At 44.0% G+C, this 131,559-nt stretch overlaps 2 protein-coding genes and 1 long non-coding RNA gene across 16 annotated transcripts in view; 1 reads left to right on the forward strand and 2 right to left on the reverse strand.

Annotated features, from left to right (window-relative positions):
* nuak2 (NUAK family, SNF1-like kinase, 2) overlaps positions 1 to 17,361 on the reverse strand; it is a 43,463-nt gene extending 26,102 nt beyond the window's left edge. The window contains exon 1 of the mRNA XM_059949823.1: positions 16,894 to 17,361. Within this exon, the coding sequence (XP_059805806.1) occupies positions 16,894 to 17,115 (222 nt within the window). The 5' untranslated portion in view covers positions 17,116 to 17,361. The remainder of the gene's footprint in view (positions 1 to 16,893) is intronic.
* Positions 17,362 to 26,096: 8,735 nt separating this feature from the next.
* LOC132381076 (uncharacterized) lies at positions 26,097 to 46,292 on the forward strand. Of its 3 annotated transcripts, XR_009507920.1 has the most exons (5): positions 26,133 to 26,174; positions 30,360 to 30,437; positions 30,996 to 31,384; positions 39,629 to 39,777; positions 41,539 to 46,292. It is a non-coding gene; the product is annotated as an uncharacterized LOC132381076 (long non-coding RNA). The 3 variants fall into 3 exon arrangements; XR_009507919.1 differs by lacking the exon at positions 30,360 to 30,437 and having other exon boundaries at positions 26,097 to 26,174; XR_009507921.1 differs by lacking the exon at positions 30,360 to 30,437 and having other exon boundaries at positions 26,097 to 26,174; positions 30,996 to 31,368.
* A 12,745-nt stretch (positions 46,293 to 59,037) lies between these two features.
* Positions 59,038 to 110,090, reverse strand: LOC132381075 (kelch domain-containing protein 8A-like). Of its 12 annotated transcripts, none has more exons than XR_009507918.1 (9): positions 109,384 to 109,560; positions 94,901 to 95,068; positions 80,658 to 80,760; positions 78,659 to 79,182; positions 74,981 to 75,145; positions 74,065 to 74,280; positions 71,598 to 71,699; positions 62,572 to 62,730; positions 59,038 to 61,185 (listed from the first exon to the last, which is right to left on the reverse strand). XR_009507918.1 is itself a non-coding variant. In XM_059950262.1 (8 exons), exons 4-8 carry the CDS (start codon positions 79,053 to 79,055, stop codon positions 62,660 to 62,662), a joined length of 951 nt encoding a protein of 316 aa, XP_059806245.1. In that variant the 5' UTR covers positions 79,056 to 79,182; positions 80,658 to 80,760; positions 94,901 to 95,068; positions 109,384 to 109,560; the 3' UTR covers positions 59,038 to 62,659. The 12 variants fall into 12 exon arrangements, 10 of the variants coding, with proteins under 10 accessions (XP_059806245.1, XP_059806238.1, XP_059806236.1 ...); XR_009507917.1 differs by adding an exon at positions 66,276 to 67,200 and having other exon boundaries at positions 59,038 to 62,730; positions 109,384 to 109,559; XM_059950262.1 differs by having other exon boundaries at positions 59,038 to 62,730.
* Positions 110,091 to 131,559: the final 21,469 nt, after the last annotated feature.

The following is a 131,559-nucleotide window of genomic DNA, read 5'->3' on the forward strand; positions in this document are numbered from 1 at the left end:
ATCCTGGGAATAAAAGGGTTAAAGTATGAGGAAAATTTTGTGGCTCTGGGAGTATATTCATTGAGTTTAGAAGAATAAGGGGGAATGGATCTCCTGAAACCTGTTGAACATTGTAAAGCCTAGATAGAGTGGTGTAGAGGTGGAGATTATGTTTCCTACAGTAGGATCAGAGGGCTCAGCCTCAGAATAGAAGGAAGTCCCTTTAGAACAAAGATGAGAAGGAATTTCCTTAGCCAGAGGGTAGTGAATTGGTGGAATTCATTGCCACAGGCAGTTGTGGAGGCCAAGTCACTGGGTATATTTAGTTGGAGGTTCATAGGTTCTTGATTAGTAAAGGAGTTCAAGGTTATGAGGAAAAGACAGAAGAATGGGGATGAAAGGGATAATATAATCAGTCATGTTGGAATGGGAGAGTAGACGCGATAGGCTGAATAGCCTAATTCTGCTCCTATGTCTTATGGTCTTCATTCCTCAGCACTTCACAGATGTAGTTATTAAACAAAGCCTTGCCATACATTGGGCAAGATGACCAAAAATCCAGAGGAAGAGGTAGGTTTCAAGGACCCTCTGCAAGGAAGGCAGGTAGAGCTGCAAGGTTTTGAGAAAGAAATGCCAGAGGTTAAATCCTAGGTTGGTACGTTCATGGCAAGCTATGGTGGAGTGACCAACACCAGAAGTACATCAGAACTGAAGGACAGCAAGGATGGAGGGAGTGATGAAGGTAGCAAAGGGAATAGGAAACTGGAGATTTGAGACAGTTGATAAAATCTGACCAAGGGTCCCGGCCTTAAACATTGACTGTTTATTCCTTTTAATAGATGCCACCTGACCTGCTGAGTTCCTACAGCATTGTGTGTGCGTGTTGCTCTGGATTTCCGGCATCTGCAGAACCTCTTGTGTTTCTGATAAAAATTATAGATTAGATTACACCAGGGTGCGATGAATTTCCTTGTTCACGTGAAGCTCACAGAGTAAACATGGCTGCAATCAGTATAGCAAGTCCGGAGCAGCGCGAGTTAGTGAATATGGGGGCAGTGGGTGAAAACTGGTCAGAGGAACCTGCCAAGTATCACACAGCAGGACTCGCTGACAGATTAAGACCGAGTACAGACGAATGTGCAAAAGCATAATGATAATTTAAAAAGGAACGGTGAAAGTTGGAAATACCAGGCATTGGTGAAGATGAAGTTTGATATTACTTTGCCCTTTTCCTTACAGGCCAAATTATCCCAGCAGCATCAATCAGGTTTACGATCACAGACAGTTCGTGAAGTTTGTTGTTTTGTGGCAACAGTACAGCAAAATACTACAGTAAAATGTATTATAAATTGCAATAAAAAATAGTGGATTTCAGTTAATTGGGACACATCAGGACCAGTACATTCTGGCCCAATTAAATGGCTTCCCTATATTTCACGGAAATCGTTGAAAATAGATATTATAAAAAAGACAAACGTCATTTAACGAAGTAACAAATAATGCATTTAAATAAAATACAGAACAAATTAGAACACTACCAATGCTATTACAGTACTATAACACTGTATTAGTTCCTGATAGTTATTGACAGAGGAATTCATCCAGTACACACTGCTTGTTCTTTTGATTGACTGTAAATGAACAAAATCACGGAGACTCCTAGTGCAGATAATGGACTGCCTTTGACCAATACATCCTCCAAATATTCATTTTCATTGTAACTTGCAAAATGACCTTCAAATTCTTCACAGACATTAACTTGCTGAAATAGCAGAATTATTTCATTTTACACTCCTGGCCGTTTCCGGTATCTCCATGCCTGAATGGTTGAAATTACAGTCAGCAAAACTGTTCTGAATTATCTTACCACTTATTTCTCGCCAACTATTGGTGACAAAAATCACTGCTCTCTGAACACACACAACTGATACTATGTAAAAACGATTCCCTCTAAGCATGGAGTAGGATCTAATGATCACAAAAGTACACGTGACTGACACTAGTTAGAAAGTGTTCTGCACATTTCCTGTTCCAATTAAGTAGCATAGCACCCCAAATAAGTGAAGGGAATTTCACTATTTTCTGGATTTTTTTTTAAAAAAAGAGTTGCCCAAATAAGCAACACAATTAACACTGGCCCAATTAACAATTGGAATCCACTTTATATATATAAGAAAAAAATTAAATAGAGAACAAAAACAGAGAGGTAGTGTTCATGGGTTCATAGTCCAATCAGAAATTTGATGTAAGAGGGAAAAAAAACCTGTTCCTGAAATGTTGAGTGTGTCTTCAGGCTCACATACCTCCTCTATAATGGTAGTAAGGAGAAGAGGGCATGCCCTGGGTTTTAATTCTAAATCCTCTATAGTGTGAAGTGAAGTGGAGATTCTTAGCCAATGTCACTTAACCTAGTTTTGACTGATAAAGTGTGAATCAAAGGAGGCATGGTCACTTCAAGAGCTGGAACTGGAATCTGGACATTCCTCCCCTACCTACAGCCTTCAATCTTGAATGGCCCTGCCTTAAATCTTTTATCCTGGATCATCCAACCAGCCTGACAGCATGCCGCTGATCCAGCACCAGACAGTTTAACAACCAAGAAGCAGCTGATATAACAGACTGATCTCCTGATTTCGAGGGACAAGCTTGAATTCAGCCACAACAACTGGGAACTTAAAAAAAACTTGTGTTTTTTAATGTACCTAAATTTAAATACATTTTAATAAGCTTGTTTAAATTATGTTTTTTTTAATGCTGCATTGGATTGAGAGTTACAATCATTTTGTTCTCCTTTACACTTGTATACTGAAGAATGACAATAAACAATCTTGAAATTCAAGTCTTCAAACAGTATTTACTACTAGGATCGGTGACCATGGAACATTTGGGTTGTTATAATATCCCAACAGCTTGACTTGGTGACCCTTTGGGGATGGAAATACAGCAACTTCCAGGACTATTCATGATACCCCACTCGTTTTGGCAAAGCAGAATTATCAATTTTTTAACAATTCATTTACGGGATGTGGGCATCACCAGCTATAGCAGCATTTATTGCCCAACCCTAGTTGCCCTTGAGTAGGTGGTGATGAGCTGCCTTCTTGAACTGCTTCAGTCTGAGGTGTAGGTTCACCCACAGTGCTGTTTGGAACATAGAATATTTGACAGCGTAGGAGACCAGTCAGCTCAATGTGTCTATGTTAGCATAATCCTAAATCACTGGCACTGCAAGTCAAAACTCTTTGAAGGCAATGAAAATCAGCTTTATTTGTCATATGCACATCAAAATATTGAAACATACAGTGAAATGCATCATTTTGCATCCAAGGATTGTGCAGGAAGCAGCCAGCAAGTATCGACGTGCTTCTGGCGGCAACATAGCGTACCCACAACTTACTAACCCTGACTTGTACGTCGCTGGAACGCGAGGGGAAGCCCAGAGAGAATCAACATGGTCGCAGTGAGAGTGGACAAGCTGCTTATGGACAGTGGTGGGAATCAAACCCCGATCGGTGACCGCTGGCATTGTAAAGCGATTGTGCTAACCTCTTCGTGACCGTGTCGCCCAGTTGCTGCCACCAACCCAATCCTGATCTAGCTTCCTCAGAATTTTGTACACCTGAGGTACATCTCCCATCACCCCCTTCCATTCAAAGAAAGTAAACCTGGCCCATCCAGACTTTTTAAAACAGAGATTTACGTCCTTTAAATCCTCCCTTGCACCCACTCCAGTTCTCTCCCATCACATTTTGATGAGCATAAAACTTAAAATAATTTTCAACCTCCTCATGCCTGGCTTTCCCCCCCCCCCCCCCCAAATTTCCAAGACATGAATAACGTCTCACAGCACCCTTTTATCCTTTGGAGGCACTGGCCAGGCACACAAAGGCTGCCCCAGTCTCTTTGGTCTGGCCTAAACATTCATCTTTTGTCTCCAAAGCCGATTCAGCTTGGGGGGTGGGGGGGGAGAAAGAGAAAAATGTCAGTGCTCAACAGTTCTCCGCAGGAGACGGCATGCATCATCAGTAATCATCCCACAGAGAGAATTCAGATTCAGGTCGTTTGTGTCTGAGTTGGAGGAGGAGAGCGTTATTGGGTAAGGCAGGAAGGAGTGAGGGGGTGCAGCGCTGTGGAATTCAGGCTGAACAGCAGCTGACCCACGTGGTTAATCCTCTAAGTGGATTTCAAGGAATCAGCCTTCACAGGGGATGCGTTTGTGCACTGATGCGTGATGTGTTACTTATTAAAGACCACAGAATGGAAAAAAAAAGGCTTGTAAAAAGATAAAGCAACAGTCTGCAAAGGCGGAGGGGGAAAAGAAAAACCCGAAGTGGGAAAGCAGTAGTGTCTGTGCAAGCAATACGGGGAAAAACTAGACTATGGACAGCAAGTTCTGAAAAAGTCAGTGAACGCAGAATAGCCAGAACCTCAAGTTCTATCATTTAATCAGCCTCTCGTGGTCAGTGATGAGACGAAGAGCAAAATGCTGCAGATGTTGGGTATTGGAAATAATGAGAAAGCGCTGGTCGCCATGGTTTTACACCGCATTCTCTGCCTGCATTGCACTCTCTCTGTAAGGTTAACACTAAGCATTCTGCTGCTGAGATAGGGCAAAGAGAAAAGAAATGTACTGACGTGATGCAATGCTGCATATGGATTACTTGCCAAGCAACGTTTCCTCTGGACACTGGTACACGTGACAGCAATAAACAAATTTACCAGCCTTTTTTTTACATGTACACAACAGCAGAGCCTCCTGAGCCCATGGGGAGGGAATTCCAAAGATTTACATCTTTTGCCTGAAGAAATTTCTCCTTATTTCATTCCTGGTCTACTCCTGACTGTGCAACTGTCACCCCTGGAAAAGTATTCAGCCTGCAAGGATGAAACCACCTCTCATTCTTCTAAACTTTGGGGGACAAGCCTCCCCTCATGGCAAACCCATCAGTCTAGTGAAGACACACGTTTCCAACTCAGACTGACAAGAGAGAACTGTGACACACTCCTGTCCAAAGAGAAGAAAGGTGTTCATTTTCCATATTTGCCTGTGATAAAGAACACAGTCCAACCACATGCCATCAGCAAAAGTCCCCAAGACTGAACATAAAAGGGAAAAGCCGACAGGATTTTATAAACAGCACATTGAGGCAGAGGGCTGCCTAACAACATCAGGGACTCCATGCTTTACAGAAAAAAGGCAGCTGCTTTGAAGTACTAACAAAACATTAAAATGTATTCCAAGTGTTAACTGCTGCCCCCCCCCCCAATTCATTCTTGGGATGTCAACACAGCTGACAATTAAGAATTTACTGCCCATCCCTACCTGCCCCAGAGAAGGTGTTGGTGAGCTGCCACCTTGAACAGTTGCTGACGAAGCCGGGTTCTTTTTTTGATATTGAACAGATAAGAGCAGATTTTTTTTAAAGTATCAAAATAAACTTTATTCATAATTTTAAAAAAATTACATTTGTACAAAGATAAACCGTGCAATGCTTTTTTGTTCTTGCATTCATAGTCAATGCCTTCAGTACTGTTTTGTGACATTTGTTAAAGCTAATGGGGCTGTTGCCGTTCATGGGTTCACTGTGCTACAAGCTGTCACGCAGTGTGTACGTGTTACACTACTATGCATCTTCTCAAATCTCACCAGAATGCTTCACCAGTTTCTTGTGTAACCTCTTAGCTAAAACTCTGGGGCAGCAATAACCAGGAGACACACAGGAGTGACTTCTGGTTAAAGTTCACTTGCACTGGCTTGTTTTCTTTTAAAATAGGCCATTATGCAAGAGGACGTTGATTTGCTGGTTTCAGTATTTCAAAATTAAACATCTTCTATTGGGTGTCGGCAAGCAGGTGGAAACCAGGCTCCTGAATCGATTTATTTTCCTCCCTGCCAACCTGCATTCTTGTATGTATGTCCACCAGGTTAAACAATCCCCCTGAGCAAACAAGCATTGGCCAGTTCTAACCAACAGGGCTGCAGGGCTAATTGACATGGACTTAACTCCAGTATTTGCCTTGTGCAAACATTTATGAGAACGCTTTAAAAAAAATCTATACAGCTTCCCTGCTCTGTAGCTTTGTGACCACTTTGGAACCCGAATTGCTGTGTTCAACCAGCATTTTGTGCGTTCCTGTAGATTTTCAGCATCTGCAGAATATCATGATAAGCCCAATTTCTACATTATTTCCTTACCCACCTTGCTCCTCATCCCAAATCCTGATGGAACAACTCAATGTACTTCACCCCAAACAGTAGGAGAACGTCTTGGTGTAACATTTTGAATCTCACTGATTATCAAGTGGAATCATCAAATTAAATACAAATTTATATATTATTGTTGGATCTCTACTGAATAGAAAATAATATTCAAATTATAACATTCAACATATAATAGTCAATAAACTGTTTTCATCCTTACATTTAGTTACATTCCCTGTACTCGTACCTCATTCTTACACTGTAGGATGACTGGATGATTGCATCTATAATCACCTTCATAAATACTTTGAATTGTGCATTTTCCAACAAGCAACTGAGTGAGTTTCAGCAATGCAGGGAAGGACCATGGCCACCTGCATCATTCCCTGCATTCGACCTCTTGCACAGAGCACTCCAAGCGCCACTCTTGTCGAGTCCGAGTTTACTGGGACACACCTGGGAATAATGACCCATCTCCGGCCAGCTCACCACCAGACTAATTGAAGTCAAGGACACTAGGCACTTCTTGTGTTGAGGAGTGCTCACTTAATCATGGCTGCTTCTGGGATTGACGTATCTCACCTTTCTCAAAGTGGTCTCAGAATTCCTGAATGAGACCAATCTCTGCTTCTTCAAGATGGCTGGTCCACCCACTTCGATAAAGCTATGGAGGGATCTCCAAAGCAAAGAAAAAAAATAACAAGTGAAGAACTAACTGAAAGGTTAAAACTGCCCAAAGTGGTCCTTTGAATCTGTTGCTCGCAATTGTTTATTTTTTCTTTAATTAGACACAGAATATATTAACAAAGATCAGTCAGCATTCTCTACTGCCACTATCCTTAACTACTCCCATGCTACCAAAAACATTTCCATCCACCCAATGATAGAAGCTTCTTATCAGTTAACTGCTCCACAGTTCATCTTCATTGGGACCCATTGCACAATTGGACAAGGCAATGACGTATTTTTCATGTGATTACACTATCATTCATGAGATTATGAATGGTTATCAAATGATACCTGGCAGCTGCCCTGGAGTCTACAGTTACAACCTCGCAATTACATGGTGCCTTGCATGAGATGAGAATCAGGCAAAACACTTCTCAGCAGAATGAAGGTGTTTTGGGGTACAATACCACTGTGGCACAGGGAACGTGACAACAGTGTGCTCCCACAATAAATACCAGATAACCTGTGGTGGTAATTGTTCCTTACCTGCTCTGAAATGACACCAGGGAGTTCAAGCTTGTTATCCGATTCGGAGCGAGTAAAAATAAACAGCACCTCTGGCAGTGCAGCACTCCCACAGTACTGGAGTAATAGCTGAGAGTTTGGTGGACAGGCCACCAATCATAGTCGCAGACATTCAATCTCCTAGTTAGTAGGTCCGTGTGGTACCCAGTGTGGTACTCTGGGACTGACAGAGGACATTGCTGTGGATCTACAGGGTGAACTTTAGCCGTGAAAGTGAGAATGGTGGAAGACCTCAGTCAGTCAAGCAGCACTTGTGGAAGGAGAAACTAGACAGCAACCCTTCATCAGAACTTTAGTCATGGTGAGCCTCCAGACTGCTGAGGTCCACACAAGGGTGCCTCTAGGTTTAATCTCTTTGTGGAGAGTGAGGAGAGAGCTTTGAGATACTCTTGGGTAAATGGGGAGGAAAACCATCCCCAAAGAATACAACAGGCATCCTAACACAATGCGCAGTATTTCCACAAATCTTTGAGCAGACGATGCAAGAACAGAATCAGCTCGAGTGCGCCAAAGGCATCCCTGAAATTCCTTCAAGTGCTCGTCTTCAGATGTATGCTAGAGTAGGCTATCTGACCTTATTTGTGTGCTTCTGTAAGTCAAATGGCCTACTCAAGCGCACACCTGAAAAAACGGACATTGGAACCAATTTTTTGAACCAAGAATGGACCCTGAACAAATTTCAGGGACGTTGAACTTGACGAGCATCTTAGCCTGGGGAGACAGTCGTCAGTTTCCCGCCTTCATCATCCAATTCAGGGCACTCCGTGAGCAGCCTAGCAACTGATTAACTGGAATTGCACGAGAGAGACATTTTATTGCTCGTTACTTATTTGCTGATATTACATTTCAGTTATGCATTCTACACCAGAACAGCCTTTTACGATGCAGTTCTGGCAGTTTTTATTTGCAAACAAGATCAAAGGGTAATGTCCCTGCATTTGATACCAATCCAAAGCAAAAATAGAATCGAGAAGAAGTGAACAATGTGGTATTGTTTCCTGGTTATCTTGGTCAAGGCCATGAATTTTTCAGATGCACTGTAATTAAAATAGGAACTAAAGGACAGCTTACGGAGGAACCCCAAGCTCTATAACTTCACATTCCTGCTTACCAATCACTTATATCAAGATAGAGTCATGGAATAGTACAGCACAGAAACAGGCCAGTCTGCCACCACATCCATGCCAACCTTTTATTCCCATCGACAAAAAAAAACCATTTACCCTCATTAAGGACCATATCTTAATTCTACCTACCTGTTGTGGGTCCACATCCCATACTTGTTTCTATAGAAATGATATCGGTATCAGTTTAAAAAAAATAAAGTATTTTAATTAATTCCTGGTCTCAACAGTTTTCTTTTGAGAGGGTGGGAAAGCCAGACCCACATTTTTACTTCTGCTGAACAGATATTTTTCAGGATAGATTAATTTGCATCCACTGTTACATTATTCTGGGGCTGACATCTGTATAGAGGACATTGCTGTGAATCGACAGGTGAACTTTAGCCATGGAAAAATTGCTGGAATACGCAATGAAAACGGGAAAGCTGGAAGGAGAAACCGGTCAGCAACCCTTTGTCAGAACGTCAGTCACAGTGAGCCTCCAGACTCGAGCCTACTGAGGGAGGTGCCCATCATTTTAATGCTGAGGTCTAGATAAGGGTGCTTCTAGGTTGAATCTCTGTGGAGATCTACTACACTGAGAGCATCGTACTCAACTTTACACCGTGTGGCATTCAGGAAGGCTCCCCACAGCAACCCAATTTCTGATCAAGCCTTTGACAAAGCTTAACAAGTTGAAGCACCAAAATCCACCTCATATCAGGGAGATGGCAAAGGATCAACCAGAGATCTGACATATGGCGAATCCAGCTAGTCTGGGAGAAATTAATGAACTTGTGCTCGTTCCCTAGAGCCTTTGGGATTTCCCCCTCACCTCTTGTCTGGCTATGGGGTCCGAATGAGATCAGTTACTCCAATTACTCCACAGCTCATTATTTGTTAACCACGGGGCTCCCAGGATGGTAGAAGGCAGATGAGTCTAGTCCTCTTTCTTTGTCAAGCACTGCTTAATTTCCCCAGAAGGGATTTGGCAGATTCAGGCCACCTAGAGACGGGTGTTAATAGGTAACTGGAAACCCCTAAACCCCACTCAGACTTGCCTTCTGTTTACATTGCACAGATTTATCACCAGCCTACCAAGATATCTCTCACTCTCTTCACCTTTTCAAATGTTCCCAAGCTAGGATTTCTCATTAGAAAAAGACAAGAGTCTCTAAATATAACATTAAAAAAAAGGAGAGAGCTCAGAAATCTGATGGCCTGAGGTATTTTTAACATGAAGAGCTAAGAAAGGTTGGTGACCTATCCCTCCCCCGGGTCAATGTGCAGCACTACAAATGCATCTTAATTATACTACACTGTAATTGAACTTTCTCCAAAGTGAAAGCAGGTTTCAGATGCAGAGCAGGGTGCGGAGTTAATCAGTACGTTTACCTGCTCCACGTTCTTTGTGATCCCTCTTCCATGTTTAATGGACAGACTGCCTTTCACACAGCTGCACCTGTTTGAATAATTTCATCCAGGGCTACCATCCAGAAAAGCACCAACTCAATGAGAGCACTGTTGTGTTGTTGTCTGTGATCACACAGGGCAACTGACATAGTGCTAAGGGGCAGCGTCTCTCCAACGAGTACAAAAGAGCCACTGAACACTGCCCGGGTACTGCGTTTATCTGAACAGTAATAAAAATTCCACCACTTGATTAAATTGTAAAGATATAGATCTAGTGTATTATTTCTAAGACACTATGCAACTATTAAAGTAAATGATAATAGATCATCTATAAGCAGTAGAAATATTTTTGATTTATATTTTCAAACTTCAAAGTAAATCTTATTATCAAAGTCCAAATATGTTATCATATACAGCCCTGAGATTTATTTTCCTGTGGGCATACTCAATAAACCTATAGAATAATAACTATAATGGCATCAATGAAGTGCCGCCCAACTACAGCATTTTACTGGTGTGCAAAAGACAACAAGATTGTGCAAAAACAAAAGGAGGAAATAATAATAATTAATAAAAAAGCAATAAATAGAGAACATGAAATGAAGAGTCCTTGAAAGTGAGCCCATTGGTTGTGGGAACATTTCACTGATGGGACAAGTGAAGCTATCCCCTTTGGTTGAAGAGCCTGCTGGGTGAAGGGTAGTAACTGACCCTGAACCTGGTGGTGAGAGTCCTGAGACTCTTGTTCCTGATGGTAGCAGTGAGAAGAGAGCACGTCTTGGGTGATGGGGTTCCCCCATGATGAATACTGCTTTCCTGCACCAATTTCCCCACAGTATTTTGGGGAAAAGGCATTGTTAAACCCTAAACAATAAACCACCCCCTTTTGGGTATAGAACACTGTTACTTCAATGTGACTGGGCGATATACTGTATGGCGATGTTTTGTAGGTGTCTCACAAAACTATGAGATATACTTTTGAGCTACTATCACTGCAATCTCCAGCCTGTAATTTCCCTTTCATAAACGTACTTTTGAACTACCTAAACAACTTTATCATCTTCATTGTTTTCTTTTTTGTATTTGCACAGTTTGTCTTCTTTTGCACATTTGCTGTTGTCAGTCTTTGCGTTGTTTTTCATTGATTCTATCGTACTTTTTTGCTCTACCGTGAATGCCTGCAAGAAAATGAATCTCGTATATAGTGGCATAAACGTACTTCGATAATAAATTTACTTTGAACTCTGAAGATCCGGCACTCCCTGTCTGAAAGCACCGTGGAACTACATGAACCTAGTAGCTTACCCACTTTCTTAAGGGTCATTCAGTAGAGATAATGGAAGTTAGTCTCACTGGAAAGACACATATTCAGAATAATAAAAAATAAAATATAGTAGTACTCAGTTTCCTTACACCTTTGTCTTTCTAGGCACAGTTCTACTCAATTCATTATTTAGTACAATCCACCTTACCTAGTATTCATGCAAGAGGCCATGGCTGCCCTGGCCTTTCCAAATTGGGGTCAATGCTAACACAAGGCAATGAAAAGAAAATTCAACCATTACGCGCGATATCCATATAGTTCTACGTGATAAAGCTCGACTGAAATTGGTTTTTTTTCCTCCCCAAAATAGACAGTTTACTCCTCCTAAACTGGGATGTTACACTAATCTGCACCAAATCACCAGCAACTCTGTGGTTGAGTATCTACAATGGCTCCCACTTTTTTTTTTAAAAAAAGAGAGCCCAAATTGATATTCTTTCAAATCTATCCCTGGCTTTTTCCCTCCACTGCTCTGTAATCAGCTTTATGGTCCTTCAAGTTATTTGTGCGCCTCCTTTTCTGACATCTTGCTGATCCTCAGTTTGATCCGCTGGAACATTAACAGCCACTGAGATCTTGCTCTCTCACACCCTACATACACCATGTCCAGAGCCACCTGAAGACCCACCAATAGACAACCCCTTAGGAGAACATCACACTCGACTCGAGTGATTGGTCTCCTATTGATTCTACAGCTGCAAAGCTGAGCACCTCTCCAATTATTCATGTGGCCTGCTATCCAGTTCTGAGTCAGGATGTTGTATTGCATTAAAGGCACTCGATGAAAACAAATGTTACCAGCTCCAGTTTTAGAATCCGGTTCATTTACATGCACTTTATCTTTTACCTGCACTGCACTTTTCCACTTTATTCTGCATTGTTATTGCTTTAACTTATTCTACCACAATGCTCCCTTTCTGGTTTTGATCGGTATGAACAGTACGCAAGGGAAGCTTTTCACTGCATCTTGGTGCATGTGACTCTAATAACCCAATACCAAATAGCAAAAAGCCTAATTCTGCAGCATTTTCCCCTAATGCTTTCAATGGTCAGTGGGTGCAAGTTCACCGCTATGTGACACAATAGCTAGATCCCAATCCACGCGTCACTCCGTCATTCCATTCTCCTGAAAGCATTCACTTAGATGGATGATGGGGCAGGGTCCGCCCTTTCCAGGGAATGCAATCCCATCAAGATGCAACAAGCAGAAGTTTTAAATTGCAGCTTTCTCCAGGGTGCTGGACAGGTATGCAAACCAGTATCAGTGTTCTTTCTCAGGCCAACATCTTGGCGCTGAGGCCCTCAATAAAAGTCTGTCTGGCAGATCAGTGTCTGGAAACTGATTCTCGAAACACTACTCTGAGAACCGGTCATAGGAAGTGATTATCAGGCGGACAAAGGAAACAATCTGAAGGGGTTTGCTAAGCCTCTGTGAAAATAAAATGCAAGATTCTACCCCCTACCCCGCCACACTCCCCATAGAATATGCAGCCCACGAGCACTCAAAGTGGAGGAATTTGGGATTGTATTAAGAATTTCAAGACCATGCAACAGAGACACACAGAAGCCCTGTGTAGATGGTGGATGGAGCACCGTCTTCCAAATTACATACCCACCCGACAGGCACTCCCAGCCCCATCTCCCTTAGCTTGTGAGCCCAAATGCTGGACGTATCGTTCATCTCCAAAAAAAAAGTAAGTCTTCTTCACTTTTAAAGAACAACCCAAAAAGAATCACTAGAACATTTACAGCACAGTACAGGTCCTTCAGCTGACAATATTGTGCCAAGTTTATGACCAACTCTAAGATCAATCTAACCCATTCCTCTCACATAGCCCGCCATTTTTCTATTACCCATGTGCCTATCCAAGAGTCCCTGAAATTATCTAATGTGCCTCCATCACCCCACCCTGCACATTCTACACACCCACTACTCTGTTAAAAAAAACCTACCCCTGACATCCCCCTGCACTTTCCTCAAATCACACTAAAACTATGCCCCCTCATATGATCTAATTCTGCCTTGGGAAAAAAGTCTCTGACTAGCCACTCGGTTTATGCCTCTTATCAACCTGATCACTACAGTCGGTTCAGTAAAGCGACAACACAATTGATGCAAACTAGCCAGGGATTCATTGATTTCAGTATCACTGGGCTGCTCCCCCGGACCCAAGCCTCTCTGGCACGGGGAGAAGACGTCCTCTGAGATTACGATGGCCCCTGAGAAGAATTTGGCATCATTGTGGTCAAGCAGCTCACTCAGCCGTACATTCCGGACAAGGATTGGGAGAATGACCAAGCACATGATTCACGGGCAAGTGGCCAGTCATGTGACCTGGTCTCAGGAGAGAGCCAGCATGCTGGAGGATGGGAAGGCTTTTATACTCTGGTCCTTTCTAAATGAATGCTAACTTTGCATTTGCCTTCTCTGCCACTGACTCAGCCTGCAAGTTAACCTTGAGGGAATCCTGCACAAGGATTTCCAAGTCCTTCTGCACCTCTGATCTTTTATTATAGTCCAAGGTATTTTTACCCCGTACTACTACTGCAAAACAACAAATTTCTCGACGTACGTCAGTGATAATAAACCCGACTAATTCTGACTCAAGTTGCAGAGAGAAACTTTTATACAGGAAGAAGTTCCAGTTTCAGGGAAAGCAGCATCTATCGAGGACTCCCACCACCCAGGCAGTGCTCTCCTCTTGCTAGTGGTGTCAGGAAGGAGGTACAGGAGCCCGAGGTCCCACGCTACCGGGCTCAGGACAAGCTATTACCCCTCAGCCATCAGGCTCCTGACAGAGTGGATAACTTCCCTCGCCTCAACACGGAACTGATTCCACAAACTTATTTTCAAGGACTAACTCATGTACTCAGTTTTATTTCTTATTTTTATTTTTGTCTTTACACAGTTTGTCAGTCTTTATCTATGTGCAGTTTTTCAATGATTCTATTATATTTCTTTGTTCCACTGTCAATAAATCGCAGCAGCATATGGTGACTTACGTATATTTTGATAATAGATTTAATTTGAAGTTTGTTTATATACCACGGGTGCAATCCCTCAAAATCCCCATGCCTGATATCCTCAGATCATCAAGGCGGACCTCAGTGACCCCTGTCTCGACAGGAGCCTTGAGGCAGGGACCAGTGCAGAAACTGTCCTCCTGTTGGCAGATCAGGCAAGCAGCCTTGACTGCAGTGGCCTGGCATCTCCTCCTGTCCATCTCTGGCCAGCAACTTGCAGAACACTGGCTCAATGGAAACTGAAAACCCAGCCGCTTTACCATCTGTGCATCATTCTGTTTCATTAAAATGCCCGCAGTTATCCAAATTAATCCTAAACTGGCCATTATCTGGGCCAAGCGCAGCATCTAGTGGATATTCTAATTTGCCCCATCCTATTTTATACATGCATTTCAACAAATGGTATAAAAAAAAAAGTTCAAAGTAAATTTATTATCAAAATACTCCCAAGTCACCATATGCTACCCTGAGATCCACTCTCTTGCAGGCATTCACTGTAAAACAAAGAAACACAAAGAAAACCAACTTGGACGCTTCAATGAAGGAAAATTAAACTACAGACACAGTCTGCCTATGGCTTCACATTGGGGGGAAAAGAGGTTGTTTACAGGCTGTCCATGAGAATGATCAGCTTGTTTTTGTTGTTAAACTGCACACACCCCGATATGGTAACTGATTAGAAAGTGGAGACTGGAAACTAGTTCTACTGACCATAGGAGCAAATATATCAAACTTCTGAATTTAATCAGAATGAGAATCAGGTGCAACATCACTGGCATACATGGTGCAATTTGTTAACTTTGTGGTAGCAGTACCATGCAATACATAATCATGGGGAAAAAGCGAATTCAAGTGTTAAACACTAGGAAGATGGCAGGAGAATGGGGTTCAGGAGGATAAATCTGCCAGGATAGAGTGGAGCACACTCAATGGGCCAAATGACCTACTTCTGCTCCTGTGTCTTATGGAGTTGGTGGTAATCAGGGATGTCCCTTTGTTGGGTGTTCATAACCTGGTGACAGCAAACAGGTCAAGTTAGCTACTGTACGTGGAAAGGGAATAGCGGAAGGTCATTCCAGTTTTTAAAGCCATTCAATACAGACCAAAATACACCTGCCTCTAAACATCACAGTTTTTAACTGATTATAAACATTTTCAAAACCTACGGGGGGGGGGGGGTGGGGAGAGGTGGAGACATTTTTAGATTTTATGGTTTGGAAATCTTTGAAAAGAGACCCAAAATTTCCAAATGGTCAAGCACGCTGGGAAGTAGAGAGCGCCAGTTCTGATTGCAGGTCATTGACCTGAAATGTTAATTTCGTCTCCCTCTCTACAGATGCTTAGTGCTTCCACTGTTTCATTTCAGTTTTCCAACAGCTGCGGTGTTTTGTGGTTTTGTATTGGAGAATCCAAACTGGGTCTTAGTGGCAGCCTGCATGTTCTTTTTAACTAGTTGTGTGAAGCGGAAACTCGGCGAGACACCGAGTTGTACAAGGCAAGAAAAGCTAAAACAGTTCCCATAACCAAGTCCCGCGGAACAAAATGGACAACTGGTCCCTGCAGCCACCGTAACCACCCGGCTCTGCTTCAGAACCGACAGGACAGCGGGATTCAGTCCCCAGACTCTCGGGAAAACGTGCAGGAAATCAACTATTAATATTTCATTGCCACAGACAACAGAGCACCGGGCTACAAACAGTGCCACGGGTATCTGCTACCTCTGGAAATTTAAACACGGTAACATTACGCCTTGGCATCATTTAAACAAAATATATTCAGGCAGATCGACAGTTTTGTCGTCTGACCCACATTAAATGCTTTAATTATTAACTGGATCTGTTATAATCCATTTCAATATGCACTATAATATACAATCCTCATAAACCATAACTTGAAGAAATATATGGATGTATATAATATATTCTTCAAACCATAACAAGGTGAGGAAAATTACACCGAATATATAATATAAACGATAATATGCTTTATTGTATAATATAGAATATATACACGCAGAAAATATGTTCTGTAATATTTTGGAAAATTGCAGAGGAAAATCTATGATCATATTACAATAAAACACAGCCTTTTACAAACAGGAGAAATTCAGAGACTATTCATGAAGCTGTTTAAAAACACAACCACTATACACTGAAAATGCTGGAGAAACTTGGGTCAGACAGCACCTATAGAAATTAATAAACAGTCGACATTTCGGGCCGAGACCCACCTCGGTACAGCATCTCGGCCTCGGAATTATGGTCTAACCATTTACAAAGAGCATCGGTCCCACATCTGTTAGAAGCGGGCTGGGATGGCGAGCGGAACCGCTGATTAAGCAGGTTGGAAGAGGCCCCGGTCTACGGGATCCGGGTGTAAATGAAGCCAGTCGTTAAACTCCAGGGAAATTAACAGCGAGTCAGTTTCATCGAAGTTGACGAGAACGCTCAGGACAGATGCCGTCAGCCTCTCTCTCCCCACCCAGTCTTTGTGCTGCAAATTTCCCCAGCGGGTGGAAAAAAAAACTTGATGCGAACATGCAAGCAGATTTAATTAACATAATTCTTTATAGAATAAATTGCAGAAATGCTCACCACTCGGCCGGATCTGTCAACTGCCTTCTTCACTTTGCCGTAAGTGCCTTTGCCCAGGGTTTCGCGGAATTCGTAGCGGTGTTTCAGGTTGTGCTTGTGATGGTGTCGCTTCACCGCCTGTCGCTTCAGCTCGGGCGTCTGCGCCGAGGAGCGGTGGTGATCCCGGCAGCCGCTTACGGACGGGGAGCAGGCGGCACCCAGACAGGGAGAGGCTGGATCCATGCGGGGGGAGAAAGGAAGGAGATTCGAAGGGGAGACAGGGTGGAAATAAAAGTGCCGAAGACACTGCGGAGGGAGGGGGGAGAGAGAGAAGGCAGCGCTGAGTCCAGATGGTCAGAGTTTGGCGGTGAAACGGTACATATTTTGAACGCTTGCTACTGTTCCTGCATTATCCAGGTAACAGGCACACTAACATATCCTCTGACGAACACAATTGCAACAACCCAGACCGCGGTCGCGTGTGAACCCTTCAGCAGACGCCTCATTAGCCTGTCCCCTCCCCTCGCAACACCCGGGCCAATAGCCCAGCCTCAATGCGTCGTCAATCATCCACTGGGTCTTCCTTTAACAAAGTGTATTATCAATATTAAAAATAACGAACGTCCCATTTATCCCTTCCCTCGCTGCTATGCGGGGTCCCGTCACTCCGCGTATCGGGGCACTCTTTAATCACTTGCTATTCGGCCACAAGAGGCCATAGATAATAGGCACGGGAGCCTGTGCAGTGCGGGATGATGCAGCTGGTCAATTAATTGTAATGAAAGTACAAATATTTTACGTCCCCATCGCCACCCCATCCCCTTTCTCTATCTTCTCACACACCCTTCGCCCAGATATTTTCAGGCAATCCGTGTTGTTTGAATTTGCAGCATCTGCAGATTTCCTCGTGTTTGCCGGGTGAAATCAGTTAACTGGGAACCGAGTGCGCACTGACACTGCGGGCTCACCGGGAGGTAGGTAGGGGGGGGGGGGAATAGAATAATCAGATAGTGCAAATCGCACCAGGCTTCCAGTCGGTGACCTTTATATCGAGCAGTATGTGCTTGAGGGTTGGGTCAGAATTCTGAAAATCCCAAGTAAGAATAGAATTCGGCGAAAAGTGAGACTTGGCAGGCTAGGCGAGAGATAAGCATGTTTCGAGCTGTTGAGTTGTCCCCAGAACTGGCATCCTGATTACTTGCCCGGCTAGTTTGACTTTATTGTATCGGTGATTTGTACGGAATGAAAAAAATAAAAGTGACACCCGACGTCATCAAAATGTGTTTACAAAACTGTAAGTCTTTAGGATGAATGGGCATTTCCTGGAACTAACTAGCATGGAAAGGATACCTTCAGAACAGAAAGTCCCGTGCTGAACGAATGCATGGCTCAGAGATAAAGCCTCCTACTGTGGAATAGCAGTTGGTATTTAGAGCCGAGATCCTGATCTTATGTATTTTAAGTAGCTTTATTTTATCTTTTTATGTTTTATGTATATCTATGTGTTTATGTTTATTGCTTTCTTTATATTACTATTTTTTTTGCGCTGCATTAGATCCAGAGTAACAATTATTTCGTTCTCCAATGCCACAATCAGTCATTGATTCAAATATATCCGGCATCTTCCTCACCCATTCCGTTTGTTTCGCAGACTTTCAGGATTACCTCGCTTGCGGGCTGAGACTCACAAAGAAGGCAAATGCAACGCGCCATTCATTTCCGGAGGACAGGAAAATTAGAGCAATTAGGCACCCCTGAGGTTTTATAAGGCATCGGTCAGACTAAAATTGGAATAGTGCGAGCAGTTTTTGGCCCTGTATCGAAAGAAAGGTGTGCTGGCCCTGGAGAGGGTCCAGAAAAGGTTCAAGAGAATGATCCCAGGAATGAAAGGGTTAACATATGAGGAGCGTTTGATATCTCTGGGCCCGGTACTGATGCAGTTCAGAAAGACAAGGAGGATTTTATCCACTGGACACTGAAAGGTTTGGATAGAGTGGGCATGGAGAGGATGTTTCCTTTGGTAGGAGAGTCTAGGATTGACAGGTTCCAGGTTGGTAAAATGGGTTTAGGGTTAGGGGAGAAGACAGGAAACTGGGGTTAAAAAGAAATCAACCTTGACCTAATAGCAGAGCAAACTTGATGGGCTGAATGGCCTAATATCTTGTATCTTATATCTTGTGGTCATATGGTCTATACCCCACTGAAATCTGAAACGTCATCAGCGAGAAATCCATTGATGTTGAATCATTTTTCATCCTTGGCAATGTGTGGTTATTCCATTCTAAATGACAAGTAAATGAGTGTAGATCTTTTACTTGGGGGAACAGTACAGTATAACCAGGAGACAAGGACGAAAAAAATCCTGCCAATTGCAGTGCTAATATTCCAGACAGTGCCAGTGCAAAATCAGACTGGCCACAAGGGGGAGCAGAATTCCCTGTGCACTCCCATTGGTACTCGTCAATAATATAGACACTCCAACCCAGAAGTACTGAGTTTCACAAGGTAAAAAACACAGATCTCTCCAGTAAAGATTCATCATGAGCAACATCTGGCTAATTAGAAAACATTGGTTAGTACTGCTTAGAAAATCTTAAAAACTCTGAGTCTGCAGTATTTGCAAATTTGAGAGCGTACAAACCCACCTGCTTCTTCTGATTAGCACTTTCTTGAGACTGGGGATGACTATGCTTCTAGATGCAGGAGGTTTTGCAGTTGCTGGAAATCTCAAGCAACACGGAGGAACTCCACAGGTCAGGCGGGATCTGTGAAGGAGAATAAGCAGTCCCAGTTTCGGGCTGGGAAGGAAAAGGGGAGAAGCCAGAATAAGAGGGTAGGGGAGGGGAAGGTGGGAACGCTAAACGGCTGAGGAAGGAATCTGATAGGAGAGGACAGTGGAGCATGGAAGAAAGGGAAGGAGAAGGGGAACCTGGAGGAAGTGATGGGCAGGTGAGGAGAAGGGAAGAGGAGAGAGGGTAACCAGAATGGGGAAAATAAAAGCAGAGAAGGGGAAGGGGGAAGAAATTACCTGAAGCTAGAGGGTTCAATGTTCATGCTGTCAGGTTGGAGGCTTTCCAGACAGAATAATAAGCATTGTTCCTTCAACCTGAGAGTGGCCTCAGGTTAGTGAAGAGCAATGAACACTCACTTCCCATCACTATCCAGTTGGAGCAGCCATGCCCAGGTCTCGAGCAAGGGCAGGACTGGGCACTCAATGTGTCGCCCAGCCCGGATGTAAAGCTATACTGTGGCACTGCGCTGAATTGCAAAAGGCACATGGAACCATGCCCTTGCACATCAGCAGAGGGCGAGGGACTGGAGAGTGAGACAGCACTTCCGCAGTTGTTCAGTTTGACAGATTAGTAGTTTCTTTCTCACCGAAAAATCAACTTACATTTGTTTCTCTAAGAAACTGGTTTAGTCCAAATATGGGCAGAGCAGCTTCCATCGGGTGACCCTGGGAAGGGTCTGTATGAATCCCATGGCTGCAGCGACATCAGGAACTCAGCATTGTTTTATTTTTCCTGAGTCTGTTTGACTGACATGGTGTCTGCGATTAATCACCAGTGACATAACCATGGAAAAACAATGAGTTCCTAATCAAAACCAGAGAAGTCCCCCATTGGAATTCCTACAACAGGAAGGCATGTCTTTAGTGCTGCTATACTGTACAATACACATATTATGTTATACTCCTAGAGGGCAATTCACACTGCCTTCTCCAGTGCTGATGCCCCTGTGTGCCACTGTGTCAGCGTGTTCTAGCGGATAGCATTCCAAACCTCTCACTGCTACCATTAGGCAAGACGTACAGGGGCCTTGGATCAGACACCACCAGGTTCAGAAACTGTTATTACCCTACAACCATCAGGCTCCTGATTCAACGTGGATAACTTCGTTCACCTCATATGCTGAACTAACTCCACAACCTATAGACTCACTTTCAAGGACTCTCTAACTCATAGACTCACTTTCAAGGACTCTCCAACTCATTTTCTCAGCATTAGTTACTTACTCTTCTAAAATTATTTGCACAATTTGTCTGCTTTTGCACATTGGTTGTTTGTCAGTTTTTGTTTATTGAAAGTTTTTCATAAATTCTATTCCTTCATTCTCCTGTAAGAAAATGATTCTCAAGCTAGATATGGTGACACAGAAGTACTTTGATAATAATTTTACTTTGAGCCTTTGAACTTTGAAACTGTGGGCTTTAGAAGGAGCTAAGGACTCTTAGAGCAGGGGTTCCCAACTGTTTTTATGCCATGGACCTATACCATTAAGCAAGGGGTCCACATCTTAGAGGCTTCAGTGCATACTCCAAGCACCTAAACCCAACCCTAACCCTGCCTGCAGTAGTGAGAGAGTTAAGCACAGTCGGATCCCTGTAGTTTTTAGCATAAAATGTCAAGCCAAGACCTCTTAGGTGAACATTAAAGATCACATGATGGTGTTTGGAGAAGAACAAGGAAGCTTTAGGGATGCTGGCCAGCACTTAAAACCTCATGCAACAACATTCAGTCTGAAACAAAGTCATAGAGTGTTTGTAGCTTGGTGTCATATTTGACCCAGCAAAATGATTTCATCTACATACCAACGGCATGACTAAGACTACCTGTTTTCACCTTTGCAACAGCTTCTGTCTCAGCTCAATTGCTGCTGAATCATACTTGTTTTCCACTTAAGTACACTGCGGATCTAAGAGACACAAGACACAGCAGATGCATGGAATCTGGAGCAACAAACAATCTGCTGGAGGAACTCAGCAACTCAGAAGGAAATGCCAGTGTTTCAGGTTGAACGCCTGTATTGGGTCTGAGAGCTGAGAAAGGAAATAGCAAAAATAGAGAGGAAAGGGGGAGTGGTGTGACAGGGGCCGGAGGTGACTGGGGGTCTGGTGGCGATGTAGGGCTTTGGTCCGTAAGGTGACAGGAAGATTGAAGTAGGTAGGGGATGTGGACAGGTGAAATTGGGGCCAGAGGCATATGGATATGAGGGGAAAAAGACAAGAAAAGGAGAGAGATGGAGCAGGGTGGTGGTGGAGAGGGGAGGGTGAAGATTGATGCAGCTGGAAGAATGATGAAAAGGAACACAAAGGCTATGAGTGTAGGAGTCTATTTCCCATATCCTGTCCTCTAAAGCTGCCAGGAACTAAATCCTTGCAGTACATAAAACACTTCAGATGTTGGGATCTGACCCAACTCAGCATCTATTGGAAGACAGGAATTTTCAATATTTTGGGTTAAAACCTTGGTGGCAATGCGAGAGTGTGGCCCAAACTGTCAGGCAATTCCTTTCCTTCCACAAATTCTGCTCAAGCTTTTGCATGAACAGGAAGGGAATGGAGGGATATGGATGATAAACAGGAGAACATTTAGTGTCAATCAGTGTCAGGATTGACAAGTTTGTTGGCCAGGTGGCTTGGTATTGACTGATGTTCTATGACACGTTGAGTTCCTTTCCTTCAGCAGATCGTTCCTTGCTGCCCATGTCCTGGCTTACATGATCCTCTTTTAACAAGCTGCCTCCTGAGTAGATAACTGCCCCCATTAATGAAGATCCGCAGCAGTATGCTGGCCATTGCAGAGCCTTGTATCTTAGTGGCCAATTCCAATAAAGGCAGGAATCAATGATTGCCTGTTGTATGCAGACACAGTCTTTGGCCATCTGAGGAGAAGGCAGGTTGAAGATCAAACCATCAAACTCAACAAGCAGTTCATATTCTAACCCAGAGCAGTGATCCGTGTCCTCCTGCACCTGGACATCTGCAGCAGATACCTTACAGCCCAGACAAGTACCAGCAAGCACCATCAATGCAAAGCTACTAAATCTATGGAATCCTCGGAATATTGTGTTCTGTTCTGGTTGCCTCATTATAGGAAGGACGTGGAAGGTTTAGAGAGGTGCAGAGGATTTTTGAAGTTCAAAGTAGGTATACGTCAATGTATACAACCCTGATCTTTGTTTTCTAGTGGGCATACTCAATAAATATGATAACCATAATAGAATTAGGGAAAGGTCTCACCAACAGGATGGGCAACCAGTGTACAAAGGACAACAAACTGTGTAAATACAAAGCAGAAATATTAATAATAATATTAAGTAAGCAGTAAATATTGAGAACATGAGCTGAAGAATCCTTGAAAGTGACTCTGTTGGTTCTCGGAACATTTCAATGATGGGGCGAGTGAAGTTATCCCCTCCAGTTCAGGAGCCTGATGGTTGAGGGATAATACTTCCTGAACCTGCTGGTGGGAGTCTTGTGGTTCCTGTACCTTCTTCCTGATGGCATCAGCTAGAAGAGAGCATGTGCTGGGCAGTGGGTGATGGGTGCTGCTTTCCTGTGACAAACCTCCATGTAGATGTGCTCAATGGTGGGGAGAGATATACCCTTGATGGGCTGGGCCATATCCAGACTTCTTGTAGGATATCCCATTCAAGGGCATTGATGTTTCCATGCCAGGGTGTGATACAGCCAGACAATATACTCTCCATCACACATCTACAGAAGTTTGTCAAAGTTTTAGATGTCATGCCAAATATTTGCAGAAGTCTAAGGAAGTAGAGGCGCTATTGTGTTTTCTTCATAATTGCACATGTGTGCTGGGTTCAGAACAGGTCCTGTGAAATGATCACACCGAGGAATGTAATGTTCCTGTCCGGATTATAGAGTGTATATTGTGAGGGTAGATTCAGCGAGCTAGGGCTTTTCTCTTTGGAGCGAAAGAGGAGGAAGAGAGGCGACTTGATAGAGGTGTACAAGGTGATAAGAGACATAGTTAGAGCGGATGGCCAGAGACTTTTTCCTAGGGCATAGAACAAGGGATCGTAATTTTAAGATGATTGGAAGAAACCAAAAGGGGGAATGTCAGAAGTAAGATTTGTTTACACAGGAAGTAGAGGGTGCGTAGAACACCCTTCCTGGGCTGGTGTTAGAGGCAGATACATTAGGGGTATTTAAGAAACATTTAAATAGGCACATGGATGATAGAAAAATGGAAAGTTCTGTGGGAGGGAAGGGTTAGGTTGAAAGGAAGGCACAACATTACGGGCTGCAGGGCCTGTACTGTGCTGTAGTGTTCGATGTTCCACAGCTGAATAAGCAAATAGGGTCTGAGCAACTCAGTGCAATTGCTGGTCTCCAATAATTCTCTGTCACTCCTAAAAGCATCCTGGTGATTAATGGGATAAGCTTGACCCTTCTGAGAAAGTTCAATCCCATGAAGGTGCAGAAGCGAATTCAATGTACAGCACTGACTAGGTATTGCATGAGAAGTGAACTAATGCTGGCGTATTTTTCCCATCCATAGCATTGAGTCTTTAATTACCTCATTAGCTCAGCTGAACAGGCCACTCAGGTCATGTGGAGACACGAGAGGCTGCAGGTTCTGGGATCTGGGGCAGGAAAACAAACTGCTGGAAGAACCCAGCAAGTCAGACAGCATCTGTGGAAGGAAATGAAATGGGCAGTCACTGTTCTGCATCCAGATCCTTCATCTGGACTGAAAACCTCAGAGGAGGTAGCCAAGTATAAAGAGATGGAGGGAAGGGATGAAGCAAAAGTATAATAAGAGTTTAAATGTCTAATACCAGAGGGCATACATTGAAGGTGAGAGGGGGTAGATTCAAAGGGGGTGTGAGGGGTAAATCTTTTACTCAGAGAGCTGTGGATGCATGGAATGCACTGCTTGATAAGGTGGTAGAGGCAAACACATTAGGGGCTTTTAAGAGATGTTTGGATAGGCACATGAATGTGAGGAAGATGGAGGGATATGGACATCGTGTAGGTAGGAAGGGTTAGTTTGGGGAGGGTTTGATTAACTTTTTAGTTGGTTCAGCACAACATTGTGGGCCGAAGGGCCTGTTCCTGTGCTGTACTGTTCTGCGTTCCATGTTCTAACAGCTGGCGAGCGATAGGGGGATCTAGGTGAAGCGGGTTGGCCAGCAGAAGGAGCAGGGGAGAGCGGAAGTAGTGACTGAAGCTGGGAGGTAGTATATGGTGACGGGGAGGATGAAGATACCTCAATCTGCCGCCTCAGAGCCCACAGAACTGAAGCTGGAGCAAGTCACCCTCAATCCTGAGGGACGGTCTAAAAAGAGCCTCAGGATATGCTAATAAGCTTGAAATACTCTGTGATCTGAGCTCCTCCTGAGCAAGAGTTTGCCAAATAGACAGAGGAAATGATTCAAGGACATTTTCAAAACTCTTTTGGGAAATTACAATATCCCCTCCAGCTCATTGGAATCGTGGGCCTAAGACCACTCAGAATTGTAGAGCATTTGGAAAGGCAGTAAAATTGCAGGCAGAATTTTAGGGTGATTGGAAGAAAGTATATGGGGGGGGGGAGGATGTCAGTGGTAGAATTTTACACAGAGAGTGGTGAGTGCCCGGAGTGTGCCATTGGGGACAGATGCGTTAGAGGTATTTTAGATGGACACATGGATGATGGAGAGAGGTAAGGGTTAGATTGATCATTGTGGGCTGAAGGGCCTAGATAGTGCTGTAATGTTCGATGTTCTATGTAACTTTGAGTTTGTCTGTCTACAGCAAGTAGAACCAGTGAACGTTGCTACCTCCCAAAATCACCCACCCATCCCACCTCCCACTTCACCTCCTCCAGCAATGTGTGTGGGTCCCACAGTAGCCTCATTGACACCCAAAACTGATAGAACTAAAGTGGAAGCCTGTTCTCTTGATCTCAGGGTCTGCTTAAGAAGAAGAAATGCCTTGGGACATTTTCCTCCTTTGCAAGTGCTTAATTTGTTTTTATTCTCTCCTTACTCTCCAACATTATTGTGGGAAGAATCACTACTTTGATGAGCTTGTTAAAATTCTTGTTAAAAACTACTTGAAGGCTGAGGATTTTCCCAGCTGTCTTATCCAAGTTCCCTCCTTTAATGTATTGCTGTCCCTTCACACTGTGGTGTTACAAACATTATATAAGTCCTTGTGCACAAAATATAAGTTACCCTCTCACGAAATTCAATTCAAACGCATATTTCTTTCCCTTTAACAAGCTGCAATTTTCTTCTCCCCACTTATAAAAAAAGTCTTGCTCATCTATTATAAAGCTATTTTAATTGCTCTCATTATATGCTGTCCTGCAGTGATCCCCCCCCATCCCACCCCCCCTGTGGTAATTTTCTTTCAGGAACTGATGATAGATCTTTCTAAAGCAAACAGTGATGTCAACATTACAAACTGTCTCTCTCCTGCTTCCTTAGCTACACAGTCCCCGATGATGTAATCCCACAGGGCCGGAGGTTATCCGGCATCTGACATCGATTGTCCTTCAGGGTCAAAGGTTAGTGCTCCTCCAGCCTCCTTTCTGTAGACCCCTCTTGACTTCAAGTACACTGTCTGCAAGTTTCATCCTCCTCCCTGTATCTTTGGCTGTGTTGAAATCAACGCTCCCACCTCCATCTCCTGCTGATTCTGCCCGAGCAGTTAAAAAAAACATGAATCGCTTTTGGTAGTCCTTTCATCTCTTTTCCTTTATGTCTGTTACATTCTGCTGTCTTTTCTGAATGTCTCTTTTTTATTTTCCATTTGTAATTCTCAATGGAAATATTCTCCGACTGTAATACCATTCACTGTTCAGGCTCCTGGGATATGGTTGTCCTGGGGTCACTCAATGGCTCACTCTCTTCTTTTTAAATATTACAAGAGATTTGAAAGCACTTCACATCAAACCATCTGCCTGGAGCCTCAAAGCATTAAGTTATATTGAATTACACAGGAATCACAACTTGAAAGCACTGCATTCACCCAATTTGCTGTTCGTGTGACCTAATTACACGTTCACCCTGAGCCCTGGTCATTTACCCCCTTCATCCATCTATTTGACTGATGAATCATGAATCCTGGTGTGGCCTCCGCTTCAATCACCAGCAGCCCTCCTATCCTTGATCTTCACAGTGGGTGAAACCCATCCAGAGCCTCCCCTGCCGTGACGGTAAAAGGGGAAGGCATTTCCAAAGCACGCCGGCATTCCTTCCATTCCTCAAGCAAGCCGGTTTAGGGAAAGGACTGTCGGGATGTGTTGTTATTAGCAGCTCTGTGTGTTTCAGCTGGTTTGGGCAAGCTTTCCTCAGTAACCACATCACAAAGCCGGCAGCCCCATAGCAGCGTACCGTAGGACAACCACGCCACGCTTAAAAACCTGATCGAATAAAATCTGGACTCGGTGCCTTTTCCCAGCTCTGCTTCATTCTGTGCCCTCCCCCACCAACCCCTCTCCTTCAGCTAAGCCAACATCGTCTGTCTCAACAGTGGTGCTCTAACTCATGGCCACTCCCCTTCAGAAGGTGATACCTCAAAAAGGTGGTATCCATCATAAAGGACCCCCACCAAAAAGAATATGTCCTCTTCTCATTACTACAATCAGGGAGAAGGGACCAACATCTAGAGACCCATATTCAATGTTTTAGAAACAGCTTCTTCCCCTCCACCATCTGGTTTCTGGACAGTCCATGAACCCATGAACACTACCTCAGTAGTTTTGCTCTCCATTTGCACTACTTATTCAACTTTTTTCAAAATTACAACACTGGGTGGCCACTTTATCAGGACAAGAGTGGAACCTGGTTTGGTCTTCTGTTGCTGTAGCCCATCCACTTCAATGTCTGACGTGTGTGCATTCAGAGATGCCCTCCTCCACACCACTGTTGTAATGAGTTGTTATTTGAGATGCTGTCGCCTTCCTGTCAGCTTGAACTAGTCTGGCCATTCTCCTCTGACTGCTCTCATTAACAAGCTGTTTTCACCCACAGGACTGCCATTCCTGGATGCTTTTTGCTTGCTGCACCATTCCCTGTAAACCCTAGAGACTGCTGTGCATGAAAATTCCAGGAGATCAGCAGTTTTTGAGATACTCAAACTATCCCAACTGGCACCAACAATCATTCCCCGGTCAAAGTCACTTAGACCACATTTCTTCCCCATTCTGATGTCTAGTCTGAACAACAACGGTTCCTTTTGACCATGTCTGCATCCTTTAATGCATAGAGTTGCAGCCACATGATTGGTTGATGAGATATTTGTATTAATGAGCAGGGGTACAGGTAAAGTTGCCACTGACTGTATGCCTCTTATTATAATTTAGAGTATATTTTATGCATTGCAATGTACTGCTGTCGCAAAGGAACAAATTTCACATCATGTGTCAGTGATAGTAAACCTGATCCTGATTCTGGATTACTTTTAAACATGTCTTCTGACTCGGTGGAGTCATGGAGTTATACCTCATTGAAACAGACCCTTTGGCCCATCTCTTCTGTGGCAGCCAAGATGTCTATCTGAACAGCAGACTGAGTTGCCTAGCATACATGCTGAGGAACACATTGAGGCTTGGTGGCAAAGGGGAACGATCACAGTCTAGGTCCCCCCACATTGAGGGGTTGAGTCTGGTGGGGAAACCTAACAGCAGAATAGTGTGTCAGCCCAGAGGGCCACATGAGTATCGATGGTACTTTGTCAACACAGAAGAGTACAGAATGGGAACAGGCTCTTTGACCCACACGTGGTGGCATCTGTTAGTCTTGTGAGACCATGGATCTGCGCCTGGAATGGTTTCCAGGGCGCAGGCCTGGGCAAGGTTTATGGGAGACTGGTAGTTACCCATGCAGCAAGTCTCCCCTCTCCACGCCCACCAATGTTGTCTAAGGGGAGGGCAAGGGCCGATACAGCTTGGCACCAGTGTCGTCACAGGAGTTGCCAGAGCGAGGTTGAAGGCAACGTCAGACTGCCTTAGGGACTCCAGCTCCGGATTTGTCTTCAGAGTTTACTCCCGAAGCCTTTCCCATGAGTGGGTATGGCCGCGAGGCAGCGGAGGTTTGAAATCAGAGTTTTCCCTCTCTTAGATGGACTGCCTTCCCAGGCTGACATGCTCCATCTACTCAATACCTACACGTAGTGCCAAACTAATTAAGCTAATAACCCCTAATTAATCCATTCTGCCTGCACCAATGTTCGTGGAATGAAAGAGGCTGAGGGGTGAACTTCTGGATATTTATAAAATTATAAGGGATAGAGTCAGCCATCTTTTAAAATTTATTTATTGAGATACAGTGCAGAATAGGCCCTTCCAACAGTCCCCCAATCTAACCCTAGCTGAATCACAGGACAATTTACAATGACCAATTAATTTACCAACCGGTTTGGACTGTGGGAGGAAACTGGAGCACCCAGAGGAAACCCACACAGTCACAACAGGTGACTCCTTACAGGCAGTGGCTGGTCGCCTGCACTGTAAAGCATTGTGCTAACCTACGCCACAGATCCACCCTTACCAAACAAAATGTGCTAACACCAGTGAATGCCTTGACCAAATAAAATTAAGTTGGTAAGTTGGTTTATTATTGTCACATGGACTGAGATACAGTGAAAAACTTTGGCTGCAGGCCATCGATACAGATAATTTTAACACATCGTTACATTGAGGGAGTACTGGCGAAAACAATAACAGTACGCAGAATGAAGTGTTACAGTCACAGAGAAAGTGTAGTGCAGGCAGAAAAGGAGGTGCAGGCTCATGATGGGGTAGGATGTGAGGTCAAGAGTCCATCCTACTGTAATAGAGACTGTTCAATAGTCTCATAACTGAGGGATAGAGTCCTTGAGGCTGGTGGTATATTCAGCCTTATAGGAGGGAGAAGGAAAAATATCCAGGGTGGGTGGGGTTTTCTAATTAATCTGGCTGCTTTACAGGTGAATAAGATATAAGAGAAGGTTTAGGCCATTTGGGCCATCAAATCTGCGCGACCATTTCATCATGGCTGATCCACTTCCTTCTTAACCCATGGAGTTCATGGAGGGGAGTCTTTTCTCTGTGATGTGCTGAGCTGGGTCCACAACATTCCACAGATTTTTGTGGTCACAGGAAAAGTGGTCGCCTTACAAACCGTGATGGATCTAAGTAGGACGCTTTCTGTGATGCGTCAATAAAAATTAGTACGTGGAAGGGGATATGCCAAATTTCTTTATCCCCCTGAGGAAGTAGAAACACTAGTGACAGTCTGATAATAAAATGTAAAACGTTTTGCTGTGTTTATTCCTTTGTATATTGGGCTGCACGGGAGCGTAGTGGTTAGCACAACGCTTTACAGTACCAGCGACGCGGGTTCAATTCTCTGTGCCCCTGTAAGAAGTTTGTACGCTCTCCCCATGACTGTGTGGGTTATCTCTGGGTGCTCTGGTTTCCTCCCACTGTCCAAAGGCGTACAGGTTGGTAAGTTAATTGATCATTGTAAATTGTTCTGTGATTAGGCCAAATTAATTGGCAGTTGCTGGGTGGTGCAGTTCAAAGGGCCGGAGCAGCCTTTTCTGCATTGTATCACAGTAAATACATAAAGAAATTAGTACATACATACATACGATTTTCTGGAGGGCGGAGCAAAGTTAAGATGGTGCTAAACAGCGACTCCTTTGCATCTTCGGAAACAGCTCTATTTCTATCTTTCACACACAAAATGCTGGTGGAACACAGCAGGCCAGGCAGCATCTATAGGAAGAAGTACAGTCGACGTTTCAGGCCAAGACCCTTCGTCAGGACTAACTGAAAGGAAAGGTAGTAAGAGATTTGAAAGTAGTGGGGGGAGGGGGAAATGCAAAATGATAGGAGAAGACCGGAGGGGGGCGGGGTGAAGCTAAGATCCGGAAAGGTGATTGGCGAAAGTGATACAGAGCTGGAGAAGGGAAAGGATCATGGGACAGGAGGCCTCAGGAGAAAGAAAGGAGGGGAGGGAGCACCAGAGGGAGATGGAGAACAGGCAGAGTGATGGGCAGAGAGAAAAAAAAAGGGGGGGGGAATAAATAAATCAGGGATGGGGAAAGAAGGGGAGGAGAGCATTAACGGAAGTTAGAGAAGTCAATGTTCATGCCATCAGGTTGGAGGCGACCCAGACAGAATATACCCAGAGTTGTTCCTCCAACCTGAGTTTGGATTCATTTTGACAATAGAGGAGGCCATGGATAGACATATCAGAATGGGAATGGGATGTGAAATTAAAATGTGTGGCCACTGGGAGATTCTGCTTTCTCTAGCGGACAGAGCGTAGGTGTTCAGCAACACGGTCTTCCAGTCTGCATCGGGTCTATCTTTGATATCTTTTTTTTCCTTTTCAAGGTTCTTTCGGAGACCCTGACCTGGAGTTACAGTCTGACTTCAGTTCTTTGCGGGAATAGGACCTGCTCTCGGGGCCTCACGGCCAGGCGGTCTGGAAGACTAGTGCGCCTCCTTCAGGGTGCCAGATCTTTGCGGCTCTGGAGACAGACTGATTGAAGGCCGGTGCTCCTGACTGAGGCATTTCGAGAGAACACGGAACATCGGGAGCAGTGGTTTAGCTGCTGGATGTGTGGCCAGAGACTTGGGCGCAGAGCTCAGGAACGCAACAGACTTTTAACAGCACAAATCAGCGAGTTGTTTGTCATGTCTCCCCTCTCGCTGTGAAACACGGACACCTCTTTTTCCCTTATTAGGAAGAGAGAGAGATCCTGTGGTATGTCGGATACCAGGTGAACGAGTAGTCTTTGGGATACTGCAAGTCTGTGTCTTTATTGATGCTTTGCTGCACACTGGAGTGCTCGGTGGGGGGGGGGGGTGCCGATGCTTTTTTTGCTGGTGGGGAGGGGGGATTGTTGCTTTGCTGCTGCTTGTGCGTGGGAGGGGGAACTGGGGGTGGGCTTTGGGGTTCTAACCTTTAACTGTCGTTCATTCTTTGGGCACTCCTCTGTTTTTGTGGATGTTTGCGAAGAGAAAGAATTTCAGGATGTATATTGTATACATTTCTCTGACATTAAATGTACCCATAGAAACCTATTGAACACACATAGATTTAGGTATATCAGGTAGTAAGCTCTCATTCTAGACTGGCATATTGCAGGTGAATTTTGGGAGTGCTGTATTCCTGGAAGTACTGGGGAATGCAGTAGCCAAATTTCACCCAGTTCCAATGAGACAAGCATGAGGCCACCTATTCCAGTGATATTTTGTTCAATGTACCAGGGAGAGCTCCACACTTCTCCTCTACAAAAATCATGGCACTGAATTTGTTTTGCATCTTTATGAGAAGACTGTCAAGAAAAGATGGGGGGGGGGGGGGTCTCTGACACATGGCACGCCCTCAGTCCTACACAGAGTATCAGCTTGGGGCTCATGTCTCTGGAGTGAGGATGATGTCATGCCAAGCCCAATTAACGGCAGGAAATCAAATGCTCTTTAAATTCCCATTTAAGAACAAAAGAACAGTGAAAGCTATAGTGAAAGCCAGCCAGGATACTGGAGCTTGTCCCTCTGGTACTCATACTCTGATGTAGCCTGTTGTATCTACAATGAATGCAGAATAATAGCTAATTTGCTTTAAAAAGCAGAATAGAATACAGCAAAGACAAAAAAACAACTAAAAAGTGCAGTTCTCGGGCTGCTGAGTCCATGGGGCAGAGGCAGCTGCTATTAGATCATCAAGGAAGCCTTCAGCTCAGGAAATGTGTTTGACTGCACTTTATTTCCGTCCAATAAATGTGCCAGTTCCCAGTGGGTCACAACTGTTCAACACTCGAGATAAGGAAGTTGGCCGTTTATTTGACTGACAAAGCAGCACAACTCCATCCTACCTGATTTGACATGAGATTTGGGAAACGGGTCTGATTTCCTTATAATTACATAGTAGTGTCCTTCACCCATGCTAGCTCATCCTGTGAATTTCTCCATGGTCAGCTCATGATATGCCCTCTTGCCATGACTTATGCCAGCAAGGAGGAGGTGCAGGAGCCCGAAGGCTCACCCCCAAAGTTTCAGCAGCAGCTTCTTCCCCTCAGCTATTAGATTTCTGAATGGACAATGAACATATGCACACTTCCTCGGTATTTGTTGCTCTTTTTGCCCGACTTGTTTCATTTAATTGAGCTGGTTTATGCATTTTGTAATTTATAGTTTTTACTATTATGTATTGCAATGGACCGCTGCCACAAAACCACAAATTTCACGACATTTCAAGGGGGCATAGTTTTAAGTGCTTGGGAGTAGGTACAGAGGAGATATCCGGGGTAAGTTTTTCATGCAGAGAGTGGTGGTTGCACAGAATGCACTGTTGGCAATGGTGGTAGAGGTGGATACAACAGGGTCTTTTAAGAGACTCTTAGACAGATACATGGAGCTTAGAAAAACAGAGCCATGCGGTAGGGTAATTCTAGGCAGTTTCTAGAGTCGGTTACATGGTCGGCACAACATTGCGGGCCGAAGGGCCTGTAATGTGCTGTAGATTTCTATGTGCCATGTTCTATATGCCAGTGATATTAAACTTGGTTCTGATTCTGATTCTTGATAGTAGCTGTATTTAGCAGGGGGAGGCCGGTTGGTAATGGTAATAGAGTTATACAGCATGAAAACAGACCCTTCAGCCCAACTCACCCATACTGACCAAGATATCTATTATTTCTATTTGTCTGTGTTTGCCTCATATCCCTTTCCTGTCCACGCATGTGTCCAAATGTTTTTTTTAAATGTTATATTTGCACCTGCTTGTACCATATCCTCTAGCAGATCATTCCCTGAACCCATTATCGTCTTTGTGAAAATCTTGCCCATTGGATAAGTACATGGATGGGTGGGGTTGGAAGGCTATAGTCCAGGTGCCAGTTGATGGGACTAGGCAGAATAAGAGTACAGTACAGACTAAATGGGCCAAAGGGCCTTTTTTTTTGCACTGTACTGCTTTATGACTCAAAACACATTTAAAACTATGCCCTGCCCATTTTAGATTCTCCTAACCTAGAAAAGGAATGACTTCCTGCCCTATCTGGGGCCATCCAAAGTCTCTATAAGATCACCCCCTCCAACTCCTTCAGAGCACAAACAAATCTATATGGTCTGTAAAGTGGTACAATTTTATTACTGAATTATACTCTGGTAAAGAGACAGACTATTCATGGGGTATTGTGAGCAGTTTTGGGCCCCTTATCTAAGAAAGGTTGTGCTGGCAATGGAGAGGATCTGGAGGAAGATCACAAGAATCATTATGGGAATGAAAGGGTTAACATATGAGGAGCATTTGATGGCTCTGGACCTTTACTCGCTGGAGTTTAGAAGAATGGGGGGGGATCTCCTGTAACCATCGAATATAGAAAGGCCTATATAGAATGGACTTGTAGAGGATGTTTCATATCGTGGGGGAGTCCAGGACAAGAGGGCACAGCCTCAGAATCAAAGGATGTCACTATGGAACAGAGGTATAGGGGAATTTCTTTAGCCAGAGGGTGGCAAATCTATGGAATTCATTGTCATAGACGGCTGACTAGTCCAAGTCATTGTGCTTGCATGGTAAGGATATCACAGTTTATGGGGAGGAGGCAGGAGAATGAGGTTGATGGGATAATAAATCAGCCATGGTGGAATGGCAGTGCAGACGCAATGGGCTGAAATGCCTAATTCTGTTCTTAATATCTCCTGCACAGGATTGAATGAGGGGTAGAGGTGGGGCAACTAAGTGAGGATTCAAATCTTTCAATGTTCAAAGGCTACAGTTCCTTCCTTTCCATTATTCTCTAAATCCCTGACTCCCCTACAAAGATTGATTATTTTGGTTTAAAAGTGGCACATCGAGATTGAACAGGAAGGATATGGAGGAAGCTGATAGGGATTGAAGAGAAGAAAGAATAGTGTTCATCTTTGCAAAGTACAGCCCCATCTGCCTCTACACATTACACCATTGTAGAAGCATGTAGACCTTTGTGACACATACCAGTGGTTTTTGTAAATCCAATTACTGCAGGGAGAGAAGTTGGGGTAATTTGCTAGATGTTATTTATAGGGATTATTGTGGCTCAATGTTGGGGTGTCTATCATGACTCATACCCTAGACTAGTCCTGTAGAGGGAGACGGTTGAATAAATTATGAGCTCTCTGTCTGGCTCTCTCTCACTGCCATCTAGTGTCTACAGAAAGCAGAACATTTACAAACTCTCAACCCAAGAGATTCTGAAGATGCTGTAAGTCTTGAACAATTACACACAAAATATTGGAGGAACTCAACAGGTCAGATAGCATCTATAAACAATTGACGTCACGGGTCAAGAACCTTCATCAGGACCGGAAAAGAAGGGGTCTTACCTCTTCCACATCACCTCCCAGCTTCTCACTTCATCTGTCCTCCCCTACCCAGCCACCTTCCCCCCCCCTCACCTATCACCTGCCGGCTTGTACTCCTTCCCCTCCCTTCACCTTCTTATTCTGGCTTCTGTCCCCATCCTTTCCAGCCCTGGTGAAGTCTCAGTCGGGTTCAATTTCCTACATGGATGCTCCCTGACCTGCTGAGTTCCTCTAGCATCTTGTGCATGTGATTCATAAACTGGAGCCTTGAATTCTTAGTCAAAGTAGCACGCAATATGGAAGCCTCTCAGATCTTTCACTTCCTTATTTGTTTGGTTTTCCCGTTATATTGATCTGCATGGAGTTTCAGTACCAGTTATTGGTTAAGACCAAAATGAGAAGAGAGGCCAGCTCCATCATCAAGACAGCTCTTCTTTGGACCCCTGAAGAGCGGAGGAAAGGTGCGAAACCAAGACAACTTGGTGCCGTACTACAGAGGCAGAGATGTGAACACTGAACTACACTGGGGGCTCCATGGAGAAGATGGCAAAGGCCAGACAGAAATGGAGGACCTTCATTGCTGCCCTAAATGCCAGTGGCGTAATGGGCAGTAAGTAATTTGTCATGGGCTCAAGAGGCCTGAGCGCAGGAGATGCTACACCCTCAGAGGTGCAGACTTTAATCTGGTGTCCAATCTGCACACCCGGAGACAATTACAAACCCCACAGAATGTTAGGGCTGGGGTTAGGGGTCCTGGTCAACATTTATCTCAAAGGCAACATAATTATCCTGTTATCAATCTCATTACTAGTGGCAGAACTTGTCACATGCCACATGCAAATTGATTGCAGATCCTTGAAAGTGCAATCCAATTAGTCTCAATTTTCTCCTTATCTAAAACATTACCTTGTAAATAGCCCTTTAATTTTTAACATCCTTTTAAAGATTTTGATGTACTTGCTTTTGGGCATCTTATTCTAGATTATGGAAATTTTCTTAAGTGAGTTTTTAAAAAATCATCCTCTTATCTTCCCTTTTGTTCCACAACCATGTAGTAATGAATAACTATCGTGGAGCAGCAAAGAGAAGATAACATGCGGACACGAGAAAATCTGCCGATGTTGGAAATCTAAAGTATCACACACAAAATTCTGGAGGAACTCAGCAGGTCAGACAGTATCAATGGAAAGGAATAAACAATCGGCATTTCTGGCTGAAATGCTTCTTCAGGACATGAAAGTGCAAAACAAGATAGCATGTGAAGTCCCTTTGAGGGATGCCGCCTATAAAGAAGTTTAAATCTTCTCTTCGACAGGCGTTCAGTGAAACCCTCTCTTGCTGCTCCCCTCCGGCTCCTTCCAGCTAGCCTCCTTCTCCCCCCACCTCCTTTTTATCCTGGCACCTTCCACCTTCCTTCTCAGTCCTGAAAAAGGGTCCCAGCCCAAAACGTCATAGATATTGCCAGATCTGCTGAGTTCCTCCAGCATTTTGTATGTGTTGTTTTGGATTCCCAGCGCCTGCTTCTTGTGTTTATGTAGAATAGGTGTCAAATTTGGTGCTGAAGAACTCTGAGCAACTGGAATCAAGGAGGCTACGGAGTAATATAATATGGGTATTTCAGATTGTGAGCGATGGCATTGGGTTGATAAAAATGGTCCAGGACCTCAAAAGAATAAGTATTGATATAAGATTAAGTGTATGAGATTTGGGACTGAGTAGGAATTTTAGTATTGTAGAGTTGGAAGATTCAGAAATTGGACTACTGTGTTCAGCTCTGGTTGCCTCATTATAGGAAGGATGTGGAAGCTTTAGAGAGGGTGCAGAGGAGACTTACCAGGATGCTGCCTGGATTAGAGATTATGTTTTATGAAAGACAGTTGAGCGAGCTAGGACTTTTCTCTTTGGAACGAAGGAGCAACTTAACAGAGATGTACAAGAGGCCCAGACAGATTGGACAGCCAGTGCCTTTTCTCAGGGCAGAAATCGCTTAAACACTACTGAATAATTTTAAAGTGATTGGACGAAAGTATAGGGAGGATGTCAGAGGTAGGTTTTCCCGCACAGAGAATGGTGTATGGAATGTACTGCCAAGGGTAGAGGCAGATACATTAGGGTATTTAAGAGACTCTTAGATCAGCACATGGATTAAAGAAAGATGGAGGGCTACGCAGGAGAGAAGGCTTGGATTGATCTTGGAGTACGTTTAAAGGTGTGCTGTACTGTTCTATGATCTGGTATGTTATAATCATTGGAATTTGTGACTTTGCACAATACTGTATATTATGTCTTTCTAGTTACTAAATAGCACTTGAAGTTGAACTAATAGAAAGCTAAGTGCTCTTATTTCAGTTTCCCAACCACCAGACCATGATGCAACCAGTCAGGATAATTTCAACAGTACATCTGTAGAAATTGGTTAGAGTGTTCAGTGAGAAGCTAAACCTCTTAACCTTCTAAGAAAGTATAAATGCTGGTGCGCTTTCCTTATGAGTGCATAATAGCAGGGCATCTCATGTGTTAACACTCAGGAATTTAAAGCTGCTGATTCTCTTCATCACTGATCCCCCAATGTAGACTGGTGCCTGTTCCCCATCCATAGAGTTACACAGCAAAGAAACAGGCCCTTCGGCCTATCTTGTCCAGGCCAGTCTGAGTCAGTCCCATTTGTTTACATTTGGCCCATATTTCTCTGAATCAAGGGTTCCCAGCCTGGAGTCCATGGACCCCTTGCTTAGTGGTCGTGGTCCACGACATTAAAAATGTTTGTAAGCTCTATTCCAAACCCTGCATATCTATTTCCCTGTCTAGCATCATTTTAAACATTGCAATTGTTCCTGCCTCTATCAGCTACTTTGAATCAGATTTAATATCACTAGCGTATGCCGGGAAGTTTGTTGTCTTTGTAGCAGCAGTACGATGCAATAGATAATAGCAGAGAGAAAAAACTGTGAATTATAGTTAGTACATACGAGGGTGATTGATATGTTCGTGGCCCGAGGTAGAAGGAGATGAGTTATACTGCTCTCTTTACATGCACATGCAGTTCAACTCTGAATGATTATGCAGAAAGTGTGAAGTTAATAACTCATCTCCTTCTACCTTAGGCTACGAACTTATCAATCACCCCTGCTGTGGACACTTTCTGGAGGTCTGTGTGTGTGCGTGTGTGTGTATAATTAACTAGTAGTGTAATAATGCTCATGGGTTCAATGTCCATCCAGAAATCAAATGGTAAAGGAAAAGAAGCTGTTCCTGGATCATTGAGTGAATGCCTTCAGGCTCTTTTACCTCATTCCTGATGGTTGCAAGAAGAAGAGGGCATGTCCTGGGTGACGGGGGTCCTTAATGACAATGCCGCCTTTTCACTCCTTGAAGATGTCTTGGATACAATGAAGGCCGGTGTCCACGCCGGAGCTGACTGAGTTCCCAACTTTCTGCAGCTTCCTTTCATCCTGTGCAGTTCCCGTCCCCCCCCACTGACCATCTTCCATACCAGACAGTTAGAATGCTCTCTATGGTACGTCAGTAGAAATTTAAGAGTGTCTTTGGTGATGTACCAAATCTCCTCAAACTCTGACAGTTTGTTCAGCATACCCACTACACCTGTGTGGAAGAACTTGCCCCTCATGTTCCTTTTACATTTTTTCCCAACTCACCTTAAATCTCTGCCTTTTAGGTCTATGTTCCACTGCTTTGGAATAAAAAGGCTGGCCACTCACTCTCTCTATCGCCTTTATTAAGTTATTGAGTAACTTTATTGAGTTGTTACTTCACAGCCTCTTGCACTCCAAGGGAAAAAGAATCCCAACCCATCCAGTCTCTTGAGTCCTCCAATTCCAGTAACATACCCATGAATTTTTCCCGTACCCTTCCTATTAGCTTCGTGACCAGAACTGCAAACGATACTTTCTGGATACCACGAACGTCCCTTTGACCCTTCCTACTGCTACACATCCTCCCGGAGTATGATGACCAGGACTATACGAAGTGCCTTCTCTGTGGCTTATCAATTATTTTGTATCGACCTCCCTTCTCTTGCATTCTGTGCCTCAATAGAAAAAGTCAAAAGGGGGTTTAAAGAAGACTCTATGTCTAAAAAGCGAGTAACTTGCTTCTTTGAGGAGCAGTCGAGACATTTGTAAAGAGATACAAGGTAGATTCTGAGAAAGGGCCAAATGGCTTAATTCTGCTCCTAAAGCTTATTGTCTTATGGTCTGAGGAAGATAATGCTGATTTCATTATAAGTAGGGTAGGACCTCCATGTCAATCATATAACTAACAAGAGAACGTCTGCAGATGCTGGAAGTCAAAGCAACACACAGCAAATGCTGGAGGAACTCAGCTGGCCAGGCACAGCCTACAGAAAAGAGTAAACAGGCAATGTTTCTGGCCGAGACCTTTCATCGGAAAAAAACAATCCTGATGAAGAGTCTTGGCCCGAAACATCAACTGTTTACTCTTTTCCATAGACGCTGCCTGGCCTGTTGAGTTCCTCCAGTATTTTGTGTGCGCTGGAAGCATTTAACTGTTGGTTCAAACAAGCTTGTTCTGGGCAACCTTCTGAGTAATGTGAATTTGTGAGTAGAGGAGTCCTTCTTGCAGGGAGAATGAAACATGGATGTGATTAATTGCTTTCTAATTTCTAAGACATTTCATTGTATTTCTCCCTGTAGATAGTTGTTGACTTGCTGATTGCTTCCAAGATGTTCTGGTGTGGATGAAAGCATGTTGTAGCATCATCCTGAGATAATAACATATTAGCTGCTATGTCAGAGGTGATAACGTGAGGTTCTTGCTCTGTGGGGGGAAGGCCCAGCCAAAGGTAAGTGATATTTATTTGTGTCTGTGTACTGATTGGCAAGGAGCAATCCACCCTACGTGTGACTTGGTCAATGAGATAGAGAAATAAACACAAGGCAAGTTAAAAAATCAATCCCTGAAGAAAAGCAGGTATGACTAATTGTAAGCTATTCTTCAGTTGTTCATACATTTACATTTTGGCCATTAAACAACGTATCTTAGTGGTGAATTATAGTTATCTGAGATCCTACACAATTCCTAAAGTTTACAGTTGGAGATAGAGACACAATTAACGACGTCATTCATTTAGTCATGATTTCTAGGCTTTGTGACCCTAGATTCGATGCAGGCTGACACTTCATGTGTAATGAATCCTAAGAGGGAAGCTTGCATCAGCATCGTGTTAATGAAGAGTCTCCTCGTGAAACATTGACTTGGTATTCCTCTCCATAGATGCCACCTGACCTGCTGAGGTCCTCCAGCACTTTGCGCACATTGCTCAAGATTTCCGGCACCCCTTGTACATTTACGTTAATATCACCCCTTTCAGGCTCCCCTGAAACACCGAAGAGCTTTACACTCCATGACATACTTTGGAAGTATAGCCAGTAACGCCATCTAGGAAGTACTGCAGTCAACTTGCAAACAGCATGCTCTCACAAGACAAAGTGATATAGATCATCAGTCTCTCTAGCACAGTGAGAAATATTGATTGGGGATAAATCAACCCAACTTGGTTGAAATACACCAGTGGTGACAGCATATTTCTCCCTTGGTATTACGCCAGTCTGCAGTTTTAGAACATTGAACAGCACAGCACAGGAGCAGGGCACGCAATGCTAATTAAGCTAGTATTTGAACACTTTATTAAATGAATTCCTTCAGCCTACATGATGTCAATATCTGTCTATTCTCTGTACATTCATCTGCTTATCTATGAGCCTCTTAGATTCCAGTTTCATATTTGCTACCGTCACTACCCTCAGCCGCATATTCCAGGCAGCCACCACTCCTTCTTTAAAGTAAGTTTGTCCACATATCTCCCTTAAACTTAGCCCCCCCACCTCAAATACATGCCCTCCAGTAGTAGGCATTTCAACCCGGGGGTAAAAATACCGCCTGCTTTATGGCTTTCATAATGTTATAAACTATCGGGACCTCCCTGAGCCTCCAGCGCTCCAGAGAACCTTTGCCTGTCATGGTCCTGAACGAACAGCAGCAGGCATCCAGGTTTCAGCACTCCAATTCCCTGGAGTATGGTCGGCAGCTGCTAAGACTCAGACCACCAATTACTGCCTGCCTCATCCCTTCACAGAGAGTCTGCATTCAAAGGCTTTGTACTCAATCCTGAGAGTTCCGTTTCCAATAATAGTTTGTGATTCTGCATTTGGATTACATTTGTGTGGTCTGGTTTATTTCGAGTCTGACTCTGAGTTTATTCCAGACCTGACTCTGCGCTCATGCTTGGGTTCACCACCATGCCTGGATCTCTCGTTACACTTGCCCTACTGTGCTGTACTCTTCTGTGTCCTACGTTCCTCATGTCCTCTCAGAATTCTGTATTTTTCAATAAAACCATCTCTCATTCTCCCTAACTCCAGAGATTACAAGGCCAATCTATACACTCCAATAATGAACCCAATCTGTATCTCATCCTTCCACAAATAAACTGACTAAAACTGTACTAAGTACAGATGTGGGCTCAGCCAAAATCTGGTTCTCCTGAGCACGCATTCACACACCACCTCAATGATATTGTGCTTTTCTACATTCCGCTTCACAGGGACAGCAAGAGATGTGAACAGGGAGATCCAGAGAGAAGTCGAAGACACTTGCTGAATTCTTGGTCTCCAATTCCTCGGTAAAATGCCTGATCCTGAGCAACTCTCCCCATTCCCCCCTCCCCAAATTCTACAATCACCTCTTTACTGTCACTCATTGCCCCTTCCCAATATCTTACTCCCAGTTTTGATTCTGTTGTCCCTGCCCAGAAAGTATTGTTGTTCTTCATCCCAACCACCCTCACCACATTCCAAGCCACAACCACTACCAACCTTCCTTCCAACTTCACCTGCTCACACCACCACCCTTTCCTCTACCTCAACCTCACTCCTGACCCCCTCCAATCCCTATCCCCAACCATTCCCCTCATTGTTCCCTATCCCCACCATCGCCACCCTTTCAACATCACCCCCAACACCCATTTACACAACAGAGCACTACACCCTACCTCCCTTCACCTGCAACCCCTCCTGCTCTCACCCACTTCTCCCTCTCCGCCCCTTCCTCTTCCCCACGCAATTCCCCCTCCCACTCCCACCACCCCTCCCACTCTCCCTTTTGTCAATTGTCCAATGAAACAGGGCTGTGGTTTCATTACAAGACATGCCCTTTCTAAAGGCCTTGTCTTACTAAGCATCACCTGATGTATCTACATACAATGGAGACATGCCAACAAGAACTCCTCAAGAGCTTCCCCCCCTTTCCCAACCACTAGCTCCCATGCATAACCCCTCCCTCCCCGCACACTGCACCGGCTTGCTAATCTTCACCTAGCCAGAACACTGCCACCATTGACTGCCAGTGGCTAAAATGGAGGATTGCAGTGACGCCAGTGATTGTTGGGAAGCCAGTGATACCAGGATGTCCCACCACCACCTGTCCCCTGACCCTCTCCAGTGCACAGAGCAGCTGGCAGGTGACATGATCCAGCTGAATCCATTCCAGGTGAGGCAACAACCAAAATGGTTCTGGTTTCTCTGCTCTGTGCTGTCTTAGCACACACTATAGGTTTCCCTGAACTTTCAAGACAATTGTTTAATTTTCTCTGATGGGTCATGAATGAATACAACACGGGGAAATAAAGGTGATGACCGAACATCAAGAAATCAACTAAATGGCAATTGAAGGGTTCACTCACTTTCCCACTAGGAAATGGAGAAAAACAGGTCGGGAGACTTTTAGGACAATTTATAGTGTAGGTATAGAGAAACTATTTTTTTGTTTGCATAATCTACAATTAGGAGGTGTTGTCCAGGCCTATTAAGATTAAAGTTTGGAAACATTTCTATGTGGTAGAAATTTGGAGATTTGTTCTGAAATGATGAGTGCCAGACTAAACATTGATAGTGAAACAGACTCTGAGTTTTGACGGCCAGTGTTATTACATAATACAAGGCAAGAACATTATTTGAACGCAAGTCACAGATCAGTCATGATTTTCTTCAGTGGCGAGCAGGCTTGAAGAGTTCTTGTTGGCATGTCTCCATAGTATGTGGATGCATCAGGCAACTCTTAGTAAGACAAGGCCTTTAGAACGGAAACGTCTTGAAACACAGTCTTGTTTCCTTCCCAAACAGCACAATAGCCTAGTGGTTTGCACAACACTTTATGTTGCCAGCAATCACTGACCGCTGATCAATTACTGCTGCTATCTGTACCAAGTTTGTACATTCTCCCAGTGACTACATGGGTTTCCTCCCACATGCTTATTACTTAGGGTTAGGTTAGTGAGCTGTGGGCATGTTATGGTGGTGCGGACTGCCCCCAGCACAATCCTCAGACTGTGTTGGTCGATGACACCAAATAATGCATTTCATTGTACATTTCAATGTTTCGATGTACATGTGACACATAAAATTAATCATAATCAGACTATTTTGCTAATGCTGATCATCTGCATTTGTGATTGGGGTTCTGGAGGACCTGAATTGTCCCTGCAAGTGCAGACAAAGGAGGGAAATGGAGGGTGGACCAGGAAAGGAAAACAAGACAATAGCTGTTCAGATTTGCCAGTGCCCACCTCCCTTTCCTAAGGAAAACTTCCTCAGCTCACTCCACACTCTTATCTCTGAGCCCAATTAAAGCTGGATGAAACGAATGCATCCAGAAATAGAGCAGTCATGAATTTTAAAAATGTGCCATTAATAGGACCCTAATGTAATCTGTTTGAGGAGCTTCAGTTCCAATACACAACAGCAGACTGAACAGATTCTGGTCACTGTGGGAATTTGTTAAATGGGATACAGACCTCCTTCATGTCATTAAATTCTTTTTGTTTGCTATTTAGTTAGTTAGGCTTTGAAGTTAAAGGTAAATAGCAAATAGTCCTTTTTATAAGCAGACACTTCTCAGTTATATTTAAAGTGTCTCTTCCTTCCGTCCTAGAATACAACCATTCTTTGATTTACAATCCATCTATCAAAAAGATACATCATTAAGAACCCCCTTCACCAAGTCCAACTCCTGGCCTTCCACAAGGCCCGGCAGAAATGTTTCTACTGACAAGAGAAGGGGCAAATGCGGACCACTGGCGCCTCAAAACCAGTTGCTTCAGGCAGGTATGGCTCGTCAACCTTGGACGCCTGCCTGCCTAGGAGAAGGAAGAATCAGACTTTAAACCTCCTCTGCCTTGCGGCCATACCCACCCATGGGAAAGGCTTCGGGAGTAAACCTGGAGGAAGAAATCTGGAGCCAGGGTCCCTAAGGCAGTTTGATGTTGCCTACAACCTCACTACAGCATCCTTTGTGATGACACTGGTGCCGAGCTGTATTGGTGCTTGCCCTTCGCTTGGACAACATCAGTGATGTGTAGAGGGGGATACCACTGCGTGGGCAACAGCCGGTTCTTCAAATCTTCCCGTCCAGGCTTGCACCCTGGAGAGGAGACAGTCCACCAGAGGCTCAAACCCATGATTCCCTGGGATTGATAGCTGCCTACTACTACATGGAGAGGTATGGCATAGAAACGGGCCCTCCGGCCCAATGAGGCCATGCCAACAATCAACCACCCATTTATACTAATCCCACTTCTTCCCTGATTCCATGACCTAAACATTAGGGGCAGTTTACAGTGGCCAGTTAACCTACCAGCCAGCACATCTTTTGCACGTGGGAAGAAACTGGAGTACCCGGAGGAATCCCACGTCTTCGTTGCGGGGAGAACGTGCAAAGCTCCACGTTCACAGCACTGGAGGTCAAGATTGATCCGGGTCACTGGAGCTAAAACAGTGGCAGCTCTTGTCGCTGCGGCATTCAACGTGGGGTGGTCTAGTAACATAGCAGTTAGCACAATGCTTCATAGTGCCAGCCGAAAGATCAGGTTTCAGATCCTGCCACCGTCAGTAGGAAGTTTGTACGTTCTCCCAATGACTGCGTGGATTTCCTCCCACAATCTAAGGACTTACAGTTAGGGTTTGTGTGTTGTGGCCATGCTATGTATGAGGCAAACTCAATGGGCTGAATGGCCTAATTCTGCTCCTATGTCTCATGTTGGCGTAGCAACATTTCTGGGCTGCCCAGCCCCATCCTAATGTCGACTGTACTTCTCCCTATAGATGCTGCCTGGCCTGCTGCGTTCCACCAGCATTTTGTGTGTGTTGCTTGAATTTCCAGCATCTGCAGATTTCCTCGTGTTTGGACTTCACTGTGTGTTTTGATGTGTATGAGACAAATAAAGATAATCTCAAAAAAAATGAGAATATCATGCAGTTGAAGCTGCTGTATTTCAAATGAGTGGATAAACGGAAGTACTAGTTGCCTGCCTGAGGTGGGCATCAAATATTCTTCATCATTATTTCAAAGAAGAGTGAGGATTTCTCCCCAGGATCTTGGCCAATCTTTAACTCTCATTCTACACCATGAAAACAGATCCCATGATTATCACATTATAGTTTATCAGTGATCATTGCAGCTGATATTGCCTGCTCCATTTATTTTATTTCAACAACATCTGCACGTCAAGAAGTACTTCAGTGGCTGTAAAGCTCTTTGGGGATGATCTGAGGTCATGTAAGTATTTCTACAAATGCATGTCTTTCTCAGCACCACAAGCTGGAAGATAACTTTTAAAAAGCCTTTTCATTTAGCTGCGCTGTTCACACACACACACACACACACACACACACACTCACACACACACACACACACACACACACACACAGATATAATAGTTAAAATGAAAAAAGCAGTGTAAGATAGAAAAAAATAAAAAAAAAGTAGTGAGGAACTGTTCATAGATCCAATGTTCATTCAGAAATCGATAGTGTAGGGGAAGAAGCTGTTCCTGAAACATTGACTGAGTCCCTTCGATCTTCTGTACTTACTTCCTGATGGTGGCAATGAGAAGAGGTTGATGGGGGTCCTTAATGATGGACACCGCCTTTCTGAGGCATCATTCCTTGAAATTGTTTTGGATACTACAAGTATAATTGCCAGGAAAGACAACTCTCTCTTCTGCTTGCAATATTGGCAGAGGCCAAAAAAAAGTACCATTCTGTGCCGACCAATCACTTTGTAAATATAAGCCAAGGGCCTCAAAAGTGTAGCAACACAATTGCTAATTGGATTTTAATATTTAAACTTCATCCCGAGAACCTGAAAATAGATAACCCTGACATTCCTGTAAACATTGACTGTTTGGCTAACCATTTATTGTTCCATTTACTTCAACAACATACATTTACCAGACTAGCTGGAATCTATAAAGGCCCTTGGGATCATATGAAGTTTGTATCCAAGGTACAGCTCATTCTTGTTTCCCACTTGCAATAAATAAGTTGTTTTAATTTACATCGTGCATCAATTATTTATGCTTTGTTATTGCATTCTCTGGGGATTCAATAGTTTTCAATGGGAGGAACTCCAGGTTAATTAAATAAACCTAAGGATTTGGGGTGGCACAGTAGCATAATGCTTAGCAGAACACTTTACAGTACAGGTGACGCAGGTTCAATTCTTGCCACAGCCTGTAAGGAGTTTGTACGTTCTTCCCGTGACCACGTAGGTTTCCTAAAAGTGCTCCAGTTTCCTCCCACAGTCCAAAGATGTACAAGTTGGTAGGTTAACAGGTCATTGTAAATTGTCCTGCGATTAGGCTAGGATTAAATTGGGGGGGGGGGGGAGGTTGCTGGACGGCATGGCTCAAAGAGCTGGAAAGGCCCATTCCACATTGTACCTCAATAAATAAATTTTAATAATCTATCCATTTCCATTCTGAATATCATTTTTTACTTTGCTTAATGTATGAACACCTGCAGCCCCTTGGCACCAATATCTAAAAACATTCACTGCCATTGCAAAGTTCAAAGTAGATTTATTATCAAAGTGCATATACATCATCACATACGACCCTGAGATTAATCTTCTTTCTGGCATACTCAATAAATCTAATAACTATAATAGAATCAATGAGAGACCGCAACAAGGTGGAAAACCAATTTGCAGGAGACAACAAAGTGTGCAAATACAAAAAGAAATAAGAAGATGATGATGATGATAATAATAATAATAATAATAATAATAATAATAATAATAATAATAATAATAATAATAATAATAATAATAATAATAATAACAATAATACAATAAATATGGAGAACATGAGATGAAAAGTCCTTCACAGTGAGTTCATAGGTTGGGGAACAATTCAATGACGGGGCAAGTGAAGTTAACAGCTTTGGTTCCTGAACCTGGTGGTGTGGGACCTGAGGCTCCTGTACCTTCTTCCTGATGGCAGCAGTGAGAACAGAACATGACCTAGGTGGTGGGAGTCCCTGATGATGCATGGTGTTTTCCTGTGACAGTGCTTCATGTAGATGTGTTCAGTGGTGTGGAGGGCTTTACCCATGATGGACTGAGATGTACCCATTACTTATTGTAGACTTTTCCGTTCAAGGGCATTGGTGTTTCCGCACCAGACTCTGATACAGCCAGTCAATGCACTCTCAACCACACATCTATGGAAGTTTGTCAAAATTTTAGATATCGTGCCAAATCTTGCAAACTCCGAAAGAAGCAAAGGCACTGCCATGCTTTCTTCATAATTGCACTTCAGTGCTGGGCCTAGGACAAGTCCTCTGAAATGACAACACTGAGGAATTAAAGTTGCTGACCCTCTCCACCTCTGATCCTCCGATGAGGACTGGCTCAAGGACCTCTGGTTTCCTCCTCCTGAACTCAATAATCAGCTCCTTGGTCTTGCTGACGTTGACTTAGATGTTGGTGTTGTGGCCCCACTCAGTCAGATTTTCAACCTATATGCTGATTCATCACCACCTTCGCAGAATAGGAATTCTTATTTTAGCCCTACATGGTTATCCTCTTATGCCAACACTACACTTACCCAGCTAATGATGTCACCCTCAAGATCCCAACACATTCTTCTGAGCTCCAGAGAATAAAGCATTATATAACTGTAAAAGTGGGAAAAAGAAACTGGATGCAAAAAAAAAAGACATACATTTGAAAGCTGGTTGAGTTTACCCACTCCAGCCAGATTCAGCTTTGACATGCCTTGCTGGTGCTACTTTTGGGCCAAGTGTAGTCATGGTATATGGTGGCTTCCAGTTCAAGGACAAGTACCTGCTAACTTATCTTCCCAACTACCACCAAGTTTCTCTACACCTCCTAAAAGTGGTGTCACAAGTAGACAGGATGGTGAGGCAGCATTTGGCATGTCAACCTTCAGCAGCCAGGGTACTGACATAGGAGCTGGGACTTCTGTTGCAGTCGTGCACAGTGTTGGTGAGGCCACATCTGGAGTACTGTGTACCGTTTTGGCTGCCCCCATTATAGGAAAGACCTCATTAAGCTGGAACGAGCACAATGACACACAAGAATGTTGCAGGACTTGAGGGCCCGAGTTACAGGGAGAGTTACAGAGAATTTAGAACAATACGGCACAGTACAGACCAGATGTTGTACCATACTTTTAACCCACTGTAAAGATCAATTTAACCCCTCCCTGTAATGTGAGGGGCAGTTTCAAGGATCCAATGAGTGAAACACAAAACACAGATTTAAAATGGGTACATTAACTATTTATTTAAAAATGAACAGTGAAACACTAAACCGGCTGCCTAGCTAAACAAGCGTTCATCTGAACGACCCAAAACCACAATACAGGACACTCAGTTACCCTTTAATTTAGCGGGTACGCCGTTAAATCTCCTTAAACTATAAAGCTGAAGAAGTGAGCATGCTACGAATGGATAGTTAACTAAACATAGGGGGTTGGGGGTGCAGCATTGCCTGCAATGCTCTTATCAATGGTCTGGTTGTGACTTCAGCCTGGCGTGGGACTCAGGGACGGCAGGAAAGAAAGAGGGCAAACCTCCTGCAAGTGCTACTCTTATACCCTTGATGCGCCTGGAACCAGAAATAAGCTCACAAACCAGCCAATGGGAAAGAACAGTCGCAACTTTCAAATGGGCTAATGACTGACATGTGGCTTTTCAACCGGCAAGTAAGCCACATCTCCTCATGACTGCGCCTAACCAAAAGAGTTTCTTAAATGTCCCTAATGTAGCTGCTACTGCCACCACCACCACCGGCAGCGGATTCCACGTAGATTAGTTGCGATGAGCTTCCAAAAATTATTATAATCTGGCAATGAGAAAGGAAGTTGAAGACTACAATATCTTAAGAAACTTCACAACAGAGATACTCATTCACAATCAGTAATTTGAAGTCCATGTTAAGATATCATCAACGTATAGCACTCTGTCTTCAAACTTGATTCTACTAATTTCAGTTTGGGGATGTACTTTCTAGCACCTGTTCTCATGGGATTCAATAACTCTTTTAACACCAGAGAGAAACGGCCTTGAAAGCCACTATTTTTTTTAACAAGAAACTCTGAACCAATTTAGGAACTCCAGTCCCATACAATTGACTCTTTGTGCCCTTTGAGAAGATCTAACAAACCAACCGAGTGGTCAAGGCAATTGGAAATGGGAAATGGGAATTAAATGTAGCTTTGCGGTCTGTGCAATAAAATAGCAAGAGATAAGACGAGGAGCATTCTGACTATTAGACATCGACAAACAAATTGTTAAATAATCACCTGCAGTTTTGCAGATTGACGATTCTGATGTGACCAATAATTAACTATGTCACAAGTGTTTTCTTTTAACGAAAACCAATTTAAATGGGTCATTAACTACAATACAAAACCTTAGAAATAATTTTGAAACAATTCTTCCATTTCAGAAAAAAGTAATAAGTGTTTTAACTCCCCACAATACTGTTTAACTTGAAGGAGATAGGAAATAAGGAATAATTAATGTTTGTTTTTCAGTGCTTAGACCATATACCATAGAAATCTACAGCACATTACAGGCCCTTCAGTCCACAATGTTGTGCCGACCATGTAACCTACTCTAGAAACTGCCTAGAATTACCCTACTGCTGAGCCCTCTATTTTGCTAAGCTCCATGTGCCTATCTAAGAGACTCTTAAAAGACCTTTTTGTATCCGACTCTACTGCCTTCACTGGCAGTGCATTCCACGCACCCACCACTCTCTGTGTCAAAAATTTACCTCTGACATCCCCTTGTACCGACTTCCAAGCACCTTAAAACTATGCCCTCTTATTAGCCATTTCAGCCCTGGGGAGAAAGCCTCTGGCTATCCACATGATCAATGCCTCTCATCATCTTATACACCTCTATCATCCTCTGTCACTCAAAGGAGAAAAGGCCAAATTCACTCAACCTATTCTCATAAGGCATGCTCTCCAATCCAGGCAACATCATTGTAAATTTCCTTTGCACCCTGTCTATTGTATCCACATCCTTCCTGTAATGAGGTGACCAGAATTGAACACAGTACTCCAAGCAGGGTCTAACTTAGGTCTTATATTGCTGTAACATTACCTCACAGCTCTTGACCTCAATGCTGAGCTCTTTATGGCCATACACCTTCTTGACAACACTGTCAACCTGTGCAGCAGCTTTGAGTGTCTTATGGATAAGGACCCCAAGATCTCTCTGATCCTCCACACTGCCAAGAGTCTTACCATTAATATTATATTTTTTCTTCAAATTTGACCTACCAAAATGAACCACTTCACACTTATCTGGGTTGAACTCCATCTGTCACTTCTCGGCCCAGTTCTGCATACTTATTAATGTCCCTCTGTAACCTCTGACAACCCTCCAGACTATCCACAACTTTTGTGTCATCAGCAAACTTACTTACCCACCCTTCTACTTCCACAAAGAGAAGGGGTCTCAGAACAGATCCCTGCAGAACACCACTGGTCACTGTCCTCCATGCAGAATACAAACCATCCACAACTACCCTTTGCCTTCAGTGGGCTAACCAATTCTGGATCCACAAAGCAAGGTCTCCTTGGACCCCATGGATCATCCTCACATGGGGAACCTTATCAAACGTCTTACCAAAATCTATATATGTGACATCCACTGCTCTACCTTCATCAATGTGTTTTGTTACATCCTCAAAGAATTCAGTTCTTAACAACCTACCCTTGAAAAAGCCATGCTGACTATCCCTGATGAGATTATGTCTCTCCAAATGCTCATAAATCCTACCTCTCAGGATCTTCTCCAAAAACTTGCCCACCACTGAAGGAAGATTCACTGGTCTATAATTTCCTGGGTTATCTCTACTCCCTTTCTTGAACAAGAGAACAGCACTTGCAACCTTCCAAACCTCTGGTCATTTTCCCATCACTATTGATGATGCAAAGATCATTGCCAGAGATTCAGCAATCTCTTCCCCCACTTCCCACAGTAGCCTGGGGTATATCTTGTTCAGTCCCAATGACTCATCTAACTTTATACTGTACCTTTCAACAGTTCCAGCACATCCTCTTTCTTAATGTCTATACACTCAAGAATTTCAGTCTGCTGTAAGTCATCCCCATGTTGGCAAGGTCCTTTTCTCTGGTGAATACTGAAACAAAGTATTCATTAAGTACCTCCGCCTTCTCCTCCAGCTCCATGCACGTTTCCACTATTGACCCTGATTGGTCCTATTCTCACACACTCATCCTCTTGGTCTTCACATATTTGTAGAAAGAGATTTTCCTTAATCCTGCTCGCCAAGGCCTTCTCATGGCCCCTTCTAAATCTCCTAATTTCATTCTTGAGCTCCTTCCTGGCACCCTTGTAATTTTCAAGAACTCTAACAGTACCTAGTTTCTTGAACCTTTTGTAAACTTTTCTTTTCATCTTAACCAGATTTTCTATGTCCTTTGTACACCATGTTTTGTTCTTTTACCTACCGTTGAGAGCATCTACCATAAACATTGCCTGGGCAGTGATGCATCAAGGATGCATCTCACCCTAACCATGGACATTTTACTCTCCTCCCATCCGGTAGTTGCTACAGGAACCTCTGCTACAGCACCAGCAGGCACAGGAGGAGCTTCTTCCCTGAGGCTGTGACCCCGCTGAGCCTCACATCACAGTGCTAAACAGTATTGCACCCATATTGTACATCTCAGTACTTTTATGTTTGTGAGATGTAGCACTTACTTTTTATTTGCATTTATTATGTAAATAACATTATTCTTAGCATTTCTGGTTAGATGCATTTCATTAGCTTTGTATCTGTACTTGGTACAATGACAATAAAGTTGAATCTAATCAAATTTCCCTGTATCAATGGAACTATGTAACTACGCAGAACGCCAGGCAAATGTTCCCTGAACATTTGCCACATTTCTGCCGTGCATTTCCCTGAGAACATCTGCTCCCAATTTATGTTCCCAAGTTCCTGCCTAATAGCATCACATTTCCCCTTACGCTAATGAAATGTTTCCCAAATTGTCTGCTCCTATTACTCTCCAGCGCTGTGGTGAAGGAGATAGAGTTATGATCACTACCTCCAAAATACTCTCTCATTGAGAGATCTGACACCCGACCAGATTCATTTCCCAATACCAGACCATATCTCCATGAACTGTTTGTTCTTCTGCCATCAGGTAAACGTTACAGGAGCATCAAAACTAAAACCACAAGGCTACTAAACAGCTTCCTCCCACAGGCAGTCAGACTGCTAGGTAGCTGCTCTGCCTGACTCTGCTTTGGACACTTTTAACTTGCACTGGACACTTATAACTTGTTTTTAACTGACATGTGGCTGTTGTGTTTTACTATTTATTGTTATGTTTATTATTTAGTGTTGCGTTTGTTATGTTATGATTGCACTGCTGCTGGAAACGCTGTCTCATTCTGCCCTGCAGAGCTGATGTACGGTTATAATGACAATAAAGCTTTGAATCTTTTTCTTTTGAATATCTAGATGGCTTATCTACATATAGTGTCAGGAAGCCTTCCTGAGCACCCCTAACAAACTCCTTTAAAACCCTTGCGCTAAGGAGATGCCAATCAATATTAGGAAAGTTAAAATCTCCCATCACAACAACCCTATTATTATCTGCTCCTTGATATCCCTGTTACTATTCAGAAGAGCCTCAGCCCAAAATGCCGACTGTTTATCCCCCCTCCATAGATGTTGCCTGACCTGCTGAACTCCTCCAGCGTCTTGTGTGTGTTACTCAAAATTGATAGCATCTACAGAATCTCTTGTGTTTCAGAACATCCTTCCAAGCTAACACCATAAGTAATGAAAACAATGCGATTACTTTCTGTACAGCAAGCCAGGCAGCATCTATAGGGAGAAGCGCGGTCCACGTTTCGGGCCGAGACGCTTCGTCAGGACTGGCCTGCTGTGTTCCACCAGCATTTTGTGTGTGTTGTTGTTTGAATTTCCAGCATCTGCAGATTTCCTCGTGATTACTTTCTGTACTTTTTTCGTTGAACATTTGCTAAAACCAATGACATGTAGCATAACAACAAAGAATAGACATGCAAATAGATCGACAATTTGCATTTTGGTTAAAAAAAAGACTTTAAGGTGGTAAGTCCACAAAAAAGGCCTCACAAGCCTGGTGTAAAATAAAATTTGAGTGAGCTAATAATTAGGTGGCAGGGTGGAGATATGTCTCTATCAAAGGAGGTGAAGAGTGAACCTTCTCTCTGATAGCCTTCACGTCACCCTTGAGTAAGGTGTAGCACCTGTTTAACTCACCCTTCTGATCAGGGTCACTTGAAGCCATGGGAGCGGGTAGTGGAAGGTCATATGAGCTCTGGTGCATATTACAAACCTGGTTATGCGACCACAGATGACAGGCAGACAATCTCTGAAGAGTATTGATAATGTCTGGGGTCACCCGTCTTGTAAGAAGAAGATGACACTGTCAAACCACTACTGTAGAAAAAATTGCCAAGAAAAATCATGGTCACGGAAAGAGCACGATTGCCTATATGGCAGATAATGAATGAAAAAGGAGAAAAAATTAGGATTGATGGCCAAAGTTTTGTCAAAGGGTTAAAGAGGGTGATAGAAAAAAATGGAGATGCTTACTTGGGAAATTACAAAGCCCAGAGTCTTGGCAGGCAAGGGTATGGCCACTGCTGTAGAAGACATGAATCCAGTGCTCACAAGTTGGCAGAATTGAAACAGAGCAGGGTCTGGGCAAGGTTACGGAGGTCACACACATATGAGGGTATATAAAATCAAGGAAGAGAAGTTTAAAACTAATATACTGCTGAGCCACGTACTCAAGCCAACAAGCACAGTGATGATGGACCTTGGTGATGATTGCATATTGGGGTTCTATTGTAGACTACAGATGCCGGAATCAGGAGCAACAGACAATCTGCTAGAGGAAGTCAATGGATTGAGCAGCATCTGTGGGAGGATGTTCTGGCTCAAAACCTTGATGCAGATTTGATTCCCCCACATAGATGCTGCTCGACCTGCTGAGAAACATCAACAGTGGGTTCTACTGTTGGCTCCCTGGAGCCCTCTCCTTCAGTGCTCTTTGTTACCAACTCCCTCATTATGTTCACTCTCTCATTATGTTGGGAACCTAACTGGCTCATTTAGTAGAGCATTGCCTCTTAATTCAAGTGCTGAGGGTTCGTTTCAGTTTGGGAAAGGAAAACAAAGAAAAAAAGTACATAATTGGATTTTTATTTACCATATCCCCTTGCCACACTGGTGGTGATCATTTGGTCCATCAAGACCATGATGGTCACCAGGCAACCTCATTCTCCCGCTAATTTTCTCCACACACTACTTGCCACCCCATTCACACCAAGTGCCCCCAAATTCTACCATTCACTTTCTGTACACTTGGGACCAGACACTTTTGGAACCTAGGTGGAAACTAGAGCTGAGAGATAATTTGATAAAGGCGATAAGAGACATAGAGTGAGTGGATAGCCAGAGTCTTTTCCCAGGGTGGAAATGGTTAATACACTGGTTTATTTAAGTATAGTACAGGGAAGTATAGGATGTCAGAGGTACATTTCTTTTTTTACAGAGAGGGGAGGGTGTGTGGAATGCCCTGCCAGTCGTGATGGTAGAGGCAGATTCTTCAGGGGCATTTAAGAAACTCTTAGAGAGACACAGAAATCAGAGACTTTGGGGAGAAAAAATGAATACAAAAACGACAACTTCCAATGAAACATCTACACACTAACAAAGAAACTGGATGTATTATTGACCTTCACCATTCAGGACATGTCCTCTTCTCACTACTGTCGAGGAGGAGGTACAGGAGCCTGAAAATGCACACTCAATGTTTTCAGAACAGCTTCTTCCCCCGCCATCAGATTTCTAAACAATGAATCTATGAACACTACCTCACTATTTTACTCTTTTCTCTATTTATTTTTTACATTTTCTTATTGTAATTTATAGTAATTGTTTATGTATTGTATTGTATGCCGTGGCAAAACAACAGATTTCATCCCAATACTGAAACTGGAATTAATCTCATTCACACCCAAATTTTCATTGTGAAACTATCAAATTAACACAATTCTGCCCTCCTGTATCTCACAGGTGATTATCATACACCACCACCAAATCCTCGCCAATTCGCAGATTAGCAACAACTGCTCTTGCTGTGTGCATTGAGGTGTGGGAACAGATTGGTGATAATAGGGTATTAGAATACTACAGGCAAGAGGATAATAACAATACAAGAGTACTGATGATGGGTCTTAGCTCAAAACGTCGACTGTTTATTCCTTTCGATCGATACTGCCTGACCTGCTCAGTTCTTCCATCAATTTGTGTGTGCTACTCTGGATTTCCAGCATCTGCAGAGACTCTTGTCCTTCTGATTTACAGCCCTCTATCTCCTTGTTCTTCCCTTTACTCTCTCTTTAAACGGCTCCAGTTTTATAGCTATTAGCAATTGGTTCCTCTGGCCTCTTCCATCACTGGTGTCAGTGTCAGGCCTTACGCTGTGGAATGTTCTTGTTAAACCTCTGCTCTCTATTATCATCATTACTATGTGCCATGTCATGTGATGTATGCACACATGGTCTTTTGACCATGATCATTTTTGGCAAGTTTTTCCTCAGAAGTGGTTTGCCATTGCCTTCTTCTGGACAGTGTCTTTATTAGACGGGTGACCTCAACCATTATCAACAATCTTCGGAGATTGTCTACCTGGTATCAGTGGTTGCATAACCAGGACTTGTGATATGCACCAGTTGCTTTACGACCATCCACCACCAGCTACCAAGGCTTCATGTGACCCTGATTGGAGGGGGGGGGGGCTAAGCTGATGATACACCTCACCCAAGGGTGACCTGCAGGCTAGCGGAGGGAAGGAGCACCTTACACCTCCTTTGGTAGAGACGTATCTCCAACCTGACACCCAACCGCACTCTACAACCCACTGAAGAAGCAACCCTCTAACTGAGATTCTGATCATGTGTCCCCGCATCCCCTTGTGCTGCTCCATGTCAGATTTCGTGACGCAGCTCGGGGACGTTGTACCAAGCCAGGTTGGCTTTGTTCGCTCTGCTGAAACAGACAGGTTTCCCCCACCGGTAAAGACATACCATCAAAATTTGCAGAGGGCTCTTGTTGAGCAGCACACACAAGATCAAGGGTAAGCTTTATTCATCATATACAGTGGCATGTATGAGTAATTTACTGTGGTGTGTTGGTCAGACATGCGACAAAACCATTCAGCAAATATAAAGAATTATATAATGAATAAAGTTAGAGATTAAGGTACAAAGATGGAATAAAATGTGCACATATACATAAATACCTACATGTATTTACAATATAAACAGTGTTATAAATATACAGTGTAAACAATATATATGCTTATATACTGTAAATGCTGTTTGCATACGCTTGCCTTTTATTCCCCTCCATACATGATGCTGTTTGCATAAACAGCATTTTGGACGGCGATAAACAGTTGATGTTTCGGGCCGAGACCCTTCATCAGGTCCTGAAGAACATTCTCAGGTCTCCTCCACAGATGCTGCTTGACCTGCTGAGTTCCTCCAGCATTTCGTGCGTGTTGCTCAAGATTTACAACATCTGCAGAATCTCTTGTGTTTACGGTAACACTTGTCTGAGCTATTGCGGGAGCACCCATGAGGAAACTGGCTATACTCAATCTGGACCCTCACATGCCCTACCTCTCCAATCCCCTTACAGTGGAAGAAGGGCTTTGAGCTAAAGTAACACTCTGTGGGGTAGTGAAAATTAGGGAGCCAGCTGCAGGTTGTGGTGTGAAATTACTTTGACACCACTGAACTGCAGAGTGATAGTGTCAACTTTATCCTCTTTGACTTTGCTCTTCAAATAAATTTGAAGAGATAATGCAAAATAGGGATTAAAACACAAAATTCAAAGTAAACCAAAGCTTTCTTTGCTGACATTCTAATAATAAAGTGACAGTGTAAATGAACAATCTGTTACCTTGTTAATTGAAAATACTCCTGACTGCAATAACTTAGGCCAATCAACAATTAAATCCCAGCAACTTAATTAAGTACATAAACCAGGGGGCTGCTCTGGTTTATAGGCCTTGTTACACTTTGCATTATATAGAAACATAGAAAACCCACAGCACAATACGGCCTGTGCCGAATTGGCCTTATCTCAAACAATAATGAGGTTGCCTACAGGGAAAAAGACATCTGACACAGTGGTGTCAAGAAAACAACCTCTCCCTCAATGTGGCAAAAAACAAAGGAAGCTAGTTGTGGATTACAGGAGGAATGGTAGCAGGCTAACCCCTATTGACATCAATGGATCTGGGTTTGAGAGGGTAAACAGCAGAACACAAAGCTGTGCCGAACATGTCCTTACCTTAGAAATTACCTAGGCTATGGCCCTCTATTCTTCTGAGCTCCATGTACCTATCCAGGAGTTTCTTAAAAGACCCTCTCGTATCTGAAGTAAGAGGTTAAAACCATTCAGAACTGATTGAACTGTGGTGTTTTTCCCTTGGAAAAGTAAAACTGATGGGTGACCCAAAAGGACTTAAAAGTTTATAAAGAATTTAGTAGAATAATAGAGATGTTTGCACGCTGGTAAGATCACAACTCAAAGCCACGTGGTCACTAATGAACCCAGTGGAGAATTCAATAATGTTGTACTGTAGAGATGGCACACTCAAAATCTTTGCTGGCAAGTGACATGCAGTGTTGTCACTTGATTCTTTAAAACTCACCCATAAAAATTAGTGTAATGATTATTTTTCCTGCCAAATAAAGCAGCAAATTATTTTTCAGAACCCAAGGGCAGTGAAATGTTTTTACAGGAAGTGTTGCATGCCAGCTTGGCACCAGCTGGACAGTTATGAGAACATTTAATGTTGGATGATATGCTTTGAAATTCTCGCAGATCTGGTGTACACATCAGTATTTGAATGGTAATGAATTGAATTGACTTTCTTACATCCTTCATATAACATGAAGAGTAAAAATCTTTACATTTCCTGTCTAAATGTGCAATCATAGTAATTTTTAATAAATAGAACAGTCAATGTAATATAGAGTACACTCAGATCAGTGTGAGTTCATCAGTCTGATGGCCTGGTGGAAGAAGCTGTCCCAGAGCCTGTTGGTCCTGGCGTTTATGCTGCGGTATCATTTCCTGGATGGCAGCAGTTAGAATAGATTGTGGGTGGGGTGAATCAGGTCCCCAATGATCCTACAGGCCCTTTTTACACACCTGTCCTTGGAAATGTCCTGAATCATAGGAAGTTCTCATCTACAGATGCACTGGGCTGTCCGCACCACTCTTTGCAGAGTCCTGCGATTAAGGGAGGTTCAGTTCCCATGCCAGGCAGTGAGGCAGCCAGTCAGGATGCTCTTAATTATGCCCCTGTAGAAAGTTCTTAGGATTTGGGGCCCACACCAAACTTCCTCAACCGTCTGAGGTGAAAGAGGTGTGGTTGTGCCTTTTTCACTACACGGTGTGTATAGACCATGTGAGGTCCTCGGTGATGTGTATACCGAGGAACTTGAAGCTGTTCACCCTCTCAACCCCAGTTCCATTTATGTCAATAGGGGTTAGCCTGTCTCCATTCCTCCTGTAATCCACAACCAGCTCCTTTGTTTTTGTGACATTGAGGGAGAGGTTGTTTTCTTGATACCACTGTGTCAGAGAGATGACTTCTTCCCTGTAGGCCACCTTGTTATTGTTTGAGATAAGGCCAATCAATGTAGTGTCATTGGCAAATTTAATTAGCAGATTAGAGCTGCGGGTGGCGTCACAGTCATGGGTATACAGGGAGTAAAGGAGGGGGACTTAGTACACAGCCCTGAGGGCTCCTGTATTGAGAGTCAGAGGGGTGGAGGTGAGGGAGGCCACTCTTACCATCTGATGGCGATCTGACAGGAAGTCCAGGATCCAACTGCACAAGGCAGGGTCAAAGCCAAGGTCTCTGAGCTCCTTGTAAATGGTTACAGTAACAATACTATATAGAAATTATGTTATTTTTTCAATTGTGTTTTTTAAAAGATGATCATTTTTGAACAGTTTTTCTAAAATACTTCATTTAGTTCAATCTGTCTCTGTTATACATGTAAAACAAAGAGTACCCGTAAATAAGCAGCATGACTCATCCTTTTTCCTTAAAGCTGTCAATAATTATTCTTAGTAATTCATTAATCAATGATAACATCTGCTCAAAATTGCCATGGCATACAAGAGACTTTTTTTTAAAGATTATCACCAGTTTGGGAACATGCTTTCTAAAAGGTTCACCACATCTTTTCTGGGGAATTCTCACACTTAGAAGACCCCAAGGATCCTCAAGCTACAGCTCTTGGGCTGCAAGACATCTTGCAATCTCTTGTTGAAGGTGTCACTGAAGTATTTCTCCTTCAATGGGCCAATTTTTTTGCATACAAGTCCACATACTCAGGGCTGGATATTGGTAAACACCTTGATATTCAAGTGCGTATCCAGAAGTAGTTCGTTATTTGATTAAGATAATTTCAATTATAATCACCCCCACAAAGACAAAAAAAAAACTCTAAGTTGTATTTGGATTGCAAGCAATGCAGCTCCATGCAAGATAGGTATCTGGCCAAAATCTTTTAGACCGCAGGAAATATGGAGTTGGAAGCAATTGGAAAGCAGTTTTTAGGTATCTTTGCTTGGGCTAAGCAGCCAACAGTCACATTTGAATAGTGGCCGAGACCAACAATGCAAGGAAATGATCACATACCCAATCTTGTGTCTTTCCTCGCTTCATTTGCACAACATTAGATCCCGCACTGAAGTATCAACTCCCATTTTTTATAGATTTCAATGAACTGGCAAAGAATGTGGACGTATATTTAAGCTTGAGATGAAGCAGGAAGTTTAAAAGAACACTGGGTCATAACCATTGTACCAAAACGAGCCAAGAAAAGCCACAAGTGATGTAGTGGGAGTGGCGGTGGAGGAAGGGAAAGTACTTGGATCATAAATGTAAATGAAGGATCAGATGGCGATCACTTCCTTGCATTGTTAGTCTAGGTCGCTGTGTAGCTGTGCGTCTGGCATGTTCCTAACATCTTTGCTTCTCTGTTCTCCAGATAAAGTGACTCCCAAATTCCTCTCTTATCATTATGTCCCCTACTAGATTGATTACTGATTGTCCTACATGTATAACTCTAGCTTTTGACTTCCTTGAGGAATGGAAACATTTTAAAGCTCGATTAAACCCATACAACCAAAATAAAGTCCACTCACTGGCCACTTCATTCAAACCCGCACAGGCAGGCACCTCCCAGTCTCCACCCAGCTAACAGGAGCCACCTACCACTCATTTCCAACTCATCACCTGCAGCCTATTTAAACCCAGCTCTTACCCACAATACTTGTTCACTCATTCGAAGCAGTTGTTCCTAGCCTTCAATTTCCTTGTTATATTGCGACCCCTCATACCTTGTTATTTTGCAGTTTGTTAGTAAAATATCATCTGCTGCTAAATTGTCTCTGCGTTTGGGCCAAGCCTTCTCCTTATTTCCTGATAGGGTGAGTGAACAAGCAATTGAACCAGCAGAGCTGCTTGCCTACAGGACCTCATCCGTCAACAGGAGCACATGATCCAAAAGCAGCAGGAAACCATTGAACATCTGCTTGCCAGTCTCTGTCTCGATACAGCAACTCTGCGCCAGTCAACCTCCTCTTCCAGAGGCCCAGATTCCAGTGCCTGAACACTCCAACTTCCACTCACCGTGCATCATACATTGAGCTCCAGCCATCTCTGTGGTCTACAGACCGAGCCCAGAACGCCTTCGTCAGCTCTTTCTTGTCTGGGGTGAGCTCTGAGCTGGGCCACCGATAACTGGGAAAACAGAACCACCATTTGCAATAAATATGAAGATTTTGCTGCTGAGATGCGCCAGGTTTTCAACCATCCAGGGAGTGGTTGGGAGGCAGCAGAACAGATACTTAGCCTGTGCCAGTGCTGGATTACACTGTGAAATTCAGGACCCCAGCAGCAGATTGAGGCTGGGATGCAGAAGTGCTGCTGGCTCATTACCATCACGGCCTCTCAGAGCACTTGAAAAATGAGCTGTCTACAAGGGAGATGCCCCCCGACCGAGAAAGCCGCATCACTCTGGCCCTCTGAATTGACAAGTATCTTATGGCAAGACCCTCCAGATCATGAGCCAGAACCCCGGTTCCATTCCCAGAACCATTTCAGGCTGCAGGACCCTCATCACCAATACTTCCAGAACCCAGGCAGTTAGATCTCCCCTAACTCTCCAAGAGCATGAGTGTCAGTGGAGGAACAACTTGTGCACTTACCGCAACAAATGCCCACTGCGCTCGGCTAAACAGCACCACCAGGTAGAGATGAGGGGCCTTCAACCTGGTAAGGTTCCCTTGGCCTCTTATTCCAGCACCGTAGCCCAACCCAGTCTCTCTGTCCTTCTCCACACCCCGACGACTCCACCACACAGGGGGCTCTGGTGGATTCCAGCGGAGCAGGCAACTTTCTGGACCGGACTCTTTGCGTGCTGCTTGGTCTCCCCACCAAGCCTGTCTCTCACACCTGCAATATGGCCATTGATGGATATCCCTTGTGGTCTGCGATGGTCAGAGCATGACAAGTCCATCCAATTTCTTGTCAACTTATCCAACACTTCTCTCATATTGGATCACCCCTGGCTCTCCACTCATGCCACTCACTTTGCCTGGTCATCGAATCCGCTGCTGAGTTGGGGACTTACCTGCCAGACCACTTGCTTGCAAGATCAGCTGGCTTCATCCCATAAATCCATGGAGATCGCTGAAACTCTCAACCTCACCACACTCCCACAGGAATATCAGAAATTAGCCATTGCCTTCAGTATAGGGGAAGCCAGTACCCTGTCACCTCAGACCACATGACTACGCAATGACCTCATCCTGGGCACCAGCCCTCCATGAGGTAATCTATTTTCCACTTCCTTCCTGAGACACAAGTCACAAATGCCAAAGCGACACTGTACCACTTCAGTTGACCAGCTGGTGCAGGATTCTTCATGGAAAATAAAGACGTGAGTCTTTGTCTCTGCATCAACTACAGGGGACTCGACAAAATTACTATCAAGAAATGCCACACTCTCCCCTTGATAGATAGCGTATTCGAAGCACTCTGTAAGGCCCAGATCTTCACCACCTCACGGGGAACCTAGTCTGCTGCTGTGGATCGCGCTTTCGAGGAGCACATCTAACGCCTCACCTCTGCTCCCGTTCTCCGTCATCTGGACCTTTCGTGGTAAGAGGTGGATGTATCTGCCATCTGATATGGGTGCTGGGGCCAGCCTCTCTCAGCAAAGACCAATCGAGAAGATACACCTTTGTCCTTCTTCACACGCAAGTTCAACTCTACATAGCACTGCTGTGGAATAGGAGACAGGGATCTACTCACCATTAAATGGACCTTGGAGGAATGAAGACATTAGTTGATGGGTAACACTGAGTTCTTTCTGACTTGACTGGCAACCAGAACCTCCTCTCCATCAACAGACCTGCCAACTCAATCTACATCATGCTTGCTGGGCCCTGTTCCTTGAGCAATTCACCTTCACCATCTCCTACCAACCTGGCTCCAAGAACACTAAGGTGGATGCCCTGTCACGACAGATCGACCCAGCTGAAATGGAGATTGACCCTTAGCTCAGCATTCTATCCTCCCAGATCTTCACCCCGATTGTCTGGGACTTGAGAACCAGATCCACAAGGCCCTACAGCACAAGCCTGATCTGGCCGACACACCTGACAACCATATACACATACTAGGCCCACTCTTCACCCCTCTCCAGCCATCAAAGTGCACAAGGGACCCTGGATTTTCTGCAACTCCAGTTCATTGCACTCCCAAAACTTCTGTCAGCCACTGAGATGGCAGACCTTGTCCTCCAACATGTAGATTGCCTCCAAGCTATCCCCACTATATTGTGTCAGACTGAGGCCCACAATTTGTTTTCCACTTCTGCACCCCAGTAAGTCTGTCCTCTGGCTATCATCTGCAGACCAATGGTTAATCGGAAAGGGCCAATCAAAAAGGTGGAGAGGTTTCTGTGATGCTTTGCTGCCTCTAACTCTTCTGCATGGAAGTAGTATATGCTCTGGGCTGAACTGTCCCATAATCTGCACACTTCCTCTGCCACAGTTAGGTCACCCCTTGAAGTGCTTCATGGCTACCAACCCCCATTGCTCTCTGTGGAGTAGCTAATGGTGGAGGCCCTGTCCACCAGTACCCTGATTTGGCAATGCTGGAAGCTTGGAAGAGGGAATGGAGGAACATCCTTGTTGCTAACTCTGCCTACTTACACCAGGCTAACTGATGTTGGCACCCAGCCAGGCTACCTTGGTCTGGGAACTATGCCTTGCTGTCCACTAGAGATTTGCCCCTGTGCACCGAAAGCTGCAAGCTCTTGCCCCAGTTCGTTGGTCCCTTGAAGATTACCCATTGCAAGAAGCCAGTCACATACTGTCTCCAGCTGCCACGCCTGCTCAGGGTGACATCTGCTTTCCACGTGTGCTGCTTCAAGCCTGTCATCCGTGGAGCACCCAGAAGCAAAGACAGTGGAAGGTTGTCCAGTCTGTTCTGGCTGATGGATTTGCGTCATCGTGGATGGGATGTGCAGGACCTGTTTGACTGGGAAGGGTATGGCCCAGAGGAGAGGTCTTTGGTGGCATCCAGTTTCATCTCGGATCCATTGCTCACTGAAGAGGTCCACCAGGCCCATTCGGATTGCCCCAGACCACTGGGTGCAGGCTGCAGAAAGGGGTGACTTGTCAGGCCTGCACAGGCAGGCTTGTCCCAATTTCCCTCTGGTAACAGGCGTTACCTGCCATTCATTTCCACCTCATCACCTGCAGCCTATTTAAACCCTCCTCTCATCCACAATATTAGTTCACTCATCTGAACCAGCCTGCCTTAACCAGTTGTTCTTAGCCTTCAGTTATCTTGCTGCCTTGTCATGTTAAGTATCTGTTCTCTTTTATTTTGAGGCCTCACGTGGCTTGTTATTTTGCAGTTTATTAGTAAAATATGATTTACTGCTAAATTGTCTCCACCGTTCTGCTTTTGGGTCAAGCCTTCTCTACATTTCCTGACAACTTTATTAGGTACATGAGTGGAACCCGGTGAGGTCTTCTGCTGCTGCAGCCCATCCACTTCAAGGTCTGATATGTTGGGCATTCAGCGATATTCTTCTGCGTGCCGCTGTTGTAATGTGTGATTATTTAAGTTACTGTCGCCTTCCTTCAGTTTGAACCAGTATGCCCGTTCCCCTCTGACTTATTTCATTAACAATGAACTTTCGCCCACAGACCTGCCACTCGCTGGATGAATTTTGTTTCTTGCACCATTCTCTGTAAACTCTAGAGACTGTTGTACATGAAAATACCAGGAGTTGAGCAGTTTCTTAGATATTCAGACCATCCTGTCTGGCACTAACAATCATTCCATGGTCAAAGTCACTTAGATCACATTTCTTCCCCATTCTGATGTTTGTTCTGAACAACAACTGAACCTCTTGACCATGTCTGCATACTTTTATGCATGGAGTTCCTGGTGCATGATTGGCTAATTTAAAGTGGCCACTGAGTATATACATATGTTCAGGCACCCCTGCGTAGTTTAGTCTAGGTAATTAACCCCTTATCAAATTTCCCAGAATTTGTTTTCAAAACAATGCCAATAACCAGACTTTACACTGAAGTCAAAGGGTGTAACTATACAAGGAATTACACCATTTGATTATACTGTCATGGTATAAAGAATAGTGCATCTATACCAATGTGTTTAACAGTAATCACATCAATGCTTGTGTGGTATTGAGCATCAGCCAAGCAGACACCAGCATCATCCATTAGAAAGCTGTTTTCCACAATAATCTTTGCTAACTTGTTCACCATTCCTTTAAAGCATTAGTTTCTTGCACCCCGGATCAGTCCACCTACTGCTGTTGGCTGGAGTGTTGCAGTTTCATGGAGCATGCTCAGAAGATGCATATTGGAACTTACACTCAAAATCAACTGGAACCTCCAGGTGCTGGGGCCCAATGAATGACTTTATTGGTCAATGCTGATGTATCATAGGCTTGATTCTACAGCTCAATGTCAAGATTCGTATCGATCTAGCGTTTCAGTATCCAGGATGCAGAACTTAAGAACAGCAGTTCCCAACCTGGGGTTTATGGACCTCTTGCCCAATGGTGTTGATCCAAGGCATAAAAAAGGTTGGGAGCCCCTGCTTAAGAAGGTTGCACTGAGCTGTCTTCTTAAACCAGTAGTCTCTGTCAAAATGATACTCTCATTAATCTATTAAGTAAAGTGTATTGGTATCTTGGACAAGCAATGAAGGAGACGGTCAGGATGGTGAGCATTTGGTGAACCTGTGGATGATGGAGTTCCCACCTGCACATTGTCCTTCCTCTTTCAGCAGTTGAGATCACAGGTTTGGGATGTGCTCTGGAAGACTTGAACAGCAGTGCTCTCCGGTGCATGGAGAACACTGGCACACTTGGTCAAGGTTCAAGATGGCTGATGGGGTGCCACTCATTCTGCCCCGGATGGCGCAACGACTCTTGGATGTTCTTGGAGCAGCATTCAATTAGATAACAGGGATGTCCATCACATTCCCAGTATGATTGTAGATGGTGGAAAGGTGTTGAATGGTCAAAATCAGAGCCATTCGTTATAGAGGCCCACCTATATCAATAAAGACTGCTGGGACATTGAGAGTAGGGGATTAAATGATGGTGCAGCATTAAAAGTGAAGGAGAAGTTGGCTAGACTCTTCCTACCATGTCACTGCCTGCTCCAAGAGTAAAATCACCATAAAAAAATTAGATTGGGTACAATTCAAGCATTCAGGTACACAGAGGATTGTCTGATGTTAGAGGTTGAACTAAAGTCCATTTGTATTCTCACCTTGAGTCCAAGAAGCAGGCTGTTTTCATCTTCTTATTGACTGAGTCATGCTACAAAATTTTCTTCTTCCTGTGCAGTCAATCCCCCACCCTCGTAACTTCGCAGAAAGAAGTCAACTTCATCCGAGCTCTGTGCAAACATTCTTTAACTGAGAAATAAGTGAAGCCTGCTTCATGTCTGGAACAGTCCCGGATAAACTTCCTGAGCTCTGGATGGAGCTTGTTGAGGAAAGCAAGACAAAGAATGTGCAAACAAAGTCATTTTTTAACTTAATCCTCACGTTACAAGAAGGAGGAACAGGGTGATGATAGAACATTGTGCAGCTCAACTAGGATTGATCTACAAATGTGCAAACTCCTTAACTCCTTAAACATCTGACATCTGTAAAAAAAAATACACATTGCTTCACACAAAGTTCAATGTATACAGATCTCGAAGATTTCCTTTAAACTGGGGGTTCCCAACCTTTTTTATGCCATGAACCAATACCATTAAGCAAGGGGCCCATGGACCCCAGGTTGGGAACCCCTGCTCTGGACATTCATTCTTCAATGTTGGGGAAGTGTTGGATGTTGTCAGGAAATGGTTTTGCCTTTCTCATGAGTTCTGACATCTCACAAGAGCTGAAGCCTTCTCTATCCAGAAGCAAATGGCAGAAGATCTTGAATGAAGAGACCTCCAGCTGGCCTTTGGATGATATCTATCCATCCCACTGTGCAGTAACCAAGTGCTTAAGAGTCTGTGAGGGAGAGAGCTTCGACAGCGCTGCTGGGGCCCTGCGACACGCCGCCAATCACAAAGAGGTGGTTCTTAAAGACGATGCTGGAACAGGTGCAGCGGGCGGTGGGCAAGGGCGGCAGCTTCTCCCACCGATTCTTCACCGGATTCAAGGCTTCGGCTGAGCTGAGGACAGCTGGCTGGTCACCTGAAAGGCAGACGCACCTCGTCACTCATCCCAATGCCTACTCAGGTCCCTAGCAGTTTCACTGCTATTTGCCAGCTGCTACCAAGGACGCAGTTAACCTAAACTGGAAGCTTAAGAATCAAAACATTCTGCCAGAGGCCTATATGGCATAAAACATAGAACAGGACAGGTCAAGAACAGGCCTCTTGGCCCACCATATTTGTACTGAACACCAATCCAAACTAAACTAACTCTCTTCAGCCTGTACATGATCCAAGTCCCTCCGTTCCCTGCATAATCATGTGTCTGTCTAAAGATCTATTAAAAACAACTAGCTTAGCACCTTCCATCATTCCCCCTAGTATACCATTTCATGCACCAATTACTGTGTTGAGTAAAAGTTGCTCTACAGTTCTCCCTTGAACTTTCCTCCTCGCACTTTCCTCTAGTATTTGACAATTCTACTCTGGGAAAAAGATTCTGACCGCCTTCCCTACTAAGTCTCTCATTTTAGGGTTGACACAGTAGCTTACTGGTTAGCGCGTGCTTTTGCAGCACCAGTGACACTGGCTTAATTCCCACCACTGTCTGTAAGGAGTTAGTACATTTTCCCTCCGACTGCATATGCTTCCTCCAAGTCCACTGGTTTCCTCCCACATTCCAAAGACATAGGGTTTAGTAGGTTAATTGGTTACATGGGTATATTGAGGCATTGTGGGTTTGTTGGGCTAGAAGGCCCTGTTACCCTTCTGTATCTCTAAAATTAAAAAAAATTAAATGTTATGAACTTCTATCAGGTCTTCTCCCAGTTTCCAACATTCTGGCGAAAACACCTCTGTATCCAAGAGGCAAACCTGGGATCCAGTGACTTCCTCACCACCCAATCTATTTTTAGTTCCCTTCATCCATGGCAGCTCACACTAGGTAATGCTCCACATGGTAACCCATTCCAGTTTCACTCATGTGGATGCTTATACGAAAACTTTTAAAATAGTTACGCACTAATGCCACTTATCTCAGCGGCAAATACAACACAAGACCTGGAACGGCTTCTATACTCTGCCTTTTTCTGCCGCTATGTTCTTGCTCCCCCACTTCCCGTGTCCCATGTAGGTCTGAAGTCTAATGTAGTTTTGAGTTGCTTCACATAGTCTAGTGTAGTTTTGTGTTGTTTCATGTAGCACCATGGTCCTGGAGGAATGTTGTTTCGTTTTTACTGTGTACTGTACCAGCAGTTATGGTTGAAATGATAATAAAAAGTGACTTGACTTGACTTCCTTATCCATTTCCTTCCAGTGCCTCTGAACTCTCCTCTCCCCTCCCCCCCAGTCCCATCTGTCCGTCATCCCCCACCTTCACCTGATCCCACCTATCACTTTTCAGTCCATCTCACTTCTTCCCATGCACCTCCTTCAATTGGTTATCGGCCCACTACGATTCGAGTCCTGATTCAGGTCTCCACCCAGCACATGGACCACTGCTTCCCTCCACTGATGCACAGCCTCAGAGTTCCTTCTGTATTTTCTTTGATTGCTCCAGATTCTAGCACCTGCTGTCTCTCATGCTTCTGATGTCCCCTTCCTCCTGGTCCCAAGTCCACAGCTGTTCCACTCTACACCACATGTCGTCTATCTCCCACCAGCATGCACTCCCTCATAACATCCACATCCATCCATCCTGTCTCATTGGCCATTGTCCTTCACATTTCTTAGGCCCATGTCCATCATGTTCACTTCTGAGGCAACATCTATCATCAGAGCCCCACACCATCTGGGCCATGCCACCTCTTGCAGCTACTATCAGGTAAGAGGTGCAGAAGCCTTAAGTCCCTCCCACCCCCACCAGGTTCAAGAACAGCCACTTCCCTTCAGCCATTCAGTTCTTGAACCAACCAGCACAACCCTGATCACTACCTCAGTATAGATACACTAAGACCACATTGCACTCCCATTGACATTTTTTGTTCTAATTGTGTTTTTTTTGTATAGATCATGTATGATTTTTTTATTTTCCTTGTCAATGTTAAGTACTCAATACTCTGTGATGCTGCTGTTGTTTTTTTTAATTACATTTGTGCACACGTCTATTTGCCCATACGACAATAAACTCAATTTCCTGTGCAGCAAGTCTCACAAAGCCTCCCTCTGGTATGTGGGTGAATGGTAACATCTAGGGAGAGTTGAAGGGAATGTGCAGGGAATACAATGGGATTAATTCTTGAGGGTTGGCATGGATTCTATGGGCCAAAGGGCCTGTTTCTGTTCCTCATACACACTTCATTTCTCCCAGATTACACCACCCCGCCGCACCAACCAACATAGTGGGAATCAGGAGATCCGTGGCCCGAAGGACCTGTTTCTTTGGTGATCTGTTATCAACAGAGCGTCAAAATGCAGGCAATGGTTGGAAAAACGAATAAGTTTGGCTTGCAATGAACTACGCTACATCAAGTGTTTAAAAGGACTGTGGAGGTTGCTCGAGGTTTCCAGCATCTGCAGAATCTCGTGTCAAGGACTGAGAACTACGTTAAATACTAAAGTAATAGCTCTGTGTGGAGAATAGGTGTGAATCAATTCAGTTGTATGAAAACTGCTCCAGAGAGTTTCTCCACACCGCCCCCACCCCCAATGTGTGGCTCAAAAGCATACAGTATGGAAAGTGGCCCTTCAGTCCATCAAATCTATGCTGACTATCAACCATACTTTTACTCTAATCCAATTTTACTCCCTCCATAATGCCATCAAATCACTCCAGATTTCACTACCCACCTACATACTACAGGACAATTTACAGATTCCAATCAACCTATCATTCTCCTTTTGATTACACTTCTTTGGGATGTGGGAGGAATCTGGAACACACTGAGGAAAACCATGCAGACATAAGTAGAAGGGGACATTTTCACACCGGCAGGAGCGGAGGCCAGGATTGAACTCAGATCTCTGGAACTGTGAGGCAGCAGCTCCACAAAAGGCCTGTGGTCAGTGGGGAATTTGTGCTTTCCCACTTTCCTAGGTCTCTTCACCTGCTGCAACTTAACAGTATCATCTCAGGTGTCACTCCCAGTACAGTGTCGGAAAAGTTTATTTTTTTTATTATTAAAGTTAATGTTAAATAAAGACCTGATCTCAAGTGAAAACAAGTATCATCAAGGCAATTCTCTCCAATCCTGACCAATCTGTCAACATCAGCAGGAGGTGGACAGATTCAATAGACCGTGCGAGTATGTGATGAGAAGCCTGGTTGAAGTCCAATCAAGACGTGTCCCCCAAGTTAGTGAACGTGTCCTGTGGATTGATTTGTTTCTCTTGGCCTCTAGCAGCCTCTGCCGGTGACAGCCTGGAATTGCATGTGGCTAAGGCTTGAGGCCAGCCACTTATTTTCAAAGGAATACGCACACATCACACCGGTTCTGAGTCTTCTAAGTTAGTTCTCCCCTTTGGGAAAGTGAATGAGGGGACGAGCATGTGTCTTAAGGCAATATGAAATAGAACATAAACCAGTACAGCACAATACAGGTTCTCTGGCCCATGATATTGTGCCAACCTTTAAACCATTTGATATGATCAAACACTTCCCTTTCCCATAGCGCTCTATTTTTTTCGTGCCTATCTCAGAGTCTCTTAAATCTCACTAATGTATCTGCTTGTACCACTGCCCCTGGCAGTGCGTTCCATGCACATTCCACTCACTGTGTAAAAAACAGACCTCTAACATTTCTCCTATAGTTTCCTACAGTTACCTAAAAATTATGGCTCCTTGTATTAGCCATAACTGCCTTAGGAAAAAGCCCCTAGCTGTGGCTGTCCACTCTAACTATGCCTCTTATCATCTTGTACTCCTCGATCAAGGTCACCACTCATCCTTCTTCCCTCCAAAGAGAAAACTCTCTCAACCTTTCCTCAGAAGACTTGGTCTCTGATGAGAGAGGAGAAGGGGGGCTAACACATTTTTTAAATTCCTCTACTTCCATCTGGTACTTATATCTTTCAAAGTTCAATGGTAACTTACTTGCTTCTTGAGTTGGGGTCGTTGAGTTTGACTCCCACTCGGGAGACTTGAACTCTTGATCTAATCTGATCTCTTAAGCTCCAAAATCTGAGATCAGTAACTATATATAACTGCCCATATCTTCCTTTTGACTGGGAAAGCAAACTGCCATCCTTACCCAGTCTGGGTTAAATGTTCCTGCCAACATCTTTGACTGTTATAATCAGCTCCCTCTGGGTCCCTCCTCCTGCCCTTTCTCCCATGCTCCACTCTCCTCTCCTGTCAGATTCTTTCTTCTTCAGCATTTTACCTTTCCCTACATCTCCATGGAAAAGAAGGCATACTGGAAATGGTGCTTGATATGGAAAGGCTTTAAATGTAGTTCAAAGGTTGGAATTACTGAAGAGTAATGTTAGTGACTGACTTACCCAGTCCTCCAGCCACGATGACCCTTCCCTGGAGATATGCAGCCACAAAGTCGGCCCTCTTAGTCTTCATGTTTAAGCGGCGTGTTGTCTTTATCCAGCTTCCTGGGCAGTAAGTGGAGAGTGAGCAGAGACCATGAGGAGCACATAAGCAAGAAATGGCAGAGGGAGAGAAGGAGAGAGGAAGGGAGAGAGAAAGTAAAGGAAAAGGGGAGAGAAAAGATAGGAAATTGAGAGATGGATAGAGACATAAAAGATTAAGGCAATTTACATTAACCACCAGTTGATAAACTCTTGCTGATCTTTCTTACATCCATTTTCCCACTCTACATCTATTTTCCTTAATTCCCTCAGTGGGTGGCCTAAGTAAATAAAAAGTATTCCAGTTTTTTTATTTACTCAAGCTTACAAAGATTTACAGTCTAAAGAGAGGAAAATTCCCCACTGCTTTCCATGAGGTTATGATCAGTAGTTCTAAACTCTGCTTCCTGGGATAGCTGCTTCATGTCAATTCTCAAGTTATTTCCCATTCTTCTGAAGTGCTCAGTGCCCATTCTATCCTTTCTTTCTTCAAAGGCGAAGCATCTCATTCCATTAATCAATCTAATTTCTTCTTTGCAGCCCCTCCAAGGCACATAAAGAGACAAAACGTGTTTTTGAAGGAGCAAAAGACCAGCAATTTGGTGAATGTTCAACTCCATACATTGGACCTTTTTTTTTGGTATTTCCTAGGGGAGGCATGGTAGTGTAGTGGTTAGAATAACACTACTACAGTGCCAGTGACCCAGAATCAATTCTGCCACCGCCTGTAAAGAGTCTGTATGTTCTCCCCGTGACTTCATGGGTTTCCTCCCACAGACCAGAGACGTATGGATTATTTGGTCACAGGGGTGTAACTGGACTCATTGGGCCAGAAAGGTCCTTATCTCTAAATAAATCAATAAAGGTCCGTTGAAGACCATTAATAGTCTGCAAATAATTCCTGGCCTGGCTGTTGGTTAATTTTAGAAACACTGAACTGATTTGGGCTATTTTAGGAAGATGGAGTCATCCTGGCTCCCAAGCACGAATCAGCAACTCCGCTTGGAACTCCACAAAAACTGCTCTGTGCTATTAAGGATTTCTACACGTCATCACTAACCTCAGTGAAAACAGCCTACACCAGATCCAATCAGTCTGGACCTCCATTATTGGAGTATCAATCAACTGGTTGCTTTATATAACAATAATTTCCATTTAGAAATGTTTTCCATTTTTTAAATATAACAATTTTTATGTATTGCACTGTACTGCTGCTGAAAAAATTTCATAACATAAGTCACTGATAGTAAACCTGATTCTGATTCTAAATGCAAACCATTCTTTTAAACCAGCTAGATGTTCATTTTCCCATTAGGCCTGCCACAGTTGGTATGTCCTGCAATATTTGCGACTACAGGTTGGTACCACTTTAACAATATTAGTATTTGACTAATTGTTGAAATTGTTATAGTGTAAAGCTTGCCAGAAGTTCCTTGTTTGTGTGGGATTCAGCATGTAGAGAGAGCCAAGACATAATTTTTCTAAGCTCCCTTTGTTCGATAAGTTACGCCCTATCTAAATTGAGACATTGCAGTCTGTGTGATATCTGCAATAGGCCAAATAGTCTGACTGCTTCCTCTCTTGGAGTCTGTAAAAGCCCAAACTGAGAACCAAGACTCATATTGGATATCGCGTCACAAACCAAATCAGTCGCGTCCCTGGACCAAAGCAATGAGCTGCAGATCACTCAGGGATGTGTATTAGAAGAAATAATAATTTCTAAGAGTACAACACTCAACAGATTCGATTTAAACATTTTAATTTTGAAAAGGAGGAGGCATACCCTTCTCTGTAGGGAAGATGGCTGTGGATGTCCCTGGACTGAGGTAACCGAGTTTTGTCCCTATATGGGGCATCACAGAGGTGTAGAGGTTAGCCAGAAGCTCGAAGCACTGCAGTTTGATTCTGGCGCCGTCTGTTCTCCCCGTGGATGCATCGATTTGCTCTGTCTGCTCCCACATTTCAAAGACATACTGGTTAGTAGGGTAATTGGTCATTGTAAACTGTCTTGTGATTAGGCCAGGGTTAAAAAGATCAGTTGCTGGGCAATCCGGCCCATTGGCCCAGAAGGGTTTGTTCTGCGCTGTACCTCTAAATGAGTAAAAGTTTTGCACCTTCTACAGGCGCAGGGGTAAGTGCCAGTAGATGGGGAGGTGTGAGATGAGTGGCTCAGTGAGTGGTCCCTGCAGATAGGTGGTGAAATAGGGGAAGACAGGGCTGGTGGTGATACCATATGCTGCTGATGGTGAAGGATGAGGTGTGAAACAGGAGGACCAAGGGAACTTTGTTTTATTTGGGGAGGGAGTGGAGGGGTAAGAGTGAAAGTGTAGGAAATGGAGGGAAAGCTAGGCCTCCAGAGGCTGTGTGGCCTGAATCTGCATATACGTACCCTGCTCAATGTCAAACACCTCCACGGTCCTAACAAACTTGGGCTTCCTGTAGCCCCGAGCCTGCTGGAGGCCTCCCAGAGTCAGGAAGCTCTTCTCAGTCATCACGTGGCTCGAGAAGGACCGCCGGCAGGGGATGCTGGGAAACCTGGCCCACGACCTTGCCTCGGTGTCGTAGACTTCAAAGGCGGTGACCGGAGTTTTTGCTTGCCTCCCACCTACCCAGAAAGAAAACACATATTATCCTCATCCCACGATGCAAGGAGGCCTCGGCCTTTGACAGTCTGGCAGCTTCCAACGTGGCAGGAAGGCCAAGCCATGGAGGAAAAGTAAAGAGCAGCTCATCACGCATCCAAGCAGTTCACGAGCAGCACCGAGGGAGCGCTTTGCGTGACAGATGCCACCTCCGAGAGGAGGCCGCGTAAAATATCCCACAGCACTTTGGTAAAGCGGGCAAGTTGTTCTTGGTGTCTGTACCTGCATCAACACCATTAGAGGATCTCATCACAGACAGAGTTGTGAGTTTGCTGTGCAGACACTTCTCACCTGAAAATGATGTTTTCACTTCAAACAGTACATTAGTGGCAACGCAGGAAGTGCAGCCTAAAGATGCGTGGTATAGCATGGGGCAGAACAGTAGCACGGTGGCTAGTGCAATGCTGTCAGAGCACCAGTAACCCACTCTGTAAGGAGCTTATATGTTCTCCCACTGACTGCAGGAGCTTTCAACCGGGTGCTGTGGTTTCCAAAGATGTGCGGGTTAATAGATTAATTGGTCACGTGGATATAGTAATTGGGCACTGCAGGCTTGTTGGGCTGGAATAGCCTGTTACTGTGCTGTCTCTCTAAATGAATGAAAAGGTTGGGAAAGGCAGCACGGCAAACTGAAGCTTTCCTTCTCGAAGCACCAAGACTCACCAAACACGTAGATCTTCCCGCCTTGGAGAAAGGTGCTGGCTGCGTATCTGGGCGTGGGCATGGGAGGAAGCGTGTGCCAAACGTCACTCGCGATGTCGTACTGCTGCAGGCGGGCTTGCGGATGCGTGTCCGACCCCATTCCACCCACTGCGTACACCTGACTGTCTGGCAACACACAGGTCACAAAGTTCATGGCAAGTTTCAATTCACTGTTGCACAGCCAGGTGTAAACCTGAACTGTCCACACGACTCACTCCTCCCCACATTACCGGTGGTCTTTTCTCCTTATTAACCACTTCTGGCTGCTCTGTCACCTTCCTTCACAACTAAATTTTGATGGTGAGCCCAGATGTCAAGTCCATTGGATTGCAGGATTAATCCCAGCCCGTCACATTTGATGCACATACACAGGAAAAAGAAGCTTATATTTATATAATATCTTCTATGCCATCAGTGTTTCACATCCACTGAATTTGTGAAGTATATTCAGCGTCATCCAACTGCAATCAGTAGGAGAGGCAACAGTCAATTTGGCCACAGCAAGCTCCCACAGACAGTATTGTGATAAGGGACAAATCTGATTTATTAGTCAGGGGATGAAGAATAAATTTGGCTAAGAGTTACCAGGTTCGACTTTATAACATGAAGGACCAGAGGAATATGGATCATGGGGTGGCAGATGGGATTAGCTACATTGGCATCAAGGTCAGCAGCAGCATTGTGGACTGAAGGGCCTGTTTCTGCGCTGTACTATTTTATGCTTTTATATCTATGATTTGATCTGAACTACTGCACACTGGACAGTGTCGCACTCTTCAGTACTGCTCTAGATGACATTTTGTATGTGCCAGGAAGCCACAACCTTAAACCTCAGGTTATTGCCTTACGGGGAGCATCAGCAACTTTAAATCCCCTGCTGTTATTATTTCAAAGGATCTGTCCTGGGCCCTGCACATAAGTGCAATTACAAAGAAAGCACAGAAATGCCTCTACTTTCTCACAAGTTTGCAAAGATTTGGCAATCATCTAGACCTTTGACAAACTTTTATAGATGTGCGGTGGAGAGTACGCTGACTGGTTGCATCATGGCCTGGCATGGAAACTCCAATTCCCTTCAATGGAAAATCTACAAGTAGCATACATAGCCCAGTTCATCAAGGGCAAAGCCTTCCTCACCACTGGGGACATCTACATGGAGCATAGTCGCAGGAAAACAGTATCAATCATCAAAGACCCCCACCATCCAGGCCACGCTCTCTGCTTGCTGCTGCTGTCGGGACAGAGGTACAGAACTCTCAACACCAGGTTCATGCTCAACCATCAGGCTCTTGAACCAAAGAGGACAACTTCATTCACCCCATCACCAAACTGTTCCTGTAACCTATGGACTCTTCGTCTCATGTTCTCGATATGTACTGTTTGTTTGTTTATCATTATTATTTCTTTGTACTACTGTGAATCCCTGATAGAAAATGAATCTCAGGGTAGTATATGGTGACATATAATTACTTTGATAATAAATTTACTTTGCACTTTGAAATTATATGTCTGTGTCAAGAAAGTGATTTAACTACCAAACAGCTGGGACAGTGCAATAGCTAGATGTCTCCTCCTGTGAGGATATTGGGAATGCAACAGTGTTCCAACCATTTTAGTAAGGAAGGTCTATGTAGGTTTTGGGTTGAGCGGTGGTGGTGGCTCCTGTTTGCTTTGATATGGAGAGCTGTAGAAATCAGTGCCTTCCAGGGAGGGGTACAACAGGTTGTTTAGCCCTGGTGGTGTAGGTGGAGCTGAGAAGGCAGCTAGTATCATTCACTGCAACTTGTCAATAAGGGTTGATTATGATAACAGGAAGCTCATTACATCTTCTTTAGTGACCCCAGACACAAGTAGCAGAGATTCAGCCTATTGTGCCTCTTTGAAAGAGCTATCAGTTGTCCAAGTTCAATCTTCCATACACATAGCCTGTACTGCTTTCTGTTTTAGTTTATCTGATTCCATGAGGCCACAAAACCATAAGATATAGGAGCAGAATTAGGCCATTTGGCTTACTGAGTCTTCTCTGCCATCTGCGATAAATCACAGGTGTGATAAATTTCATTACCCATTTCCCTCTCAGCCCCAGCTCTTGCCTCCTCCCCATATCCCTTCATGCCCTGACTAATCAAGAATCTATCAACCTCTGCCTCAAATATATCGCGTGACTTGGCCTCCACAGCTGCCTTGGTTACAAATTCCAGTTTCACCTCTCTTCAGCTAAAGAAAGTTCTCCTCATCTCCATTCTAAATGGATATCCCTCTATTCTGAGGCTGTGTCCTCTGGTCTTAGACTCCCCCACTATGAGAAACATCCTCTCCACATCCACTCTATTGAGGCCTTTCACCATTCGATCGATTTCAATATTCTTCTGAATTTCAGTGAGTACACCGAGAGCCATCAAACACTCTTCATACGAAGGAGTATTTATGAAGTTACTGTTGAGTCTAATTTCACTGCACTGATCAGGCAGAGAAAGGCTGATCATCACAGTCTGCAGTGTGAAGGAGAATTCCACATCTCCTCTGTGCCACTGCTCCTTAATCCAAGTCCTCAGATTGCCATCACTCCCTCAGTAATCTATCAAAAGATCACCAGACATAGGAGCAAAATTAGTCCATTCAGCCCATCGAGTCTGCTCCAACTGGCTGATTTATTTCAAACCCTACTCTCCTGCCTTCTCCCCAAGACCATTAATCCCTTACCAGTCAAGAACCTATTTATCTTTCCTTTTCAAGGTGGCTGAGGTTTTGTGGAATCCATAATCTGAATCCAGTGGAATCCAGTTGCACCGAAACTGCGGTCGGTTCCCGCTCTTGGAGCTCGCCGAGTGGCCAAGTTTTCAATATCTCCAGGAGAGGAAGATGTGTGTGCTCGGGGTGTGGGTCTATGGCCCTGTGGGTGACCCCATTCCTAGCAGGTGCTGCTGACTAAAGCATCATGGGAGATCAGAACATATGGCTGTCAGAGGACTTGACACCCCAGCAACTGCTCTCTCTCTGGATGGTGAGAGAAAGTTTGCTGCTGACTCTTGAGTCAGAGAAACTCTTAGTATAGCGACAATGCAGACTGCAGCAGCGAAACAGTGAACTGCTGATCTCCCCTCTTGTTGTGGAAGGGGGCGACACCTCTCTCTCTCTCGTTAGTGCCCGTGGCACATCAAAGTGCTGGGTTATGGACAGTAGCTTCTAATGGACTATAATGGGGGCTTGCTATTGCTTGATGGGTAGTGGTGGGGGCTGATGCTTCCTGCAAGAGGGGGAGGGGGAAAGGGGAGGGTTGAAGCTTTGCTGCTGCTTGTGATTGTTGGGGTGGGGAGAGGGACTTTGGGGTTCTTACATTCATTCTTTGGGGTTTCATCTGTTTCACAGACGTCTGTGAAGAATAAGAATTTCAGGTTGCATACATTCTCTAATATTAAATAGAACCATTGAATCTCTGTCTTTAATGTACTTGATGACCTGGCCCCCACATCTGTCTGCGGCAACATATTCCACAATATTTTCACCACCCTCTGGTTGAAGAAATTCCTCCTCATAACTGTGAGTATCAGTAATTGGTCTTCCGTGATTTTACCCACTCTAAGTAATCTTGCTTTCTCTACATATTCCTGAGATCTCTCGTCGCTCTTGTGCAATTACCTTTGACTATCACGGAGACACCCATGGCAGCTTCGCACAAGGAATTCCTCCTTTCCCACTTGCCTTCTTCCACGTTGTACATCTCCACCGTGGAGAGGGGACTCCGCTGGACTCCCATGCCGCCAATCACTAGGATCCGCTTCCCCAGGGGAGCCGCGGCCACGCCTGCTCTTACCGTGGGCATCGGTGGGAGGGTCGTCCACTGATCAGCTTCCGGAGAGTAGACCTCACAAGTGTTCATGGGGGCCCCGCTCTCATCACAGCCCCCGATGAGGTAGAGTTGTCCCCCACTCTCCACAGGGGTGCAGTAGACTCGGCCAACAGCTAAGGCTGCCAGGGACTGCCAGTGGAATGACCTGGTGCTGGGCACGGACATGGCACTTAAGCAGTTGTCCATCCCTGCGCTTCTCCGTTATGTAGTCCGCCGAAGAGCCATGTGACCAATACGAACCTGGTTTTAGCTACAGCAGTCCATCTGGCAGTAACTGGTACACAGCTCCCAGACAACACAAGGAACGCCAAAACTGTAAAGAAGAAACCAAGATGTGGTTACCGGCAACTTATAAATGGGGCAAGACACTTCACTCCATTTTCCTTGCCTGAACTCATTCTGACATACAGCTCTAGGAGGGGGAAGGTGTCTCTATCTTTACCCAAACCATCCCTGTTAAGACGTGAGGCTGAGCAGTGAATCCCACTTAATAATTTATTATTTATCTATCTGCTTAGCGATACAGAGCGGAGTAGGCCCTTCTGGCCCTTCGAACCATACCACCCAGCAACCCCCAGATTAACCCTAGCCTAATCATGGGACAATTTACAATGACCAATTAACCTATCAACTCGTAAGCCTTTGGACTGTGGGAGGAAACCGGAGCACCTGGGGAAATTCCACACATTCCATGGGGAGGGAAACTCATCCCCTTCTACCTTAGGCCACGGGCTTATCAATTACCCTTGATGAGTTATTAACTGGTGAGTTATTAACTTCAAACTTGTTGCATTATCACTCGAAGAGTTGAACTTGATGTGCATGTAAGAGAGCTGTACAACTCATCTCTTTCTACCTCAGGCCACGAACTTATCAATCACCCCTGCTGTGGACGCTTTCTGGAGGTCCAAGATCCGTATGCTCCATGACCGCTAGACTAAGTGTGTACATGTAAGAGAGGGGACTACGTTGAAAAATATATGTGCTAGGTTTTCTAAAATTGACTCCTTCTATGCTAGGCCATGAACTTATCAATCACCCCTTGTACATGTTCCTTACAGAACAGCACCGGGAATGAACTCTGCCCCCAGCCCGAGCTGTAATAGCATCACACTAACCACCACTGTGGGACCTGATGATGCTTTCACCTGGTGGTTGGATACAGTTTATAGCAAGGCTCATTGAGTGACAGTCCAAAGCAGAAACCAGTGGGGGGTGGGGGGTAGCTTCTTCCTCACTTAGACCCATCCCAGAAAGCTCAAAGGGGAGTAGGAGTGTTAACTCCACGAGCTAGGTGGCTCAGCCACCAATCACACTTCAATGCTTTGGAGATATATTTTCAGTTTCATTGCTTCCTGGGAAGCAACTTTACTTTGGAAGCAACAAACAAAATTGCTGGAGGGACTCAGAGGGTGAGGCAGCTTCTATGGCGGGTTTCACGGTCTCCTGCAGGACTCCCTGAAAGCTACTGGATACGGCAGTCCATCGCAGGAAAAGCCTTCCCCGCCATTGAGCACGTCAAAAAGGAGTCCTACCATAAGAAAGCAGCACCCATCATCAAGGACCCCCACCATCCAGGCCATGTTCTCTTGATGGCTGCTGCCACGGGGAAGGAGGTACAGGCGCCTTAGGTGCTGCACCAGGTTCAGAACTGGTCATTCTCTTCAACTGTCAGGCTCTTGAACCAGCATGGGTAACTTCACTCAGCCCAAACAGTGAAATGAACACTGAACACAACCTATGAACTCACTTCAGGACTCTGTAACTCTTGTCCTTAGTATTATTTACCTATTTCTTTTTTTTGTATTTGCACAGATTGGCTTCCTTTGCACCTGGTTGCTTGTCAGTCTTCGTCGTTTTTTATTGTATTTCTTTGTTCTACTGCGAATGCCTGCAAGGAAATGAATCTCAGGGTAGTGTCTGGTAAGACATACTGTACGTATTTTGATAATAAATTAACTTTGGAGTTTTGGGGAAAATGAAGAGGAGACATTTCAGGCCAAGACTGGGAGGAGAGATAGCCAATATAAAAAAATGGTGGATGGAAGAAATGGAACAAAAGCTGGCAGGTGATAAGCATTTTACTTCAAATTTTCTGTTCTTGAAGACGTATATTTTTTCTTCCTGTGATAGATGGGTAAACTAAACCAAGGAATAGAATTGAAATGCAGAGCAGGTATTTCTAACGTGTTAAGTCTTGATTCTGATTTCCATCCAATGAGATAGTGATCTGACTGGAAATCATACCACACAAGAGATTCTGCAGATGCTTGCAAATCTTGACCAACACACACAAAATGCTGGAGGAACTCAGTAAGTCAGACAAAATCTGTCGAGGGCAATAAACAGCCTCGGCCTGAAATGTCGGCTGTTTACTCCCTTCCACCGATGCGGCCTGGCTTGCTGAGCTTCTCCAACATTTTGCGTGCATTGTTCAGGCTGGGGTGCTCTTTCTCTGGAAATGCGATGGCCACAGAGTGACTTGGTATTGAGGCTGAAAATTGAAGGGATTTTACTTCCATTGATAAAAGAAGTCCAACTCAGAGTTCCTCAGCCTAAGGCCGTGAGCAACATGTCTAATGTGGAACTCAGGAAACATTGTTTTAACCAAAGAGGCAAGATGTGGAATTCATTGTCACAGAGTGGAGCCGGCAAATTGCAAGAGAGGCATTTACAACTGGAGGAACTCAGCCTGCTGAGCAGCATCTGTGGGAGAGGGAGGGGTAAGGAAACTTTTGACTTATTGGGCAGAAGCTACATAAGCCTGAAGTCTCACCAGATGCAAGAACAGCAATTTCCCTTCAATCATTTGGTTCTTGAATGAACTTGCACAACTCAAAACACTGTGGTTTTGTTACACCATGACCACTTTAATCACTTTACACTAAGATAGACTTCGAGACCTTTTTCCTGCTAATTATGTTTTCTTGTAAAATTCTTGTGTATGATTAATGTTTGTTTTCCTTGTGAATACTGTGTAGCTGGTACTGCTTGCCTGCACTGCTGATGCATTGTATCCATGCATACATGTACTTGACAAGAAACGCAAGTTTGATTTCTTTTTTAACTCCACAGATGCTGCTCAACCCTCTCAGTTCCTCAGAAAATTGTTGCCCAAGATTCCAGAATCTGCAGTCCCTCACGCCTCCACATGAGGTTGGATAAATAAGTGAAAGGACTAGTTACGTTATGGTGACAGGAAAGTTAAGTCCAGCATGGACATGTTGGACTGAATAATCTCTTTTAGTGTACTTAATGTGATGATGTAAACTTAGTCCTGCCCTGTAAGAGTCAAAGAATGAAATAATTTGCAACTGCATTGCCCCCTTGATGACCTCCAGGAAATCACAAAGCATACTGAGCAATTTTGAAGTATGGTCACTGTGGTAACGTTTAAAATGTGGCAGTAAATTTGTGCAGAGCAAACTGCCATAAATAGCAAACATCTAGGGAGCAGTTTTAATAACGTCAGCAGAAGAGAAAATGGAGTTGAGATAACATCTGCTTCCCTTTTCAAATAATGTGATGGATCTTTCACCTACTGAATGGGAAGACCAATATGAGTAAAACCCTCTCCACTACTGAGCTCATCTACATGGAGCGTTGTCGCAGGAAAGCAGCATCCATCATCAGGGACCCCCACCACCCAGGACATGTTCTCTTCTCAGTGCAGCCATCAGGAAGGAAGTACAGGAGCCTCAGGACTCACACCACCAGGTTCAGGAAGTTACTACCCCTCAACCGTCAGGCTCTTGAACCAAAGGGGATTTTTTTTTCAACTTCACTTGCCTCATTCAACTGTTCCCACAACCTATGGACTCACTTTCAAGGAACCTTCAACTCATGCTCTCGATATTTATTGCTTATTTATTCATCATCATTATTATTATTTCCTTCCTTTCTGTACTGTTTTCTTTTGCACTCTGATTGGCTACCCCGTTGAGTGTGGTCTTTCATTGATTCTTTTACAGTTATTGGATTTATTGAGTATGCCCATAAGAAAATGAATCTCAGACTTGTAGATGGTGGCATATGTGTACTTTAATAAACTTTATTTGAACCAGACCTTGCTGCAACCAGCCAGGATAACTTCCACTGTGCATCTAGAGAAACGTGTCGAAGTTTTTGATGACATGTCGAATCTACGCAAACTTTTAAGGAAGTAGAAGTGATGACATTTACGTGCTGAAACTAAGAACAAATCCTTTGGTATGTTAATAATGAGACCAGATGATGAGTGTTGTGTATTTAGTGTATTAGTAATATTTGAGTAATATTGTAAATATATTACTTGATTAAGCATTCTTTGTTTGCTAATACAATTCATTACGGGTTATACATAAGCAGTACGTGAATGGTATATGTCATTATGCCACCACGTCATATGTGCATGCCTCACTAAAGTAAAACAAAGTAGACATGTTTGTGCCCGGCTCTTACGTTTTTCTTTCAATTAGTTTCTCTAGAAGAGAAAATATACTTGAGATAATGCTTGCTTCCCTCCAAATAATGTTATGGATCCTTCACCTCCTGTCTGGGAAGACCGATATGGGTAAAGCCCTCCCCACCATTGAGGGCAGAAGCATGATAAGAAAAAGCAAGAAGCTCAATGGACAGAATTTTGGAGAATTACTGAATGGACCACCACCACATGAAGACCGTTACACACAAGAGGCAGTGGAGGTTCTCAACATCAACTAAAGGACAGCAAAACTCCAGGACATGACAATTTGAATGCCAAACTGCTTAAAGCTGAACCAAAAGTTGCAGCAGCCATCCTGCAACCACTGTCTACCACAATCTGGAAACGGGGCCAAGTACCCAAGGACTGGACAAAGGGAGTCATTGTTAGAATTCCCACGAAAGGAGAACTAAGTGATAGCAAAAACTGGCACTGCACCACAGTTTTGACAGTGCCCAGCAAAATTCTTGCCTAAGTCACTGTCCAATGGATTACAGATGCCGCTGATGTGTGCTTGAGGAAGAAGCAAGCTGACTTCAGGAAGAACAGAGGCTGTATCGACCAGATTGTCACAATGCGTGGCAAAATAGAGCAATGTGCAACAGCACAGAGAACTTTTGAAAGGGCTCTTGATAGCATCGGCTGGGAGAGTCTCTGGAGAATTCTCAGATCATATGTGATTCCCTGCAAAATTGTTCAGTTCATCCAGAGGTTCTATGTTAACTTTACCAGCACAGTTGAGTACAGCAACTTGAGCTTTGTAGTCAAGACAGGAGTCAGGCAAGGCTGTGCGATGTTGGCGATATTATTTAACCTGGTGATTGACTGAGTTATGAGGCAAACACCAGGAGAAAAGCAGAGAGGCATTAGGTTCGCTCTATTCTCTACTTTGGAAGACCTTGACTTTGTAGATGACCTTGCATTAATTTCACATACACACCAGCACATGCAAGAGAAAACTTAGGACCTGCGTGGCTTTGGTGGTCAGGTTGAACTCAGGCTCAGCCAGAGAAAGAGTGAGACCATGACCCTCAAAGTAGGGTCTCCTCCTCCCATCTAGACATTCGGCATCAACACCCAGCACCGGCAGATTCCCCTACAAGGGCAGCATCATTTGGCAAGTAAGTGCGATGAAGGACGACTTTCAGCAAAGACTCAGCAACATTAGAAATCTTTCAGAACAACAAACAACATAAGGGGATCAACTAAGTACAGTGACCACATCAAGGGCAAGCTTGTCCCAGAGGTGTGCTCTGTCCACTCTCCTGGTATGTGTCAGAATGCTGGCACATGACAGAGAGCGAACTTGCTAAGCTATCGTCATTTCACACCACGAGCCTCTGAATTGCACTCCGTATCTTCTGACCAAGAAGCATCTTCAACCATGCCCTACACCTTCAGTATCATCAACAGAACATGGCCACAATCATCATGAAATGTTGGAGATGGATTGGGCACATGATGAGGAGAGGCCAACTTCATTATCAAAACAGCGCTTTACTGGATCCCTGAAGGGCAGAGGGAATGTGGAAGACCAAATACAACTTGGCACTGTAACATAGAGGCAGAAATGAGGACCATGAACACACCTAGGGCACAACAGAAAAGACGGCCAAGTAAGGACAGAGGTGGAGGACCTTCATTGCTGCTCAAAATGCCAGCCAGTGTAACAGGCAGTAAGTAAATAGAGGTTTATTCTAATCTAGGGAAGGAATTACTTGCTTGCTGGGTGTGGAACAAAGTTTCATTCAGCTGACTGATTCCGGGGATGGTCAATCCAAGAGCAATTGATAAGGATACCCCTGTATTCCATGGAATTCAGAAAAACGAGAAAAGGTCTCACTGAAACAAGGGAATTGATGGCAAAGATGCTGAGAGAATGTTGGGGTGCATAACTGAGACACACAAGCTTCAAAATTAGGATGGAGACAAGTAGAAATTTGTTCAGTCAAATGGTGGGTGAACTTTACTGCGAAGACTTGTGGATGCTCTAATCATCTATTATATGAGCAAGCTACATCAACCAGTTGAGTGATGTCACAACAATGACCTTGCACTCAACATCAGCAAGACCAAGGATTTGACTGTGGACTTCTGAAATGGAAGTCAGAAGAACACATATAATCGAGGAATCAGGAATGAGAAGGGTGAGAAATTTCAAGTTCCTGAACACCAACATCTTAGAAGATCAGTTGTGGGTCCAAAACATTAATGCACTCTTGAAGAAGCCTCAACAGTGGCTGTACCTCACTACAGGCTTGAGGAAATTTGTTATGTCAAAGACGAGTAAATGTCTACAGATGTACCACAAGAGCATTCTAATGGTCCTATCACCATCTGATGCAGAGCCTTCAATGTCCAGGATCAAAAGGGATTGTAGACAGTTGTAAATTCACCCAACTCCATCATGGGCACAACCTTCCTCACGGTTGATGAGGACTTCAAGAGGCAGTGCTTCGTTGAAGACAGCATCAATTATTAAGGACCCTCACCATCCAAGGCATGCCCTCTTCTCTTCATTACCCACCAGGGAGGAGGTGTGGGAACTTGGAGACCTACAGTCAATGTTTTAGGAACAGCTTCTACCACTCTGCTGTCAGGTTTCTGAATGGTCCAGGAACATTACTTTACTAGTCCTCTTTTGCACTATTATTTTTGTAACTCAGCAGAACTGTACTGTACCGCTGCCACAACTCAGCATATTTCATGACAATTGCCAGTGATGAGACCATAAGACCATAAGATATAGGAGTAGAATTAGTTAATTTGGTCTATTGAGTTTGCCATTTAATCATGGCTGCTCCTTTTTACCCCTCCTCAGCCTGATTCTGATTCGGAAAGTGCAGATGAGGAAGATGATTATTCAAGGTTATATTGAAAGGCAGGACAAGTTCAAAGGGCCAAATGGCCAGCTACTACTTCCTCATGCATTTACAGCCTTCATGCACTAAATTCTCCCAGTGCAAGATGGGACTCTTGTGGATTTCCAAAGCTTCAGCTTGAATCCAAGGGAATGATCTCCGTACCTACATTAGCTAGACTGCACTAGGTCACATTATACTAACAAAGGCAGCATTATGTCTCAAAAAGTTCCCGCTCTTCAGTAGTTATATCCAGCAACGACAAGGAGGCAGGCTTATTAACTGCTCATCTCACATGGTGAGCTTCTGTAACCAGGCAACAATATCAGATTTAATAACCTGCACATCTCTGCTGAATAATCCTGTCACATGTAAAACTCATCTGCAGGGGCCCAACTCTTGTATTCTTGTGATGCAGGGATTTGCAATTTGCATCTTGACTGAAGAACTGAGTTTGCCGGCTGATTTTCAGAGCCATGCTCAACAAGGTCTCCACATAACGTATAGTCAGGCTGACTTTTGTTGGACTTCATGTCACTTACACGGTGAAATGCTTGCTGAACCAGCATGGGCAATTTCACTCACCTGAACTGATTCCGCAACCTATGAACTTACTTGCAAGGATTCTACAACTCACAGAACATAGAAATCTACAGCACATTACAGGCCCTTCGGCCCACAATGTTGTGCCAACCATGTAACCTACTCTAGAATCTGCCTAGAATTGCTCTACCACATAGCCCTTTATTTATCTATAGATGTACCTAACTAAAAGTCTCTTAAAAAACCCTATTGTATCCACCTCCGCCACCATTGCCAGCAGTCCATTCCATGCACCCACCATTCTCTGTGTGAAAAACTTACCCCGACATCCCCTCTGAACCCACTTTCAAGCACCTTAAAACTATGCCCCCTCGTGTTAGCCATTTCAGCCTGGGAAAAAGCCTCTGCCTATCCAACTCATCTTCTCAATAATATTTATTTGTAAATTTACTTTGAATTTAGAGATATCTGAACTTTGAATGGGTTATCCTCACTAGCCCCATGAGATGGCAAAGCCAGGTTCACACTCTCTGAACCTTGCAGTCACCTTTGTTTAGAATCATTTACAAACAGAAGACCAAAAAGAGGTACTCTGTCCACTTTTGGTGCAGGATGGACAGAGGGCTAAAAGTTGTCCTTCAATTCTCAGCCATGGTGACTATTGATAGTATGCAAGACCACATACAGAACATTAGGAGGGTTTACATCACAAGTCCAATTCTGCCCTCCCCTGCCTCCCATACAGACTTGAAGGCAAAAGAGACCGCAGATGCTAGAATCTGGAGCAATACACAAAATGCTGTAGAAACCCAGTTGAACAGGGCAGCAGCTATGAAGAGAAAAAGACAGTTTTGAAACCGTTAATCTGGAGTCTTGGTGAGGTGTCAGTCAACTGTTCATTTCCCTCCATAAGATGCTGTCTGACCCACTTAGCTTCTTTAGCATCTCATTTTTTGTGTCTATACAGACTTGTTTGCCAAAGCACATTACCTTGAGATTCCTTTCCTTGCCGACATTTACATGAAAAAATGTACAACTTTGTGAAAAGCTATACATAAATAGACAAAGACCATCAAAGAACCAATGTGGAAATACAAATAATGCCAAGAACATGAACTGTCAATAGTCCTTGAAAGTGAGACGGTAGGTCATAGAATCAGTTCATAGTGGTGATGGTTCAGGAGCACGATGGTTATAAGGTAATAACTGTTCCTGAAGCTGGTGGTGCAGGACTTAAAGCTTCTGTACCGCCTGCCCAATAGTAGTAGCAAGAGAGCAAGGCTAGATGGCGAGGTCTTCGACGACGAACACTGCTTCCTCCTGATGTGGCTGATTTTTGGCTTGTGCCTAGGCCCTTGTGTTGTTTCTTTTGTGCCTATAAGCTGTTTGCCTGTTGGTTATGTCTGTCTTTCTTTGTATTTGTGATCTTAGCTAACTGCTCTGATCTGTACAGCACTTTGGTCAATGTGGGTTGTTTTTAAATGCGCTATATAAATAAATTTGACGACTTCTTGTGGCAGCATTCCATGTAAATATGCTCGATGTTGGGGAAGGCTTTGCCTGTGACAGACTGGGCCATATCCATCATTTTCTGTAGCCTTTTCCATACCAGGCCATGACGCAACCAGCCAGGATAACTTCCACTGTGTATTTAGAGAAATGTGTCAAAGTTTTTGATGACATGTTGAATCTACGCAAACTTTTAAGGAAGTAGAGATGATGACATTTACATGCTGAAACTAAGAACAGATCCTTTGGTATGTTAACAGCAAGGAAAGGAGTTCAAATCCCACTCTGATGCCTTGGGATTTGTCATCTATCTTTAGCTGTAACACAGTAATAAAAAAACAGAAAACCATTGGAACAAAATAACAGGTATGTTGTTAGTTATTTTGTTCTAACCCAGACTAGTTCCATGCTATAAGTTCAGTGGTTTTCTCAGAATAGGATTCTGCATGGAGCTGATGGGACTTCAGTGATTTGCTAATGATTCCATAAATTTAGTTCCTCAAACCATGATATACACTAATTCTTCTGGAAGTATTTCTCTAACAAGCTATGAGAGTTATAAATTGTCAGTTATACCTGACCCATTTTGCGCAGAAGCTATTGTTGGAACTTCTGTGACTGTAAAATTGGGATAAAACATGAATCATTCTGCTGTTGTCAGAGACAGAGAGAGAGAGAGAAATTACAATGCACGATGAAGCAACTGCTTCAGCCACAATGAATAAATGAAAACTTTGGAATAAATCTTCCTTAAATGGCTTAAGCTTGGTCAGCTTCACATTGGCTTGTTAAGTGCATTTTGTGAGTTACGAAGCCATAAAACTCCGGAGGCCATAGCTTTAATCAATAATTAAGGAAGGATTCACAAGTCCTGCCACCACAAACTGCAGTGTCTTGCTGGGAATGGAACCATAACTATGAGATGGTCACAAGCACACTGATCTCAGAAGCCTGGAAATTTACATCAGAAATTAGTGACTGGGGGCATATAACCTGAACATCCATTTCTGCACAGTACCGAGGGAGTACTGCATTGACAGATGAGCTGCCACTAGGTGAGACTTTGAACTATCTACGAGTCTTGTCAGAATCAGAATTAGGTTTAATGTCAATGGCTTATGTCCTGAAATTTGTTATTTTGTGGCAGCAGTGCATTGCAAAACATAATAATAAAACTATAAATTGCAATTAGATAGATATATTAAATTAAGTGTAAAAATCGAGCAAAAAATAGTCAGGTAGTGTACATTGGCTCATTGACTATTCATAAATACGATGGTGGAGGGGAAGAATCTGTTCCTGAAACGTTGAATGTATGTCTTCAGGCTCCTGTTCTTCCTCCTTGATGGTAGCAATGAGAAGAGAGCAGGTGCTGCGTGATGGGGGGTCCTTAATATTTGTATTTGCACAGTTTATTGTTCATTGATCCTGTTTACAGTTACTTCTCTATAGATTTGCTGAGTCTGCCCGCAGGAAAAAGAACTTTTTGAGGCATTGCCTTCTGAAGGTGTCCTCGATGCTTGGGAGGTTAGTGTCCATGATGGAGCTAGCTGAGTTTACAACATTGTGCAGCTTTTTTCCTGATCCTGTGCATGGCCCCTCACTACCTGACAGTGAAGCAACCAGATAGAATGCTCTCCGCGGTACGTCTGTAGAAATTTGCGAGGCTCTTTGGTGACATACTGCATCTTCTCAGACTCCTAATGAAATATAAGCGCTGTCATGCTTTCTTGGTAGTTGCATCAATAATGCTGGGCCTGCATTAGATCCTCAGATATATTGATATCCAGGAACTTGAAAGTGTTCACCCTTTCCACTGCTGATCCTTCGATGAGGACTGGAGTGTGTTCCCTTGATTTCCCCTTTCTGAAGTCAACAATCAATTCCTTGGTCTTATTGATGTTGAGTGCGAGGTTGTTGCTGCGTCACCACTCAACCGGCTGATCTACTTCACTCCTGTACACCTCCTTGTCATCATCTGAAATTCTGCCAACAGCAGTCATGCCATCAGCAAATTTGCAGATGGCGTCTGAGCTATGTCTAGTCACACAGCCGTGGGTGTAGAGAGAGTAGAGCAGTGGGCTGAGTGTTGGTCGAGATGGGCCAACTGTTGGGCGTCAGCGAGGAGGGGATGCTATTTCTGATCCGCACTGACTGTGGTCTCTCGGTGAGGAAGTCAAGGATCCAGTTGTAGGGGGAGGTACAGAGGCCCAGGTTTTGGCACTTGTTGATTATAACTGATGGTGTGAAGGTGTTGAGCACTGAGCTGTAGTCAATGAACAGCAGCCTGACGTAGGTATTGCTATTGTCCAGATGATCCAAGGACAAGTGGAAAGCCAGGGAGACTGCAATCACTGTAAATTACTGTGGCAATAAGCAAAGTTCAAAGTTCAGAGTAACATTTATTATCAAAGTACATACATGTCACCACATACAACCCCGAGATCCTTTTTCCTGGGAGCATACTCAGTACATCTATAGAACAGAAACTGTAAACAGGAAAGAGCAAGTAGAGCATAGAAGACAACAAACTGCGCAAATGCAAATATAATTAAGTATCAATAAATAACAAGAGCGTGAAATAACAAGATAAGGAGCCCTTAAAGTGAGATAGTTGATTGTGGGAACACCAGAAATACAATGGGTGTAATTATCTTCTTTGGTTCAAGAGCCTGATGGTTGACGGGTAGTAACTGTTCTTGAACCTGGTGGTTTGTGATGGAAGCAGAGCATGGACTGGGTGGTAAGGATCTTTGATGGTGGATACTGCTCTTCTATGACAATGTTTCATGTAGATGTGCTTAATGGTTGGAAGGGCTTTACCCATTATGTACTGGGCCGAGTCCACTCCCTTTTGTAGGATTTTCCATTCAAAAGCATTGGTGCTCCCATACCAGCCTGTAATGCAGCCAGTCAATATTCTTTCCAGCACACATCCATGGAAGTTTGTCAAAGTTTTTGATGACATGCCAAATTTCCAGACTCCTAATGATGTAGAGGCGCTGTTGCACTCTCTTTGCAATTACATTTATATGATGAGCTCAGGACAGGTTCTCTGAGATAGGGACACCTAGGAAATTAAAGTTACTGACTCTCTCCACCTCCGCTCTTCTCATGGACCTCTGATTTCCCTCTCCTGAAGTCTCCAATCAGCTCCCTGGTTTTGCTGACATTGAATGAGAGGGTGCCGTGATGAGACCACCCAGCCAAATTTCCAATCTCCCTCCTGTATGCTGATTCATCACCATCTTTTATATGGCCCACAACAGGTGTATGAGATGATGGTATTAAATGCTGAGCTGTCATTGATAAAGAGCATCCTGATGTATGCACCTTTGCTGTCCAGATATCCCAGGGTTGTGTGAAAAACCAATGAGATGGCATCTGCTGTGGACCTGTTGCTTCAGTAGACAAATTGGAGAGGATCCAAGTCGCCACTCAGACAGGAGCTGATATGTTTCAACACCAGCATACTGCAGTGGGTCCAGGTCCTTGCTTAGGTGAGAGTTGATTCTGCCTATCTCAAAGCACTTCATCACAGTAGATGTAAGTGCCACTGGGCAATAGCCATTAAAGCTGTTCATCCTGCTCTTCTCGAGCACTGCTCTAATAGTCACCGTTCTGAAGGGGGGAACCTCCAATTTCAGCAGTGAGAGTTTGAAGAGATCCAGGAAAACCCCCGCCAGTTGGTTAGCACAGCCTCTCAGAGGCCTGCTAGAAACACCATCAGGGCCTGACGCCTTGGTTAGCACAGCCTCTCAGAGGCCTGCTAGAAACACCATCAGGGCCTGATGCCTTGGTTAGCACAGCCGCTCAGAGGCCTGCTAGAAACACCATCAGGGCCTGATGCCTTGGTTAGCACAGCCTCTCAGAGGCCTGCTAGAAACACCATCAGGGCCTGATGCCTTGGTTAGCACAGCCTCTCAGAGGCCTGCTAGAAACACCATCAGGGCCTGATGCCTTGGTTAGCACAGCATCTCAGAGGCCTGCTAGAAACACCATCAGGGCCTGATGCCTTGGCTAGCACAGCCTCTCAGAGGCCTGCTAGAAACACCATCAGGGCCTGATGCCTTGGTTAGCACAGCCTCTCAGAGGCCTGCTAGAAACACCATCAGGGCCTGATGCCTTGGTTAGCACAGCCTCTCAGAGGCCTGCTAGAAACACCATCAGGGCCTGATGCCTTGGCTAGCACAGCCTCTCAGAGGCCTGCTAGAAACACCATCAGGGCCTGATGCCTTGGCTAGCACAGCCTCTCAGAGGCCTGCTAGAAACACCATCAGGGCCTGATGCCTTGGTTAGCACAGCCTCTCAGAGGCCTGCTAGAAACACCATCAGGGCCTGATGCCTTGGTTAGCACAGCCTCTCAGAGGCCTGCTAGAAACACCATCAGGGCCTGATGCCTTGGCTAGCACAGCCTCTCAGAGGCCTGCTAGAAACACCATCAGGGCCTGATGCCTTGGCTAGCACAGCCTCTCAGAGGCCTGCTAGAAACACCATCAGGGCCTGATGCCTTGGTTAGCACAGCCTCTCAGAGGCCTGCTAGAAACACCATCAGGGCCTGATGCCTTGCCAAGATTCAACCTTTTGAAAGATGTTCTGATATCAGCCTCCAAAACAGAGACCACAGGGACACCAGATGCTGCAGGGATTTGCACAGGTGTAGTTTTATTCTCCCTTTCAAATCGTACATAAAAGATGTTGCGCTCATCTGGGAGAGAAGCATCACGGCATTCATGATGTTAGGTTTTGCCTTTTAGGAAGCAATGGCCTGCCAGAGCTGAAATTCTGTGTCTAACTTGTATCCCTAAACGTCCCTGGCCCGATTTTGGGGAAATTAGGTATGTTATGAAAGATTCTAGCAAATTATTACAGATTTATTTATTTATTGATTTATTTTCTTGCATCCTAGGGAGTAAAACTCTTTATATTGTGCCTCTGTTGCAATGTATAAGCAAAGAAAAAGGGGGAATGTGGGAGGATATTACCCAAACACTAAGCTAGTATATATAATTGATCTGACTATGTATAGTCAGATATGCAATCAGATCAATGTGTATTGATAAATCTGATGGCCTGGTGGAAGAAGCTGTTCTGTAGCCCATTGGTCTAGGCCTTAACGCTGTGGTACCGTTTGCCAGACGGAAGCAGCTGAAACAGTTTGTGGTTGGTGGCTGGAGTCCCTGATGATCCTCCGGGCTCTTTTTACATACCTGCTGCTATAAGTATTCTGAATAGATGAAAGTTTACATTCACTGAGCTGTCCGTACCACTCTCTGCAGTGCCCTGCGAATGAGAGGAGTGTAGTTCCCGTACCAGGCGATGACACAGCCAGTAAAGATGCTCCCAATGGTGCCCCTGTAGAAAGTCCCAAGGATTTGGGGACTCATGCCAAACTTCTTCAACCGTCTGAGGTGAAGGAGGCGCTGTTGTGCCTTTTTCCACTACACAGCCAGTGTGTACAGTCTGATCCTTGGTGATGTGTATAGGGAAGGTGCTCAGGACACAGCCATGGGGGGCTCCTGTGTTAAGGGTCAGAGGAGGTGAGGGTGTCTATTCTTACCACCTGCTGGCGATCTGACAGGAAGTCCAGGACCCAGCTGCACAGGGCAGATGTATGGTGGAGACATTCCAATTGCTTGTATCATCATCTGGTATGGAGCTATGGCACAGAATCAGAAAAATCTGCAGTCAGCTACATCGTGGACACTAGCATCAAGGACACCGTCAAAAAGTGAGACCTCATAGAGGCAGCATCCATCATTAAGGACCCCCATCACCTAGGACAGGGCCTGTTCTGATTGCCACTGTTAGGGAGGAGGTACAGGAGCCTGACAAAGCCCACCTATCATATAAAGAACAGCTTCTTCCCCTCCACCATCAGATTTCTGAATGGAGAAAGAATCCACGAACACAATCTCACCGTTTTTACTCTCTTTGCACTACATATTAATTTCATAAGAGATAATATATAGAAATATGTGTTTCTATTATAATTTATAGTATATTTGATGTATTGCACCGTGCTGCTGCTGCAAAACCATAACTTTCGTGACATACATTCACTGGCCACTTTATTCAGCACACCTATACATCATATCTAATGTACGCAGTTCAATGCATAAAAGCATGCAGACAAGCAAGAGGTTCAATTGTTGTTCAGACCAAACATCAGCATGGGCAAGAAATGTGATCAAAAGTGACTTTGTTGGTGCCAGACAGGGTGGTTTGAGTACCTCAGAAACCGCTGATTTCCTGGATTCCTCACGCACAGCCGTCTCTAGAGTTTTCAGAGGATGATTCAAAAAAACAAATGAAATAAGTTCCAGTGAGCAGCAGTTCTGTGGGCGAAAGCGCCCTGTTAATGAGAGAGGTCAGAGGAGAGTGGCCAGACTGGTTCAGGGTGACAGTAACTCAAATATCCTCACATTACAACAGTGGTGCGCATAAAAGCATCTCTGAATGCACAACACATCAAACCTTGAGGAGGATGGGCTACAGCAGCAGAAGAACACACTGGGTTCCACTCCTGTATCAAGTAAAGTGGCCACTTAGTGTATATCAATGACATTAAACCTGATTCTAGTTGAAGATGAGCGGGGAGTTATTCCCAGGTCAGTCCGGTATTTATCCCACAGCTGGCATGAGTAAAAGATTACCTGGTTAATCTGCACGTAGATGTGGAGGACTGCTATGTGAAAATTACTTGCTGGTTTTTCTGAAGAGGTCAACTTCAGAAGTAATTCACTGATGGTTGAGTGCATTGGGATGGCCGAGGAGTTAGGCATGTGTCACCTGGCACCTGGGAGTAAACTTCACCGGAATGACTGCAATAAATCAGAAAGAAGAATCAAAGGTAGACAAAAAATGTGTGGGGTGGTTGCCAGTTGACGCTGATTGTGATGCCCAAGCATGGTGGAAGAGCTTAGCAACACATTCGCAAGGAATGCCTTCTCAGACAGGATACTGGCGTGCAGGCCACCTCATGTTCTCCAATGTGAGGGGATACCAAGTGGTTCTCAGGGTTGTGGATGCTGGCCAAGGGACACCGTGCCCAATTGTGGTGTCCATAATGTTTTACTGGCTCAACCAAGGCTGGTAATCAATGGGTGCAGTACTGTAGCATAGCAGTTTAGTGTAACACCATCACAGCACCTACGATTACCATTTGGGGTTCAATTCTTGCCACTGTCTGTAAGGAGCTTGTACATTCTCCCCATGACTGAGTGGGTTTTCTCCAACTGCTCCAGTTGCCTCCTGCATCCCCAAGATGTATGGTTAGGGTTAGTGGGTTGTGGGCATACTATGTTGGTGCCAGAACCATGTTGAGACTCACAGGCTGCCTCACTGATCCTCACTGATTTGGTTTGATGCAGGACAATGCTCTTCACTGTATGCTTTGATGTACATGTGACAAATAATGTTAATCTTTAAAGCTTTATCTGAATCTTCTTATTTGATTAGTACAACTTCCAACTGAGCTTAACATTAAGTCACTGATTCACATCAGGACCAAACCAAAGAAGGAATTCTATAAGGACAGGAAAAGCCCTCCCTACCATTGAACATATCTACAAGGACAGCGGCCACAAGAAAGCAGCATCCATCATCAAAGATCACCACCATCCAGGTCATGCCTTCTTCGCACTGCTGCCACGGGGAAGGAGGTACAGGACACTCAGGTCCCACACCACCAGATTCAGAAACAGTTATTACCCTTCAGTCACCGGACTCCTGAACCAGCGTGGATAACTTCACTCACCTCAGCACTGAACTGATTCCACAGCCTATAGACTCACTTTCAAGGGCTCTACAACTAATCTTCTCAGTATTTATCTATTCATCATTACTTTTCTGTATTTGCACAGTTTGTCTTCCTTTGTGCGGTGGTTGTCAGTCTTAGTGTGTAGGTTTTCTTTGATTGTTCAAAGGTTCAAAGGTACAATTTAATGTCAGAGAAGTGTATACAATATATATCCTGAAATGCTTTTTCTTTGCAACTTTTTCTTTGCGGTACTGTGAATGCCTGCAAGAAGAAGAATCTCAAGGTTGTATATGGCGACATAAATGTACACTTTGATAATAAATTTACTTTGAAATTTAAACTAAACAAATGCCTCTGTGAGAGGCATCAAGGAAACACAGAGTGCAGGGGACAACTTTATTTCCAGAATATGCCACCGGATTATAAAGGAAAGCATCGCTTTGAACTAATTGGGCTGCAGTAACTCACTGAAGATTAATGTAGTTCAAAGACCATTTTGTTCTCTCCTCCCTTGATACAGTATAAAAGCTGCATTAAAACGCTCTCGGCACAGTATAAAATCTGCATTAAAACACTCCTTCATTCTCACTGCTGGTGCCCCGCACACTATTGATCAGCTTTCCCATTTGACAGGAGGTCTGATTCAGCAACTGAATCAAGCAATTTGCACTCTACTGCTACTGCAAAACAACAAGTTTCACTTCTGTTAAGACAATGATTAAAAATCTTGTTCTTATTCTGAAAACCTTGGTTTTAAACTATAGACACACACAGAGAGCTCGAGGAACTCAGCAGGTTGGACATATATGGAGAGGAATAAAGAGCCAATGCTTCGGGCTAAGACCCTTCATGACTGGGGGAAGTCCGAAAGAATGGGGGGGGGGTCAGACAGAGAGAATGGGGGGAGTCAGACAGAGAGAATGGGGGGAGTCAGACAGAGAGAATGGGGGGGGGAGTCAGAGAGAATGGGGGAGCCAGACAGAGAGAATAAGAAGGTGGGGGAGGGGAAGGAGTACAAACTGGCAGGTGATAGCTGAAGCCAAGTGAGGGGGAAGGTGGGTGCCTCATTTAAGCAATAATCTTTATGTCAATTACTATGAAACACACTCAGTGGCGTCACAGAGAAACTGAACTCCTTTCAGATTCAGGCTGAACTACAGCGGACAGGGTGGAGGTCTGGCCCCACACATGTAACACCAGCATGTGGTCACACCCTGGTGCTCATGAACCAGGTCCCCAGCCATGGGTAAATAACCCCACTGCCCCGTGGGAGAGACAAAGGGAGTAAACCCAGACAGCAAATCCAGAGTGAAGCCCCTAAGGCGGCTGGAAATCACTGAACATCCTCAGGTAGCTCCTGCAGCCGAGTTGGTACCAAACGTATTGCTTCATAAGCTTTCCTTTGGCCTACACTGGTGATGCCAAGAGGGGGATCTTGATGACTGGGCATCTCAGGATCTGCAGACCTTCAGCCCAGGCTTGTAATGATGATCATCATCCATTGTCCTTCGAGACAGATGAATGCCCACCACTAACCATACTCAATGGCCCTTCATTATGCACCTCCTGTACCTAATAAAGTGGTCATTGAGCATACATTCGTAGTCTTCAAGGTTCAACATGTTGTGCATTCAGAGATGCTCTTCTGCACACACTGTTGTAGCACGTTTGATGAACTGTCATCTTCCTGTCAGCCTGAACCAGTCTGGCCATTCTCCTCCGACCTCTCTCATTAACAAGGCATTTTCGCCCACTGAACTGCAGCTCACTGGATTTTTTTTTTTGCATGATAGTCTGCATTGTTGTGTGTGAAAATCCCAAATCAGCAGCTTCTGAGATACTCAAACAACCTCATCTGGCACCAACAATCATTCCATGGTCAAAGTCACTTACATCACATTTCTTCCCCATTCTGATGTTTGGTCTGAACAACTGAGCCTCTTGACCGTGTCTGCTTGCTTTTATGCACTGAGTTGCTGCTACACGATCGACTGATTAGATATTTGCATTAGCGAGGAGGTGTACAGGTGTACCTAATCAAATGGCCATTGAATGTAAGTGGCAAGTACAGGAAGACCACGTGGAACCATGTAACCAGAGGACAACAGTAGTAAATTCTACCAAGTTAACAATTTTGTTAGCTGTGACTTGAAGGCTAGAATTTCCACAGGTTAGATGCGTGACCCACCTTCAACTCTTGAAAAAGTTACCCTGGGTCACATAACGATTCACTACTGAAGGATTTGGCACTACAACAGAACACAGGTTGAAAATGTGTGTGTGTGTGTGTGTGTGTGTGTGTGTGTGTGTGTGTGTGTGTGTGTGTGTGTGTGTGTGTGTGTGTGTGTGTGTGTGTGTGGTGTGGGGGGGGGGGGGCGCAGTTTGTTTAAAGCAAATCTGAGAGGCAAGTTTCTTCCCCCACACAGACAGTCTGTCGATTCCTGGAACACACTGCCAGGGGAGTGGTGGAAACATTACGATATTAGTGTTTAAGACAATGGAATGAAAGGATAGGGACCTCGTACAAGCAAGTGGGATTAGTTAAAAAATTAGCATCAAGGTTGGCACAGACATGGTGAGCCTCAGGGCCATGCTGTTGCCTGTTTACAGCCGTCCGGTAGAGAGCCCTTGGAGTCAGTGAGTGCCAGGGGCAGGGTGGTGCAGTATTCAAGCTGGGCCGTGCTGTCCCCGGTGTTAGTTTGGCAGAGGACAAGTCATAATGTGTTCAACTACAGACTGCTGCAACATTCATGGACTCAGGGTTTTAGGTGTGACCATATTTTACTGATATCTTATATGCGTCTTGTGCTGTGTATGACTGTAGGTATTGTATTTTGCACCTTGGCCCCGGATTATTGCTGTTTCATGGGTATTCATGTAGAGTGGAATAACAATTAAACTTGAACTACTGTTGTAAGAGGCACTCTTTTTCACATGAGACATTAATCCCCAGAGGATGGAATGAATCTCTTGGTATGGTATCAAAGAACAACAAATGAGTTCTCTCTGTTGTATTCTGGCCAACAATCAAAATATGTATTCTGTAATAAGTAATCTCTTCTTGGTCAGACCAGGCATGGATAAACTCTGCAGGCATTCCAGGTTGGCCAGTGAGTGCTGGGCCACATCTGCAGATGATGTCTGTCCATCATCAATACTAGCATCAATAGAGCAGGGCAGCTCGGTGTCATAGCGATTGGTGGAAAGCTATATTGTGCCAGCTGTAAGACTGGGCTTCAGTTGCTGCTTCGATAAGGAGTTTGTACATTCCTCCAGTGCCCCTGTGGGTTTCCTCTGGGAGCTCCGGTTTCCTCACACAGTCCAAAGATGTGCAGTTACGGTTAGAGAATTGTGGGGATGCTCTGGTGGCATCAGAAACAACTCTTAAACAAGTTACCTTGGGTCACGTAATGATTAATGATTGGGATTTGGCATTATAGCAGAGCACAGGTTGAAAATGTGGTGGGGGGAGCAGTTAGTTTAAAGCAAATCTGCGAGGCAAGGTTCAGCACAATCCTTACTGATTTTAGTTTTTATTTATAGCACAGAGTAGGCCCTTCCAGTCACACCACCCAGCAATCCCCCTCATGTGATGGGGATTAACGTCACATGGGAAAGTTAATCCCAGCCTAATCATGGGACAGGATAATTTACAATAAGCAATTAACCTACAAGCTGGTACAGCTTTGTGTGGGAGGAAACCAGAGCACCTGGAGGAAACCCACGCAGTCACAGGGAGAATGTACTAACTTCTTACAGGCAGTAGCGGGAATTGAACCCGGGTCGCTGATACTGTAAAGCGTTGTGCTAAGCACTACGTTACCATGCTGCAAATGACACACTTCACTGTACATGTAACAAATAAAGCTAACCTTCTCTCCTCTCCTTAATAGACTCCCAATGTGGATGGATGATTTTCAAGGAGCCTAAATTCCAGGATATTGCTGGCCAACATTGGATCCCTGATGCTATTTTTAGAAAGGATAAACTCCACTGCACAAGTGAATATTAAAATAATGCTTCTTATTCAACAAGATACAAATTCTTACATTAGTTTATTATTACCATTGGTGGGATCTCGACATATGCCAACTGAATTCAATGCTTTTATGTTATAATAGTGATTACACTTCAAAAATGTATTACTGTTTTAAAGTGTATGATTATGTATGGTAAGTGGTAACATGTGTTTTTGAATTGCAAAACCAATCAGCACCATTAAAGTTACCCATGTGTAGTGTACATCTGGTAGCAGCTACTTCAAACTATATGGGAGAGAATAAATCTTGCTCTTAATTTTCTGCTAACTTGACCTTGTTCAAGAAGCTTCAGTCACTTAGCATTCAAGCTGGGGTAGTAAATTGGATTAGACATTGGGAGAAGCCAGTGGTTGTAAATGATTGCCTCTCTGACTGGAGGCCTGTGACTAGTGGAGTGCTGCAAGAATCTGAGCTGGGTCCATTGTTGGTTGTTATCTATGTCAATGATCTGGATGATAATGCGGTTAAGTGGATTCAGCAGATTTGCAGATGACTGCAAGATTAGGGCCATAGTGGACAGCAAGAAATGCTGTCAAAACTTGCAGTGGGATCTGGACCAGCTAGAAAAATGGGCGGAAAAATGGCAGATGGAATGTGATGCAGACAAGTGTCAGTTGATAGGACCAGTCTGGGTAGTGTTTTTACAAAACTATAAAAGTTAATTTATATAACAATTGCACAAAGTACAGACATTCAGTACTTACAAGACAGTGAGTACACTCAGATTAAAATATGAATACTGCTGTCTGTTAAACAGTCAATAGTCCGGGGGGGGGGGGGGGACCACTGCTTCAGGAAATCTCCCAATGTAGCCATTGTGACCGCCTATCTCTCTCTCCAAGGACAGCCAGGTACAAGCACACCCTTGGAAGAGGGGTAGGCAGTCGATCCGGGCAGAGCCCTCCACTTTCTGCCGCCTAGACCCATGAGTGTAGGAGCAAGCCCAGCAGGAGATCCTCCTCACGACCCACCCTCTTCCGAACTGGGTGCCCATCTCAGAAAGAGAGTATCAGCTCTCAGAAAATGTTACCTAACGCTGCACAGGAGGAGGCAGTTAGGCCCCTGAGGCTCACATTGTCTCCCAATCAATCGCATTCCCCCCTCCCCCAACTTTGTGTCCAACTGACCTACTCCCTCTTATAAATCAACCCACTTCCCCTTGGACACAGCTCAATCCATTATGGAAACCAACCTGTCCTCCATAGACAGCCCTGCAGTCCTCAAAAGACTCAGCAAAGCAGTCAGCATAATCGAAGACCCCATCCACCACAGGCATATTTTCTTCTCCCCTCTTCTGCCAGGCGGAAGATTAAAAAAGCCTGAAAGCACATACCACTAGGCTCAATGACAGCTGTTGTGAAATTAATAATAATTCCCTTGGATGGTAGAATGGACTCTTGACCTCACAATCTTCATTATGACCTGACACCATATTGTTTACCCGCACTGCACATTTTCTGTAGCCTTTACTCTTTATTCTGCATTGGTCTACCTCAATGCAGTGTAATGTGAGTTGTATGAATGGCATGTGAGACAAGCCTTTCACTGGAGAAGTACAATCTGCGGCCACTTTGTTAGATACATCTGTACACCTGCTCAGTACGGCAAATATTTAATCAGCCAATCATGTAGCAGCAAACTCAATGCAAAAAAAGCATGCAGACCTGGTCAAGAGGTTCAGTTGTTGTTCGGACCAAGTATCAGAACGGGGTAGAAATATGATCCAAGTGACTCTGGCTGTGGGATGATTGTTGGTGCCAGGCGGGGTGACTTGAGTATCTCAGAAACCGCTGATATCTTGGGATTTTCACACACAACAGTTTCTAGCGTTTACAGAGAATGGTGCAAAACAGTGAGCAGCAGTTCCATGGGTGAAAACGCCTCGTTAATGAGAGAGGTTGCAGGAGAATGGTCAGACCGGTTCAAGCTGACAGGAAGGTGACGGTTACTTATATAACCACACATTACAATAGTGCTGTACAGAAGAGCATCTATGAATGGACTTTAAACCTTGAGGGAGATCGGCTACAGCAGCAGAAGACCACGAACATACAGCCAGTGGCCACTTTATTAGGCACAAGAGGTACTGAGTGCCTACTGTGTGTATATTGGTAGATGTGACGATAATAAACCTATACACTATCGATTATTTTGCCATTCATCTACACATGAAATAACTTATTACAGTGGCCAACTAACCCAGCAGCACATCTTTGGGATGTGGGACTCAGAGAGAACTCGCAAAGTCTGCACAGACGGGGCTCGAGCCAAGTCCCTGCTGCTGAGAAGCAGCAGAACCTACTGCCTGTTCTACTTACAGAAGGTGAGCAAAGGACAGCTTCCTTCCACCAACACAGACCAGGATAATAAGTGCTGCTGGGCTGACAGATTTAGGTCATACTCTGCACAGGATGGCAAGCTTCCCAGTTCCGCTGCTGTCAGGCTGTGTGATATCTCATTAAAAGTTAGCAGCCCTATCTCTTCAGGCCTGTGGGTTTTATTTTCACGTACATTACTCCTTGTGTTTATACCTTATGCTGGCCATGGCAGGAAGAGTCAACCGTCTGAGAGAGAAACAGATCTGTGTTGATAAAAGACAGATTCACCTTAATGTTTTATAATCCTTGTGCAGTACCTAAACAATCAGGAGGATAAAGAGATGACGACAGCGAGGTTACTTCAGTATGTACTTTGTGCCCAGCCAGGTGGTCATAAATTGCTGGTGGGCTGAGTGGGTAGACGGGGCAGGGAGAGTTAAGATAACACCTACACATTAACCGACGGCCCCCTCCATGAAGTGTGTGTGGGGATACAAGAGTGCTGTCTCCCATACGTGGGTGCTTGGCAACCCTGGATGGGCAGGACTAGCCCGAGACTTGATGCTTGCTGGAGCTCGTCATCCACACTGATAGAGCTGTTGGGCGAAGAGAACCGAGTGCCCTGATCCCAGGCTGTATTCCAAGGGTTGCCATCCATGCCCACAGAGGGTCAAATATTAATGGATAAGCTGCTGACACACGCCTATGCACGACGTCTCCGGATCGAATCGGCTACACTTCTCATGATGAGCCACTGCTATCTGTCAGTACAGTGCTGAATATTGAATGTGAACATACCATCTCCCATGGGTCGTGTTCTTTAAATGAAAAGGTTTGCGAGAGTGAGCAATAGGAGAGGGATAGACAGAGATTGGGGAAGAGACAGACAGAGAAGGTTGTGAGGCAGATAGACAGAGGCGGGTGGAGTACAGAAAACAGACAGAGGTGGGGAGGGGTGGGGGAGACCAAGGGGGTAGAGAATGAGAGAGTGAGAGAGAGAGAGAGAGAGAGAGAGAGAGAGAGAGCGGGGCAGACAGACAGAGAGACAGATGGGGGCAGATACACAGAGTGGTGAAGAGACAGACAGAAAGGGGAAAAAAGCAGAAGGAAAGAGGGGAGAGAGTGATTGGGGAGAGTCAGACAGAGAGAATGGGGGAGAGTCAGACAGAGAGAATGGGGGTCAGACAGAGAGAAGGGGGGTCAGACAGAGAATGGGGGGGTCAGACAGAGAGAATGGGGGAATCAGACAGAGAGAATGGGGGGAGTCAGACAGAGAATGGGGAGTCAGACAGAGAGAAGGGGGGGTCAGACAGAGAATGGGGGGTCAGACAGAGAATGGGGGAGTCAGACAGAGAGAATGGGGGAGTCAGACAGAGAGAATGGGGGGAGTCAGACAGAGAATGGGGGGTCAGACAGAGAATGGGGGGTCAGACAGAGAATGGGGAGGGTCAGACAGAGAATGGGGAGGGTCAGACAGAGAGAATGGGGAGAGTCAGACAGAGAGAATGGGGGAGAGTCAGACAGAGAGAATGGGGGAGAGTCAGACAGAGAGAATGGGGGTCAGAGAGAGAAGGGGGGGGTCAGACAGAGAATGGGGGAATCAGACAGAGAGAATGGGGGAATCAGACAGAGAGAATGGGGGAGTCAGACGGAGAGAATGGGGGAGTCAGACAGAGAATGGGGAGAGTCAGACAGAGAATGGGGGAGAGTCAGACAGAGAGAATGGGGGGGTCAGACAGAGAGAATGGGGAGAGTCAGACAGAGAGAATGGGGGGTCAGACAGAGAGAATGGGGGAGAGTCAGGCAGAGAGAATGGGGGGTCAGAATGGGGGGTCAGAGAGAGAATGGGGGGTCAGATAGAGAGAATGGGGGGGTCAGATAGAGAGAATGGGGGAGTGTCAGAGAGAGAATGGGGGTCAGACAGAGAAAATGGGGGAGGGTCAGAGAGAGAATGGGGGATGGTCAGACAGAGAGAATGGGGGAGAGTCAGACAGAGAAAGGGGGCATAGCAAAGCAGTTGTGGGGGCAAGGCAGCAGGTAGAGGGGGTCGAGGCAGACAGGTGGGGAGGGCAAGGCAGATGGGTGGGGGTTCCGAGGCAGACAGGCGTGGGGGCGCGAGACAGTTGGCTGTGGGTGTGAGGAAGACAGATGAGAATGGGGCATGAGGAAGACTGATGGTGGGGGGGGGGGTGAGGTAGACAGACGGAAAGGGGAGTGAGGAAGATAGTCGGGGGAGCGAGGCTGACTGACGGGGGTCAAAGCTGACAGACAGTGGTCTAGGCAGACAGATGGGGGGCACGAGGAAGGTTTTGGAGCCAATGATTAAGGATGAGGTCTCAGGATACTTGGAGGCACATGATAAAATAGGACCTAGCCAGCAAGAGCCCTGGTCTCCAGGGAAAATGTTGCCTGACAAATCTGTTGGAATGTTTTGAAGAAATAGCAAGCAGGATGAACAAAGGAAAATCAGTTGATGTTGTTTACTTGGATTTTCAGAAGGGTTTCGATAAGGCTGCAAGGTGTCAAACAAGCTAGGAGCCCCTGGCATTACAGGAAGGTTTCTAGCATGGATAAAGCAGTGGCTTATTGGCAGGAGACAAAAAGTTAGAATAAAGGGAGCCTTTTCTCGCTGGCTGCCAGTGACTAGTGGTGTTCAACAGGGGTCTGTGTTGAGACCAATTCTTTTTACATTATATGTCAATGATTTAGATGACTTAATTGATGGCCTTGTTGAAGTTTTCAGATGATATGAAGATAGGTGGAGGGGCAGGTAGTTTTGAGAAAGTAGAAAGGCTACAGAAGGACAGAAAAATTAGGAGAACAGGCAAAGAAATGGCAGATGGAAAACAGCGTCAGGAAATGTATTGTCATGCACTTAGATAGAAGAAATGAAAGGGTTGATTATTTTCTAAATGGAGAGAAATTACAAAAAATCTAGGTGCAACAGGACTTGGCACTCCTTGCGCAGGATTCCCTAAAGGTTAATTTGCAGGTTGAACCTTTGCAATGGTAACATTCATTTCAAGAGAACTAAAATATAAAAGCAAGGATGTAAAGCACTGGTGAGGACTCACTTGGAGTACGGTGAGCAGGTTTGTGCCCCTTAACTTAGAAAGTCCGTGCTGAAACTGGAGAGGGTACATAGGAGGTTCATGAAAATGATTCCAGGATTAAATCCTTTCCACAGGGATTGGTCCCTACATGACTCCCTGGTACGTTCATCCCTCCCCACTGATTTCCCTCCCTGCAACTTATCATTGCAAGCGAAACAAGTGCTACACCTGCCTCTACTCCTTCTCCCTCACTATCATTCAAGGCCTCAAACAGTCCTTCCAGGTGCAGCAGCATTCCACCTGTGAGTCTGTTGAGGTCATCTACTGTATTCTGGTTATAAGACCAGAAGACTATAAGACATAGGAGCAGAATTAGACCATTCATTCCATCGAGTCTGCTCCGCCATTTCATCATGGCTGATCCTGGATCCCACTCAACCCCATACACCTACCTTCTTGCCATATCCTTTGATGCCCTGACCAATTAGGAAGCTATTAACTTCCACCTTAAATATATCCATGGAGTTGACAAGAGCATTCCACAAATTCACTATTCTCTGCCTAAAAAAAAATTCCTCCTTACTTCTGTTCTAAAAGTTCACCCCTCCGAGGCTGTTCCGTTTAGTTCTGGATACCCCCACCATAGAAAACATCCTCTCCACATCTCCCCTATCTAGTTCTTTCAACATTAGGTAGGTTTCAATGAGATCCCCAAGCATTCTTCTAAATTCCAGTGAGTACAGGTCCAAAGCTGCCAAACACTCCTCATATGTTAACCCTTTCATTCCTGGAATAATCTTTGTGAACCTCCTCTGGACTCTCTCCCATCACAACAGATCCTTTCTGAGATAAGTGGCCCAAAATTTTTGACAATCCTCCAAGTATGGCCTGATTAGTGTCTTATAAAGGCTCAGCATTATCTCCTTGCTTTTATATTCTGTTCCACTTGAAATAAATGCCAACATTGCATTTGCTTTCTTTACCACAGACTCAACCTGTAAATGAGTCTTCTAGGAGTCTAGCATGAGGACCTTCTCCCCATTTAGATAATAATCTGCACTATTTTGTTACTTTTACCGAAATACATTCGCATACATTTCCCAATGCTGCATTCCATCTGCCAATTTTTTGCCCATTCTTCCAATTTAAGTCTTGCAGCAATCGCATTGCTTTCTCAGCACTACCTACCCCTCCACCTATCTTTGTATCATCTGCAAACTTTGCCACAAAGCCATCAACTCCATTATCCAAATCACTAACAAATAATGTGAAAAGTAGCAGTCCCAATACTGACCCCTAAGGAACACCACTAGTCACTGGCAGCCAACCAAAGAAGGTCCCTTTTATTCCCACTCGCTGCCTCCTGTCTCTCAGCTATTCCTCTATCCATGCCAGCGCCTTTCCTGTAATGCCATAAGATTTTATCTTGTTAAGGTGCCTCGTGCAGCATCTTATCAAACACCATCTGAAAATCCAAGTAAATGACATCCATTGTCTCTCCTTTGTCCACACTGCTTGTTACTTCCTCGAAGAACTCTAACAGATTTGCCCGGCAAGATTTCCCTTTACAGAGACTTTGACTTATTCTATCATTAGTCTCCAAGTACCCTGAAACCTCAACATTAATAATAGACTGCAACACTCTCACAAACACTGAGGTTAGGCTAACTGGCCTATAATTTCCTTTCTTTTGCCTTCCTCCCTTTTTTTAAGAGTGGAGCGACATTTGCAATCTTCCAGTTGTCTGGGACCATGCCACAATCAAGTGATTTGTGAAAGATCATGACCAATGCACCCATTATCTCTCCAGCAACTTCTCTCAGGACTGAGCTATCTGATCCAGGCGACATCCACCTCAAGACCTTTGAGTCTGCCTAACACTTCTTCCTTTGTAATAGAAAAGGCACTCATTCCTGCTTCCTGATGAGTCATTGTCCTCTGGCACTTAGCTAGTGCTAGAGTGCACTACAGTGAAGACAGATGGAAAGTATCCATTAAGTTCATCTACCATTTCTTTGTCCCGCATTAGTATCTCCAGCATCATTTTTCAGTGGTTCAATATCAACTCTCACCTCCCTTTCACTCCTTACATAACTGAAAAACGTTTTGGTATCCTGCCTGATACTATTGGCTAGTTTGCCCTCATATTTCATTTTTTACCTTTATTATAGCTTTTTAGTTGTCTTTTGTTGGATTTTAAAAGCTTCCCAATCGTTCAACTTCCCACTCACTTTCACTGCCTTAAATGCCCTTTCCTGGGCTTTCACGCAGTCCCTAACGTCCCTTGTCAGCCACGGTTGCCTACCCCTGCCACCTGAGAACTGCATCTTCTGTGAGACATATCTACCCTGCGCCTTGTGAACTATTCCCAGAAACTTCAGCCATCTCTGCCTTGCTGTCATCCCTGCCAGTACCCTCCTCGAATCCACCTGGGCAAGCTCCTCTCTCCCGATGCGGCCTCCTGTACATTGATGAGACCCGACGTAGACTGGGAGACCACTTTGCTGAAAATGGCCACAAATTTTAATTCCCCCTCCCATTCCAACATGTCAGTCCATGACCCCTCTACTGTCGCGATGAAGTCACACTTGGGTTGGAGGAGCAACATCTTATATTCTGTTTGGGTAGTCGCCAACTTGATGGCATGAACATCGGTTTCTCAAACTTTCTGGTATTCCCCCCCCCCCCCCCCCCCCCCCCCCCCGTTCACCATTCCCCATTGCCTTTTCCTTCTCTCACCTTACCTCCTTACCTGCCCATCACCTCCCTCTAGTTCTCCTCCCCCCTCTTCTCTCTTCCATGGCCTTCTGTCCTCTCCTATCAGATTCCCCCTTCTCCAGCCTTGCATCTCTTTCACCAATCAACTTCCCAGCTCTTCCCTTCACTCCTCCCCCCTCCCCCCCATTTCAAACATAGCCCTGTGTTTCTTCCTCCCCTCCCCCACCCCACCTTCTAACTCTGACTCCTCATCTTTTTTTCTAGAGCCCCGACGAAGGGGTTCGGGCCGAAACGTAGACTGTGCTTTTTTCCATAGATGCTGCCTGGCCTGCTGAGTTCCTCCAGCATTGTGTTTGTGTTTACTTTGGATCTCCAGATTTTGTGGCAGTCCATTATCTATACCTTGTTCAACCTCTCCTCATAGGACCTGGTCTCTAATCCAGGCAGTATCCCAGTAAACCTCCTCTGTGCTGTCTAAGGCTTCCACATCCTTCCATACAATGAGGTGACCAGATATAAACACAATACTCCAATTGTTTCTAACCAGTTAACGTTGTGCTCTAACCAGTTAAAGTTGTGTTCTACCATTACCTTGTTGTTCTTGAACTCATTCCCCCAAGGAATGAAGGCCAACACAACATATGCTTTCTTAACCACCTGATCAACTTCCTTAGCAGTTTTCAAGGCTCTATGGACATGAACCCAAAGATCCCTCTGTTCCTCCCCACTGCTAAGAATCCTGCCATTAACCTTGTTCTGTGCCTTCCAAAGTTCAACCTTCGGAAGTGCATCACTTCATCCTGTAACCAGGGAAACACACTAATCCCCTTTAGGGACTGTGGTGCAAGCAGGGAGCAACAACAGCGGGGCAGTTACAGAGCTGGACGCAAGGAAAGCGGCACTTCGGCCCCGTATGCCCGTGCTCAGCCAAGCTAGCCCTATTTGACCCACGCCCCTCTAAAGCAGACTACAGTCAGAAGAGACGATCCCTGGGTATCTGTGGTCAGATTAGCCGGCAACTGAGGTTAGAGTGAAGAACAATCAGGCAGCAATTTAAGTTGTACCCCCTGCCTGCGTGGGACTACCGGAGGTTCGGAGCTCAAGACAGGGATACGGGGACGATTTCGCCCTTCCCCTTTCTGTGTCCCTTTGTGTGCGTGTCCGCGTCTCAGTCCTGAGTATTGATAACAGCGGCGCTCGCCACTCAGTCAGTGCCTGAACCCCGGTGGCTGCCCGCCTCAGACTCACCCCGCCAGGCTCCAACCAGCCACAGGTCCCTCGCCTCTCCAGCCGGCGGAGTCCATCCCAAGGACAGCGACGTTTCTCAGCAACTTTGCGACGGGCTGGCCTCGGCTGTGCATTGTTCGCCGGGGAAAACACAGGCATATCTCCACCCTCCGCCCACCCCCATCACCCTCTGGTCTGCAAACGCTTACGACGGAAATTATCAGAAAACCCCTCCAAATAAGTACAACTCAGTTCCCCCCCCCCCCAGCAAAAGGGAAGTGGGAGTGTTACTCTGCAGTGGATAACAATTCGTCATTTTACATAATCTGCTCTTTTGAATACAATATAGATGTTGAAGGGTTCGCACTACCTGCACGGTCCGGTCGCCACGCTGCAGGGTCAGTGAATCGAGCTCCTGATCACTGACCTGTGAATGTTCCACCACAGCCGGAACCGCTCCTACTCCGTCCTTCGACTCCACATAGGGAGGGGGGGGGGTGTCTTCTGCCCATCTTCCGGAACCAACCTTTATTCACACGGGGAGTGGATGCAGAGCCAGGTGACCACAGCCAAGGACCGCAGGCGGAATTTTATTGGTCTATGTAAAAAAAGAGGCTTGCATTTCCGAAGCGCCTTGGATGTTCAAGTACTTTCTTAAAGTGTTGCCGCTCCAGTGACGTTGGGACCGCGGCAGCTTATTTGAACGGAACAAGCTCGGCAGCTTGTTGAACCGTGTTGTTCGAGGGTCAGATATGACCCCCGCCCCCCCCCCCCCCCGGGCGCTGGGCGAGACCCTCCTGTTCTTCAACCTGATGGAAGAGACAGGATCAGTATCTGAATCTCAGCCTACAACAGTCGTGCGCCTCCAGCATCGCAGCATTCCCTCAGTATTGCACCATCGCTGCAAGATAATATTGTCGTGCCGAGTCCCTGCGATGAAAATCAAATTATCAGACATAGTGAATAAAAAATTGCAATCAAGTGCTGCAAAGGCAAACTCGTTGAAAGCAAGCTTGTTCACAATAAAAATCAGGGTGGCAGTGTGAAATGTCAGGAGGATGTTATAAGAATGCAGGGTGACTTGGACAGGTTGGGTGAGTGGGCAAATGTACCGCAAATGCAGTTTAATGTGGATAAATGTGAGGTTATCCACTTTGGTGGCAAGAACAGGAAGGCAGATTACCATCTAAATGGAGTCAAGTTAGGAAAAGGGGAAGTACAAGGAGGTCTAGGTGTTCTTGTACATCAGTCAATGAAAGCAAGCATGCAGGTACAGCAGGCAGTGAAGAAAGCTAATGACATGCTGGCCTTTATAACAAGAGGAATTGAGTATAGGAGTAAAGAGGTCCTTCTGCAGCTGTACAGGGCCCTGGTGAGACCCCACCTGGAGTATTGTGTGCAGTTTTGGTCTCCAAATTTGAGGAAGGACATTCTTGCTATTGAGGGAGTGCAGCGTAGGTTTACAAGGTTAATTCCTGGAATGGTGGGACTGTCATATGTTGAAAGATTGGAGCGACTGGGCTTGTATACACTGGAATTTAGAAGGATGAGAGGAGATCTGATTGAGACATATAAGGTTATTAAGGTTGTAACGTTCTCCTTCGCGTGTAACGATAACGTCGAATTTAACGTCGAGATAAACCACAGTCAATGAAACCAGATCGCAGTAAGATTAACCATTTACTGTTCACTCTTCACATTAACATATGGTGAAAAAGCGTTGCTCTCACTGTGATTTCTCATGCCTGCAAAACTACTTGTGCTCAGGTGAGCCTCGTGGAAAGCCCCCACCCTCGCGCTAATTTCAAACCGGTGTTTTCCCACAAGACGCGCCGAAACCGGATGTGACGTCATCGCATGCCGATATATTTTACATGCAATGAATATACTTTAAACACTTCTAATTCTAACTAGAAAATACTATTGAATGAATTACTAAGCAAAAATATTATAAACTAAATAACTGTCGTAAAGACAGCACACTCCCCGCTTGACCTTCGTAAGGTCACAATGAGCAGAGTACAAAACTTAGTCTCTTAATCAGTCATTGGGTAGAAGTAGAATAACTTCTGTAACTGGCCTTTGGTAAACTTTCACATCGCCTTGGTCGGTAGTCTTCAATTCGATCTTCCTGACATGTCCATCCTCGCTAGGGAATGTAGCAGTGATTCTGGCCATTGGCCAGCTGTTGCGGGTGGCTTGCTTGTCCCTGAGCAGGACTAAGTCTTCAACTTGAAGATTCCTTCGGGGTTCTGTCCACTTTTGTCTCTGTTGCAACAAAGGTAGATATTTTTGTCTCCAGCGAGGCCAGAACTGATTTGCCAGAGCCTGGACTTGTCTCCATTGCTTTGTGTACAAATCCTTCTCTGAGAAGTCTCCTGGTGGAGGAGGTGCTCCTGCCTTCTGCATAAGGAGCGTTGATGGTGAAAGTATAAAGGGGTTTTCTGGGTCAGAAGACACAGGTAGGAGTGATTGTGCGTTTATAATGGCTGTGACCTCTGCCATTAGGGTGCACAGTACCTCGTGGGCCAATCGGGTGCATTGCTGCATCTCAGGTTTCCTTTTCTGGGTTTTCCGTAAGGACGTGAACCGTTTGACTGCCTGCTCTTTGTTATCTGGTGAGCGCTGGCGTGGTTCTCTGAAAGGCAACGGGGCAACCCCATTATTTGCTTCATCTCTGAAGACCTTGGTGTCTTTGGGTTTTAAAGAAATGGTATCTTGAGCTGATTGTGCAAGTTTGTTTCCGTGCTCGGTTTGAACGAAAACTGACTGACCTAGCGTCTCTTCGGTTACTTTACGCTTGGTAATGTCTTGTTGTGCTTCTTTAGGGTACACCTCAGTGAGGCAGATCTCGGAACAAGAACGGCTTGACTGAGTTTGACCGCAAACTTCTGTACAGTTCGAGCTGACAATTGTTGTCCTGGAGTGAACCTCTCCCTCCCCGCCGTCCTGTTGTGGGGGTGAAGGAGCGTTGTCAGTTCTTTCATTCTTGACTTCATCACGGAGCCATGAGGGTAAATTTCCTTCCTTGTATGGATGTGATGCAATCGTGACTCTCTGAGGTTCCTCGTAGCTGGGGAAGTTATCAAATACGTATGGAGAGGGGAGACGAGCCTGCCTGTCTATTTGAGATTGTACATAGTCGCTTGTGCGCTCCAGTCTGGTCCCTTCTAAAGTAGATCTTACTGCGGTCAGATCACGCGACCCTTCAGCTTCTTCTATGTACTTTGCTTCCGCCATGGCAGCTTCTTCTTCTCTTTCTCGCTGCAGCACTTGCAACTCTGTCGATATTTTTGCCATTTCCAACTGGGTTTCGGCTTCTCTGGCTGCCTCTTCTCTTTGTCTGGCAGCCTCTTCGGCTTCTCTGGCGGCCCTTTCTTTCTGGATTACGGCTTCTCTGGCAGCCTCTTCTCTTTGTCTGGCGGCCTCTTCTTTCTGGATTACGGCTTCTCTGGCAGCCCTTTCTTTCTGGATTTCGGCTTCTCTGGCAGCCTCTTCTCTTTGTCTGGTGGCCCTCTCTTTCTGGATTTCGGCTTCTCTGGTGGCCAGTTTCATTTTCAAAACTGCTTCTTGTCTGGCGTAACGCAGTAGCACCTTGGCGGCTTCTGCCTTTCTGGCAGCCCTTTCGGCTTCTTGTTTGGCGTAACGCAGTCGCACCTTGGCGGCTTCTGCCTTGGCTCTTGCCTGGGTGGACTTACTTGATGTCGGTTTACCGCCCTTGTCGCTGGGCGGCGTCGACTTGATGCTGGATTGAGCTGACATTGCAGCACTTGAAACACCTGATAATGCCGCTTTTTCACTGTAACGTTCTCCTTCGCGTGTAACGATAACGTCGAATTTAACGTCGAGATAAACCACAGTCAATGAAACCAGATCGCAGTAAGATTAACCATTTACTGTTCACTCTTCACATTAACATATGGTGAAAAAGCGTTGCTCTCACTGTGATTTCTCATGCCTGCAAAACTACTTGTGCTCAGGTGAGCCTCGTGGAAAGCCCCCACCCTCGCGCTAATTTCAAACCGGTGTTTTCCCACAAGACGCGGCGAAACCGGATGTGACGTCATCGCATGCCAATATATTTTACATGCAATGAATATACTTTAAACACTTCTAATTCTAACTAGAAAATACTATTGAATGAATTACTAAGCAAAAATATTATAAACTAAATAACTGTCGTAAAGATAGCACAAAGGGATTGGACACACTGGAGGCAGGAAGCATGTTCCTGCTGATGGGTGAGTCCAGAACTAGAGGCCACAGTTTAAGAATAAGGGGTAGGCCATTTAGAACTGAGATGCGGAAAAACTTTTTCACCCAGAGAGTGGTGGATATGTGGAATGCTCTGCCCCAGAAGGCAGTGGAGGCCAAGTCTCTGGACATATTCAAGAGAGAGTTAGATAGAGCTCTTATAGATAACGGAGTCAAGGGATATGGGGAGAGGGCAGGAACGGGGTACTGATTGTGTATGATCAGCCATGATCACAGTGAATGGCGGTGCTGGCTAGAAGGTCCGAATGGCCTACTCCTGCACCTATTGTCTATTCACATTACACACAAAATGCTGGGGGATTTCATGAGGTCAGGCAGCATGGAACGTTTTGGGGCGCGACCTTCCATCAAGACACTGAACTGCAGGTCCCAATGAAGGAATCGAAATGTCGACTCCATGGATGTTGCCTCTTGACCTGCTGAGTTCCTCTAGCATTTTGTGTGTGTTGCTCTGGACTTCCAGCATCTGGAGAATCTCTTGTGTTTAAAGTTTTAAATCTGTAGCTCAGTTTGCTTTGAGTGCGGAAAATTACCTTTTACAGCTGTTTCAAGCAAGGAAAATGTTTAAACGTGAGAAATCCAAAGCAACGCACACAAAATGCTGGAGAAACTCAGCAGGTCAGACAGCATCAATGGAAATGAATGGCGAGACCCATCTTTAAAATGTTTTCCTTTCAAACACTTTTCTTCAAGATATGTTTAGGTTTTATTTATAGTGATAAGAAATATTTTATTTGCAGAACACTTCCATGTTTGGTTAGATATGTTTGCAATGTAGCCACTGAAGTAAAGTAGCCAAAGTGTGCTCAGCAAGCTCCCAGAAGTGTGATACTGACCACATGATATACACAGTGGCCACTTTGTTAGGTACCTCCTGTTTGTGGTCTTTTGCAGCTGAGACCTATCCAATTCAGAGTTCAACATGCTGTGGGTTCAGAGATGCTGTTTTGCACATTACTGTTGTAATGCGTGGTTATTTGAACTACTGTCACCTTACTATCAGCTTGAACCAGTCTGACCATTCTCCTCTTACCTCTGGCATTAACAAGGTATTTTCACCCACAAAACTGCTGTTCACTGGATTTTTTTCTTTTTTCTTTATGCATCATTCTCTGTAAACACCAGAGTCTGTTGAGCGTGAAGATCCCAGATCAGTAGTTCCTGAGATACTCAAACCACCCTGTCTGGCACCAACAGTCATTCCACAGACAAAGTCACTTAGATCACATTTCTTGCCCCTTCTGATGTTTGGTCTGAACAACAACTGAACCTCTGGACCACGTCTGTTTGCTTTTATTCATTGAACTGCTGCTATGTGATGGCTGATTAGATACAGTATTTGCATTGCGAGCGGGTGTACAGGTGTACGATATAAAGTGGCCTCTGAGTGTAATTAACTTGCCCAATTAAAATCATTCACTAAATTGCCCTTGATAATTTATCGCCCAGTGGGTTCCCACAGCTCTTAATATTATGTGACATTTCCTTCTGCATCCTTGCGACACGGTGCATTAGTGGAACACTGTTCAATCAGCACCCTCTAATTTCTGAAGATGTCGACAACAAGAACCATGTCATCTTTTTACCCAGTGATGCTGTAGCTAATTATGGTGACTGTGGCTGACTTGACCGGCCAAATAAGGGATGAGAATCATTTCTGGGATCTTACGAATTTCCATCGACGTACAGTGAAGAGCGCTCCATCTGGTTGCATCAGTGCCTCAATGCACAGGAGTCCAAGAGGCTGTAGAGGGTTTTAGACTCAGCTATTTCTATCATGGGCACAGCCCTCCTCACCTTTGAGGAGATCTTTGGGTCGCAATGCCTCAAGGCAGCGTCCATCACTAAGGACCCCACCATCCAGGGCATTTCCTCTTCTCATTCTTATCAACAGGGAGGAGGTACAGGAGCCAGAAGACACACACTCAACAATCCAGCTTCTTCCCCTCTGCCATCAGGTTTCTGAATGATCCAAAAGCACCATCTTCTTTCTTGCATTATTTATTCATTTTTGTAACTTTATTTATTTTTGCAATTTATAGAAATTTTATGTCCTGCTGCTGCAAAATGACAAATCCTACTTCATATAAGTCAGTGATAATAAATCTGTTTCTGATTCTGAGTCCTAACCCTATTTCAATGATCAGGAAGCATGACATTGGGAACAGACAGCTTGTTGTTGTATGTACAAGATTATGTCACTACTCTAAATCACTTCAGGACTTTTTCAGTTTATGGAAGGGTAAAGTGGCAATAATACTTTATGTCTCAGCAGCGGAATCTTAATGATGTCAATGAGAAATGCTTTTTGTTCACAGTAAGTGAGCATCACTGGTAAATTAGGGCAAAACAGCCTGTTCAGTTAACACCCTGTCACTTTTACGATTGGTGCATTGTGGCTGGAGAGTGTACCATCTGCAAAGTGACAGCTGGTAACTCCTTTGGATTACTCCATAGCACCTGTTAAACTTATGACTCTCCCAAGTTGCACTCTGTCATGAGTTGGAATTGTATTGCCATTCCTTGATTATTACTGGATATAAATCCTGGAATTCACTACCTGACACCATTGGGAGTACAACAGGATTACAGCAGTTCAAGATGACTTTCCATCTCCAAAAGCCTGAAAGAATGTAGAACCAGGCTCAAGGACAGCTTCTACCCTGCTGTCATAAGATTATTGAATGGTGCAATAAGATGGACTCTTAATCTCACAATCGACCTTGTTATGATCTTGCACCTTATTGTTTACTTGCACTGCACTTTCTCTGTAGCTGCAACACTTTATTCTACGTAGTCATCGTTTTTACTTTGTTCTACCTCAATACTGTGTAATGATTTGGTCTGAATGAACAGTATGTAAGACAAGCTTTTCACTGTATCTTGGTTTATTTGACAATAATAAACCAATACCAACATCCATAAAGTTAACATCCCTCTCTTGTCCTTAGGAAGTTGAGCCACTTCTGAATTAGGATGGGCATTCTTAGATCATTTGATTTAACTTGGCGTGTTGGTGCGTGGCCAAGTGGCTAAGGAATTGGCCTAGTGATCTGATGGTCGTTAGTTCAAGCCTCAGCTGAGGCAACATGTTGTGTCCTTGAGCAAGACACTTAACAACACATTGCTCTGCGACGACACCGGTGCCAAGCTGTATCGGCCTAGTGCCCTTCCCTTGGACAACATCAGTGGCATGGAGAGGGGAGACTTGCAGCATGGGCAACTGCGGGTATTCCATACAACCTTGCCCAGGCCTCAAGTCAAGAAGAAGAAGATTTAGCGAAGAGGATACCTAGGCTACTTCGGAAAGCAGATGGCACTTTGCATAATAACAATGGATTTCGTTCCCTAAAAGGCATCAGTGACATGGGTGGGAAACAAGGGAGTTTGTCTTAAGCTTGGTGGTTTCATAGTCACCTTTACTGAAGCTAACTTTCTACTCAAGACTATTGAACAGTCCCCTAGTACAATAAGATGGACCCTTGACCTCACAATCTACCTCGTTATGGCCTTGCACCTTATTGTCTGCCTGCACATTCACAATCTCTGTAACTGTTACAGTATATATTATACATTCTGTTATTGTTTTTCCTCATACAAACTCAGTGGATTATTATAATGAAAAGATCTGTATGGATGGCATGCAAAACAAAGTTTCTCACTGTACAACAACACACACAAAATGCTGGTGGAACACAGCAGGCCAGGCAGCATCTATAGGGAGAAGCGCTGTTGACGTTTCGGGCTGAGACCCTTCGTCAGGACTAACCGAAAGGAAAGATAGTAAGAGATTTAAAAGTAGTGGGGGGAGGGCGACATGTGAAATGATAGGGGAAGACCGGAGGGGGTGGGATGAAGCTAAGAGCTTGAAAGGTGATTGGCGAAAGTGATACAGAGCTGGAGAAGGGAAAGGATCATGGGACGGGAGGCATCGGGAGAAGGAAAGGAGGGGCGGGGAAGAAAACACCAACGGGAGATGGAGAACAGGCAAACAACAAAATATGTCCGGGACCACCTTTCCAGCTCTTAGCTTCATACCACTCCCTCTGGTCTTCTATCATTTTGCATTTCCCCCTCCCCCCACTACTTTCAAATCTCTTACTATCTTTCCTTTTGGTTAGTCCTGATGAAGGGTCTCGGCCCAAAATGTTGGCAGTGCTTCTCCCTATAGATGCTGCCTGGCCTGCTGTGTTCCACCAGCATTTTGTGTGTGTTGTTGTTTGAATTTCCAGCATCTGCAGATTTCTTCGTGTTTTCTCACTGTACCTTGGATTGCTTGAACCGGTTTATCTATTAATATTCACTAGCTATAACTAGATTTGAACTTACTATTTCCCAGTTTTATTGGGCTCTCTGGAATACTAACCAGCAACTACCATAACACACACAGTGGCCACTTCATCAGGTATCTCGTGCGCTTAATAAAGTGGCTACAAAGTGTATGTTCATGGTCTTTTACTGCTGTAGTCCTACCACTTCAAGGTTCAACACGTTGTGCATTCAGAGATGCTCTTCTGCACATCACTTTTGTAACGTGGTTATTGGAGTTACTGTTGTTTTTCTGTTAGCTTGAACCAGCCTGACTATTCTCCTCTGATGTCTCTCATTAACAAGCCATTTTCATCCACAGGATGTTTTTTTAAAACTTTTGCACCATTCATTGTAAGCTCTAGAGACTGTTGTGTCTAAAGATCCAAGGAGAAGAACAGTTTCTGAGATACTCAAACCACACTATCTGGCACCAATAACCATTCCACCACCAACGTCACTTAGATCATATTTGTTCTCCATTCTGATGTTTGGTCTGAATAACAACTGGACCTCTAGACCATGTCTGCATGTGTACAGATGTACTAATAAAGTAGCCACTGAATGTAATTCTCTGCTCCTCACTCTTCAATGCAGACTAGTGCTTAAAAACAAAATCAGGAAGATCAATTAACAAGGCTTTTACTGGGATTGGGTAGGTTTAGATGGTGACTAAAAGAAAGTTAATATTAAGCAAAAATATGATATACATTATTAATCTTCCTAAAAAGTTGTTCATCACATCCAGATGAAGAAATGAAAGTGAATATAAAAACCTATTGAAAATATGTATTGAACTAATAAATTATTTGACTTAATATTGGACCTAGCTCTGGAATTTGAGTTCTAATGAAGGGTCTTGGCATGAAACTTCAACAGCTTCAAACTCCTTCATAGATGCTGTCTGACCTGCTGAGTTTCTCCAGCATTTTGTGTATGTTTTTCTACAATAAAAAACACATACACAATTCTTGAGGAACTCAGCAGGTTTAAAAGTGCCATCATAAATGTTCAATCAAATTATATATTCTTTTTTTATCCCTTTAAACATAAATGTAAATCAAATATATACTTTGTTTTATCTCCATTTCAACTCATGAAATGTTTCATTTTTGGCACTTTTGAATTCTTTGAACAGTTTCTGTTTTATTGAGCATTATTAGAGTGTGGAGGAGAGGTTTCTTCTATGCTTTATTCTCCAGTTTACTGTACCTTTTATACAACAGCACTGATAACACACGTGATGCTGCACCTAGCAAGTAACAAACCGGTAATAATTTGCCATTTGTATTCTCCCTTTCAGCAATCAAGATTAGTAACAAAATTAGCCTGTGAAAATTGTGGTATGGGAATGATTTAGTGAAATATAGTGCTTCAGGCAACCCAGTGTAATTGGGGAGCAATAGTGCCAGGAACATCTCTGTCTGAAACTTTATCCTGCAATATAGGAACATTAGTGGATTTGAAAGTGGAAGAGAAAAAAGGATCTGGATACATACAAATCCTGGCCATTTTGAAGCAATTTATTGAAGAACAGGAAACAGAACAGGAAAGAGACCAGGAACAATCAGCCTCTTGAATAGAAGGCAATGCATTTTACTCACACCACCATTGTGCTCTTCAGATTTTGTCCAGAAATCAATACCACAGTAATCAGCTGTTCAATGTACTGACTTCCACATTCTGGTAATCTCCCAAACCCAGCTATCCATGTGAACAAGGCCATTTTGTACACGTGGACATCACCACCTCAAAGTTCCTCTCTCACACCATACTTCACTTGAATGTTTAGCTGTTTCTCATTGGGAAAATATTCAGTTATTTGGAAATATAGCATGGTAACAGGTCCTTCGAGCCTGTACCACCCAATATGCCCATGTGACCAATTAAACTATTAACCTGTACGTCTTTGGAACTTGGGAGGAAACTGAAGCTGCTGGGGATAACCTATGCAATGAGGAGAACGTGCAAACTCCTTACGGACAGCGATGAGAATTGAACCCAGGTCGTTGGCACTGTAATAATGTTTTGCTAACTGCCATGTTCCATATAAATAGCTCAGCTAAGGTGGGGAGGACAAGATTCACTGTTAAATATGAATCTTCATTAATTCCCACACTGTTTTGCTTTTCTCACTTTTATCCTGAAAAATTGAGATATTATCCTATACGCCCCATAAACATCAAGATAGTTGCATGAAATAAGACTGTTAATTAATAACATGTCCCATTTAAATGAATTGATCTGTGTTCCTGCAAATGCACTCATTCTCTGACCAAGCAAAGCATTAAAATTAAACTATACGAAGTCTTACTCTCAAAGATAATAATTTTCTGCAAGAGAATTATGTGCTTTGCTTTCATTCTTTTCAGTCTATGTTTCCTCTCTTGATCCGAACTTCATTTCCCTCTGTTTTTATTTCTTTATTTCATTTGACTCTTTTTCATCCTTAAATCTCATGAGTTGAAGTGATGAATTGCTGGTGCTATTATTGTTGACTAAAATCCCAGATGTCTCTTAGTTTAGGTCCTGCATTATTAGTTATCTCTGTTATTAGTTATAACTGGGACTCAGTATGTTCTTTGAACTAGAGGCTGATGGAAAATACCTAACTGATGGTACATTTTTATTCCAGAAAATACTGGGCAAATAACTTTCAGGCTGGAGGTAAGGTTACCTTATCACACAAACTCAAAACACAAAGTTTAAATATAGTAGTGCAAATGATTTACATCATATCTAATGGCATTTAATTATAAATTCCATTAGAATTAATAATGAAAGTTATAGTTAAATGCTATCAGTTATGAGTTTTTAAACAAAATTTATTTTGTTTTAAAATGTAACAAATTCGTGAAAAGGTTATGACTTGCTAAATGAAAGAACAGCCAGGCACTGTATATTTAAAACCTGTGAGCTTCATTCACCGCAGGATTGTAAAGAATGTCTGGCATAACAAATCAATGCCCTTGAACTTAGTCCCAAGAGGATCTTATTGGCAGGATATGAGTCTCTCATATCCTTAGACCATTGGTTGCTAGGTCAATGCTATTCACTGAGAAGGAATGAAAGCCATTATGATTATATTTTTCTCAAAATAAAATGAAATGATATATAGTACTATAAATATGAGATTATACACCCAGTGGCCACTTTATTAGGTACAGGAGTGGAACCCAGTGTGGTCTCCTGCTGTGTGCATCAATGCTGAGCTTGTCAACTTCATCAACTTTGCCTCCAACCTCCACTCTGCCCTTTAATTCATTTGGTTCTGATGCACCATCAATAACTCTCGGAGACGGGAGGCGAACAATAGGCTTTTATTAGCTGCAAGGGACCACCACACAACATCCTGGAGACTGAGGGAGGAGCAGTGCCTCCAATCGCCTTTATACAGGGGTCTGTGGGAGGAGCCACAGGAGCAGTCAGCAGGGGGCGTGTCCAGACAGGTATATGTAGTTCACTACAGGTCCTTTTCTGACTTTTCTCCTATTTCTCAATCTCTCTCCATCTCTGGAGACAAACTGTCTACTGATATCTTTTATAAAATTACAGACTCCCATGGTTGTCTTGACTACACCCATGGTGTCAAAATGGTTGTTGTGACACATCTAGTGTGCTAGTGTGGTGGGTTATGGTTGTTGCTCTCACTTTTAGCTTCCACCGCTGGTTAGCAGTTTTGTGAAAAGGAGAGCTGATTGTGTTAAGTCTCGCCCTGCCAGTACACAGCCTCTCCGGCAGCAAGCCTCATGTAGAGCCTCCTTGCTGGCAATACACAGAAACTGAGCTCCTCTCAGACTCAGGCTGAACTATAGAGGATGGTGAGGAGGTCTGGCCCCTGCGCACGTAGCACGCAGGCCCACCAGTGTGTGGATGTGCCCTGGTGTTCATGAAGTGGATCCCCAGCTATGGGTAAATAGCTCCTATGCCCGTGGGCAGCCTTGGGAGGAACAAAGGCTATGGGAATAAACCCAAATAGCAAATCCAGAGTGGAGCCCCGAAGGTGGCTGGATGTCATGGAACATCCTTCCGGCAGCTTCTGCAGCCAAGCTGGTGCCAGACATATTGCTTCATAAGCTTTCCTTTGGACTACACTGGTGAGGCGGAGGGGGATGTTGATGACTGGGCACCTCAGGATCTCTATACCTTCTGCCCAGGCTTGTGTTGATGATCATCATCACCACTCATTGTCGTTTGAGACAGATGGATGCCAACTACCATCTCTTCCCATCCCATCTCCTGTAAAAATTCTATTTCCTTTCCTCAGTTCCTTCATTTCCACTGAATCTGTTCCTAGGATTAGGCTTTCCTTTCCAGAGCATCAGATATCCTCCTTCTTCAAAGAAGAGGGTCTCCCCTCACCCATCATTGACGCTTCCCTCACCTGCATCTCCTCCATCTCCCAGATATCCGCACTCACTCCATCATCCTGCTGCCTTAAGAGGGAATGGAGTTCCTCTTCAGTTACCACTGGACGAACCTCCACATCTAACATATTATTCTCTGTAGGTTCTGCCATCTTTGATGGGACCCTATCACCAAACACATCTTTACCTCCACCCCACCCTCCACCATCTGCAGGGATCACTTCCTCTGTGATTCCCTTGCCCAATCATCCCTCCCCACTAATCTCCCTCCAAGTGACAGAAATGCTACAGCTGCCCATTCACCCCCCCTCCCGCCTCTATTCAGGGTATCAAACAGTCCTTCCAAGTACTTTATCTGTGAATCTGTTGAGGTCAACTACTGCATCTGGTGCTCCCAGTACAGCCTCTTCTGCACTGGTGAGATATGTCTTGAATTGGGAGACCGCTTTGTTAAGCATCTTCACTCTATTGGTGGAATTTCCCAGTGGAGTGGCTAAATTCCTATCCCCATTTCTGGTCCGACTTGTGGGTCCATGGCCTCCTGTTCCAGCACAGTGAAGCCACTCTCAGGTTGGAGGAGCAATAACTCATATTCCATCTGGGTAGCCTCCAAACTGAAAGTGTGAACATTGATTTCTCCAACTTCTGGTAATTTATTTTCTCCTCTCCCCCTTCCCTCTTCTATTCCCCACTCTAGCCTCTTACCTTTACTTCTCACCTGCACATCACCTAATGCACCTCCTCCCTTTCCCATCTATTACTTCCCAGCTTCTTACTCCATTCTCCTTCCCTTATCACCTGGCTTCACCTATCACCTTCTGGCTTGTCTTCCTTCCCCCCCCCCCCCCCCCCACATTCTTATTCTGGCATCCTCCCTCTTCCTTTCCACTCCTGATGAAGGGTCTTGGCCCAAAATGTCAAGAGTTTATTCATTTCCATTGATGATGCCTGGCCTGCTGAGTTCCTCCAGTATATTGAGTGTATGTGTTACTCTGGATTTCCAGCACCTAAAGAATATCTTGCGACTGAGATTTAGCCCACCCACCTTATGAGAGCCCAGTCATAAATTTGTTCATGATTACTATACAAACTTTTAATGTCTTATGTTATTACTATGCTCACTATTTTAAAGAGAGATTTTTCATCAGACTGAGAGAGTGAGAGATGGTGGGATAGAGCTTGAAGTCATGAATTTATAGGTAGGAACTAACTTTATTTCCTTCAATAATGCAATGGTGTCTCAAGGGTTTGTGCAAAGATGAAAATTTGGGAGGGCATGGAAAGATTCCAATGGGACTACAGGGATAATGGTGTGAGTTGAGAAGTCATTGCAACTGATTCTCTTGCTGTGCCTGATAGCTAAGGTACAACCAGTTTGTGATTTTATTCCCATTTTAACCAAATACTCCAATTCATTTATTTTAGATTAGATCAAAATTTATTATTTATGTTGTGAACATTACAATCACATTTGACTTGGAGGGAATGCAGAGATGGCTCACCAGACTGATATATACAGAGGCAGGTCTGTTTGATTAAGCAGAGAACAAATTGACTAGATTTGTGTTCACTAGAACTTAAAACAATGAGTGAATTTTGAGACATTCAAAATTCTGACAGGGGTCGACAGACTCGATGCAGGGAAGACGATTTCCTTGGCTGGGGTGTTTGGATTGACAGCTCGCAGTTCAAGATGCAGGTAAAATGTTTAAGAACGGGATGAGGAGAAAAGTTTTCACTGAAAGGGCAATGAACTTATGAACTTCTCTCACACAGAATGCAATGGAGGCCAATTTCCTTAATACAGTCAGTGTCCATTTTTCTGGGTACTCCTGTCCACCTGCTTTTTACTGCAAATGTCTAATCAGCCAATCATGTGGCAGTAACTCAATGCACTAAAGCATGAAGACAGTCTAAGAGTCTTTTAAGAGACCCTTAGATAGGTAAATAGAGCTGAAGGGCCTGTAATGTGCTGTAGATTTTCTTTGTTCTATGGTCAAGAGGTTCAGTTGTTGTTCAGCCCAAACATCAGAATGATGAAGAAATGTAATATAAGTGACTTTGACTGTGGAATGGTTGTTGGTGCCAGACGGGGTGGTTTGATTTATCTCAGAAACTGCTGATCTCCTTGGATTGTCACGTACAACAGTCTCTGCAGTTTACAGACTAGTGCAAAAAACAAAAAAAAAAATCCAGTGAGCGGCAGTTCTGTGGGTGTTTATGTATGATTAATGAGAGAGGCCAGAAGAGAATGGCTAGACTGGTTCAAACCAACAGCAAGGTGACAGTAACTCAAATAAACGTGTGACAATAGTGGTGTGTAGAAGAGCATCTCTGAATATAAAACATAGATCCTTGAAGTGGATGGGCTACAGCAGCAGAAGACCATGAACATACGTCCAGTTGCCACTTTATTCAGTATAGGAGGCATCTAATAAAGTGGCCAATGAATATATACTTAAGGAGGGAGTGGAAAGTGTTCTGGACACAAAAAGGCATCAAGGGGATATGGAGATAGAATGGGAATATAATATAGGAACAAAGGATCTCCCATGAAGCATGCTTAAGTACAAAATTGCCTACTTTTAATTTTTCCAATATTAATTCATATATAGCATCACAATAAATATCAATTAACGGCATTGACGTCTGAAACACAAGAATGAATTTATTAAAAATTCAAGAACATTTATAACAAGTTTTGTGTTCTGAAAGTGAATTAAATAAAAATCATGGGCTTCCCATTGTTCAAGATGTTAATGCCACAGAGCCTGTCTGCATCAGCTTTGTTTGTTCAGCACCATCTCTTGTTTTAAAGTGCACCATCCAATTACACAGCAGGGGTTCTGACTTACTGTAATAGCAGCGATCTGTGCAATCGCCATCTATAAAGCTTCTTCAAATACTAGAATAAAGTTAAAAGTATGTTACACTAACCAGCATTGCCTGGTGATTTAAATTGCAAATAAGGATTTTATGTAATCACCTTTGAGTCAGAGCATGCATAATTTAACATTATCAGTACACAAATACGAGTCCCAATTTCTCTTCTGAAAACTGCATTGAAAATTAGGGAGAGACTCTTAATGCAAAGAGAAAAAGGTACTTAGATCATTTATTTTCTCCCTTTTGTGTATTTTTATTCAAATGAGAGGTAATAAAACATAGTGTAACAAATGCCAATGACAAAAGAACAAACTTATATAAACAAAATATTCAAATCGGGCAGCAGCTCTTAACATAGCACAATTCAATAACATAACTTAGTACAATTATTAAGTTCCTGGATGAGAATCCACTGCCCTTAACCATTGAATCAATGGACAGGTGTTTGGTTGCCATCAAAGCTGTCGAGCAATTTTAATTCGGGCAATTAGCTCATTTGGCTAATGTAGCCGCAAGAAAAGAAAGCTTAGTGATGTATATAGTGACAATTAGTATGTACTTTGATAGTAGATTTACTTTGAACTTATCAGAGATTTTCCCTTAGTTCTACCTATCCTTTCCTACTTTCTCTGCCATTGAAAACTATCTGGTTGTCTCTACTTCTCTGTTCAGATGAAAGGTCTCAGACTGATGTATTACCCCCCCCCCCCCCGGTACCTAATAAAGTGACCACTGAGTGCATGTTGTTTCCTTTTTTACTACCTTGATGTAATTATGCATGGCATGATCTGTGGAAGATGCATACAGAACATAAGCTTTTCATTGTTTCTCAGTGCACGCTTCCCAGTAACTTTAGCTATTGAGGGAAGGTGGTTGAAGAACACTCCCATGATAATCAACTCTGTGATATTCATCAGATTATCTCCCTGAAGGGTTCTTCATTGCTGATTTCAGAACAATTGTGTTTTTCCAGTCAAGGTCGTTAATCAGCGACATAACGGGCAGTAACACCTCCCTGAAGTATCCCAACTGGATATTTCTCCCAGCCCACAGATAATCACGATTCCATCTCTGGGGATGCCTGGCATATTCTACCCTTCCCAGGCACAGTAAGCGAGGTTGTGAATCTATGGTGGTTACTTATCTCTGCTCAGATTATAACATCAGCATGGATGCCCTCTGCTGTTGTTCTCTGGTTGGCATACAGCTTTTTTCAAAGCTATAGGGAATTAGCAAATACACCACAAAGCAGAGAAAAGATTTAGTGGAATGTTTCAAGAATGAGGGTCTTCAGATATATGGATGAGTCAGAAATTCTGTGGATGCTTCTTCTCAATTGCTGAGAAAGGTGGGTGTTGATTAGATAAAGTCTTCACAGAGAACAAGGTAACATTTTCAGCTGGAAGGGACAAGAGTCATCGAACAGAGATTTAAGGTATTGTAATTTGCTTTGCCTCCTTTCCTGAAAATCACCCCAGTAACCTCCACATTTAACAGACCACGCTTAATAACTTCTGCCACTTCTAAACACAATACAACCATCAGATTATATCTTCTCTTTCCGCATTGAAAAGGTGAAGTTCCTTCTACAACTCCTCCACTTTCACCAATATCCACTTCTCCTTTGATTGCTACCAATGCAATGGTAGGTGATTAAAATAAAATTGCCCCTTTGCCTTCTTCCTTTCCTTGAGACCACAGATCCAGAAACTCCTTCTAGATGAAGCAATAATGATGTCTTCCAGTTCATTGCATTTCATTTGGTAGTTACAATGTGGTCTCCTCTTAACTGGAGAAATTAAATGCAGGTAGAGGCCACTCTGCAGAACAGCTTTGTTTGGAAATCAAGGGCGATCCTGAGCCTCCAGTTGCGTTGATTCTACCTCCACACCGACCTCTGTCCTTACAGCTTGATTTGTTCAAGCCCAATACAATCTCAAGCAACAATAATTGTCTTGACAAATAATTTTATGCTCTTCTGGCCTCGGTGTTGCAATCAACAACTTGTCTTTCCATTATTTATCAGAAATAGCCAATTCCAACAAAAAAAAATCAACACAAAGCATTGTCTTTGTTTTCTCTCCATGGATGCCATGAGTAATGTTTAGTGTTGTGGTTTATTTCAAATTTCTGGCATCTGCCCTGTCTTATCTTACAATTGCAGCCCTTGCTATCTTACTGCAACCCACACATGAAATTCTGAAAGAACGGAGCAGGTCAAGCAGCAATGATGAAGGGCAGAGCAGATCAGGCCTCTTCCTGATGAAATACCTCAGGCAAAAATGTCAACTATTCATTTCCTTCCATAGATGGTGCCTGACTTGCTGAGTTCTTCCAGCAATTTGTATGTCTAGCAACACTGTCTAAAATGGAAGCAGAATCAATTATCACTTTTGATATGAAATTGAATATATACTTCAAGAAACAAATTGCATCACCATTGAAATTTTGAATGGGTTGCAATTTCAGAAAGCAGTCTAAATGGCCTCCTTTCATTCTATAGTAATACTAGAGTTTTAAAATGCAAAACATATTTTCCATTATAAAGCCGGGGCTATAATTTTAAGGTGACTGGCGGGAAATATAAGGTGACGCTGGAGGCGAGTATTTTTACTCTAAGAGTGGTAGGTGTGTGGAATGCCCTGCCAGGGGTGCAGAGAGAGGCAGATATGAGGGACATTTAAGAGACTCTTAGATAGGAATGTTGTTAATAGATAATGAAGGGCTATACTCAGTGGCCATTTTATTAGGCACAGCAGGGCAACCCAGTGTGGTCTTCTGCTGCTGTAGCCCATCCTCCTCAAGGCTCAATATATTGTGCTTCGGAGAAGCTCTCCTGTTATAATGTAATAATGTGTGGTTATTTTGAGCTGCTGTCGCCTTCCTATCAGCTTGAACCAGTCTGGCCATTCTCCTGTCTCATTAACAATGCATTTTTCACCCACAGAACTGCCTCTCACTGAATGCTTTCTGTTTTTCATACCATTCTATATAAACCTTAGAAAATCCCAGGAGACTGCTGTTTCTGAGATACTGAAATCACCCTTGTCTTGCACTAGCAATTATTTCATGGTCAAAGTCACTTACATCACATTTCTTCCCCATTCTGATGTTTGGTCTGAACAACAACTGAACCTCTTGTCTGCATGCTTTTATGCATCGAGTTGCTGCTGCATGATTGGCTGATTAGATATTTGCATTAATGAGCAGGTGAACATGTAAACCTAATAAAGTGGCCACTAAATGTATATTTTGCATTATAAAATGGGGGCGGGGTGTGATTTTAAGGTGATTGTGTAAAATACTCAGTTATGCTATACTTTCCCCCAGAGTGTTGGGTGTGTGTGGAATGCTCTGCCAGGGGTGATGGCAGAGTCAGATACATTAGCTACATTTAAGAGACTTTGATAGGCACACTTATTTAATTTTATTTAGCGATGTAGCACGGAGTAGGCCTTTCCAGCCATGCCACCCCAGAAACCCTATAAACCCGATTAACCCTAACCTAATTGTGGAACAATTTACAAAGACCAATTAACCATGGATGACAGAAAAATGAAAAACTATGTGGGAAGGAAGAATTGGATTGATCTTAAGAATAGGAACAACATTGTTTTATTTATTTAGTGATGTAGCACAGTTACAGGCATTTCCAGCCCAACAAGCTTGTGCAGTCTAATTTCACCCATGTGACTAATTTACCATGCATCTTTGGAATGTGAACATACAAACTCCTCACAGACAGTGATTGGAAATGAACACTGATCACTAGTGCTGTAAAGTGTCATATTAACCACCACATTACCATGCCTCTCTGCTTCCTTCACTCTAGGGAAAACAGTCCCAGCCATTGTGGGCTAAAAGGCTTGTTCTGTGCTGTACTGTACTGTTTTATGTTCTATACCCAAGAGAGATCAAAATCTTTACACCATCACTGAATGTCTTTTCCAAATACAGGCCAACCGCTAATCTCACTGCACCCTTGATCTCACTACTATCTTAAAGTTAAAACAACATTTTGCAGCTCAAATGAGAAGAGCATTTCTGAATGCTGACTATATCTCTTGCACTAAAGTACCATTATCCTGGTCATCCAGATCAGAACCTGCATTTGGGATGTGGCAAATAACTGCTCGTGCATTGAAACAATTTTACCACATTATTCAGTTCATTTAATAAGATGAAGAATCTGTTTCATTTGAGTGCATGTGGAAAGTATAGTAATTAAGCACCACTAATGTGGTGCAGTCTCTGAATCAATTGTGAAGGACAGTGTTTTAAAATTAGTTATGGATAAATATGACTGGTCTTTCACTGTTTCAAAAAAGTTCTCATTTTTGTAGACCCATTCACTTACCTTTGCATTCTATTTATCTTCTTTGAATACATATCTATACTGTAAATTTGAATATTGCTGTAATAATTTTCCTGATAATTCAGTCCCCCTTTCATTCTAAGTGAAAAGATACAGTGAAATAAATTTTTGAACTTAACGTGCCCTTTTTAAGCTGTAATATTTCTCCTGACAAACTTGATTCCCACTGAAGCCACACTAAAAGTTACTGATCAGCACTATACATATACACTATATAAAAGCACTCATAAGGTCACATTTTTATTTAGTTTTATTTAGCGATATAACACGATTATAGGTCCTTCCAGCCCAACAAGCCTATGCTGCTCAATTACAGCCATGTGACCAATTACCTACTAACCTATGCATCTTTGTAGTGTGGGAGGAAGCCAGGAAGCCCATGTGGTCATGGGGAGAATGTACAAACTCCTTACAGGCAGCAGTGGGAAATAAACTCTGGTTGCTAGCACTGTAAAGCATTACACTAACCACCATGCCTTGCAGTCTCCTTCATTCCAGGGAAAACGGTCCCAGCCGATCCAGTTTCCCCTCACAACTCAAGCCTTCCAATCCTAACAACTTCCTTGCAAATCGCTTCTGCACCCTCTCTAGCTTAATTACATCAGAAATGTACACTATTTCTGGTGTAGTATCACTGCGGCTGTAAGCGACATGCCAACTACTGTACTAAATACAAGATGAAGCCTTTCCTAGGCTGCAAGCAAATACAATTTTAAAGCACCTTAAACAGGATTCTAAATGCTAGCAATCGCCTACACTATAGCATGCAATTTTTCATTCCTTTGTTTAACCTTACACCAAATACAGTTCTGATCTCAGGGAAACCCAAATGATTCCGAAATGAGGATATACATGCAAAAAAAAGTACACACTGAATTTGCAGGACTCCAAGCAACCATTGTTCATAAGAAATACTTCCACATCTTCCTTGTCCCAGCCTGCAAGGCAATTTTAGAACAAATGATATTTTTCCCCTCCCCCAGTATTTTCTTATTGGATGAAAAGATACTGCCTCTGAAATGGTAGACACTTTGCCATTGCTGAATATAGAGCTATTTCTTGTCAGATATTAGATATTTGCATAATGATAAAGCAATCATGAATACTGGGTGTGTGTAAGTTTAATTCTCCATTGCTCCTTGATTCAATGAGTAGTCAGTGTGGCTCTTGAATCATAAGAACCAGAAAGTTCACCAGTTTTACCTTTGGATTCCAGGGAGTAGATTGGTCAAGGTGAGAACGTGATACCCATGTCTCAACAGCAAAGGGGGTGGGGTGGGGAGCAGTGAAAAAAAAGGTAGCAACATTATGGCCATAATCATACTTCAGTCAAAAACATTTTCAAGTGCACCTCATTGGCAAATTTTCTGAAGATTATCAGTGTGTAAATAATACTATAGTGCAAATTTGGACAGTGCTCTGCAGTCAAATTCAATGCAAGCTCATACCTTTAAAAAGAGAACCCTTGGGCATTATGCCACTGAGATTTGTTCCATATTTCAATCTTGAGAAATGACAGCCATCTCAGAAAAAGGATAATATCTGCAAAAGTCGAAAAAAAAATCACCAAGATCCAATGAACAGACTGGCTGCTTGCACTTCTAATATTTTGTAGAGAGATATGCACAATTTCGTAAATCCATGATACACAGAATTTTATAGATACTAGAAATCTGAAAAAAGGAAAAACGTTAAAAAAGTCAAGGGGTTAGGCTGCAAAATGGGGAGGGGGAAAAAATTCACCAGAACTAGAATGTTAAGAGAGCATTGATGGTGGGGTGCTGGGGCAGGAACAGGAGGGGGAGAAATGGTAAGGAAGTATCCAAAAAGGCAAAGTTGGAAGGAGGATGGAATACTGGAAAGGTTAACAAAGCGTAAGTAATGTAACAACAAAATTTGGTGGCTTTGACAAGAATAAATAGATTGCAAGTGTATTAAGAGTTAAAAATGTTAATATGGGGAATGTATAGTTAAAACACATTTTCA

Source organism: Hypanus sabinus, chromosome 25 (genome assembly GCF_030144855.1).
Source record: "Hypanus sabinus isolate sHypSab1 chromosome 25, sHypSab1.hap1, whole genome shotgun sequence".
Lineage (NCBI taxonomy): Eukaryota > Metazoa > Chordata > Chondrichthyes > Myliobatiformes > Dasyatidae > Hypanus > Hypanus sabinus.

Bases quoted from the DNA above. Each gene is read 5' to 3' on its own strand.
- LOC132381075 (XM_059950255.1), bottom strand. From the start codon at position 79,055: ATGGACAACTGCTTAAGTGCCATGTCCGTGCCCAGCACCAGGTCATTC. The intron at 75,146-78,658 runs GTAATTGCACAA...GTGTGTTGCCAG, and splicing joins TGTCTCCGTGATAGTCAAAG to ACAGTCAGGTGTACGCAGTG. The intron at 71,700-74,064 runs GTACGTATATGC...CTTACTGCCCAG, and splicing joins GGTGTTTGACATTGAGCAGG to GAAGCTGGATAAAGACAACA.